This window comes from Anabrus simplex, chromosome 13 (genome assembly GCF_040414725.1).
Source record: "Anabrus simplex isolate iqAnaSimp1 chromosome 13, ASM4041472v1, whole genome shotgun sequence".
NCBI lineage: Eukaryota > Metazoa > Arthropoda > Insecta > Orthoptera > Tettigoniidae > Anabrus > Anabrus simplex.
Window position 1 is genome coordinate 5341933 of NC_090277.1, and position 144179 is coordinate 5486111.

Genomic DNA, 144179 nt, shown 5'->3' on the forward strand with positions numbered 1-144179 from the left:
TTTATCGTTATCCGAATCGGAACTTTTACTAAACTTTGATGGCAATACATCATATTTGGGAGCTGGACGCTTCCTGCGTGTGACATTTTCCTGTTTGAAACCAGAAGGAATTTGATTGATGTGCTTAAACTGAAATCTGTTTTATGAGAAGAATTGCTAGGTACCTAAAGAGATCCTACTATATCACCTTGCCTAAACATAGTTGTATCCATTTCTCCCTTAAACGCACTCGGAAGAGAAACTATGGAACGTCAATTTTCATGCTTTTTTAGTGTCATCCGAAATACAGAGAAGTACACAACAGTGCACCTTCTTCTCAACCTCAGAGGCACTCACCGTCAGAAACAATATCCACAATAAATTGCACAATATCAACATAGCATCACAATTACTGCGCATATCACAATGTTGAAGACCGCCAAGAACAGAACGGAATCTTGACATCTAGCGGCCAAACCGTGAACACGGTCGGGCCGCTTTTTCAGCAACAAATTAGTAGCTATGTCACGGCCTCGTATATCTCGTAGGCAACGGCCAGGCATAGCGCCACATTGCACAGAGTGCTCTTTTCAATAAGTGTCGTATACTTCGGAGTTGTCAGTGGTAATAAATCATAACTGTCAGTCCCTGCGGTGCAGTGAACATCGTTCCTCAGCTGACGTGTGCTTCAGTGTAGTATAGTTCGTAGGGAGTGAGTGTGTTAAATGGAGAATGCAGTTGGAGGCGGTGGCACCAACCGTCCCCCGAATCTGGACATGGATTTGGAGGTCGACCACGAAGAAGAAATTCCCGTACAGAATGAACAGGTAGCAGTGAACTCTAACGATGAAAGGCATCCAGCTGACAGAAATCTCTCAAAAAGCGACAATAGCTCATCACCTACAGAATTGTATCCACGTACTCATAGGGTACCTTATTTGATTAATGTTGAACCTGTGGGTAATAATAATACAGGCAATTTGCATCCTATGGCCTTAGGTCGACTTTTTTATGACAATAAAATCAGTGGCATAAAAACTGTTAGTCGCAAAGGTGCTCGCCGGATTCAAATTGCATTTAAGTCTGGTCAACACGCCAATAGTTTTTTGCACCATCCAATCTTACCAGAAAAGTATCTAAAAGCCTACATTCCATCATCCAGTATTTATCGTATCGGAATTATTCGTGGTGTGGATAAAAATTTAACCAACGAAGACATAATGCAATTCATTGACTCTACCGAACCCATTAAACAAGTGCAGCGTATGAACAGAAGGATTAGTGTTGGTGATAAAATAGATTACGTGCCTACTGGTTCCATGAAAGTAACCTTCAGATCTCAAAATCTACCGGATCATGTATCTATTTTTAATGTGCTCCTAGAGGTTGAAGTATTTATTTATAATCCTATTATATGTCAAAATTGTCAGCGATATGGACACATTGCTAAAAATTGTAGGGCCAGCAATTCTCGTTGTGGGAGATGTTCTCTATCCCATTCAACACGGGAATGTCAGCAAACAATGTTAAAATGTCTACACTGCAATCTTAATCATTCAGTGGGATCACATTTATGCGAAGTTCATAACAAACAAGTTACTATTAAAAAATTATGTGCATTCAAAATATATCTTCTGAAGAGGCACAAAATCAAGTACAGCCACAGGCATATAACCCACTTTCAGTAACGCAGCAATTTCCCCCACTACACTCTTCCGAATCAAACCAAACAGTCGAGCTTCCTAAAAAAAGAAAATTTACGGAAGTTATCTATCGTGAACCTCGGGTCACACCTCCCCCTGGTTATGATAGGGACGGTTACCTTCAAATACTTGGACCCACCAGAACAGAACATCGTTCATTTCCCATAACTAATACTACCCACGCGCCGTGTGGTTCAGGGATTCGGTCTACAGTGTCATCCTCTAATAATGAACCAGGAAGTTGTTTCCAGAATGATAATGCATTATCCTTTAACCCAAGTAAACTACAATCGGCACTACGTGCTGAGTTTTTAATACTCATGGAATTATTAGGGGGTAACCCACAATGGAGGTCCTTGGTTAAGAGTATAAATGACAAAGTCAATAGTCTCATCGAACATTGCAATTTCGATTCTCCAGTGGAATTGTAAAAGCATACTAGGTAAGAGACATGAGTTAGTTAAACTTATTAATGAATATCATCCCCGTATAATATTAATTCAAGAATCCTGGTTGAAACCCATGTATACTTTTCGACTTGCGGGTTATAAAACGGAACGAATGGATGGTGGTGGATATGGCGGCGTACTAACGCTTATTGCCACTGGAATAACATATCATCGGTTGGAGGTTGCCCATCATATAACAGGCACCTTTCTTGTAGCAGTGAAAATTAATGAACTGGTGATTGTGAATCTTTGTTGTCCCCCTCGTATACAGGCTACAGCTACACAGTGGTATAATTTTTTCTCTCAGTTTACTCCTTATCCTCATTTTATAATTGCCAGCGATATGAATGCCCATCACACCGCATGGGGATCTCAGCACATTTCTGCTAAGGGTAGGAAAATTCTACATGTAACGCAGACCCTAGACCTACTAATATTAAATGATGGATCTCCTACACGACTCACAGCACCGGGGCAAGCTAAAAGCGCTGTCGATCTTTCTATTTGTAGTATCTCATTGGGTCACCGTAGTTTTTGGCAAACAATTAAAGATACCCATCTCAGTGACCATTTCCCCATATTTCTTTCACTTAGTGGGAATATCGGCTCTATAAATTTCGATTCTTCTACAAATAACCAACACCGGCTCGACAGGTCACTCCATGATTTTGATATGTTTCATAGCTATTTACATGCCAAGCTGAAACACAGTTCTTCCCCTATCATGTAATATTCATCATTTCTTACTGCAATTACCGAATATCTCAATATGTATCATCCTATTCATCCCAAAACACTCACGTCCAAGCCTGAACAAATTGTAATAAGATGGTGGGATAAACAATGTGATGCAATGGTCAAACGCCGCAAAATTCTTTTTCGACAACTTCGAACTAACTTCACATATTATCACTATATCCTTTACCAGAAGTATACTGCACTTATGAAACGCACGTTTAATCATAAACGAAAGGAATCCTGGAAAAAATTCATCTCTACTATTCATAGAAATACTAATCCACAAATTATTTGGTCTGCTATTCGATCCCTAGGTCGCATTCAACGACGACACAATACTGTTACCATTCATCCTGATAATCTACAGACATTTTATAATGAACTAACTCCAGATTTCGTGATACCCCAATTTCCGCTGTCATCGTCCGTACATAATGTTCAATTTGACACACTTATGCAACCCATTGAACTAATAGAATTCCTCACCGCTGTTGAAGGTAAGACTTCCACTTCCCCGGGTCCGGAATGCATTACTTACAAAATGATTCAACATCTTCCACACAGAGCTCAAAAAATTTTAATCACGTACTTCAATTCGGTTTTAACGTCCGCCACAACTCCACAGGATTGGAATCAATTTCTCCTCGTGCCATTAGAGAAACCACCAACTGAAGGACATGTATATCCACGGTACCGAGGCATAACCTTGGGATCCTGTATTAGGAAGGTTTTTCTACGTATACTGCTCAGTCGCCTACTATGGTGCTTGGGATATTATAATTTATTGCCAAAATACCAATTTGCTTTTATCAAAGGAAGAAGTACTTTTGACGCTATAAACATTTTCTTAACGGATCTCACTTTAGCTAGATTTCGAAAACAAGATAATCTTGCCATTTTCATCGACATCAAACAGGCATATGATAATATTAATATTCACGTATTACTCCAAAAATTAACGGATATGCAATTTCCTCCCAATTTTATAAGTATCATACGGCAACTTTTATACTATCGATGCCTACACATTAAATCATCATGGCAGCCTCATAACATTCGTTATAGTTCCAAGGGCTTACCCCAAGGTGGCGTACTAAGTGGTATATTATTTGCACTATACCTCAAGGATCCCGAAACACTCATTACTCGTGATGCTCGCATAATTACGTACGCGGATGATGTCCTAATATACGTTACTAAAAGTACAGTATTGGAAGCCAGGCAAACCATCTCGCAAGTACTAGACAACGCAAATAATTGGTTCAAAGACCATGGATTCGAAGTTTCGCAGAATAAGTGTGCTGCAATGGTATTCACCAATAAACGAAGTTATGATCAATCACCAATACAAAGTAGTACTTTAATCATTCCGATTCGTACAACCTATAAATATTTAGGTATATATTTAGATAATAAGTTAACCTGGAAATATCATTTTGAATCCCTACACTATAAGACAAATAACTTTTCAAATATTCTCAAAGCTATCGTAAGGAGGAACTGAGGGGCGGACCCAGTCATGGCGTTGACAATCTATGAGAATACCATACGATCACGGTTAGATTACGGATGCTTCTTTTTTAACATGGCATCTGCCACCCTTGTCCATAAATTAGACGTTATTCAATACAAAGCGATACGACTATGCATTGGTGCATTGAAATCTACCCCCACTAATGCGTTGCTGGTTGAAACTGGAGAAATGCCGTTGTTCTTACGGAGAAAGTTTCTAGCAAACAAGTTCTTACTAAGAAAAATCTCGCTTACCTCCTATTTGTTATTTCCTAAATTACAACTTCTCTCGGAATATTTTCGAAAATACCCTAATACTAAATTAAAACCGCCTGACCTCTTAACAGGCTTTGAAAACATTAGAGATTATAACAATCAAGTCATTAAATGTCCCTCTCTACCTCATTATTCCTTCGCATACTCTGTATCATTGTATAAACCACAACTTATTATATCCCAATTCGGATTCAATACCAAACAATGCATACAATCTTCTCATATTATTTATTTTCCATTCCCAGTATGCCTATCTCCTCATCAGGATACATTAAGTATTTACACGGATGGTTCTCGAAATGACCAAGGTGTCGGAGCAGCCTACTATATACCTTCATCTAAAACCTCCGGTAAATTCACACTACCAAAACATGCTTCTATCTTCACTGCTGAAGCATTCGCCATTCGGCAGGCCCTATTATATGTCAAAATTCATGCTATACCCAAAGCCATCATATTTTCTGATTCACAGAGTGTTCTAAAATGCATTCAATCAACTCAATGTCCAAGTTCGTGGTATGTCCTCAATATTAAAAAGCTATTATTTAACCTAGACCAAAACCATCAGGATATAACGTTGGTCTGGATTCCAGGCCATTCTAATATTAATGGCAATCTTAAAGCTGATTTACTTGCCAAAGACGCTGCTTTAGGAAATGGGTTCAACTGTAACATCGCTATTCCCGCTACCGATATGCAACCTCTCATAAAACATGCACTTTGTCAAGAATGGCAGGTGTATTAATCCAGCCCGGGGGCCACTATATTCGTAATGTTATAAGTGAGTGTAAATTAATGCAATCTTACTTGGAGAGCATCTGAGAGGAGAGATGTGTTCATTGCGATGTCCCGCCCCAAGAAGTATATTTACTTTTATAACCTATTGAAGATTATTTCACGCCATATTCATTTCTCAAGTAGCTTCTTGTATTCCTATTGGGCAATGTAAAGAGTCACGTGATCTCCTCCGCGAGAAGGAACTTCATCATAATGCGTTACCAACCGCAGCACGATAAAAGCGCAAGTAAATGTAACATGTGAAGAAAACAATGTACAATACAGAACAGCAACAAAGATACGTGAAACTTACCTTAATGTAGAGGAGGGTAGAGGGTTGCTGCCGCCTTGAGGAATTCGTGTCCAGACCAATCGTCTTTCCCCTGGAAACTAGGGGCCTAGCGCCGCTTCGCGGCTTCTAACCGTCCAGACCAATGGTCTTGTCCACGGCAAGAATCCTAACTGTCCAGACCAATCGTCTTTCCTCACGAAACTAGGGGCCTAACGCCGCTTCGCGGCTTCTAACCGTCCAGACCAATGGTCTTGTCCACGGCAAGAATCCTAACTATCCAGACCAATGGTTTCCTCCACGGCAAGAATCCTAACTATCCAGACCAATGGTCTTGTCCACGGCAAGAATATAACTAATAATCACCACCACCACCACCACCAGGTATCGAAGCAAGCACAGTTCCTAAGTACGGAGGTTGGCAGCACTGACCACTGCTAGAGAACATCTTTCTGAGTAGGCAGCGAGCGAGGAAACAAACGACAGTCGCTACGCGTGAGTGCCCCCCGGGCTGGACTAATGATGTGGCAGGACGCTTGGAAAGAATCTGCGACTTTAAAGGGTGGTTTTTATTTTAATGTGCAACCTTCTATCTGTTTACGGCCATGGTTTGCTAAAGGGAAATACACACGTTGGCATGTTACCACTATCATTCGCCTACGTTTTAACCATGCACTCACACCAGCCTATAAATTTCGATTTCAGTTAAATGACTCACCGCTATGTAATTGTGGTAACGCTATCGGGGATGCTAATCACATTATTCTCCAATGAAAATATTTAACTCACAACGAAACATTCTCTTTCAACGATTATTAGAACAACAGGTTGCCTTTCTCACATGTGTCTCTTGCAACGAGCTAGAATAACATAGAGAGGCGGAAGCGCTGCCTGGGTGAAGCTAATAAAACGAAAGTCCGCCATGTTTCCTGTTGTCACACAAGCAAGGGGGCATGGCTTTTAAGTGACGAAAAGTGTAGGAAATACGCATTTTAGAATCACTGGGGGAGAATTAAAGACCGTTGCCGAAAGCTTGAAGCATTAAAGCGAATACCGCCACTTCATCATATTGCGGCACGAGGCCAACAGCACGATCAGTTGATTGTAGGGTAGTTCGAAATCATCGCACAGTGACATACGAATAGGCCTCGAAATTGGAACAAGAGCGTTACCCTGCATGGCTGTTGTGGTTAAGCGTAAATTAGAATAAAAACGATGGACATAAATATTTATGACAGGAAGCCTTAAAATCATAGGGACCTACAATAGGTTACAACCTCATTCTGTTCATATTTTTAAAATTATTGCATCCTCATTAGTACTGTGTTCCTTTCTTAATCTGTTTACCCTCACATTGTACGGCTGGCATTCTTGAAAGCGAGAATCTATGTTTTCACTTCTTAAAACTTAGGGAATTAAATTGGCATGCACGATCTCCCTGTCACCTCAACATATGCTCTCGCGCCAATTCGCTTTGTTTTGACAACCGTCAACCGGCTGCCCCTCGTCAACTTGCTTCAAGCAGGGAGGGAGGGCTGCACCTGCTATGCTGAACAGGGGCCTTGTGGGGGGGGGGAGAAGGAAGCGGCCGTGGCCTTAACTTAGAAATGCCTGGATGAGAAGTGGGAAACCACGGAAAATCACTTCGAGGATGGCCCACTTCTACTCAGTTGACCTCCCCAGGCAGATAGAATCCCGTTCCAGCCCTCGTACCCGTTTTCAAATTTCGTGGCGGAGCCGGGAATCGAACCCGGGCTTCCAGGGGTGGCAGCTGCTCGCGCTAACCAGTACACCACAGAGGCGGCCCATGAATACATTACCACAATAATCGTTTAGTGTAATTATTTGTTATAATATTGGGGGATATCATTGTTTCTCCCATTACCATATCATACTGGGATTACTAGCTGAAAGGTAAGCTTGAAAGTTGTCCATTATGAAGAGTGGCATAGTTTTAAAAACCAAGGCAACAGACATCTACAAAAATAGCAGTAAAATACTGTATTTACCATACTTAGTGTACGTTTGAACGAAATAAGTGGGTTTTTTTTGTGGTTACGTTTTCTTGGTTGTGGGCGCTCCATTTCCTTTATTTGTAAATTCGAATTAAAATTAAATAAGGCTGGAAATGTACAGGGCATAAGCAATTGAATTGAGTGGGATACGATTTATCTCTTTTCGCTCTCACAACGCATTGTTACGTTAATTCCTTGTTCTTTAAACGAAATCTGAAACAAAATTCGACAAATAATTTCCGTGGCTATCCGTACTTTCGCTAAGTAAACAATAAAACGGATTTAATTACAAACAGAAATTACAAAAAGGAATCTCGGCTATAATTCAGTAATACTTGCTTAAAGTACGATATATCCTTGGTTTTATTACTTCGATTAGAACAACCATACGCTGAGCTTACGGCTGGCATTCTTGAAAGCGAGAATCTATGTTTTCACTTCTTAAAACTTAGGGAATTACATTGGCATGCACGATCTCCCTGTCACCTCAACATATGCTCTCGCGCCAATTCGCTTTGTTTTGACAACCGTTAACATGGCTGCCCCTCGTCAACTTGCTTCAAGCAGGGAGCGCTGATGACAGGCTTACAGCTCCTCTATGTTATAGGGATGTATCACGCAAAACTTGTCCGCTAGGCAGCGTAATGGTATCACCCGGTATGCGCTTTCCGCTGCTCGATTGTTTTACATGAGACTTATATGGAGTATTCCTACATTTGCGATCATCGATACGAAAGTTTTGCTTTAAATGCATTAAAATGGAGTTACCATATTCTGCTAATGTTTTCAACAAGACGGGAAATGGTATAGGTGCAATGACGATTGCGCATTTGGAAGCAGAATTGAAGAAAAGAGGCGAGAAAATATCCGGAAAAATGCAAGAGTTGATTGAAAGGTACCAGTAAGGAACAAATGCAGCAACTTCTTATTTTAGCGTTTTTGTTAAGATTGAATTCTTAAAGTACAAATAGCATTTTGAAAACATTCCTAATATGGTATTTTTTTCTTTTCTTTACCGGTTATAGGCGTAATAAGCCACGACATTTGTGTGACAGCAGTGCCTGGGGCTACATCCAGTACGACTGAACTTCATTTCCGTGTAGCGCACGAGTTTCAGGATCTTGTTTCGGACCATAAGACAAATACCGGTATAAAAATTTCAAATTTGGAAGTAATGTTCAGGAAGTCTGAAATTGATGATGCTCCAGTGTCAAATTATAGGTCACTGTGTGATTCGGGGCTCCGTACCGCACACGGTGTTATGGCTGTTTTTATACTTCTATATCTTCTTGCTCTCGGAGTTATTTCCAAGGTACCGGTGCCATACCATGACAATATCGAAGGTACAGCGTTCTCCCTAAGTCTTCGTCTTTCGCCTAAAATTATTGTAATAGGTCATATTAACTTTCAGGATGAACTACCTTATTATAAAATTATTTCTTAATTAGTACTAATTAGCTTACTTACCAGTTTCAGTAATGATATAATCTTCAACTGTAAAATGTTTCGAGCAGACTTTGATATTAGGAGTCATATTTTTATTTCGTAGGTCCTGCCTACGAATCGCATGCAACCACTTTTTACGGAAAGCATCTTGCTTAGGAAATTGATGGTATGAATACGCTCGACATTGATTTTGGGACACTGGGACACAGCAATAGTCAGGCATCACAATTTTCTTGTCATCTTTGCTGTCGTAACGTTATATTAAATCTTTAACTTCAGCATTTAACTAGGTAAGTTCCATTAAAAACACATATGAACAAATGACGATCGACAAGCGCATACCGGGTACTACACGTGAGACATCTATCGGTAGTGTTTCAGTACATCCCTATTCTAGCTCGTTGGACTACAGTGTTCCAGTATTGTGTCTGGGTGAAATAACGAGCCCAAATCAACTTCACGAACGGAACAGAACAGGACTACAGTGTTCAAGCGAGTATACATTTGGTGACTGGGTAAATTGCGTGTGTGCAGCGCCCAACAACACAAAAGAAGAAGAGAAGAAGAAGTGGTAATAAATCATTTTCTAAATTTACCCTGTGCTACGGAATGATACTATTCAAATTTGTTCTTCAAGCGTTTGTTTTTAAGTGATTAAACTACATTAAAATATCTGATTTTGTTTCAAGTGGCAGGTATGTTGTTATACAAGGCGCGTTTTAGCCAGTTGTACAGCTTAACCGTTGATGTGTTACAGATTTTCTTCATTGAGGAATTGTGATTTTTATCCTTTTACAGTGTGTTCACAACCTCTAGCATATTGTCGGTAATGTTCAAGTTTCAATAATTTACTTTTGCCGAACTTATAGATCTCAATTGGGAACCGTAAAAGTTAACACGAAGATTTCTCAGTTAGCCTACATATTTTTATATTTAATATTTTTAATTGTCTTAAATTTATTTTTAGATGGTAGTTTCAGAAAGAAGTTACAAAATGTAGTGTATAGGCCCTAATTGTAATTATTGTGTTGATATGTTATTTATATGTGAGTGCGAATTGAAAGTGATGCTGTGAATGTTGAGTTTTTCTCTACACTGTAGGCTGCAAAAGAAGGATTCGAAATCTTGAGAGTTGTTCCGTGTAGAATATCTGTAATATTATCTGAATATGTAGAATTCTTGGTATATCAGTGGTTATGGAGGTTCTTCTGTATCGCATCATTACGCCACAACAGCTATATCCAGTATTTAGTCCTCATGTTTTACTTCACAGTAGGCTGTTTCTCTTTTGTAACATATTTCCTGATAATTATTTTGTGTCAAAGATCTTCTTTTGGGGCGACTGGCGGTGAGTTGGCGTGGGTTCGAATTCCGCGATCGGCAGCCCTGCAAATCGTTACTGTGGTTACCCCATTTTCTCATTAATTTATCTTCATCTTCCGAATCCTAGCCCTTTCCCTTTGAAGTGTTAGTGCGATATTAAACTATTAGCAACAAAGGAAGAAATGTCTTCAGGAATGCATTCTGGCTCTGGAAAGTGTAAAATACAGTTACTTGAAAGTAAAACCAATACTATATCAATAGATTAACCAGTGATGGCCAGAACAAGTAAACGTAGAACACTTAAGTAGTGTACCCTATGTTGAAATATACAAAATACAATTAACCATAGTTTCCTGAATAGATATGTTTTTAATTAGTAATCTGTTTCCTGGCAATGAGTAAGAATCGATGCAATTGGCCACAGGAACGAAGCTCGTATTACACGTGTAAGAAATTGTAGTATTCACTGTTAGTGCAGTAAGTTTATTTTTACAGTAGAATAACACAAAGTGACTAACAAACACTGCTCTTGGCTGAAATGAATTCTTGCTTGCTTGTTGTTTAAAGGGGCCTAACATCGAAGGTCATCGGCCCTCATGAAATGAATTCAGTGAGGCACCACTCACAGTATTCAACACAAGTTTCGTACCACCTCGAGGACAATAAAAACTGCTAAACATTTAACCCTACACTGCATGAATTTATTTACACCCACAAATCTGATGTGAAAATATTATTAGAGGGAGATTAGATATGTAACAGCACATTGACAATATATTTTTGATGTATTTGATCATACTGGTGAGCAGGAAGGAAAAAATTCAGGAATGTGCAAAAGCGCTACATCATGCATTGAAGGCTACTTATGTACAAATGTTACCCAGTACAGTATACGAACAGAATTATTGTTTATTACTTATAATAACATAGAAAACTAATTAAATGATTTTTAAACAATTAAAAGAGATTTATTACAAATAAATGAAGGAATTGGAAATAATAGCTTGCTCAAATGGGTAGGTCATGCCCGCAGTTCAACGGTAGTGATAGCCTTTGAAACAATCTGCATTCTTTTTGAAACACAGTGCTGCTCGGTCATGGCCATCCATCAACGGCTGCTAATTTCAGATGACCACCAGCCATTAGACATAGATTGCATGGTTGTTGGGTAACATTGCTCGGCCATCCATCCATACTTCACCTCACAGCCTGCACGGTTGCTAGGTAACAATGTCTGGCCAGCCATCTATAATTTAGGTATAAGTCCAGGATCCGCCGGCACGGGCTAGCACGGGCTCTGCGGCTGCTGCTCGTGCGTCTATATGACATCATGTATGACGTGTTTAGCGAGTTGATGTTTGCAAACATGGCGGATAATTCGAAGGAATGTATAGCAGCCGCTAAATGTATGAATTAATGTTCTGGTATATTTATCTGTTTAAGACTGCGTAACACAATTCACAGCCACAAGATTGGCACTAGATTAGGTTAAAAATTGACTAGTTGTATAGTGAAATAGATATTAACGGCGCGATATAATGGGGCTGACTTGATTTCGCGAAAACTTTACGAATATTAAGTACGTCCTGCAAGTAGGAAAAACACTGATCTGGTTTGGTTAAGTCTGGCTAGTGGCAAAATCATTGGTCTAGAGACAAGCAAAAGGGGGTCGGTGGGCATAAGCCCCCATGTTAGGGCCGCGAAGCGGCCAACAGCCTCTAGCATCCTTTACGAAAGCAATTGTGATTCACCGAAAACCACTTTTATTTGCTAGTTGCTTTACGTCGCACTGACACAGATAGGTGGGAATGGGAAGGAAGTGGCCGTGGCCTTAAATAAGGTACAGCCCAACATTTGCCTGGTGTGAAAATGGGAAACCACGGAAAACCATCTTCAGGGCTGCCGACAGCATTACTAATTTAGTGCGGTGATCCACCGAAAACCACTGATAGTGACAGGTTAGGTTGTGATCCTCCGAAAACCACTAGTAGTGACACGTTAGGTTAGGTTTGTTTAGGTGCGACAGCATTACTAATTTAGCGCGGTGATCCACCGAAATCCACTGATAGTGACAGGTTAGGTTGTGATCCACCGAAAACTACTGATAGTGACAGGTTAGGTTGTGATCCACGAAAAACCACTGGTAGTGACACGTTAGGTTAGGTTTGGTTAGGTGCCGCAGCATTACTAATTTAACGGGGTCATCCACCGAAATCCACTGATTGTGAGAGATTAGGTTGTGATCCACCAAAAACCACTGATAGTGACAGGTTAGGTTGCGATCCACCGAAAACCACTGATAGTGACAGGTTAGGTTGTGATCCACCGAAAACCACCGGTAGTGACACGTTAGGTTTGGTTAGGTGCGACAGCATTACTAATTTAGCGGGGTGATCCACCGAAAACCACTGATAGTGACAGGTTAGGTTGTGATCCACCAAAAACCAGTGATAATGACAGGTTAGGTTGTGATCCACCGAAAACCACTGATAGTGACACGTTAGGTTAGGTTTGGTTAGGTGCGACAGCATTACTAATTTAGCGGGGTGATCCACCGAAAACCACTGATAGTGACAGGTTAGGTTGTGATCCACAAAAAACCACTGATAGTGACACGTTAGGTTAGGTTTGGTTAGGTGCGACAGCATTACTAATTTAGCGGGGTGATCCACCGAAAACCACTGATAGTGACAGGTTAGGTTGTGATCCACCAAAAACCAGTGATAATGACAGGTTAGGTTGTGATCCAACGAAATCCACTGATAGTGACAGGTTAGGTTGCGATCCACCGAAAACCAGTGATAATGACAGGTTAGGTTGTGATCCACCGAAAACCACTGATAGTGACAGGTTAGATTGTGATCCACCGAAAAGCACTGGTAGTGATACGTTAGGTTAGGTTTGGTTAGGTACGACAGCATTAATAATTTAGCGGGGTGATCCACCGAAAACCACTGATAGTGACAGGTTAGGTTCTAATTTAGCGGGGTGATCCATCGAAAACCACTGATAGTGTCAGGTTAGGTTGTGATCCACCGAAAACCAAAGCTAGTGACAGCTTAGGTTAGGTTTGGTTAGGTGCGACAGCATTGCTAATTGAGTGACTGTTGTTGGAAGTACACTTTTGGTGATGACATCACGAATAGGAAAGCAACACTATACACACGAGTATATTGCAACCACTGAGACAGGATATGAATTTATAAGTACTCACCAAAAGTTGGCACAGGAGTAGACAGAAGATGGACTTCTTGTGTTTGCGTAGATGTACTCCCTCTTAAAATAATAATTACTAATATGGATGCAGCACTGAACGAGAGTTATAATTGTTTTGGCTAGTTGTACTTCATCTTAAAACAATCATCACGACTATCACAGTACTGAACACACGACTGGACTGTTTATCTCTAGTTATACTTCCTCTTAAAACTATAATCACGACTATGACAGAGCTGGACACACAACTCGATTGTTTTCGTCTAGTTGTAGGCCTGCTTCCTCTTAAGATAGCAATCAAGACTACAACATAGCTGGACACACGACTGGTTTGTTTTCGTCTACTTGTACTCCCTCTTCAAACAATAATCACACTGCTGGTAATGAAACTCATGATTTGAGTTTGATGTATTTTTGTTCCTCGTAAAAGTTAAGTTGGCGACAGTTCAGACCATTATATTGGTATTAGTTCAGAGAGAGACGACAGAGTCATCTTTTGGGGTAAATATTAATTACATTGCAATGCCATCTCTATTACTGGTAATGTACTATATGTACCTATATATACATCGTTTACCCTTCAAATTATCAAGTAACATGTTAGCTAAGTGGATAAGCTGATGGACTACGGAGTTGAAGATCGCTGGTTCAAGACAGCCTGTCGCCAGGAATTGATAACAGGTAAATAAAATTAGATTAGTATGCGAATATATAAGCGAAATAATTACGTATAAAATAGGTTAAATGGATGCCGGTGAAATACAGGCGGGGGCTGAAAGAAAGTGAAGGGAGAGGAAATACAAGGTGAAAGTTCTTCAGTATCTTTTAAGTTCTCCCCACCCGAAACCCCTCCTTTCCAGGAGGTCCTGTAAGTATGTCGTCATAGCTGTGCCGGCGAATTCTGGCCTTGTTCCATAATTTACATCACAGCCTGCACGGTTGCTAGGTGACACTGTCTGGTCATCCAATCATACCTTATACCACAGCCTGCAGAGTTGCTAGTGTTACACTTTTGTGAAGCTAACTTCCATAATGCATATTTTCAGTTGTTCCCCAGATATAAGACATTTATGTCAAAAGGAATTACGAATATATTTGATAAAGGTAAACAAATCCATGTTGAGAAAACACATTATAAATTATAATACATTATTATTATTATTATTATTATTATTTGGACTTATTTCTTGGAGCATTAATGAAATAATCATTAAATAGAACACTATCAATAAGAACTTCAAGTCGTTGCTGCCCATAATTTTAAAACATGCATCTGAAAATAAATGCCTTAGCTGCATGATGTAGCAAAAATGCTGCAATCATATTTCATGACTTTTTAGTAACAAATATTTTAAATTAAACATTATTAGACATTTATGCTAAAAGATAAGTATATTGTGGATAGTGCAGTATTTTTGTTTAACTTCAATCGTCAGCGAATCACTTAGAATTACACTTCAATGCTACTCATGCATGTACAGCCGCCATGACACATATCCAGCTAAGACAGGCTAAGACAACATAGCACACAGATGGAAAAAATCATTGCCCTTAGCCCTCTGTAGCATAATTTCTGGAAGCAGAGATTTCTAAGTTATTAAATACATAGCTAGGTTTGCCATCTTTTAACATATTACTGAAGTACAAGAAGAAGAATATTATGTAGCAAAAATGCTACACTAACACTATGCAGTGTAGGGTTAAACCAATTGTTTGACACGGTACTCCATTCAAGCTGCGCTCTGGTAAGCAATCCTTGGTTGTGACATTAGTCATGACATGCACAGACAAATAAAGATAGGACACTTAAATAAAGGTTGGTGGCATTTATTCAATGAAATGAGCTGATGGCAGTGTTGTATAGATTTTAGCCTCCTGTTCAACAGATTTTTCTTCTTCGTTTTCTATTTCCAGTCTTCTGGGTACAGTTGTGAATCAAGGACCTCCTCAGTTTTCTATCTCTCCACCACGCCCTTCCTTCTTCCAGTATATTTTCTATACATACTCCCATCTTCTCTGTACTCTCCTACACCATATCCATCCACCTCTTCCTGGGCATTCCCTGATATCTTTCTCTTATCAGTTTCTCTGTAAATACTCACTTTGAAACTCTATCCTCTTCCATTCTCATCATGTGTCCATACCATTTCAGCTTACTGATCTCTATAATGTCTTGCAGTTTAGGGAATCCAATTCTGTACCTGATTTCCATGTTCCTGATTTTATCCCTTCATATCTTCCCTATTATTCCTCTAGGGAATTTTATCTTTCCCGCTTGGATTCGGCTTTCATCATGTTTTGTTGTTGTCCATATGTCATAATGGTTGTGAAATGCAGTGGGTGCAATATTTTCTTGTATTCCTGTGGGATGTCCCAGTACCAGACTATACTTATATCACATTGGTAAAACCCATTGGCTTGTTCAATTTTCTTTCCACTTTCTTAGTTTATTTTCCCATCTTCTGCAATTATTGTCCCCTAATCTGTGAAGCTTTCCACAACTTCAAATTTTCTTCCATTTACTTCAATATTCCCTCTTCCTTCTCTATTACATCTTGTCACCGCTGTAACAGAGGTTACACTGTTGTTCCCTTCATTAACATTTTTAGATATGGCATTCCGCAGTGGAAATTTGTGTTTCTGGGAATGCACGCCTGCATGTCTGTATCTTGTGGGAGTGATTTACGTTTTATGGTACGGCTGTCCCATTAACTGCAAGTAGTGCCTAGTATTAAATATTAGTGTGTTTCGGCATTGAATTAAAAATCCTTCTGGAAAAAGACTCCAGCTTCTCACTGTCATGATTTTGAACTATGTCGCGGAGCTTGTGAATTCTGGTGTAACTTAAAATTTAAAATTTAAGCCTGGTATCAAGTTATGTGTTTTCCATTCGGGTCGAGTTAAACTGTCTCACTCATGTGAAGTTGAATTATTATTATTATTATTATTATTATTATTATTAGCGTATTCTCCCAATAATGGAAGACGTTAAGCAAACACCTCAATCAAGCTTTCTTTGCGTTCTTCTTGTTCTTCCAATGGGCTTTCATTCTCTCTGAGAAGGCTTGTTTACGTATTATTATTATTATTATTATTATTATCATTATCACAAGCAATCTCCTTTTAAAATATTATGTAATGCATTATTCATTTCATATTTATGTTAAAGGCAGTTTAACTACCTACCATGTGAGTTTCTGCAAGAATTTTAAATTATTATCTGATCCCATTTTTAATACTAATTTTCTTTTCGCCTTTTATAATTTTATATTAACATGTAATTCTTTGAGTTATGTTATCTAACTTATTCATTTTGTTTCATATCGTGTGTGCTTCCCATTGTTGCGCAGTGTTTTGGGGTTCTTTGTTCTGTCTCCTTGTTTGGTCGTTGCTGTGGTGATGGCAGCCGGCGTGGCAGTTTGGTCTATGCTTATACACGGTGTTAGTGGTGTATTTAACTCAAGTCCAAGTGATGCTTGCGCTCTTTCTTTTGCTTCTTCATGGAGATATGTTTCTGTTTTATTTACATTTTAATGTAACTGATATAAACTCAAACTAGTGGTTTATTTTAGTGATGTTCCTTACGGAAACTCAGTAGGACGTCTAGAAACCAGCAGAACTTAACTAAGGCTGAGAATTTGTTAAAGGAAAGAAAATAAGAGTGTACCTGAATTTATTTGAATTTAAGTTTCTGTTAATTTGTGTTTGCGGGAATGCACGCCTGCATGTCTGTATCTTGTGGAAGTGATTTGCGTATCATGGTATGGCTGACCCATATGCTGTAAGTAATACCTTGAATTAAATATTGGTGTGTTTAGGCAATGAATTAAAAAATCCTTTTGGACCAAGGCAGCTTCTCGTAGTCATCATTTTGAACTAGGTCGTAGAGCTTGTGAATATTACATCTATATTGCGAATCTTTGAAGATATTTTCTTAAATTTATCTCTGGTGTAATTTAAAATCTAAAACTTAAGCTTGCTAACAAGTTATGTGATTTCCATTTCAGCTATGTCCATTTCCTTTCAGCTATTTTCCTTTTGCATCGGCCGATCATGTTTCAAGTAGGGTTAGTCTCCTAGTTGTTAATCTTGTTCTCATTTAAAACTTGTTATTGTTTATACCTTTTTGGTATTTTAATTGAAGGTGACCTTAAATTTTGGTTTCTGTTAATTTTAAACCCTAGTTTTGCTCTTTGCTAATTCAGTTTAAAAGCTTACTTTTTCCTAAATTAAATTTAGTTGTTCAGTTTTAAGAGGTGTTTTTCTTTTAATGGGTATTAGACTGGTACCGTATAGGTATGTATCCTGATCCACTCCTTCCAGGTCTCTCTCTGGGTTTTAGGCTAAGTTTCCTTCCTTGTTTTTCTTTTTTTTTGGCCTGGTGTTTTATTTCTGTTATTGTTATCATTCTGTGATATTACTTGTGTGTGCTCATTTCGGTACTCTTGCAGCACCCCACTGTTATCGTAGATTTATTTTGCACACTTATTTTGTTTCCATATTCCTCTATTTCCTGATTCCATACAGTAAATAGTTTTTGTACTTCTATTTCACCTTCTCTCCATATTACTTTGTCATCTTACTATGCCTCCTTGGTTTCCATTTCTGTTGTCTTTTCTGTCTTATCATAATATTGACAGTCATGTTATATTACAAGCTTGTTGTTTAGTCTATTGACAAATAACCTAAGTAGCAATGACAGCAATAAGGTAATATATATTTCTGGCGTGTGTTTCAGTGTAAAGACTTCGGGAGTAACCAACAACTCCAGTACCTTCTAACTACCTTGGTTGCAGTGTGAAATGGACCTGGAAGTGAACATCAAGGAGGAACCAGCCTGGCTTGAAGAAACAACAAATGCATCGCTTGTAAGTCTGATCCAGTTAACTTTATAGAGATCAGAATTTAATCCTTAGTAGGTGAATAAGTTTTGCAGGGGCAAAATTTACTGTGCACTTACCCAATATTAGCACCAGCAGTCACCATTTGCTGCATGGGCTTCTAGGTGTGGTTTGTCTTTTGCTTCTTTGTCTGTGAATATGCCACACTGTGCTAAACGAAGCTGCCAACTGCTAGGAACTATAAACGACACTATTGATGTACATCTATGGGTCCAGCTAGTGACAGCATTGTTCATGGGAATAGGAAAGAGGTTCTGATGGCATAAACCCCCCAGATAAGGGCTGCTTAGTGGACAGTTGGCCTGTAGCCTTTGCTAGGGAGATGGCAGTGCATTCTATGTTTTGTAGTGGCAAAAAGCTGAAATTATGTTGTGGGCTTGATAGTGATGGAGCTTTGGTTAGGTCCAGCTTGTGACAAAGTTGTGAAGGCAGTGTCTCAAGTTCGAGGCTTCAGGGCATTTCCTGTATTAAGTACCGATTGACTGACTGGCTGTTTTTAATTGATTACCTCTGTTGGTTATTGAAATGGATTTCTGGAGGCTACGTGGTTATGAATTTATTCTGCATGGTTTGGTAATGGAATCCTTGTGTGATTGACATTATTTCCTATCATATGTTAGCCAAATGCAGTGCTAGTAATTACTGAGGTGTTAGAAAATGGTGGGTGCTAAATTGATTTAGGTTATGGACAATAGGTCTCAATATATTTTTCCTCAGAAAGAAATTCCAGGTAAGATTTGCATCATTTAAACTTTTTTACAATGTTAATAATGTTGGGTGAGCATGTAATAAAATTCTGCCTTGGCAGTTTATTGTGAGTATAACTCGCCCAAGACAAACACCCTGATAAGGGCGGAGATGCAATGGAATATTTAGGGTAGAAGGAAGATATTTTCATCATCTTTCCTTGCTCTTTGTTGCTGCTGTATACACAGTCCGTTGCAATCCTCTGAGTGTGTATCTTTCAGTTCAGTGACTTCTTTTGATAGCTCAGAGGGTAAACTGGTGACATGCTAATTTCACATCGGCGAATTATGAATTATCCCAGCATATATTTGTAGTGATACCAGCATGAACGTGAATTCCTGCACTTCAGTATGGCACCTGAGAATCTTTAAAAAACTTCAAAGTTGGTAGAGGGATGTTCAATGAATAACTGTGACTTGACAGTAATAATCTATTGCAAATAGTATAAAATGCTAATTTATGAATGAGATATTGCCCAAGAGTTGCTTAAAGCTAAAATTCTGCAATAAATGCACTCTATTCTCAGAATTAATGTGTGCTTGTTGAGTTCTAAGTTACAGGTGCTACAGAAGAGAACGGTTTCTGAACATATCCGAGATGTGAGCGTACTCAAATTTCTGTAAAATATTTTCACCGCCTTGTCAATACTTATACATTTTATTTTATTTAATTACTGTACATGTACATGTTTCGCTCTCTTCTTCAGCGGTGCCAAGCATTAATTGATCCTTGGACTGTGGTACAATGGTATAATATAACAAGTATCTATGAATTTTGAAAATTGTTACAATTTCTCTTAGTTTCACCTTTCCTATTTACTATGTCATTTGTTGCAGATTTTACTGGAAATTTCCTAACTAATGTAATCTATTAAATTAATCTCTATTTGTTAATTTATGTCCTTATTTACATATGAAAGAATAATTATTTCTTGTCTAAATTTAACATTTACTTGTCATTTAGTGGAAATCCTTAAATAAATCAATTATCTATAATTTTACAAATTGATTACTCAGGGTTACCCTCACATCCACAATCTGCTGGGAGATGTGTGTGTTAAGGAAAGAGCAGATTAGCCTGTGGCATATGACAGATCAGAGAGCTCAAAATTCAAATGTAATTTCTCTCAAAATTAGTATTTTGCTCAGACGTTGAATTCATTTAGAAGGGCAGATTTGTGGTAAGCTCATTTTTTTCCTCTAATACATGTCAGTGTCTGTTACATAGAGAACCATGTCTAAGGACTATAGAATTCATTATTTCTGAGAAAATCTGCCCCTTCTTAATGGGCTCTGATACCTTGGGAACTTAAGGCACATTAAAGATGAACTTTTCTTTCCTATTTATCATTATTTCCTTCTCTGTTTTGTGCATCTTTTTTCATCCTTTCCTTTGTATGGCTACTGTTCTCTTTCTTCTGTGTTGAATGGGTCATGTCAGTATATTCTAGACTTTTATACTTCAATTCACTTTTATTAGTAAATGAACTTATATTAGAATGTAAGCTTTTGATCGCAGTCCCTCCCCCACATCTTCAGTGCCAACAAGATTTTATGAATCCAAGTGAGAAATTTGATTATCTTGTAGTAGATCATGAAAGAGCTTCTGAAACTGTGGATGTACACTCCAACTCTCCACTGATGGTGTTCTTATCCCCACAGTTCTTCACAGAACACTACATAACATCTTTGTAGTGGTAAAACATTCTCATTTGTACAGTAGTTGCTTTGGGTTTGGACTACATCTCATCTTTCCCTGGTAACTGACTGTGATGAGCCTGCTTCTTTCATGATAGTTTTTAATATTTACATCTGGAAGCATTGAAATATGCTACCTGAAACAGGACTGTCTCAATGCAGTATGTAGTCCCTGTGAGCTCGGCAAAACCAGAGTAGAGAATGTGATCAAAATATTTCAAGGTATTTTAATATCTGTAAACAAACTCTATGCTGAGAATAAAAAAAAAGATTTAGAACAGTTTCAACACTTCAAATTGGTCATACAACCTCTAAGATTTGATTGATATGTTTGGACATATGAAACAGTTCATAAGATTCAGTGTTTATGTCTATGACAGCTTCCTTCCAAATTCTGGGCAAGATGGCCTCAATTCAATTCCTGGTAGGATATCTTCTGATATGGCTAGAAAATGTTTCTCATTTTATATTTGGTTCTCAGTCTCATCCTTTCTCTGATGTAAGGAGTGAGCAAGGATAATAACACCTTTCTTAGTAGAGCCTGTGGTTTTCCGAATCCTCTGCTGGTAGAAATCTTCCATAAACATTAGGGACATTTTGAAAGTAACTGTAATACTGGCAGGTAATTTGTTTTTGACTATATTTGTAGATGTGTGTTATGTGCATACCTAATATATATTATTTTCCTCAGGAAAATATTGAACGTGTATCAGAAGTGATAGCTCTGAAAAAAGAAGCCAAGTCAGAGTTAACAGAGCCAGAGTCAACACAGGAAAACTCTCTTGAGGTAATGTACATAATTTTATAAGCCATTATCACGTAATGAAAATAGTTAGAAAATGGCTGAACAGACATCAGTGGTTGACCCTTCATTTCAATGCATACGATTGATAGTCCTATGGAAAATATACTTTTTTCTGAGATTGCCTGTTTACATACCTAATTTTCACTTTTCTTTCAAGATGTTCCATGATCTTGCATAAAGTATTGTGTAGCAGTTACGATTGGTGCAAAGACCTTTATGTTATATCATTTCGGTGCTGGTGTCATTCCTACTAATTCTTTTGACTTTGTAAGTGTTTTTGAGCACAGAGTTGCTATAAGATTCATTCTTTTGTTACTGTTCCTGGATATTTTACTATTTTTTGGCAAGTGATATAAAAATGAACTTGTTATACTATTGATTACATTCATTACTAGCAAATGTACCGGGGCTGATGACCTTCGATTTTAGACCCCTTAAAACAACAAGCATCATCTTCAGCAAATGTACCCATGCCTCTCTAAGGCATTCTACATTGTATACGGATATTGAAGTAAATTACTGTACGTGCAGTGAATAAGAGTTTTAGAAATTGCATGTCTCTCAGCTTATCCAGAAGCAGCAGGGTGAGGTTCCCATATTTTGTTTCCAATGTAAATGCCCCTTGTTTCATTGTTTGCAAGTTGGCAACAGTATTTATTCGGTCTTAAGCATTGTCAAATTCATTGTGCTAATGGAGGAGTTTATCTGCTGTTTTCCAGTACAAATCCTTAAGTAATGTATTTACAGAATTGAGGGCCACATTAAGCACATATACACTGGAATCGTTTTTGGTTAAGAAGATGAAAATGTCATCACGGAGAAGGATGTTTCAAGAATAACTACACTGAAAATCATCTGCCAGATGTGAAACAGGTTACAAAGAATGTTTTATCATTGAATTAACAGTTAGTGTGCAAAAGTTATTGTGTAATGTGATATACTTAAGAATAGATTGCATTGGGAAGGAAGATGTGGGGTATTATTATCGAGAATGGAGGACATGCTTTGGACTTAAACATTTTCTGAAGAGACTGATTAATGATTATCCACTTCGAAGGCTGGCACCTCTACCTACTGCGTGGTCACAATAGATTTGATGAGTTCTCATTACAATGGCAGGTGCCCGTTCCTACTTCCAGACACATTACAGTTGAGGAGTTTTTATTATAACAGCTGGCACCTTCCTTACTGCTTGTCAGAATTGAGTTGCACTGTTATCATAATGACAGCACCCTTTTCTTAATGAAAGTCACACTGAGTTTGTGAATTTCCTTTGTAATAGCAAGGCCACTATGCCTAATGCCAGTCACATTTTAGATGGGTAAATTTTTTTATAATGGCAGGCACACTTGCCTACTCCCAAACAATTAATTAAGGGAGTTTTTACCAAAATTGAATGCTTCCTGGACTTCTGCCAGTCAAAAAAAAAGGGAGTTATTCATTTGAATGGTAGTTCCTGCTTACTAATGCCAGTTACACAGGGGTTCGAAAGGATTCCATTCCTACTGCCATTAAAAGTCTCTATGGAGAGTAATGATTACAGTAGCAGATGCTACTATTAATTAATTATGACAGACATCCTTTCTACATCCCTAAAAACAGATGTTAATGAATACACACATCGATTGCATGTTAACAATATTGCAAGCTTTCATTTACAGATTAACTGCTGCTATACAATACATCATATCGACAAAGGGATTGTACAATAGGATGCCTCATTTAGTGGTCAAAATGGCTGTCTTAAGACATTTTCTTCTGTCTCATCTATTTAGTTGTAAAATTGAGTTAGAAACATTGAATAAGGTGAAATTGGAAAAGGTTTTCTCATTTTTGGGTACTAATGTGACAGCTACAAATATAGAAATTGGCTCAGTTGTGGATACTGGGTGGGCCAATGTTCGTGTTGAATTATGTGATTCTATCTTTCGTTTAAGTCATTCGAACTACAATCTACGTGCACAAAGAGAATATATAGGTATATTTGAGGAATACATAAAATTGTAACATATAAGGAATAGAGATACGATGAAACATTATAGGACCGAAGTTGTAGATCACTAAAAAATTGAACAGAGATTGTGCCAACCGTTTGGTGATACAACGTAACGTTTAGCCGTGAAATGGCTCAAAACGATTGTCTACTCCGTTGTTAAAATTGCCTCCATATTTCGATATTCTTTGGTAATAAAAAGTCAAAAGTTTCAAGATCTTTGAAGTTTTTCATCAGTTACGGGCTGAAATGTATAATTTCACCTAATTTCAATTTTCTAGCTCATCTAGAATATTGTGCCACAGTCTTGATTGTGGCCGATGGGGTAATATATAGGACTTTCAGGAAACTGGAGCTAAAATTTTGCAGATAGCCATTATTACACCTGAAATGGAAACTGTATGAAAATTTTGCCAAAATAGTCAATGTACAGACACACTGTCGTTATGATTTTATTTCTATGTAAATGAATCTGCTGTACGTAAACTCAAATTCTTTAGTATCTCATGGCCAGAAATATTCATTTCAGGTAAGAAATCAGTACAGCCTTGAGAACCACCCGGTACCTTCTTACACTCTCTCTCTCATTGGTCATATCCACTAGATGCGTTAACACATGCACACATCTGAAGAGTGAGGGGAGGTGGAGGAAACGAAGTATGAGGGTATCTGGTATGATCAAAACACACGCTCGACAATGAAGGCAGAGGGGATGAGGAGAGGAACCACATGGCTCCTTCAAAGCAACAGACGTGATGTGTATGTCAACTCATTGAGGGTCAAATTCTCCAGTTTCCTTTTAATTCTTGTGTAGGAAGTCTGGCTGAAATTTAAGTGTTCTCGACTATGACTTCATTATCAAATGGCTTCATGTTCAATAATTGTAAGAAGGAATGACCTTATTTTTGTCAATATGGGCCCTGTCAAATACTATTGCTACTACTACTACTACTACTACTACTAATAATAATAATAATCATAATAATAATCATTGCTTTCCTCAAAAACCAAAGTATGAAATAATTAAATAATTATGATTATCAGAGTCGCAAGGGCATTTGGAAAATCGTTCAGCGCTGATCAAACAATTAAATGCCATGTGTTGGGGTGGGATTACATCATGAACAGTTCATCGCAATTAAATTACAGTTAATTAATAGTTTTCCTTGTTCAGGAAAAGCTAATGTAGCCAGAATGTTTATCTTAATCAGTTACCAAAAATCATGGAGTTGGGAGTGACCCCTGGGTGTGCAATGTCACAAGCCCCACCTCCTGAAAGACGAACATATGTGATGTTGCCTTGGATATTTCTCCTTCATCCCCAGGGTTGGCCAAAATCTTCGCCCAGACATTACTTGTTTCCTTTTCCACCCAAAATACTTGGGATCATGATACTACAACACCTTTTGGGTTTTGTCCGCTGGACTTAGCCTGCAAAACCAACAGTTCATGATATTTAGTAATCCTCCTGTTGAAAGAATGCACATGAGGAAAATTTTATAAATGGATTTCCATCCAGGTTTGTCAATTTCCAGTCAGGCTGGTCTTGTAAAAATTGTGGGAGTAAAATCACTGTCTCGGTTCCCTATAAACCCCCCATCTTTTCCGGTAATTTGAAATAGTACGGATGTCAAAACCTAACATTGAACAGGTGGATGGTAAATATAAAGTATATTTGAAGTATGTGCAGAAGTTTTCAACTTAAAAGAAGTAACGCTTTACATGCACCTGCTCTTGAGTTAAGTCCGGTGTGAATTGTACCGAAAAACGGTCCTTTAATGATATCTGCCTTTTTAATCCTCATATCGAAATAATGCACATGAGAAAAAAGGTTTAGAAATTTATTTTTTCATTAAGGCAGGTAGATTTTCAGTTAGGCTGTGTGTATTTTGTGAGGGTGCAAAATTATGGTTTCAGTTTCATAGAAATCCCCAGTCAAATCAGGGATTTAGAAACAATATTGGTCCTAAAACCTACTCAAGGACAGGTGGATACTAAATATGAAATTTGGTAGAAATATATCTAGTAGTTTTAAGTTATAGACAGACACCAAAGCTAAAAAATATGTAGATGGTTATTGTTACACCTTGAATAGATAACTGTACAGAAATATCGCCAAAATAGTAAATGTACAGACACACGGTCATTACAGTTTTATTTATATATATATATGAGGAATCTGCTCCATGTACAACGCCTTTTGGGTTTTGTCCACTGAACTTAGCCTGCAAAAGCGACTGTTCATGATATCTCACTTATTAATCATCCTGCCAAAAAATGTCCAAGAAGAAAATGTTTTAGAAATGGATTTTCATCATGTTTGTTCAATTTCTGGTCAGGTTGGTCTTGTATATATTGTGGCAAAGTAAAAGCACCATTTTGTTTCCCTATAAACGCCCAGACCATTCCAGGAATTTGAAATGATATGTGTGTGAGTCATCAGTCCATAGACTGGTTCGATGTAGGCCTCCATGCCACCCTATCATGTGCTAACCTTTTCATTTCTATGTAACTATTGCATCCTACATGTGCTCTAATCTGCTTGTCATATTTAAACCTTGGTCTACCCCTACTGTTCTTACCACCTACACTTCCTTCAAGAACCAACTGCACAAGTCCCGGGTGTCTTAAGATGTGTCCTATCATTCTATCTCTTCTTCTTGTCAAATTTACCTAAATCGATCTCCTCTCACCAATTCGATTCAGTATCTCTTCATTTGTGATTCGATCTATCCATCTCACCTTCAGCATTCTTCTGTAACACCACATTTCAAAAGCTTCTATTCTCTTTCCTTCTGAGCTAGTTATCGTCCATGTTTCACTTCCATACAATGCCCCACTCCTCACGAAAGTCTTCAAAAACATCTTTCTAATTTCTATATCAATGTTTGAAGTGAGCAAATTTCTTTTCTTAAGAAAGCTCTTCCTTGCTTGTGCTAGTCTGCATTTTATGTCCTCCTTACGTCTGCCATTGTTTGTTATTTTACTACCCAAGTAACAATATTCATCTACTTCCTTTAAGACTTCATTTCCTAATCTAATATTTCCTGCATCACCTGCCTTCGTTCGACTGCTCTCCATTAATTTTGTTTTCGACTTATTTATTTTCATCTTGTACTCCTTACCCAAGACTTCGTCCATACCATTCAGCAGCTTAGGCATAGATATCAAGGATAATTTAATAAAAAACCACCTATTCAATACTTTCCATGTTTAATGTGGTTATTAACCACATGATTTTATGTAGATTTATTTAGATCAGGTACATGTTTCACCCATAATCTTGGGCATCTTCAGCCTGTATACAACCTTTAGGTCAAGGTTTGGGACCTTTTTAACCAATATAAACATACCAATATTTACAATATATACAAACATTAGTGAACTCTTAAGACGGGTAACATAAGTTAATACAGCTAAGTATTTTTGGTCCTAATCTATTTAATTTGAAAAATGTCCAAAACTAAAATGGATCTTCTTTTGGTAAAGAGGATTACATACCGGGGTTTATGTGACCCCTATATCATATCACTCAAATGCTTCATCCACCATGCCAAGAGTTAAACCCGCCCATATCGCTTCCAGAAACTCCCCTCCAGCAATAGTACATGCGCCCATAGACCAGCCTGCCCCCACTCTCCCTCCATTACCGCACCAGTACAACACCAGGAGTAGAAATGTTGATAAGACAGGCGCTGCCGAAACAGACAGGTCCATCTAGTATGAATTGAACAAGTAAGTCATTTTACAGTTAAGAGGTGTTAGTTTAATACATTTTATCACACCGCGTGCTCTAAATTTCTAATTCAATATTAATTTTCTACTTCATTACAGATACTCTTAAGATCCCTCCCAAAGACCAAGCAACACATCGACGGGAACAATATTCATACAAGACTGTATTAAGTGTCTAGGATGTTCCTTCTTAATTAAGCAGCAGCCTAAAACTAAGAAACAGCTTAATATTGTACTCTTGTCAATTCCTTGACGTTACATGAGACCCAAAGTCAAGACGCGAACAGTTTCATTCACAACAACGTTCTTTAAATCTCCACTTGTGCATGACAACACATTTTAATATTAGTTACGTCAAGAACATGAAAATTGTGGGTCAAATAAGCCCCAGTTTTAATATCATCCTTTCTCAAGACTTATGTTAATAAAGATCCATTTCATTTTACTTCTGAACATTTTAAGTTAACCAGAATAGAACTGGCAAGTTAAAACACATTTAATTTAAATATATATTTCCAACCTACAATCAACAATCAGTTCAAGTCTCCACTTATTGTTGATGACACATCCTGTCAACAGACGCGGTACGTCAAGAACATGATATGATATAGGGGTCACATAAACCCCTGTATGTAATCCTCTTTACCAAAAGAAGATCCATTTTAGTTTTGGACATTTTCCAAATTAAATAGATTAGGACCAAAAATACTTAGCTGTATTAACTTATGTTACTCGTCTTAAGAGTTCACTAATGTTTGTATGTATTGTATATATTGGTATGTTTATATTGGTTAAAAAGGTCCTAAACCTTGACCTAAAGGTTGTATACAGGCTGAAGATGCCCAAAATAATGGGTGAAACATGTACCTGATCTAAATAAATCTACATAAAATCATGTAGATAATAACCACATTAAACGTGGAAAGTATCGAATAGGTGTTTTTTTATTAAATTATCCTTGATATCTATGCCTAACGTCATCTTCAATACGGAACAATAATGAGAGTTGTTACTTGTAATTCAGCAGCTTCTCGAGATCTACTGCAGTGAATACATACAATTTCCAGAATATTCGTTTAATGTCAACCTAGTCAATACTTACAATACCACATTTTGTGGTTAAATAATTATAAAAAATAGACAGATCGTGAACATGTTTCGCCCTTGTGAATGGGCATCATCAGCACAATGGATAACCTTAAAACAAATAATTACAAATATGACTGTTTACAACTATTAGTCATATATAATTGGAATGAGATGTCGTGATATTAAAAGTTATTTTCGATATTATGATTAAAAAGTTTGATGTGAATATTACAAACACAAGTTAAAACAATAGTAGTAAAATTTTACAATATTGTCTAAAAAATATATGTTTATATTGGTGAGAAGTTTGTCAGTCGGCATTCGTCTGGAATTGAAATGGATCCTTTTCTTTTAACTTTTGGTGAAAGTCAATATTATAGTCGTGTTCACCAGCAAGTAGAATTTGCAGAATAAAATAAATGAAAAACATATGTTCCTATGGTAGAAAATTAGGTCAGGAATGATCATTTGGTGTTTCTTTTTGAGTTAAATTGGTTAAAATCTATTCAGGTAAGAGTACGTTAAAATGGAATATATGTTGAAAATTTATCCGATGTACTGGTTGAAATATCTATCACTTTGACAGTAGTCTTCAATTTGTTGTGTAAATCTCTGTGGTTAGAATGTTGATAAACTGCAAAGAAATATAAAAACGCATTTAATGTGTATGTATATAATGGATGTGGTTGTATAGTGTTATGGGTTACGTAAAAATGTATACTTACTCGAATGCCATAGAGTGCCTATCTTGTTCTGTTATTAGCGTTAGTCTGACTAGCGTTCCTGCTGCACGTGTTGTATGGGTGTGGCGGAGGGAGGGGGACGGGTTGAGGGAGGGAAGAATTGGGCAGATTAATACATATTGGTATCGGCATGGGAGTGGGATTATTCGGAGGGGGAATTGTAGGTTTAGTATTTGAGGGGGTAGATGGAGTTGTTGAATTGGCAACTTTTAATATGTTCAGAATTTTCTTTTGATTAGGGATAACTGTTTTCAGTAACCTAGGTATTAATGTGTATATAGAATTCTTAATCTCTGTGTCGTCATTAAGGTTATGATCTTTATTAAACGTTTTGTCCAGATAAATGTAAATATTTTCTAATTCATTTAGTAATTTTCCCTTGCTGGTATTCTTTATTATTGTCAGATATTTTTCTATTGAGGTAAAATGGTGGCCCATTTCCTTCATGTGTGTACTCAATTTAACTCAAGAAGAAACACCAAATGATCATTCCTGACCTAATTTTCTACTATAGGAACATATGTTTTTCATATATTTTATTCTGCAAATTCTACTTGCTGGTGAACATGACTATAATGTTGACTTTCACCAAAAGTTAAAAGAAAAGGATTCATTTCAATTCCAGGCAAATGCCGATTGACAATCTTCTCACCAATATGAACATATATTTTTTTAGACAATATTGTAAAATTGTACTACAATTGTTTTTACTTGTGTTTGTAGTATTCATATCAAACTTTTTAATCATGATATCGAAAATAACTTTTAATATCACAACATCTCATTCCAATTTTATATGACTAATAGTTGTAAACAGTCTTATTTGTAATTATTTGTTTTAAGGTTATCCATTGTGCTGATGATTCCCATTAAGAAGGGCGAAACATGTTCATGATCTGTCTATTTTTTATAATTATTTAACCACAAAATGTGGTATTGTAAGTATTGACTAGGTTGACATTAAATGAATATTCTGGAAATTGTATGTATTCACTGTCGTCAATACGGACCAAAAAATGAGGTTAATGACATGTAATCTTCTGCAGTCTCAGATAAAATAACAATATTATTGGCAAATCTGAAGGTTTTGGTTTTCTCTCCGTGGATTGTGATTCCCTTTCCAAGTTCCTCTTTGATTTCCTTTACTGCCTGTTCTATGTAAACATTGAAGAGGAAGGGGGACAAACTGCAGCCTTGCCTCACTCCTTTCTGGATTGCTGCTTCTTTTTCAAAGCCCTTGATTCTTATCACTGCAGACTGATTTTTATACAGATTGTAGATAATTCTTCCTTCTCGGGATCTGATCCCAATCACCTTCAGAATCGTAAATAGCTTGGTCCTATCAACATTATCGAATACGTTTTCTAGATCTACAAATGCCATGTACATGGGCTTGTCCTTCTTGATTCGATCCTCTAAGATCAGACGTAAAGTCAGGATTACTTCACGTGTTCCTACATTTCTTCTAAAGCCATATTGATCTTCTCCCAACTCAGCTTCAACTTGTTTTTCCATTCTTGTGTAAATAATACGTGTTAAAATTTTGCAGGCATGTGATACTAAACTAATGGTGCGGTAGTTTTCACACCTGTCAGCACCGGTTTTCTTGGAAATAGGTATAACAACATTCTGCCGAAAATCGGATGGGACATGTCCTGTCTCATACATCTTACACACTAAATGGAATAACCTTGCCATGCTGCTTTCTCCTAAGGCAGTCAGTAATTCAGAAGGAATGTCATCAATTCCAGGTGCCTTGTTCCTGTTTAGGTCTCTCACAGCTCTGTCAAACTCTGACCTCAAAATTGGGTCTTCCATTTCATCAGCATCGACAGCCTCTTCTTGTTCCAGAACCAAATTATCTACATCTTTACCATGATACAACTGTTGGATATGTTCCTGCCATCTTTCTGCTTTGTCTTCTTTCCCTAGAAGTGGCTTTCCATCTGAGCTCTTAATATTCATACACCTAGATTTCCTTTCTCCAAAGGTTTCCTTGATTTTTCCTGTATGCAGCATCTACCTTTCCCAGGACGATACAACCTTCGACATCTTTGCACTTCTCCTTCAGCCATTCTTCCTTAGCTACCTTGCACTTTCTATCCACTTGATTCTTTAATCACCTGTATTCTTTTCTGCCCTCTTCATTTCTAGCATTCTTGTATTTTCGTCGTTCATTAATCAGGTCTGGTATCTCCTGAGTTTTCCACTGATTCTTAGTTGAACTTTTCTTCCTTCCTAACATTTCTTCAGCAGCCCTACTAACTTCATATTTCATGACTATCCACTCTTCCTCTATTGTGTTTCCTTCAGCCTTTTAATTTATCCTTTGTGCCACATGTTCCTTGAAACAATCCCTCACACTCTTTTCTTTCAACTTGTCTAGATCCCATCTTTTTGCAATCTTTCCTTTCTTCAATATCTTCAACTTCAGATGGCTTTTGATGACCAACAAGTTGTGGTCGAGTCCACGTCTGCTCCTGGGAAAGTTTTGCAATCCAACGCTGGTTTCTGAATCTCTGCCTAATCATAATGAAGTCTATTTGATATCATCCAGTGTCTCCAGGTCTCGTCCACGTATACAGCCGTCGTTTGTGGTGTTTGAACCAAGTATTTGCGAGGACTAAATTATGATCAGTGCAGAGTTCAATCAGCCGAGTTCCTCTTTCGTTCCTTTGTCCCAATCCTAATTCTTCTACTGTATTACCTTCTCTTCCTTGGCCTACCACTGCATTCCACTCTCCCATCACAATTAGATTCTCGTCACCTTTTGCATATTGTATTAAATCTTCTATCTCTTCATATATTTTTCTCTTCATATATTTTTTCAATTTCCTGGTCATCCGCTGAACTAGTAGGCATATAGACCTGCACTATTGTGGTGGGCATTGGTTTGGTGTCTATCTTGACAACAATAATTCTTTCACTATGCTGGTCATAGTAGCTTACCCGCTGCCCTATTTTCTTATTCATTATTAAGCCAACTCCTGCATTTCCCTTGTTTGATTTCGTGTTATAATTCGGTAGTCACCTGATCAAAAATCCTGTTCTTCCTCCCAACGTACTTCACTTATACCAACTACATCTAACTTTAGTCTATCCATCTCCATTTTCAGATTCTCTAACCTACCACAACGATTCAAACTTCTAACATTCCACGCTCCGACTCGCAGAATGTCAGTATCCATCCTCCTGATGATCGCCCCCTCTCGTGTAATCCCTACCCGGAGACCCGAATGGGGGACTAGTTTACCTCTGGAATATTTTACCCGGGAGGAAGCCATCATCAGTACATCATTCATACAGAGAGAGCTGCATGTCCTCGGGAGTTAGTTACGGCTGTAGTTTCCCATTGCTTTCAGCCGCGTAGCATTATCAACACAGCTAAGCCATGTTGAGTATTATTACAAGGCCATATCAGTCAATCATCCAGACTGCTGCCCTTAAAACTTCTGAAAGGCTGCTACCCCCCTTTCGATGAACCATTCGTTAGTCTGGTCTCTCAACAGATACCCATCCGATATGGTTGCACCTGCGGCTCGGCTATTTGCGTTATTGGGACTTGCAAGCCTCCCCACCGCGGCAAGGTCATATGGAAATGATATGGACCTTAAAACCTATCTTTGGACAGGTGGATGCTAAATATAAAGTTTGGTTGAAATATCATCAGCAGTTTTCAAGTAATAAAAAATATGTCTTACTTGCACCCGCTCTTGAGTTAAGTCTGGTGGGACTCGCACCAAAAATGGTCCATTAACAATATCTCCCTTATTAATCCTCATATTGAAATGATGCACATGAGAAAATGTTTTAAAAATGGATTTCCGTGAAGGCAGGTAGATTCCCATTAAGTTTGGTTGAGTATGTTTTTGGGGATGCAAAGTCACGGTTTAAGTTTCTTATAAACTCCCCAGTCAGTTCAGGGATTGAGAAACAGTATTGGCCCTATAACCTACCCAACGTCAGGCGTATTCTAAATATGAAGTTTGTTGGAAATATATCCAGTAGTTTTCTAGTTATAGACAAACAGACTATCAGTCATCAATGCCAAAAAATAATAAAAATTGTACCGGGCAGTACACCTCTACTCCGTTTATTTAAAAGTTGCGCCAGTTGAAACTCCTCTTCTGGAGGAAGTCTGAACTTTATCTACACTATTAATCTACTAATTTCTCAGAAGATGTCACTACCTGGAAATTTTTGAGTTTGTGAACTGTGTCATTTTTGATGTGTTTTTGTTTCGCTTGAAGTAAGAAGTGTGAACTTTCTCTTCTAGAGGACGCTAATGAAGATCAACTATGGTGCACTCTAGTGCGAAGTGAAAGAACTGTTTTGTGGAGAAAATTTAATTTCAAGAGTTTGTTCTTTGTTAAATTTCTTTCTGTCATTGTTTAAGTTGGCAATATTAACCCTTTCTTTCCCCTTGTTTTGGATTTAGCCAATCACGAAATTTATTTAATTAATTTCTGACCAATCTGGTGTATCTTCCCCCAACTTTAGTCTGTTGCGGGGTCCTACCCAATAAAAGATTTTGTGGGAGGGTGTTTTCTTTCCCCTAACGCCTAGAACCCTCCGCGAGAGGATATAAACTGCTGATTTTAGGGTCTCCGGGCCACTTCTGTTCCATCTTTCAGTGTATTAAGTACATAGCAGGAGGCGGGAAGCGCCTCTTTCTTCGGCAGCGGTCTACAACAAGGTAATGGCCAAGTAATAACTTCTTTCTTTGCTTGCTCAGCAGTTTAACTTTCGGGGCGGGTTCTTAGCCTTCCACCATGTAACTTTCCTTTAAAATGTAAAGACTACTGGTACCTATCCTATCTTCTAAACTACATATCGGGATAGAGAGTGCTTAACCCTCTCGAGCTCCCACTCACATTGTCCTGAGGTGAACTTATTTTTCTCAAACAATTCTTCCGTAATGTAAAACAAATTGTTCTCTTCTTAAGTCACCTCTTTAGTTTGGGATTAGCCCTTGTATTAACGGCCTAGCGCCAAGTAGGTCTTAATCAAGTTATTAGGAGTGCAAGTTCGCCTCCTCTCAAATTGTTATTTTAGAGGTCATTTAATTAACATTCTTTTCATTTAACAGACCTCAGTAGGTTGGGTATTTTACCCCTGTATATATATATCCCTAGAGGACTGCTTGAAGGTAGAGTTTGGTGTGGCCTTTGAGAGGCTTAAATTTTGAGAGCGAGTGGCTCTTTTGAAAAGGGAGGGTCGTATGCCTCGTGGAGGCTTTTCTGTGTAATTCGGAGCCAGGGGCTCCTAGGTATGAATGGGGTTTTCTGCCCCTCTGTTAAAACTTGTGTTTGGGGTAAAACTGAGCTGATTGTTGAAGTCAGGGCGCGAAGCCCAAAACCTGTAAATATTGTAACTCCCCTTTTGACTAACTACTTTGTACCTGCCATGTTTGTTATTGCTTTGTTTTGAAAAGAAAATATAACCTTGTTAAATTTTAAATTAATTTTACATTGCACTATAATTTCGTAGCTTGAAACCCATTCACACCCGCACCTTCTTTTACGCCTAACTACCGCTAAAACACGGTAACAAGTGGTAGCAGAGCGTGGTTGAATGGGTCTCAATTTAGCCCCTTTTGACGGCTACACATTGTTTTGATCCGAACTCTAACCATTTTCTCAGTTGCTGGAATTTTTTGACTTTTTCAAAATTGTCCTGTCATCATGCCCGGCCCTCGCGACGTTCTCCTCCTTAACTATTTGCGCAAAGAGGAGTTGATATACGAGTTAACTATCAGAAACGTGCAATCTGGAGGCACGGTTGCAATAGACACTAACAAGCTTAGAGAGTCCCTTGATTTGCCCATTTCCATCCCCAATTTGGGAGAGACAGAAATTGACGACTCTCTTTCCACGATCACGGAGAATATTACTGGGCTAGCTTCCGTAGTTAGTTTTTTTGATGAAAATGATCCGTCTTCTAACCAAATTAAGCGTGTGCAAGGCAGACTATATCACTTTTCAAATAGAGTTAATGATCTGTTGTCTCTAAAGGTGAATGACGTTCAGAGGAAGGACGCTCATACGCTCCTTGAAACTATTTCTGAATTGTCTAATAAGGTCACTCAATTGCTAACCGGCGAAGTTCCTCCCAGAACTGATCAACCCATCACGGTGAATGTAGGTAACGAGGAAGAACCTGCTAAGGGAGAAGTAAATAGGAAAACCATTGCTGCTCAAACTATCTCTGCCCCATTGGACAACGAGTCTGAACGCCGTGCATCATTGAGTAACATCCGTTCCGAATTAACTTCTTTGCCATTGAAACCTTTACCTACTATGTCACCCGGGTTTAGCAGCTTGCCTCATCCATTGGCAATGTTGCTAAGAGGTATCTCTAAGTTTTCCGTCAACACCACCAGTGAAGTTATTTCATTTTTAAGATTTTTAGTTGAATTTCAGGATCACGCCCTTGTATTTTCTCTTTCTCCATGTCAAATTTTACAAATTATCTATCCTTATGCTATTGGTGTTCTATCTGATAAAATCGTAAGAGCCATTGCCGAGCAATCATCTATTGAGGATTTCCATGCCCATTTGCTAGCTACCTTCATCCCGGCTAGGGCCAGGTCCTCCCTTATTCAGAAGTACTATTATCGGGTACAGCGCTTGGACGAAAACTTGGCAGATTTCATCCAAGATATCAAATTCTACACTAGGGTGTTTGCTCTGCACTTTCCGGAGGATCAGATTGTACAAGCCATTGTGGAAGGCATCTCACCATCCTATAGGTCATATTTGTGTTTCGCGGCGTGTCCGCAAACTTTCTCTGAACTTGAAGCATTGGCCGTCTCAGCGGAAGGACTTAGATACGCCGATTCCTTGCGTGTCACGAAAGAACCCCCGCCTTCCTTTAGTAACACTCGGCCTCCACCTCGCCGACCAGTCAATCCCCGTAAATGTTATGCTTGCGGGTCGCCTGACCATCTGTGCAACAAGTGTCCACTGATCAAGTCAAGTGGGACAAGGAATGGAGCCGGGGCATCACAAGGCTGTTTTAAATGTGGGGCTTTCTCACATATTGCCAAGAATTGTCCCAATTCGAATAGCACCCCCTCCTGCTCAACTTCTGGTGCAAATTCCACCTATGCCAATAATAAAAAGTGACTAGTGGCTTCGGCTGAGTCGACTAATCCATCTTCCCGAGACTCAGCTCCTGGTAAACAGGTTGTAAATTCAAGGAACGAGCAATTTTCAAATCCATCTTTTGAAGGTCCCAAAGAGTGTCTTAGGATTGCGGCGGATTTCCCCGCACCGGTCCCCTTTCTCAAAATTGAGTTAAATAACGAGCCTATAACAGCTCTCTTAGATTCAGGTAGTGTTTGCTCTATTATTTCGGCTGATTGGTATTCAAAATTGAAATCTGTTTGTAAGCTTCCTAACTATTGTTTGTCGGCGATCCAATACGTTTCGGCTAATTCCTCTCCATTAGAAATTCTCGGTTCCTTATATGTCAAAATTCGTATTTTTAAATTTACATGGAAAATCAAACTGTTTGTGGCCAAGCACCTGTCTTGCCCCATCATATTGGGAGCTGACTTTATTTCTCACACTGGTCTTGTGCTCGATCTTCAGAGTAGGTCTTGCTCTTTCAAATTTGCCCCTAATTGTAATATCCCTCTATTAAAGTGTAATTCTGCATCATGTTCTTCTATTTCGCCTACCCAGGATGAGATGTTGTTAGACCTTAGACATCTACCTGAGGAGCAGGCTGATAGTATTCGCAAACTGTGTCAGTCGTTTCCCGAGGTGTTCTCTGATACTCTTGGTGTTACTGACCTTATTGAATACAAAATTGAGGTCACGGATTCGATTCCTGTCCGTTTTCCACCTTATAGGCTATCTCCACCTAAAATAAAGGCTCTGAAAGAAATTATCGATCAGATGTTGAAGAATGGTATTATTAGGCCCTCTAAGTCAGCGTATTCTTCGCCTATTTTTCTAGTCCCGAAACCCCAAGGAGGCTTCAGGCCTGTCATTGATTACAGGGCTCTCAATCGGAAGGTGGTGTTGCAATCTGTGCCCCTTCCCGACCTTCATTCTTGTTTTTCGTGGTTTCGTAAGGCCAAGTTCTTTACTATCTTGGACTTGAATCAGGCCTATAATCAAATTCTCCTTGCCGAAGAGTCTAAACATCTTACAGCGTTTGCCACGGACTGGAATTTATATGAATACAACCGCGTGCCTTTCGGGCTCCCCACCGGGGCAGCTGTACTCACTAGGCTGTTAGATAGGGTCTTCTCCGACATTAAATTTGAATATTTATATCACTACTTGGATGATGTCGTCGTATTTTCAGAGACTTTTGAAGAACACCTAGATCATCTGCGAGAAGTTCTCGATCGCCTTCGTAAGGCTGGGTTAACTGTCAAGTTGTCCAAGGTTGCCTTTGCTAAGCCCTCTATGTCATTCCTAGGGCATATTGTATCACCTGATGGTGTAGCAGTTGATCATTCTAGAACACAGGCCATCCGTGATTTTAAACCTCCCAAGGACATCAAAGGTATTGCTAGATTCATTGGTATGGTGAATTTCTTCAGGAAGTTTATTCCTAACTTCGCTAATAGAGCGGCGCCCTTGAACCTTCTTCGTAGGAAAGGCATCAAATTCGAGTGGGGACCTTCTCAACAAGCCGCTTTCGAAGATCTTAAATTAGCTCTCTGTAATGCCCCTGTACTTGCTATGCCTGATTTCTCGAAGAAATTCATTGTACAAACCGACGCATCGTCGTCAGCAGTAGCTGCAGTCCTCCTTCAAGAGACTGAACTAGGGAGGCGACCCATCGCCTACGCGTCTAGGACATTGTCGGCTCAAGAAGCCAAGTATTCTATCTATGAGCTTGAAGGGTTGGCAGTCTTATTTGCCTTAGAAAAGTTCCGTCTCTACCTGGAACATGTTAAATTCGACTTGGAGACAGATAATCAAGCCTTAAGCTGGGTCTTAGGTAGGCCGCGTCGTACTGGTCGTATAGCCCGTTGGGCCGTCCGAATTTCTGCCTTCCAATTTGACGTTAGGCATATTAGAGGTACTGAAAATGTCGTTGCTGATGGACTCAGCCGTATGTTTTCCAACGACGTCGAGACCCATGAACCAGTCGACAGTTCATCACCTCCCGAGTCCATACTATCTGAGGTTAATGCCATCCTAACAGATGCTCCCATGCTCTTTAGGGATATCGAGAAATACCAACGTGAAGATCCGACGCTGGCTCCGATAATGGAAACCCTTTCTTCTGGGGAACATGTTGTCCCTTATGTTCTGAGGAATGGAGTTCTATGTTGCCCTTCGAGGCATGATAAGATGATGAAAGTCGTTGTTCCAGCGGTTCTTGTACCTATGATCTTCAAGTATTATCATGAGACCCCATTAGGAGGGCATCTTGGAATCTTTAAAACCCGTGAAAAGATTCGTGATATGTTCATTTGGAAAGGTATGGACGGTGAAATCCGTGAACTAGTAAAGGCTTGTAAATCTTGTTTGCTTAGTAAACCGACCATGTCCACCAAGGTAGGCCTTTTGTCTTCTCATCAAGCGTCGCGCCCCATGGAACGCCTGTATATTGATTATGTAGGACCCTTCCCCCAGTCAAAGGGTAATGCTAACAAGTTCATCTTTGTATGCGTAGATGGCTTTACTAGATTTTCTTGGTTATTTCTGACTAAGCTGGCTACCGCTCAGTCCACCATTACTTGCTTAAATTCTATTTTTGCTTCTTTTCGTCCGTGCCAATATATTGTATCTGATAATGCTAAGGCGTTCACATCAAATCTGTTTCGTAAATTCTGTTTTGACTTGTCCATATCTCATGTAACTACTTCAGCTTATTACCCTCAACCATCTCTGGCTGAACGGGTTAACCGTAATCTCAGGTCCGCACTCATTGCCTATCATCATGAAGATCCTTCCAGGTGGGACACGTCCCTGCATTGGATAGCTTTTGCTTTGAATTCGGCGGTTCATGAATCTCACAAGTTTACTCCAGCTTCTTTGATGTTCAAGTTTGTTCCCAACTCGCCGCTCTCTAACCTCTGGTCTCTGAATGACATTCTACCCGAGACAATAGATCCGGACAACATTAAAGATCTTTGGAAGAAGGCTAAAGCCAATCTTAAAGTGTCTCATGAAAAGGTTAGGGAAAGGTATGATCGTGGACGGAGACCCACCCCTTTGAAGGTAGGTGACCAGGTTATGGTCAAAAATTTTGTTCCCGCGGGCAAGCTTGCCCCCAGATTTCATGGGCCTTGTATCATTCTCGATTTTCTTACGCCGGTTACGTTGTTATTAAGCAATCCAGCCACCGAGAGGATATTTAGGGTTCACCTGTCCCAGGTGAAACCGGTGTAAAGTTTGTATCAACTTGCTTCATATAATTTGATAGGAATATGAAGGTTATATTTTTTTTTGAGTTCCACTCTTACGGCATTCTGCTCCTTCTATTGTATTTTATATGTAAGCATTTCTGTGAAACCTCCCCCGAATTGTTAAACTGCCATCCTGTCCTTGCTATGGCCATTACCACGCTCCCGTCTCCTGCTCCACTACACACAGTGGCTGGCTTAGATGAAATGCCATGGATATCTGCACGCCGCTGGCCCCTCAATCTCGCTACATGCCTGTGCCCTCAAAAGAAACATGATGGTCCAACACAATTCTGCCGCCTAGCTTTAATGTTTCAGTGCCCCCGCAGCCGCGCAGCGCCGTGCAGCAACTGGGGAGGGGGATGGGCCCCCTCCTCTCCAGCGAGGACGACATGTGCCCGGCGAGCCGGAGCTCTCCTCCCGGCCAAGGCTGATGTGCGGCGCACGACCTGCTACTTGCCCGCAGCCTGTATATGTTCACCGCGGGCGCGGCGTGTTTCAACACCTCTGCTCCCCTCATAGTGCGGGCGAGCGGTATCTCAGGGTACTTGAGGGGTCCGAGCGGCCTCCTTTGGACGCAAGCTGCAACGGCCGGTCTGGCCATCCAACTTAATCATCATTAACTACATGAACTATTACAATCAGTAATGATTACACTTGGGAATTCAACAGCAATATTTGGTGGACATTGCAAAATTTTTCATCAACTTTCAAGTATTAAAAGCTTATCTTCAGAACTTAACTCCTACAAACATTAAGATTGTACTTCACCGGCAACAACAAAATTTTGAAACTGAATCAAACCAAATTAAGAAAGTCTTATAAATTTTTGGCAATTAATTTCAATATCTACATCAAACTTGGATTCTGTTTTCAAACAATGTCATGTGTCACCCCTGGAGGAACTTTTGGGGGGGGAGGTCTGTACCGGGCGGTACACCTCTACTCCATTTATTTAAAAGTTGCGCCAGTTGAAACTCCTCTTCTGGAGGAAGTCTGAACTTTATCTACACTATTAATCTACTAATTTCTCAGAAGATGTCACTACCTGGAAATTTTTGAGTTTGTGAACTGTGTCATTTTTGATGTGTTTTTGTTTCGCTTGAAGTAAGAAGTGTGAACTTTCTCTTCTAGAGGACGCTAATGAAGATCAACTATGGTGCACTCTAGTGCGAAGTGAAAGAACTGTTTTGTGGAGAAAATTTAATTTCAAGAGTTTGTTCTTTGTTAAATTTCTTTCTGTCATTGTTTAAGTTGGCAATATTAACCCTTTCTTTCCCCTTGTTTTGGATTTAGCCAATCACGAAATTTATTTAATTAATTTCTGACCAATCTGGTGTATCTTCCCCCAACTTTAGTCTGTTGCGGGGTCCTACCCAATAAAAGATTTTGTGGGAGGGTGTTTTCTTTCCCCTAACGCCTAGAACCCTCCGCGAGAGGATATAAACTGCTGATTTTAGGGTCTCCGGGCCACTTCTGTTCCATCTTTCAGTGTATTAAGTACATAGCAGGATGCGGGAAGTGCCTCTTTCTTCGGCAGCGGTCTACGACAAGGTAATGGCCAAGTAATAACTTCTTTCTTTGCTTGCTCAGCAGTTTAACTTTCGGGGCGGGTTCTTAGCCTTCCACCATGTAACTTTCCTTTAAAATGTAAAGACTACTGGTACCTATCCTATCTTCTAAACTACATATCGGGATAGAGAGTGCTTAACCCTCTCGAGCTCCCACTCACATTATCCTGAGGTGAACTTATTTTTCTCAAACAATTCTTCCGTAATGTAAAACAAATTGTTCTCTTCTTAAGTCACCACTTTCGTATGGGATTAGCCCTTGTATTAACGGCCTAGCGCCAAGTAGGTCTTAATCAAGTTATTAGGAGTGCAAGTTCGCCTCCTCTCAAATTGTTATTTTAGAGGTCATTTAATTAACATTCTTTTCATTTAACAGACCTCAGTAGGTTGGGTATTTTACCCCTGTATATATATATCCCTAGAGGACTGCTTGAAGGTAGAGTTTGGTGTGGCCTTTGAGAGGCTTAAATTTTGAGAGCGAGTGGCTCTTTTGAAAAGGGAGGGTCGTATGCCTCGTGGAGGCTTTTCTGTGTAATTCGGAGCCAGGGGCTCCTAGGTATGAATGGGGTTTTCTGCCCCTGTGTTAAAACTTGTGTTTGGGATAAAACTGAGCTGATTGTTGAAGTCAGGGCGCGAAGCCCAAAACCTGTAAATATTGTAACTCCCCTTTTGACTAACTACTTTGTACCTGCCATGTTTGTTATTGCTTTGTTTTGAAAAGAAAATATAACCTTGTTAAATTTTAAATTAATTTTACATTGCACTATAATTTCGTAGCTTGAAACCCATTCACACCCGCACCTTCTTTTACGCCTAACTACCGCTAAAACACGGTAACAAAAATAAAATGGACAACTGTAGGGAAATTTGGCCAAAGTGGTGAATATACAGGCACACGGTCATTACGATTTTATTTATGTAGATGACGGGTAAGAATGGGCATGTTTGTAAGGGCAGACCTTCATTTTGAGATTTACTTCTCCTAAACGATACATGATATCAACAAACAGTTTGCACTTTCAGACGCCCCTTTTATCACTGTAGATGTTTGGTCTTAGAACATTTTCTCGTTTCTCCCATATTTTTTTTTTTTCTAGGGGCTTTACGTCGCACCGACACAGATAGATCTTATGGCGACGATAGGATAGGAAAGGCCTAGGAGTTGGAAGGAAGCGGCCGTGGCCTTAATTAAGGTACAGCCCCAGCATTTGCCTGGTGTGAAAATGGGAAACCACGGAAAACCATCTTCAGGGCTGCCGATAGTGGGATTCGAACCTACTATCTCCCGGATGCAAGCTCACAGCCGCGCGCCTCTCCCATATTTAGCCTATGGGTTCAATCGAGTTACGATATAGGAATGGGGTGAATTTGGGTACATTTTTAACAATTTACATTATTTTTCACAAACTTACGTGGAAGCTAGAGTCATGAAATCTGGTTCGCATATAGCCATTGGTCTTGTCAATGTGCTTGCCAAATTCGATGACTCTATATTTCCTTTAACACTAGGATTATCAAACATTCTTTCTACCTACTTTTACTGAAGCGGTCATTTTGACCGATAGTGGCAGGTATTCGTTTCTTGAGGATATTGATGTCTGAAAAAGGTTCGAATTTAGTATAAAAATATCATAGACCATAATTTAATGATTATCATGCATGACTTGTAAACACTATTATGAATAAATAAATAAATAAACAAATAAGTACACTAGGAAGGCAGAATGTTCTTCTTACACACTTTACCTTACATTATATACATATCTGCATGAATGTCACTTTCTGCTTTTCAACTTATTTGTCGCACTGAACACACACACACTTTGCTTGGTCACCTTTGAAGTGAACTTAACAACAGACCAGTTGTGTTAGAGATTGCACACCTTTCAATTATCTTGTTCCCTTTACACACTTCTTCCCTGATTGATAAAAAAACTCAGCAAGACGCAATACTACGTGTTCACTTAGGGTCTGATCGGTGGGTCGTGTTTCATCTTTTCCAAGATAGAAAAACCGTTTACAACATACTTGACTTCCACATCCACAGCCAACCAAAATTTCATACCAAACTTTTCTAGTTTATTGGCCATATACTGCATAAATGGGCATCTAGCATTCGATGGAAAGAGTTGTTCATCCACGGTAATGTTCTCACTTGGTCTGAAGCATATAGTAAAATTAGATATAAATTTGTCCCCCACAACAGATACAAGCGCCAATCTATCAATTTTCAGGTGATCTCTGCTGGTAGATCTGTCATCGAATCGAAGAAACCTCATGATATCCAGGAAACAGTTTCATGCCACAGTTTGGGAGAAAATTCCAGGATCTCGCTTCTGTGACCACAGATCGAGAACGTTCGTGTCAGCTCCATAAGTTCCGCGTGCGTATGAAATACCAATGACAGCGTCCCATTCTTCCAAAGAAAGTGTCCGTTCAGGATTGCTCAGAAATTCGCAGGCTCCAACCTCAGTATATCATTCGATGTGGCGCTGCTTGGATTCGTCAATAAAAAGACGACAAGCTGTAGTGGCACAAGTTCCTTCAATGTGGCGTTTTGCATGTCTTGTGGGACCTCAGACTTCCCTCAGTATATTTTACTGTCCTCGACGGCCTGGCAGGCTTTGTAGATCAACAGGAGTCCGCACTGTTCTATCCAAAGCGACTTCTTCCTCGCCGACCGTTTTATGCTGACCACGCTACCTACCACAGCATATGCTCGGCCTTCTGTGGTTGATATCATGCTCCTTGCTAGTAAATTAATTATCTTACTTAGTGTTTCCTTCACCTGCAAAATTTAATACCAAACTTACTTACACTGTGCACAGAATTACGTAAATACAAAATGACTACCTTCAAATAGTCTTACCTTTGTCATCGGCTGCTTTGCTAGTGTGTGTGCATCGCCATTTGGCGGGTAGTTCCCTAACCTTTGAGGTCGAAGGCTGCTGTGTGATTTCATGTTCACGTGGAAATTCTGCAGGCTCGACGCAACTGGAATCACTATCCGAACTATTTTCGTTTGTCAAATTATACAGGTTTTCGCAATTATGGAGGTCTAAATCAGTCCCAGCTTCATCGCTTGATTGTGATGGGGAAATTATATGCTTATGCTTCAGAATTTCGGCATCCATTTGCAGACTACGCGAGAACATGCTTCTTCGAGGGAATTACAATCAGGAAATCTATTTTGAATGTTTGTAATGAGTGAACACGACAATTGACTGCTCATTACGATTGCACACCTTTCTTTCATTACTGAACAAATACTGACTGTATTTTCCTCCCAGTGTATTTGTATCATATTTGAAAAGAGCCATCGGCTGTCCCATAGCAGCACAACAGTAAGTTCTATCCTATACTATGGCAATAAAGTACACTGTAACAGCTTGTTAGAGTGATATCCCGTTCTAAATGAATGCCACAAAATTCTGATGGGGTAGCTACTACAATACCGGTCAAAATGACCGCCCGGTAAAAGTAGGCATATGACCTCATAGCGCTAATTAGAAAGGAGTTACGGGTTTGTGAAGCTATGTGCCGAAAAGTACACTAAATACTGTTAAACGCCATCGATGGGTTTGTATGTTCTAACCGTATAACGAGAGTGATATAGAAAAAAAAACTGAAAACGGTCATGTTGACCGCTGCAGTAAACCTAGTGTTAAGTGTGTCAGACTATGTAATATACGTGTAAAAAGCACAAAATTTAGGAAGAATCGAGAAATACAGCCAAATCTAACATATAAGGGGGAGAGAGACTACAAAGTTCATAGGACCAAAATTGTAGATCACTCCAAATTGAACGAAGATTGTGCCATCTGTTTTGTGAAAGGACGTGACGATTTAGGCACCACATAGCTTGAAACGAGGGTCTGCTCCCGTCATCACAGTTGGCACCATATTTCGATATTCTTCAGGTATAAAAAGTGAAAAATTTAAAGCTCATGGAATTTTTCTGTTGGTTAGCAGCTAATATGCATAACTTTGCCTGATTTGTGTTTTCTAGCTCGTCTGGCAGATGGTGCCGCTATCTTGATTTTGGGCGAGGCAGGGAACTTAGGACTCTCAGGAAATTAAAGCTAAAAATTGTGCAGATGGTCTTTATTACCCCTTTAAGAGATAGCTGTACGTAAATTTCACCGAAGTAGTCAATGCACAGACACAGGGTCGTTACAATTTTATTATACAGATAGATAGATAGATAAGGAATTTGCTCCACATATAACAAAATTTGGGCTATGTCGCCTGGAACTAGCCTGCAGAATCACTTATTAATCCTCCTGTCAAAGAATGCCCATGTGAAAAAAAATTTTATAAATGGATTTCCATCAAGTTTTATCAATTTCCAGTCAGGCTGGTCTTGTATATGTTGTGGGAGAATAAAATCACCATTTTGGTTCCCTATAAACCCTCAGTCCAATCTGGGAATTTTAAATGGTATGGATCTTAAAACCAACCGTTGGACACGTGGAAGCTAAATAAAAAATTTGGTTGAAATATCTTCATTAGTTTTAAAGTTATAAGAAATACGCTTTACACGCACCCACTCTTGAGGTAAGTCCAGTGGGATTTGCACCAAAAAACAGTTCGTTAACAATATCTCCTTTATTAATCCTCGTATTGAAATGATGCACATGAGAAAAAATATAGGTTTACAAATTGTTTTCCATTGAAGCAGGTTGATTTCCATTAAGTTTGGCTGAGTATATTTTGCGAGAGTGCAAAATCATGGTTTTGGTTTTGTATAAACCCCCAGTCAGTTTAGGAATTTAGAAACAATATTGGCCCTAAAACCTACCCAAGGACAGGCGAATTCTAAATATGATGTGTCATGTAAGTATGTCCAGTAGTTTTCAAGTTATAGTCAAACAGACATCAAAGCTAAAAGATATGCAGATGGTCATGTTTACACCTGAAACACATAACTGTAGGGAAATTTTGCCAAGATGGTCAATGTAGTGGCACACGGTCGTTACAATAGATGACAGGTGAGCACGGGCAAGTTTGTATATTCAACCCTTCATTTAGTGATTTACTGCTCCTGAACAGTTGATGATATCAACAAACGGTTTGCACCATCAAACGCCCCGTTTACTGATCTACGTGTTTTGTCTGAAAACACTTTCTCGTATCTGCCTTATTTATGGGTTCGATGGAGTTGTGTTGTTCGAATGCGGTGAATTTGGGTGCATTTTTAACATTTTATATTATTTTTCACATACTTGTGTGGAAGCTAGGATCATGAAATTTTATTCCCATACAGCCGTTGGTCGTGTCCATATGTGCGCCAAATTCAGTGACTCTATCTTTCTTCTGAGTGTGTCAAACTATGTAATATATTGTAAAATGCACAAAACTTACTAACAGTGGAGAAATGCAGCCAAATCCAACATATAAGGGAGAGAGAGATTTGACAAAATGTCATAGGCCCAAAGTTGTAGATCACTCCAAATTGAACCAAGATTGTGCCATCCCTTTTGTGATAGGACTTTCCACTTAGCTGTGAAATACTCGAAACGAAGGTCTGCTCCGTCATTTAAATTGCCTGTATATTTCGACATTCTTCAGGGATAACAAGTGAAAAATTTAAAGATCTTGGAAGTTTTCCGTCGGTTACCAGCTAAAACTTATAATTTCAATTTTCTAGCTCATATGGCAGATTGCGCCGGAATCTTGAATTTGGGTGAAGGGGGAAACTTAGGACTTTCAGGAAACTAAAGCTAAATATTGTGCAGATGGTCATTAGTACCTGTTAAACGGATAGGTGTGTGAAAATTTTGCTAAAATAATCAATGCCCAGACGCACGGTCGTTATGATTTTATGTATATAGATAGATAAGGATCTGCTTCTTGTACAACACATTCTCTTGTTGAAAAATGCCCATGAGGAAAAAAGTTTTAGAAATGGATTTCCATCAAGTTTATTCAATTTCCAGTGAGGTTGGTCTTGTATCTATTGTAGGAGAGTAAAATCTCTACTATGGATCAGACCAAAATATCTGTCTTTTGGGGGCTAGGGGTCTCCAACCTCTAAATAATTTTCTCCAGACAATAAGTCCAATTTTGGGTGAGACTTATGCTGGAACATACACACATACGTCCATTATCTCGGTCATTTTGGATATTTTTCTTTTCACTTTTTCTCACCCCTGTGCGTAAGGAGGCTGAACTTGGACTTAAAAAAATTCTAGACCATCACTATTCATCTCAGGGACCTCCAAAAGAATGAATTTGACACTATTTTCACTTATATCTACTTCTCACCTCCTGGTAGGGGTACTATGCTCGTCATACCTCCACGAATTTGTCGCCTGATAGGAAGTCATAAGTGTACCAAGTTTGGTTGATCTCTCTCCTGTAGTCCCGAAAAGTATGGATTCAACACTAGTATACAGTAGCTCGCTTTTAGTTATAACTAGCAAATGTACCCGTGCTTCGCTACGGTATTCTACGTTGTATATGGATATCGAAGTAAATTGCATGTCTCTTGGCGTTATCCAAGAAAAAGCACAGGGAGGTCCGCAGACATTTTTTCCAATGTAAGGTGCCAGTTGCAGAGTTGTCATGATAACGACAGGTCCACTTGTCTACCGCAATTCACTATGCGTAATGTAAGTCGCATTTTGATGGGTACATTTTTTTATGATCTGGGGCACCCTTGCAAGGGGGCAGCTAAACCTAATGATAAAGAGAATCAGGTAAAAAGAGTTTTGAATGAAATGCACGCCCCCTTGCCTTCTGCTAGTCAAATCAGGAAGGGAATTATTCATAACAATGGTACACAGGCGTTGGAGGAGGACCCCGTTCCTACTGCCAGTTTAAGTCGATTTGGGGGGTACTGATTACAACAGCAGACGCGCTCCTGCTGACAGTCACTATTCAGTATTCTTTACAATGTCAGACACACCCTTTCTAGATCAACTTAAATGAATTAATGTAGATCGACATACGGAAGTATATGCATGTTCACCTGTATTTACAGAATAACCGCTTCTAAACGGTGCCTCATATCGAAAAACGGATTGTACGATAAGACGCTTCTGGCCTCATTTAGCGATCGAAATGGCTGACCCTATGATATTTCATCGTATCTCATCTATTTAAAGGTAAGTTTGTTTTAGAAATGCTGAATGGGGGGAAATTTGTGTGAGGTTTACACACAGTGAATTATTTTCAGATACTTATGCGACAGGTTCAAACATAGAATTTGGCTCACATATGGCTACTGAGTAGGCCAATATTCATGTAGAATTTGATGATCCTATCTTTCCTATAAGCGAATCAAACCATTAATTATACGTGTACAAAGTGTAAAATTTAGGAGAATGCAGAAATAGAGCCAAATTTAACGCATAAGCGATAGAATTACAACAATAAGTCATAGGACCAAAGTTGTAGATCACTCCAAATTGAACTGAGATTGTGCCATCCGGTTTGTTATACGACTTACCGTTTAGCCGTGAAATGTCTCGAAACGATTGTCTACTCTGTTTTTAAAATTGCCTCCATATTTTGATATTCTTTGCTAATAAAAAGTCAAAAATTTAAAGATCTTGGAAGTTTTCCATCTGTTGCAGGCTGAAATGTTTAATTGTACCCATTTTCAATTTTCTAGCTCGTCTAGCAGATTGTGCCACAGTCTTGATTGTGACTTATAATCTCATATTTTATCCTGTATTGGCTCAACACAACTAAACTTAAGTTATAAGTAGGTTCCCACCTTCCAGTACTTATCAATTCTATATAATAGTTTTATTAATTACATGATATAAACCAGCTTAATTTCTAGGACATATTTTGTTCTGAGTATGGAACATCTTCAGCTGAAAGATTTGACAAAATGGCAAGACATTTAAAACACATGTAATAGTTATGATGATACAATAGCAAAGAGATTTGACAAAATGGCATGAAAATTAAAACACATTTGATAGTTATGATGATAAAATATAATGTTCATTCATGTTGGTTAAAATTTCAACAAGTCAGTGTCCAAGTGACGAAGTAAAATCGGCGATAAGGTTCTTCTTTTATGTTGGAGACGTGTGTATTTTTTAGTCTTGAAGATAAAATTAGAGATATACAAGATTTTCTTAACGTATAGTTATTGGGAACTCTTGATAAAACAACTGTAGTTGAAGTTGAGTTGCTGTTGGAGTATTAAAGTGAGTCTAAGACGAGAAGGGAATAAGTGAAAAGGAGGGTATTTTAAAGGAGAAAACATTGCAAAAATGTATGTTCATGGAGTTGATTACCTTATAGTCGATCGTGATGTATTTGACGTCCTCCCTTACACCGTGTCGTTAACTGAGTTCTGTGTACTTGTGTGAGGACTTGCGGTGGGCGGGGAATATCAGAAGGAGAGGTAGGTGAAGTGAGGAAAGCGGGTGAAGTGTTGTGTAAGGTGGAACTAACTGAGGAGTGGCGCTGTGATAGGCTAGGGAAAGTAGGGGGAATGTTGTGTAGGGTGGAGTTAATCGGAAGGCGGTGTGTTGGCTATTTTTTGGGATCCTTTTTGATGGTTTTTCTAGATGAGTCTAATTTGGTAGCCTCTTTAAATAATATATTGATATTTTCCATGATTTCATTAATATTCTGACCGGGATTTCATTTCTGATCAATCTCAATATTGATATTTTCAAGTATATTCATTAATTTGCCTTTGTGTAATATTCATAGAATGGGCAATTGCCTTTCTATTGATGTAAACTGTGTTTACATTTGGTCATATGAAGACTCATGGCCATGTTTTTCACCATGCTGCATTGCCATTTGTTTAGATTAACAAAGTTGGTGTTGTCCTCCTCTTTTATTGTCCAAAATAGTTCAATTTCGTTATATAGGTGGCGTAAGAATAGAAATTGATAAGCCTTAGTTTTTAATCTTCCTTTCTTGTTAGTAGGTAGCTACAACTGACTACTTTTTAACATTGTGAACTCACCTTCACCGCATTCATTATTTACTGCTGCATTCTTCTCCGCATTTGATATGCGCACACTGCCACAGTTACGCGACTACAGTCAGTTGATTATCTGCGTCAAACATGGATGACATCATCGGTTTTAGATTGTACACTCTTCATGGATGCTCTCAGCAGTTCTAGTGCCATGTGTCATGTCTTCTCCTGTACCTCCCCTCTTCAGCTGGTCTATATAATTACAGTAAAACCTCGTAAATTCAAAGTTGTTGAGACACAAATATCTGTCTTCAAATTACGTGATTTTGAATTTACCGCCAACTCGTAATTCAGAAATGCCAACACTTGACGCGTCAAAAAATATTCTAAGACCCATTACTGCATGGAATTAACCATGATTCACAGTTTAAACCTTTTAGATGCTATCGATTAAAAGCTATTCCAAAAATGTATTCAAGGTGCATTAGTAGTATTCAAATAATGCACTTGCATAACTCACTGACAAACTCCCGCAATGAAAGAAAAAAAGCATGATCCAGAGACGAAGAGAAATCTATGTTGGCTTCCCTGTGCAAGCTCTTTATTCACTGGATTAGTGTATTGTGTACTTGCACGGAAAATAAATAATCCCCTTCAAAATTTCGTGGCTTATCAAACTTTCCTATGACGTGGAGAGAAAGCCTCTTGCTTCCGTTTACATTACAACACCGTACAGTGACTATCCTTGTAAAATTCCCACCATGGCACTTCTCTCATAATTCAGAAATGCCAACCCGTGCCCACCACGAGGTATTCTAAGACGCATTTATCCATGAGTTTAAAGGAGAGTTCAAACTTTTCAAATGTCATAGAAAAAACTATTTCCGAAATGTATCCAACAAGGTGCATTTACATTTTTCAAATAATGCACTTTAATAAATCACTGGCAAACAAAACCTCACGCAAAGGCAGAAAAAGCACTTTTCTGGATTACTCTGCTGTTTCCATTTTTAGATGCTTTGTACGTGCACGGAAAGTGCCCGACGCCCTTAAAACTTCTCGCCTTACCAAACTTTCCTATGAAGTCTCTCGCTTCCGTGTGCATTGCAACATATTACAGTGACTCCCATCTTTGTACAATTTCTCAGCTGGCACCTCTCTCCTGTAAAACGGTAAGTCAGTTTGAGCTCTGCATAAAACATGCAGTTTCATTGGCATTGACAATTTTGTTCGCTGTGTACAAATTGATTATATGAACCACGCTTTTTCGCCAATTGTGGGCATCGCCAGTGTTTGCGGATCGTGCTTCTCCGCACACTGCTTGATACGTAATGATGTGACGTTCTTTAAAGCGCTGAATACAAAATAATTATGATTTCACTTGATGTTAGCAAATATGGAGCACACTGTGCTTCATTACGGTATTCTACATTGTATGTGGATATTGAAGTAAATACTGTATGTGCAGTAAACAAGATTTTTTTAAATTGCATAGCGCTTAGCGTTATCCAAGGAATAGCATGGGGAGGTCCCCATATGTTGTTTCCAATGTAAAGTGTGGGTTGCAGAGTTCTGGTGATAACGGCAGGCTCTCTTGCCTACTGCCATTCGCAATCAAGTTGGGAAGTTTATATTATAATTGCAGGCTCCGTTGCCTACGGCACGGTCACAACCTATTTGGGGAGTTTTTGTTACGATGCCAGGCCCCCTTTCCTACTTCCAGACAGATTACAGTTGAGGAGTTACTATTATAATCGCAGGCAACTTTCCTACTACCAGTCAAGATTGAGTTGTGCAGTTATCATTACAATGACAAGCCCTTTTTCCTGCCGATGCCAGCTTACTGCCCGTCATACACAGTTGGTGAGTTTCCAGCAAAATAGCAGGCCACTATGCCTAATGCTAGTCACACTTTAGATGGCTACCTTAGTTTATAATGGAGGGCACCCTGGCCTACAGCCAAACACCATCAGATACGGGAGTTCTGAACAAAATTGTATGCTCCCTTGCCTTCTGCAAGTCAACTCGAGTAGTGAATTATTCATTACAATGGTAGGCCCTCCTTACTAATGCCATTTACACAGGAATTGTAGAAGGACACCATTCCTACTGCCAGTCAAATTTGGTGTGGGCAGTACTGATTACAATAGCTGACGCACACTTTCACGATCGCTACAAATCGACATCAATGAATATGTATAGATCGACATACAAAAGTATATGCATGGTTGCAATATTGCAGACCTTCATTATCAGATTAACTGCTGCTAAACGGTACGTTATATGGTCAAAGGATTGTAACATAACTGCAGTATTTTGTGGCCCAATGGCTGGTCCTATGATATTTTCTCGCATCTCATCTATTCATGGGTCAGACTGAGTTAGAAACATTGAATAGGGTGAAATTTGTGTAAGATTACCTCGTATCTTACATTGTATTGCTTTTTGTATAATTATGTGACATAGCATTTGACATGCATATGGATACTAGGTGGGCCAATATTCGTGTAGAGTTTAATGTTTCTATCTTTCCAGTAAGTGACTGAAAGTATGAATTATGCATGTAAAAGTCCAAATTTAATTAAAATCGAGAAATAGAGACAAATCTAACGTATAAGGGATACAGATACGACAAAAAATCATAAGACCAAGGTTGAAGATCACTCCAAATTGACAGGAGATGGTGCCATCCGTTATGTGATAGGACTTCCCTTTTATCCCACGAAATACCTCAAAACGAAGGTCTGCACCATCATTAAAATTGCCTCCATGTAACGATATTATTCGGGGATAAAAAGTGGAAAATTTAAAGACCTTGGAAGTTTTCCATCCGTTACAGGCTAAAACATATAATTTTTACAAATTTAATTTTCTTGCTCGTCTGGCAGATTATGCCACAATCTGGATTTTGGGTGAGGGGGTTAAAAATGGGGAATTTCAGGAAACTACCCCAAAAAATATGCAGATGGTCATTATTACCCCTCAAACGGGTAGCTTTTCGAAAATTTCACCAAAATAGTCAATGTACAGACACACACAGTCATTACGGTTTTGTTTACTCGTATGTAGATAGATAAGAAATCTGCTGCACGTACAACACCTTTTGTGCAATGTCCGCTGGTCTAAACCTGCAAAATTGACCGTTCATGGTATCTCACTTATTAATCCTCCTGTCGAAAAATGCATATGAGAAAAAAGTTTTAGAAATGGATTTCCATTAATTTCGGATGTGCATATTCTGAGGGAGTTCAAAACCATGGTTTCGGTTTTGGATAGACCCCCTGTAAATTTAGGTATTCAGAAATAATATTGGCCCTAAAACCTACTCAAGGACAGGTGGATTCCAAATATCGGGGTTGGTAGAAATTTATTCAGTAGTTCTCAAGTTATAAGAACTCATACAATCAAACAGACGAAAAGCCACTCAGACATCAAAGCTAAGAAATATGCAGATGGTCATTATTACACCTGAAACAGATAACTGTACGGAAATTCTACCAAAATAGTAAATGTACAGACATACGGTGGTTACGATTATATTTATATAGTTGACAGATAAGCATGGGCATATTTGTCAGTGCAAACCTTCATTTCGAGATTTACTGCTCCTAAACGGTAAAACATATCAACAGTTTACACCCTCAGACGTCCCTTTTGTCGCTCTACATGTTGGTATTAAAACCTTTTTCCATATTTCCCATATTTATGGGTTTGATAGAGTTACGATATTTGAATGGGTTGAAATTTGGGTACATTTTTAACATTTTACATTATTTTTTACATAGTTATGTGGAAGATAGAATCATGAAATTAGGTGCGCATATAGCCATTGGTCGTGTCAATGTGCGTGCCGAATTCGATAGCTCTATCGTTCCTATAAGTGTGTCAAACTATGTAACATACGTGTAAAAAGCACAACATTTACGAACAATCGAAACATACAGACATATCTACCCTATAAGGGAGGGGGAGAGGGAGAGAGAGAGGGTGGGGGGGGTGGGGAGAAAGATGGCAAAATATTACAGGACCAAAGTTGTAGATCACTCCAAATTGAACATAGGTTGTGCCATCCGTTTTGTGATAGGAATTACCGTTTAGCCGCTAGTTACCTCGAAATGAAGGTCTGCCCTGTCTTTAAATTGCCTCCATATTTCGATATTCCTTGCCAGAAAAGTGAAAAATTTTAAGATCTTGGAAGTTTTCCGTAGGTTACTGGCTAAAACGAATAAATTTGCTTAATTTCAATTTTTCAGCTGGTGTGGCAGATTGTGAGGCAATCTTGATTTTGGGCGAGGGGGATGAAAGTTAGGGCTTTCAGGAAACTGTAGCTAAAAAGTATGTAGAAGGTCATTATTTCCCCTTAAATGGAAGGCTGTACGAAAATTTCGCCGAAATAGTCAGTGAACAGACACCCGGTCATTACGATTTGATTTTTATAGATAGATAAGGAATCTGTTCCATGTACAACTACTTTTGGGCTATGTCCGCCGGACTTAGCCTGAGAAACCGACCTTTCATGATATCTCCTTTATTAATCCTTCTGTCGAAAAAATGCACAGGAGAAAATAAATTTTTGTAATGGATTTCCATCAATGTTGGTGTATTTTCAGTCAGGTTGGTCTTGTACTGTATATATTTTGGGAGAGTAAAATCACCAAATCAGTTCCCTATAAAACCCCAGTCCATTCCGGAAATTTGAAATGGTATTCACCTTAAAACCTAACCGTGGACAGGTGGATGTTAAATATAAAATTTGGTTCAAATTTCTTCAGTAGTTTTCAAGTTGTAAGAAATACGCTTTCCACGCACCCGCTCTTGCGTTAAGTCCGGTGGGACTTGCACTGAAACACGGTCCATTAATACTATCTCCCTTATTAATCCTTGTATCGAAATGATGCATATGAGAAAAAAGGTTAAGAATTAATTTCCGTGAAGGCAGGTAGATTTCCATTAAGTTTGGTTGTGTGTATTTCGAGGGAGTGCAGAATCACGGTTCTGGTTTCGTATAAACCCCCAGTCAGTTCAGGGATTTAGAAACAATATTTAAACTAAAACCTACCCAAGGAGAGGTGGATTCTAAATATGAAGTTAGGTGGAAATATATCCAGTAGTTTTCAAGTTATAGAAAGACAGACAAGCAAACAAACGGATAAACAAACAATTGATGCGTATGAGAAAAAAGTTTAAGAATTAATTTCCGTGAAGGCAGGTAGATTTCCATTAAGTTTATTTGTGTATATTTCGAGGGAGTGCGGAATCACGGTTCCGGTTTTGTATAAACTCCGAGTCAGTTCAGGGATTTAGAAACAATATTTAAACTAAAACCTACCCAAGGACAAGTGGATTCTAAATATGAAGTTTGGTGGAAATACATCCAGTAGTTTTCAAGTTATAGAAAGACACACAAGCAAACAAACGGATAAACAAACAAACAGACACCAAAGCTAAAATATATGCAGATGGTCATTATTACACCTGAAACGGATAACTGTATCGAAATTTCGCCAAAATAGTCAATGTACAGACACACTGTCGTTAAGATTTTATTTATATACATGAACTTTCTGTGTGTCATTTCTCTCAAAAACTTCTTTACATTCCTGAACTGTGTAATAGTCTTACCTACGGTATGCCAAGATTTTGTAATTGAAAATGCTGATCATTAATTCCTTCTCCTACTCTTTGTCTCTACGATATTGCACGTCTGTTCTCTTTCATTAATCCAGTTTTAAATATTAGTGTCACTCTCACTGATCTCTGTAATATTTTCTTTGTGATTTGTTGTGATATATGTTTTGATATTTTTTGTGCTGTACTCTTTGTAACTTGTTGTGTCTTGTCTTTCAATAAGTAGCCAATTCTTGTTCATCCACTAGTGTCCTTGTATCTTCCTGACTTCTTGTATATTATTTATTTCTTCCGCCTGTGTACCATCCATGGTATATCCCTTGTTGGCCAGCACTTGCATATGTCTCTTCGACGGTCACCTTTTACCTATCGTTTCTAATTATACTAACCTATCCATCACAGAGTCATCTCAATTTTATGTTTTGGACAACTGGTTAGTTTTCCTGAGTTTTCCAAACCATTATTTTATGCTGCATGAAAGGTTGAGTCCCTGGGAATTGGTCTGATTGAGGAGTGTGGAAAATGGGATCAGCAAGTCTCTAGGGATGTTCCATTAGGAAAGGTAACGATCAGTTATTTTAGAAAGAACAATGCAGTAATAGTTAAAACTGGTTCTTTTTCAGAAGCTCGCTAGCCAGGGTGAAGTCGGTGAAGAAATTGTCTGTAGTGACGTTTCTCCCTGTTCCCTCAGTATGCTTGACAAGTCTCAATAAAACATTCGTTCCTGGGTTCACTTTTCTCTGGTTACTGGTTTACCATTGTAAACTTTAGCGGCGCATACATAAGCGTGTCCAAATCCGAGAGTAACCATACTTTTCTCTTCATTTGGTAGATAAATACTGCCTAAGGGCATTCTCCCCTAAAGCGAACTTTCTGTTCATCCACAGTAGTATTTTCGTATGGAACAAACACTTCAGGTAGTTGTGAAATGAACATGTCAAAGACATTCCTTGTTGCTGCTAACTTGTTATTACTTCTTAGGGCTGGTCTGTCTTACATATTACAAACCTCAAAACTGGGTTATTTGGAACTCTTGAAGAGATACTGTAGCTCGAAGGATAGGACGACCATCTGCTTCATTCCATAATTCTCAAACAGAAACTGCTGCTGTTACAAAATTGCGTAAATCGTACATACCGTACCTGAAAATGCTTCAAGCTCTATTGGAGAAATGGGCTTGTGGGTTTTCTCTTTATGTACAAAAACCGTCTCCATTTCACAATTTGGTTCCTATAAAGTGGTTTCCAGCACTTTATCAGTGACGAATAACTTCCTTGTCAACATCTGGAAATCACTTGTCCTCTGAAGAGCATCTCGTGTGTCCATGTGCAATTCTCATTGCGTTACCCAATCTGGAATACACATAATTGAAATTTACATTTTGCTGAAGTATTATAAATATAACCTTCTGACATCTTGAAGAGCTTATAGGCCTATTGATATAGGTTGTTCCTGATGTAAGCGAAGCAATAACATAGTTCATATTACAGTACCACCCCGATTTTCCGTGACCCCGATTTAGCATAAACACGCATGTAACAGAAGAAATTTCCAGCCCCGAAAATTATTCGATAAGAGCAATGCATTTGTATATTCGATTTCACATAATTCAAAATAGGGCAAAATTCGCATTTAGCGTTAAGGAAATATTAAAATTCTCAAATATTTATTTCTATTCATTTTGGTTATGGGACACTAAGTACCTGTGCATAAGACTTAACTAAAGTTGGCGTCTGACAGGTAAGGTTGGAGGGAGGAGCACTGTACGTGCCATTTCACGATGTTGCCACATTCCAGCATTCCTTTCTACATGCTCTTACCCGTCACTTCCGGCTCACTTGTTCCCTCCCTCATTCTGACCGCTGTGATCTATTGTAGACTACCTGGCCAGGCGGTGTCGTCCCATTTGCGATCACTCTCATACAAACAATCAGGTTCTTATCAGTGACAGTGACAGGTTTGGCAACTCCCAGCAAGACGAGCTGCCCTTAAGTTTTATCTCCATGGCAACCATAGTCGCCCCACACTCGTTTCCATGGCAACCACACAGCCACTCCCTTTATCCCTCCTCGGCAGGCAGTGAACGGACCTCCCTCTAAGAAATGTAATGCGCCAACTCTTATTGTTAGCAGTATAGCTGAGGATGATTCAAAGCAGAAGACGAATTTGAAACTAGAAATGCTGCTGCGATTGGTAAAATTTCTGGGGATATACTAAAGTCTGTTGGTTGAGATATAGAACCAAATCTGTAGTGCTTAATTGACTAGTGTTTGTATGTTTATGTATTGATTAATGTAGTGTGTGTATGAAGCAGCTATACAAAATGAATGAAGAATTGGTGTAGTAGACCCTGTGTATAAAGAAATGTGATAAGCATAATGCCTATAATTACACACTTCATCTTGGCTGGTGTTACATGGAAGCTCTCGGAATTCATTCTTTCTGATTATATTATACGCATATTACAAAAATTACTAACTAGTTCGATAGAAGGTCATTTAGTTTTAGAAAACATTATTCCACTGAAGCTCATCTTGTAGATTCCTGCAAGATATAGCTGATATTTTAGATTCAGGAGGTCAAGTGTGTCATGATGGACTTATCTAAGGCTTTTGATACGATAGATCTTGGGAGACTACTGCCAAATATAAGTGCAATTGGTCAAGGTAAAATAGTGACTGTATGGGTGGCTATAATTTTAGAAAATACGACTCAGAGCATTAGAGTATGTGAAGCTTTATTTGATCCTATAAAAACTATGGGATAGGGTCCCATAGGGTAGTATGATGGGGCCTTTATTTTCATATGTACACAATATGAATAATTAACTGGAATCAGAGATATGGATTGTGAGTGACTGCAGAAAGACCTTGACAATATTGTGAGGTTGTGTGTTTCACAAATAGAATCTTCTCTGTTTTATTATTCTGTTGAAGGGGTGAAAGTTCCTATGTAAGTACCTAGGCATTCATAATAAGGATAGATCTTCATTGTGGTAATCAGATAAACAGGATTGAAAATAAAATTTACATATCTCTTAATATGATTTTGAGGTTATTGAGGGGTTGTAGAGGAGAGGGCACGTAAATCTCCAGCAAGGCCACAATTAAAGTATGGGAACGTCACCAAGATTACTTGATTAGAGAACAGGAAATAATCTACAGAAACAGCTCCATTTCTTGTGGGTGATTTCTGACAAAAGAGTTGTGTTACAGAGATGTTGCAAAGTTTGGGCTGGAAAGGCTTGGAGAAATGAGACAAGCTGTTCGACTAAGCAGTATATTCTGAAATGTCATCGAGGGATGGCTTGGAATGACATTAGTTGATGAATAAATTTAAGTCATCATCTTTATATGTAGGAAAGGTCACAACATGAAGATAATTTGGAAGTCAAGGGGACAAATTTTGGCTAATGTTTACTTACAGGAAGACATAATTTACCAAGTGAGTTGTTTCATAAATTTCCACAATCTTTTTCTACATAAACATCTGATAAACAATCAAAGTGCTCACCAGTGTGTGTTGATGCGTTTTATGGTTGAGTGATTGAAACATTGAGTGAATTTTTGGTCTTAATGTGATGTACAGAGAAGGATGATGGATATTTCTGTAGTTATGATTTAAGTATTGTCCAATTGTTGGTAAAAAGGTAGGAATAATGTAGGATTACTTGATATTACAGTGAAGTGTTTTGGGAATGAAGGTATATAGTGCCCCCTATTTCCTGGATAGGCTAAGCTGGTGAACGAGAGTCCCAGAGGTGGACCGTTCGTTAACTGGCGTCGCTGATTTTTGGGGGCGGTTAATAGGAAAATGAGTGACAAAAATGGAAAAAAACAAACAATTTAAAAACATGGTTTGACATTTATTGTTAATAGCACTCTTTTAAACAAAAATTAAACATAATTTAACAACCAAATCTTGAGGTCGTTATGCCTCATAGGACAGTTTTATACAATTCTAACTCTCTGGTCCTTCCTCATCGAAGCCTGAATTACACTGAAATGTAAATAAAAATAAAAATTAGCCTCATCTGGCTTGAAGAAAACAAAATTGTTGAGGGTGAAAATCTTCTTAACTTCTTTGAACCATGAACTTAACAGAAACTGGCTACCGCGACAGCATGTTTTCAACTTAGAAAAAGAAGATATTTTATATTAATAAAATAATAAATGATAATAGAGTCATGAAAATCTCAAAAATAACACTGAGAATTTTTACGTCATAATTTTATCTTAATTATGGATAAACTCCACTGATATTGAAATAATTTCTGACCAAAACTTGAATAAATTGCATTCTCGAGAATTATTTTAAATAATATAATTTCAAATAATTATTTTGATTTAAGACTTCACAAGCATTATTATGACCTTAGAGAAGCATTCTTTTCCTGAAAATCCTTCAAAATGTGATTGAAAATAATTTATGACTTCTTACAATATCTAAAATTTTATAAACTTTGTTCGGGCGAGGTTAAAATAGTACGGGCCTATTCATTTTTAATGGCACGTCATTGTAGAACATTACTTAAGTACAAAATGAGATTCACTAAACATAATTATTTCAACAAGATAAATGAGCACAAACAACGCCGGAATTACCTGAGCCCACCGTGGTGAACACGCGGTCAGGTCAAAACCACATTTTAATAAATCACGAGAGAAAATATTCCTAACTAATTCATTCTCTCCACATTCACACATATGATACACAAATTTCATTTATATTATTTACAAACGAATTCTAGAATTTAATTTTAGATTCTGATGATCATAATCCTATAAATAGAATAGTCAGACGACAGTTCCTGGTAAATCATTACGTCCGACAATCAGTGACACGTGATTGAATATTGGTAATCATGTTTAAAGAGATAATAGCAGAATTAATATAACGTCGATCACAGATATTCAGCAAATTGATAGTCAGAATAAAATGGACGACAATTATCACGCACATTATTAAGCTTAAACATCAATGTCACCGGACATGTGGTCAATGAGTCACGATAAAGTATTATTAGAAACGTCCGACTCATTGGCTGAATGGTCAGCGTACTGGCCTTCGGTTCAGGGGGTTCCGGGTTCGATTCCAGTGGGGTTGGGGATTTTAACCTTCATTGGTTAATTCCAATGGCCCGGGGACTGGGTGTTTGTGCTGTCCCCAACATCCCTGCAACTCACACACCGCATATAACACTATCCTCCACCACAATAACACGCAGTTACCTAGACATGGCAGATGCCGCCCACCCTCATCGGAGGGTCTGCCTCGCAAGGGCTGTACTCAGCTAGAAATATCCACATGAAATTATTGTATTATTAAAAACTTTGTTCGGGCGAGGTTAAAATAGTACGGGCCTATTCATTTTTTAATCCCATAAATATCACTTAACAAATGCTCAAAATTCGCAGAACGCATTGTAATGCAAGACACATACTTCTCCAAATAATCCACGAATTAATCCCACAGGATTGCCGTATTCCAGGCTCATAATTCATCAACGGGGCATACATCAAATATCTCACAAGAATTTGACAATTATTATCATTATTATTATTAGTGGTGATTGTTAATTCTACATAATACTGAATTCGATGACACTATCCTGCACAAATCCACAGAAATGCATAATATGAAATGCACAGTGAAATTTATCATATAAGGCACAACGAAAATTATTTCCACACAAGTTCATAAATCTGGAATTGTTTAATTAAATTATATTTTATCCGGGAGCTCCATTACTTTTAAATATTAAGTTTAAGCATTTGAAGGGAATTAGAAATAATCTCGGAAGACATTAAATGGCAACTACACTAATAGAATCCAAATAACATTCGCACTCACTGTACCAACACTACCATAACACCAGAAGAATGAAGTATGAAATTATTGCAAAATTGCACTGATCTAATAGAAATAGTAATGCAAATGAAGAGGCACATACTACTTCCACATAGATGGACAGTAACTATGTTACAAAAGTTTACTTAAATTTGCGATGAGACTCGATCCCTTCCCAGGTGGTTGAATCTGCTCACATGTCGCAGGTCGTCCTGGTCGTTTTCTCCCTCATGTTAGAATGTGCCTACATTTAGCACGGAATGATGATAGCAAAGTCCATTTCCATATGTGAATGATTAGCTTCTCTTGAGGATAGGCGAGGCATCCTGGTGTAGCTGGTTATTGTGAATTGTAAAGGTCCCCTTCTTTCTTGAAGTTCCGATGGTGGCTGAAACAGACACAGACGGCTTTAGAAAATTTATCAAGTATGATCACGTCGAATAAATAGCTCGATGAACAAACTTAACTGCGAAGCTCGCAAAAATCTGTGGCAATACAGAATCAGAGTTAAAGAGAGATTTTATTCGTTTTTCCAAGCTTATATTCCCTCAGCTGTGGACGTGTGGCACTAGTGCTCCGCGATGGGCTGTAATTCTTCTAGAAATTACTGGGCTCCGAGCGAGTTCCGACACGCTGGTCACATGACTACCATGTGTTTATTGATTGCCAGGCTGGTATAATCAATAGTCTGCATACTCCCCAAAACGGCTCGAAGCACGTTTTGACTGAGAACACAGCTATTCATGAATAAAACTTTAGACTGCTCTCCCAATGAAAGAATGCAATTTAAATGCAATGCTAAAATTTACATGCAATGTAAAGTTTAATCTTGTAGCACTTGCGTGGAATTATTTAAAGTCATTCCACACTCTGTATATGAGTTGATTATGTTTGTAAGTACACAAGATGTTATGAGTAGAATTTTGTAAATAATTTAAATTCATTAAGGATGGGCTGTGTGATTAAATTGTTAGTGTAAATTGTATAACACTCTATTTTAGGAAAATGTCTTCTTCTCTTGTCAATTTAAAATCAGTGCTTGATAATAATGTATTTTTGTGTACCATTTGCCACCGAGGTAGACACCTCTTTTGTAAATAAAGTGATTTTGATTTGATTCTGTTTGATTTGATTGTTACTTTCAATTGTTAAAAGTTTGCTTTTATAAATTGGGAGATAACTAATTATACTCTTATTGTGCCAATATGAAATTCATTTTCTCAGCTGTTTCTTGTTTAGGTCAATATACTAATATTTTTATTCCTTTACTTCTCTATTCTACTTCTCTTATTTATGCTTACAGCCTTCCAAAGACAATAAGAAGGAAATATTCATAGAACAACATACTGATGATCAGCTGCTGGCGTACATCAAGGAAGAAACAAAGTATGTACACCGTGAAGCCTGTACAATATGGAATATTTTGTACCTGTATACAGTTGTATTCAGTAGTGGTTGTTTTACATCTGAAACTGACCATTTTTATCAGTTTAATTCTTTCTTTACAAGGTTACATTTAAACAATAATATCTTAAAATTCTATTGGTTAAAAATTACATAAAATATTCACAAACGTTAAGATCAGATTCATTGTTCCTTCATGTAGTTTTATTGAATATGTATCTACAAAAAATCTTCGGTAGATCTAGATATTTCTGAAGTGTTTTTGTTTACATTTCTTTAAGCAACCACGGGGCCCGCAGTCCTATATTGCGTTAAGTAGAATTTTTCTATTTGTGAACGCCAAAGCAGATAATGAGTCATGGAAAGGAAACGTTCAGTTCATTAGTGCTACATCTTAGATATCATAGTTTTCAAATAAAACTTCCACATTGTTCTAAGCGTATAAAGACATCATGGTATTGAATTTGTGCTTGTTCCAGTGTTGTGGTCACACTTGCTGATTGTTGCCATTTCCTACTTTTTAATTTAGTGCTCATGTCAGTCAAGTACTTGTACTTTGTTGTTTGCAAACACATTTACGCAATTATAAACTAATCAAATGGCAGCTATAAGATCAGTTTAAAATTTGTGCAGGTTGCTTAAAAATTTCCAGAATTCTTCAATTAGGTGAATTTATTACCTCATAGGAGTAGGTAAATAATGATGTAATGTTAGAATATCATTTCTGAATTGTTCTTCTTATCTGTGACATAACAGAGTAATACAAGGGTGTATCATGTTTTCAAACTTTTAAAGCAGTAGTGTTTTTGAATTAATTGCTAATTAATATTTTGCTCTCACACCTTTGTTGGTTACTGTGTGGAACGATCTTTGATAGTCCCGGGGAAATGATTGTATAAGCTCGGCATTGTGCTCTTAGCGTGCCCTAGTATCGGGAGGTTCTGCAATGGCTATTCATAGCCTAAGGATTGACTTCAAACCTGATTATTGATGGAAATGCCGAAATTATGAATGGTTTATTTGATTTTGTGGGTGGTTAGTCTTCTCATCTGTTATGTGACTCATTTACTTGTTCCTACTGTATATTCACAACTAGTGGGAAGAAATATTCATTTAAGTCCTCAGAACTGCCCGCTCCAGCTTACACTCTCTCATTAGTCAGAGTAGGACCATGCACACAACAGAACAACACCCAAATACATCAACTCTTCAAGGTTCAAATTCTGTTGTTTCTTTGTAATTCTTATGTAACAGGACACAATAGGCTACAATAGAGATCAATCTTGTAATATGACCACCAATAAAAATGTTTCTTTGAATACTTTTCAAACACAAAATGCGTATTACTATTTTTGGCTGGAGTTTAATTTAGCTTTGTTCTCCCTAAATGTATCTTGTGCAGAGGTGCTCTCAAGCCGGCAAAGTGACAAGCCTTGTGTGTGTATTCTTTTGTCTGGGTATAGAAGGCAGGGGACAGTCCATTGTGTATGTAGCTTAGTCCGTTGTATATCAGAGGTTTTAGATGCTTCTGAAGGATTGAGTTGACCGGATCTTAGTGTATCTACTGCTTCCCACTTTACCCCACATCTGGCGCTGTGTTATCCTGACTCTCAATTCAGCCGTCTACAAATATTTTGTAGCAACTTAAATGAATTCTTTCAAAAAGTCTAAGAGATATGCCGTGTCAATTTGGTCCTGAATGACATAAGGACAGGTTTTAAGATACATAAAATATCCTAATGGCTGACTTTTGGAAAGACACATATTGCTGAGCTAAACAATTAGTTGTGAGGTTAATTTCCGTTGTGTAGAGACACATGGTCCTGAACTAACCACTAAGTGCTGCATTTTCCTTCCACTTGTAGAGTGTCGAGTGTCACATGGCCCAGAGCTGACTACTTTGTGCCACTCCTCCCTGGTCTTCATATTCATAGACTTGATCGGGCTAAAAATAAATTCATTGATCTGATCTGCTACCTATGATGGATGTAAGCCGGAATATGAATTGTGAAATTCCATTCAGCCTAGGATACACTGACTTGTTAGTACCCACAGAATTTCACTGGATATTCCAACTGTCACTCCTGATTAACAAAGATAATCTTGACTTATTAGTTTCATTATGTTCCGTATTGATAGTTATTATATATCATAGAAAAGGAAAGAAAAGATCCACCTAATCAATAAAAATTTTATTGTAACTCTTAGAATGACAGTACCGGTTTCGACTCTTTGCGAAGTCATCCTCAGCTGTTGTATACCCTTACATTAGTTAGAGTTTAGTGTTATGCCTTGTTCAGTGATAATGTGTGACAGACATTGACATATTACAAAGTGGCTAGTTATATGCTGCTAGTCTTGAGTATGTCTGATGACCTCAAACTCATGTTGAACACCTTGTTAAAATATTAATCATATAACACATTAAAATGCTCACAACACTTGATCAAAACATTTTAAAATAAATATGTATTGTTACAGTCCAAGATAACGGGTAAAAACAAGTTCTTGAATGAATTTGTCATCTTGCGTTGTTTGTTGAATCGTCCAGCATGAGCTATGCTTGAGTTCGTATGGGGTACTTTTGTACTATTATACTTTGTATGAAATTTAACCACTTATCAGCTTACAAATATTCTAATATTGTTAAATACGTGTGCATTTGAAGGTGACATATGCAGCCAAAGTTTTTGATGGTCTTGAAAGCGTAAAATGCAGTTCACTTTAGTGTGTAAAATCAGTTGTTGGTGGTGGCTCTTTCCCTGTCTATGACTATTGATAAATATCTGCAAAAAGCGAAAGGTAAAATTAATATTAGAAGTTTTAAAAATATTATTCTGAAAGTGCCTGCTTGTGTGTTTCTATCATAATAGTTACTTACTGATGCTGAGTGGATGAGATGTGCACAACCTGGCCGCCTGACGTGTACTGTACCGTGTTCTACTGGTGTTAGTATCTGTTGCTGTAAGGGGAATGTCGTATGTGTAGGGGCGGAGTTGGGCGTGCCAGTCATCTGCGCTGTGGTTTGCGTCCGACGTTGTTTGTTGACTATTTTAAGATTAAATATGATATTGGTATTTTCGGTTATTTCATTAATATTGTAATTAGGGTTAGTGTATTGATCCAGTGTTACGTATAATTCTTCTGTTATATTGAGCAAGGGGCCTTTGGGGTTTGTGCTTAGTATTTTCATATCATTATGTATATTCGTAAAACTATGTTTGTATTCGTCCATATGTTGACCTATTGCAGAAAAATGGTTGTGTTTTACGGCATTAATGTGTTCATTCTACCTGATAGCAAAATTCCTACCGGTACGTCCTACATAACTTGTTGAGCAATTATTGCAGCTGATTCGGTATACTCCAAAGCAATGGTATTTTTTAGTATTGTTGATTGTCTAGGTATTATGTAAGATACTGCTGCTATTATGTGTGGTCCTCAAGGCTATTTCAAGATTTTGCTTTTTGAAAATATTAGTCAAAGGGTATATGTGGGTGTTGTTGAAGCTGAAAGTTGCATAGTCCTTCTTGGGTTTGTAAATTTTCATCAGTTTAGTTTTTGGTCGACACTTGATCTTATGCATGATTGAATTGATTATTTCTTTCTTGTAGCTGTTTTTTTCTGGCTATTTCTTGAATCAAACGTATTTCTTCATTAAAGTCGGATTTTGATAGTCATATATTGAAGGCCCTGTAGATCATACTGTGGTATGCTGCTTTTTTATGGGTACTGGGGTGGATGGAGTCTGTTTTTATCATATTTAATGTGTGAGTGGCTTTGCGATAAATTTGGAAGGTCAAATGATTTTCATACCTGTTAATAGTCAGATCGAGATAATTTAATTTGCAATTATTCTCAGATTCTTTTGTAAACTGTATGTGTGGGTCTATGGTGTTTATTCTGTCCATAATGGTGTTGTCGTTAGTTTGTCTGTTGTCAATGGTGAAAGAAATGTCATCGACAAATCTACACAAAAATAATATTCCGTCTAATTTACTGATCGACATATACTCGAGGTGGCTATGTATGTTTCAGCTAGTATACCGGAAGCAGGGGAGCCCATAGGTAGGCCTTTTTGTTGATAATTTGTATCATGGAACCTGAAGAAATAATTATTAATGGCGAATTCAAGTAATGCTATGAATTCTTCAATCTCTAAGTTGTTTAATTTACTGTAATTTTTTAGATTGGATTGAATTATATCTATGTTCTTTCTAGTGGGAATGTTCGGATACATATTAGTTATATCATATGGAGCTATGGAATGGTATTGTTCTATCTGCAGTTCTTTAGTCTTATTACAGAAGTCTATTGAATTATGTACAGTTCTGTAAGCTTGAAAAAAGTAATGTTTTTAAAGAAATTTTTGAATAAATTGTGAAAGCTTCTATGTGGGGCTTGTCCTTTAATTTACTATAGGTCTCATCGGTGTGTTGTCTTTATGTATTTTCGGGAGAGCTTTTGCAGTCGGTAGTTGGGGGTTCATTATCGTGTGGTTCGTCGCTTCTGTTTCTGTGAGTAAGAAGTGTGTGTTTTTGAGTAGATGACTGACACGCCCAACTCCGCCCCTACACATACGACAGCTCCCTAAATTCCCCTTACAGCAACAGATACTAACACGGTACAGTACACGTCAGGCAGCCAGGTTGTGCGCATCTCATCCACTCAGCATCAGTAAGTAACTATTATGATACAAACACACAAGCAGGCACTTTCAGAGTAATATTTTTAAAATTTTAATTTTACCTTTCGCTTTTAGCAGATATTTATCAATAGTCATAGACAGGGAAAGAGCCACCACCAACAACTGATTTTACACACTGTGAACTGCATTTTACGCTTTCAAGACCATCAACAACTTTGGCTGCACATACCACCTTCAAATGCACACGTATTTAACAATATTAGAATATTTGTAAGCTGATAAGTGATTAAATTTCATACAAATTATAATAGTACAAATGTACCCCATACGAACTCAAGCATAGCTAATGCTGGACGATTCAACAAACAACGCAAGATGACAAATTCATTCAAGAACGTGTTTTTACCCGTTATCTTGGACTGTAACAATACATATTTATTTTAAAGTGTTTTGATCAAGTGTTGTGAGCATTTTAATGTGTTATATGATTAATATTTCAACAAGGTGTTCAACATGAGTTTTAGGTCATCAGACATACTCAAGACTAGCAGCTTATAACTAGCCACTTTGTAATATGTCAACGTCTGTCACACATTATCACTTAACAAGGCATAACACCAAACTCTAACTAATGTAAGGGTATAGTACAGCTGAGGATGACTTTGTAAAGAGTCGAAACCGGTACTGTCATTCTAAGAGTTACAATAAAATTTGTTTTGGTTAGATGGATCTTTCCTTTCCTTTTCTATGATATATAACAAAGATAATCCAGAAATTGTTCTTTTGTTGAGTTATATATATTTCTACATAATACATTTAATGCAGTCAATTAAACACGTATTCCAGAAGCGTCCTGTCATTCAAACATTATTTTATGAAAATAATTCATGCATAGATTTCGGACGTAGGCTTTAGGGAAGATAGTTCGAACGTACTGAGTTGAATGCTAGGATGTGTAAAACATTAATTTTACCTTATTTTTACAGTAGAATGTTCATCAATCTGCTTCTTTAGTGTTTGTTCTGCCTGGTGGCAGTGTCCAGTGTTGTGGTACGTTGTCTCCAGTTATATTGGACTCTGGCCATGTCTGTATGTAGTTTCACAGCCTTCATGTCGGTTTGCTCTGTATCTGCCCTTTGCTGTATTGTTCGTCCTTTGCGCCTCTTTCTTCTGACTTCCTGTGCATATGCTGACTTTCACAATATATCGCCCGCTACACACAAGATTTTCCCAAACCAGCACACACGGCTTTCCTGAATTTTTTCTGGATATGTCGCACCGCCTAAATATTTCCTAATAACATAATTTGAAATGTGATCCAGTCTAGTTATCCCAGCCTTCCACCTAAGCACCTTCATATCCATGATGCTTAGATGGCGATTTACCTCCTCTGTAGCTGGCTAGAATTCCTTTTGGTATAAAACGACAGAATGGATAATATTTCACTATCGTAGATTTTAGATGGTCCTTCATCCGACAGTCGCAACGGCACTCCTTGTCATTTTCCACTTCAGCCAGGTTTTGTATATCCTTAAGATGACTTCTTCAGTAAGTCGGCCATCTTCAGACATTGTGGAACCAAGATACCTAAATTTCTCTACTCATGCTATATCATCACCGTCAACATGCATGGTTCCAAATTCTCAACGATGTAATGTCATGCATTCTCTCTTCTTTCCATTGAGGCCCGGGAATATTGCGCTAGTCGATTGTTCCAATTTTCTGTTTGGCGCTGCAGATCATCAGAGATTGTGCAGATCTTTGAAGCTAAAATGTCGTAGGTGTGCAGGTGTGATGTAATGGTGTCCACCACAAAAATGAACAGCAGGGCCTTGGTGGACTCCTACAGTTATATGGAAGTCATCAGGTGCTCCTGCCGCAGGTTGAACAGGACTCCTTGGTTCTACGTAGAGCTATTTTACCCCCTCAGCAAGTTGCTCTGGCCAGATAAGGTCACGTGGTAGGCTTTCTCAAGGTCCAGAAAGTCTGAGATGAAGCCTCTGTCTCTTAACTAACAGCCATGCAGCGAGGATTGCTCCTGTTGTGCCTCAGTTTTACACAAATCCAGCTTTGTTGTATTTTGGCTAAATCGCTCGTCCTGTTTTCCAGGATTTGTTCGAAAATTAACATATTATACCTCAAAATTCTAATCGGGCGGTAATTATAAAAATCGGCAGGTCTTCCCTTATTTTTTTATTTTTTTAATGGATACCCTTGGCAATCTGTTGGTTTTTGACCTTCTTTGAGATCTGCTTGAAAAGCTTGTTTTAGCCGCAACTCCTGCATTCCACAAAACAAATCTTTGCCGGAAATCATCGGGACCGATGGCTTTCCCTGGTTTTATTTCCTTCCGCAGAGCCTGGACTTCAGTACCGTCAATTTCCTTCATTGGACCTTCAACAACGGAGGTAAAATGAAATGGCATATGGGTTTTAGTGCCGGGAGTGTCCAAGGACAAGTTCGGCTCACCAGATGCAGGTCTTTTTTATTTGACTCCCGTAGGCGACCTGCGCGTCATGATGAGAATGAAATGATGATGAAGAGAACACGTACACCCAACCCTCGTGCCAGCGAAATTAACCAATTATGGTTAAAATTCCAGACCCTGCCAGGAATCGAACCCAGGACCCCTGTGACGAAAGTCCAGCACGCCAACCATTTAGCCATGGAACGGGACAACTGCGCAGGGGAAAGGGACCGGTATATGCGGAAATTCGAAGATTGAAATTGTCAAAGCAGTTCCGCCAGCACTTTCGCGCTTCCCACCAGTCGAGTAGCAAATCGTGTTTCCTCATTGATGCCATAAATACGTTGGCTTTCTTCCATGTAGCAATGCCCCGATTTGACAAGCCGTTAAATATCCTGCTCCTGTTTGCGCCATTTCAAGTTTCATATATAGTAGAGCTGCATAGCTGTTTGGTTTTGTTATGGCACTGACCCCTTTCACTTTACTACTGGCTGCTTTCTAGGCATTCGAATGAGTAGATATTATGGACAGTTCTGCCGCCTCCGCCGGGCTCCCAGGGGCCTCCTCCGCCTCCTCCTGGGAGGCCTTCCCAGGGGCCCGCTCCTCCTCTCGCGGGAAATTTGAATTGGTAAACAAAGCCACGCGCTTTTTGACAGCTATCATCGACAACAACGCATCGCTAACCTCAGTGCTGCCATCTTAACGGGCCTAAACCTCATTGCTGCCAACTTAACCTCACTAGCGCGAGATTTGAATCAGAAAATAAATCCACGTGCTTTTCTGACAGCCACGTGCTTTTTTACAGCTGTCATCGACAACAACGCACTGCTAACGCCAGTGCTGCTATCTTGACGGGCCTAAACCTCAGTGGTGCCAAGTTAACCTCACTAGAGCAAGATTTGAATCAGTAAACAAAGCTACGTGCTTTTTTGACAGCTGTCGTCCGCCATCTTTAATCAACAGAACACCGAGCTGCCCACTTTATGGCTACTATCTTAAGCACGTGGTAGCGGGCAATTTGAAAAGTTCCGTTAGCTGTCATCCGCCATCTTTAATCAAGAGAGCACAGTGTTGCACTCTTTAGCTACTTATCTTTGAAATATGGTGGCGGCAAATTCGAAGTGCTTTTTTGACAGCTGTCATCCGCCATCTGGCATCACAAACCACACTGCTGCACTCTTTAGCTACTAGCTGAATCAGTAAACAAAGCCACGTGATTTTTTATCAGCCATCTTGCTTCGCTAACCTCATTGCTGCACTCTTTGGCTATTTACCTTTGAAATGTGGTGGCGGACAATTTGAAAACAATTCTACAGCAGCCATATTTAATCAATAGAGCACCATGCTGCACTTTTTACCTACATACCATTGAAATGTGGTGGCGAATAATTTGAAAAATTCTACGTGCTCTTGTTTGGAAGCAAATCCACATGCTTTTTTGACAGCTGTCATCCGCCTTCTTTAATCAAGAGAGCACTGTGCTGGTATCTTTATCGTATTAGTAGGCGATTTCTACGTCACAGCTGTCATCCGCCATCTTGCATCAGTAACCCCAGTGCTGCCTTCTTTAGCTACTTATCTTTGAAATGTGGTGGCGGACAATTTGAAAAATTTCTACAGCAGCCATCTTTAATCAAGAGAGCACCGTGCTGCTATCTTCTGGGCAATTTAAAAAATGCTTTTTGACAAGCTGCTATCTTTATTCTAAAGAGCACCGTGCTGGCCTCTTTACCTTCATAACTTTGAAATGTGGTGGCGGAAAATTAGAAACATTCTATTTGACAAGCTGCCATCTTTAATCAAGAGAGCACCGTGCTGCTATCTTGCGAGCAATTTCGTCGGCTGTCATCTTTAATCAGCAGAGCATTGTGCTGACATCTTTATGACACTAAACTTCATTCTTTGACATGTGGTAGTAAGTAATGTGCTTTTTTGACAGCAGATATCTTTAATGAAGAGAGCACCGTGCTACTATCTTTATCGTAGTGGCGGACGATTTAAAAGAACATGTCAAGGAATACCTTTGTTCTAAGATCATATTACAAAAGAAGTGATTAAGAATATAATCGAACACTGTACTCGATACAACATGTGATTAGAACAATGATTGATGTGTTTACAACATATCTGGCGTATACCTTTGTTCTATGAGAAAAAAAGACTAGAATTCTGAACAGCTTGTGCAAGATAGCAACTCTTATAACTTCCTTTACCTTTACTTACTCTGCCAAGGCATAGCTTTATCGAACATACAACGCGATTTTATGCGTAAGGCAGTGCACATATCGCATAGCTGCAGTGATGCATGTTTAGACTTGAACACACACTGCTGTTAAAGACATATTACAACTAGAATCGCATACTATAGTTCAATGGTGTAGAACATTGCATTGCAAGACTGAAATCAAACACTGTTTAGAAAGAAAAAATCCTTCTCAACATACTTACTAAGCAGCTCTCTCTTCTTTGTCAAGGCACATCTCTATCGAACATGCATTGCAAAAGCAGGAGTGTGCATGATTAGACTTGAACACATACTACCATTCAAAAACGTATACATACTATAGTTCGATGTTGTAGAACACTGCATTGCAAGACCAGAATCAAACACTGCTTAGAAAAAAAAATTCTTCTCAAAATACTTACTGAGCTAGATGATAACATACGAATCTGCTAAACACCTTCTTTCTTGACATACTTACTCGTCTTCATCTTCGAGAGAAAGGAGTGTGAGGGGGGAAGGTAATACCTAATCTAAAATAAAAGAATATGCCAATTCTACATTATTTACATCTTGTATGTACAAGTTTTATCTCAAATCATTTTACCGTTGTGATGTTTGCGTACTTCTCCCTTCTCAACACATCTCTTGTATGTACATGCTTTATCTTACAAGTTCAAACTTGAATCATTTGTTGTACTACGCTCGCAGCGTACCTCTCCCTTCTACTCTATCTTTATACAATATGTACAGTAAATTGTGATGTAAGACAGCTTAACATATATATTACAAAGTACACACCTCTAGCATGATGTTTACACACACACACATATCTGCTTTATGTGAAGTAGTACCTATCAATTCTACTATGCCCCCAGGCTAGAGTGTTGGTGGAATTTGGGATGACAAACCGTTCGCAGTCATCATTATTAAGGGCTACCTTACTAATTAAATGAGTGTACAACTGATGCTTCTTGCTTCTAATAACAGACATTTGCTTATGTAAACTAGGTGGATTACTCTTAATACAATTTTTATAATTTTCTGAACTTAACTGATTCTGAACTACATTCTTTTAAATCCCTTTCAATCTCTTTATTTGTAGTTGATTTAAGAGCATTATGCAATATAACTTGGATTTAGTACCTACAAATGAATCGATAATATTTCCACCACATTCGTCTTTCATTTTAACTAGAAACTTTTTGTTCAATAGCGGTCGATGATATTGATTTTTTTCGGGATAGTTACTAGTATCAAACCTACCCAAGTCTGGCTTTATATCATTGTAATAGTCATCAGTTTTGATTTGGTAAATAAACGAATTGGTATCTGTGTAGAGCAATTGCGCATTATGAGCGTACTTCTTCATCATCTAATCGTAATGGAATTCATACATGAGTGTTTTAGCTAATTCGAGTACTACAAAGCCGACGTAGGTAGGTTTGTCGTACTTAACCTTAACACGATTCATCTGTATAATAACTAAATTTTCATGTATCATAGTACAGCTATGGATATTTGGTTTAATTATTAAATGGTTAGCACCATACCTTTTCTTAATATTTTCCCAGTTTGTAATCAATTTTACATTAACACATCTGTCAACATTTTCCATAGTCTTACCAAACACACTGTTATTCATGAGCTTGTAGAAATCTTTCTCAAACTCGTTAACTGTATTTGTTCTTAAATTATTGTTGAGATCGATATATGGCTTTAGCCACGGTGACTGATTATTTTCTAGTACGCGATGAATTTTGGTTAACTTCAAACCATGCTGCAAACACTGTTTTAAATTTCAATAATGAAGGACATACTTAGATTTGTCACACAAATTAGCAATTAGCATTTTTGTTGTTAATGTGATGTACGGGGACTTCATATTTTCAGGACAGAACGGTAAGTCATTATGAGAAGTGTGTAACTCTTTAGGATACTGTAAGTCAACTTCGAGGAAATAGCCTTTATTAGCTTCATCGTCTAGGGCGTGCAGTTGTAAATCATCAATTTCGCACTGCGTTAGCCAGTGGAAACTACTTACTGGTAGATGCTGACTCATTGCCCATCCATACTGATTGTTAGCATCGAGATAAGCAATATACTGAGATTCCTGACTAGAGTCAAAACTCAGCATGTTCTTATTATTTGCCTTAGAATAACGCCCGCTACGCTGACTTAGTCCACCTCGAATAGACGATTTTTATAAAGTGCAACATATCAATATCGGTTAGCAGTTCCAAATTCACCCGCGTATATTTTAACATGGCAGGTGCTGTAAAATACTGACATGGATCAAGGCTGTAGGTTTTCTTGCAAACACAGTGATAATTTTCGAAAACATCAGCTAACAGAAGTACATCTGTCTTTAAATACAAGTCAGAGTATTCACCTAGCATTTGAATGTGGAACTGCTCCCAGATATGTTGCGCATGTAAATAGTCATCATCACTAATATCCTCTGAATTCAGAGAGCTGTAAAATGATTGTTTTATGGTAAGGCACGTTCTTCGAGGCGTTCTAAGCAGTCAAGTTATTCACAACAAAAGTCACCCTTACACCGAAGTAAATAGAACTGCGCTTCTTCGGGAAAAACATGTTGAATTTCTGTAAATTGTTCTGGCTGCAAATTACTAGAAAGTTTATCAAGGCTACTCGCCATAAAGCGAAACGAGTCAAGAAATCTCAGTTTTATAGTATGCTCCTCATCTACTTTTACGCACTTTGTAAATGCAATGTACCGCTCTTTGTTCTGAGGGATTATATCTACCTTTTCATTTGATGCTCCAAATTGTGAAACTATGAAATGCGAGTCGTAACCAGATATGTTATGAAAAATTACAGGAATAAATTTTGGAACTCTATACTTAAGATTACAGCTATTATAAGCAGGACATCTGTACAAGCCAGTTAAATGGTCATGATCGAAAACTTTAAGGTCATTTTCGGAAAATTCCCTATCACAAATACTACATTTTGTAGCACGTTCATGTATTTGTAACTGAATTTCGGTGAGTGGTTTCATAGGAATATTAGTATTTAGAATACTGCTAAGATGTACTGCATCACTTTCAAGTCTTTCTAAAAGTACTTAAGCAGCTTCAGGTCCTCGATACAGCTCTAACTTGTTAAGGGTACTATCATAACTACACTTGATATAATACGCGAAACTATACGGGACATGCATGTGTGTAGTATTAATGAAAGAGTTGTCAGGATTAGGCGTGCATGTGCTGCATGGTTTGAGGATAGCTTCAAAGTCTGAGTAAATGACGAAAGGCACCCACATCTGCTTGTCATAATTTGTAAATTTCAAAACATTATTGCCTGCAGTGGGTATCTCTGTACATACATGATTGCAGTCATTCTTGGAATGGTTTGTTAACTGATCTTCAGTTCTAAAATACTGCAAGCATCCATCATATAGCCACTTTTTACCATCATGTTTTGACAACTGACTACCAACAAGTCTACTCAAATTTTTAATCCAACAAAAGTGTTTATTCTCACTGTTTTCGATATAGAGTAAGTTAACATGACTACTCTTCTTATTACATCAGAGGACCTAATACAGGCTTTTTGTCTACACCATACACATTAATGCTAATATTATTTAGTTGTCCAAAGCGCTTAATGTCCTTTATGCATAGGAAATTCTATACTATCTAAATTTAGTTGTTGAATAGTGGGGATACGATGATGTTCTATTCGCTACATTCGATTTCGCAGGATTTAAAGCCGACACAACAGCGCATGCAAAACAGCCTCGTCATAGTTTTGGATGTTTACAACAGCTTCTTTTCGCTGTATCCATGTCGGCAGCTCAATGTACGATGAACCTCGCAAGAGATTGTACTTATTGATGTTAACTTCTAGATACAAAAATTCAACTAAAGCCCACCCTGATTCCTTTTCCTGAAATTCTTCGTTCTTAGTTGAAATAATGTTCGAGACATCCCTAAATACTTCACCAAAATTAGTCGACTCACTTACTACAAAATTCTTTGTATTAAATGGCTTAATTTCTGTTATTTCGGATACATCTGTGCTCTTAATATGCAAAGCAAAAAGTTCCAAATTAATTTTGAATAAATTATGATTAGACAAAGTTTTGTCAAGAAGCTGTTGCACATCAGGTTGAACGCAATTTACAAAGTTTTTGTTACTTTGAAACTTCTGACTAGCACGAATTCTGCAACTAAAAATCCTAGTTTTAAATGCAGTATTAATTTCCTTGATGTTTTTATTACTAGCACTTCTACAGGCAATATTTTTATGCGCAGTACTCCATAAGTGACCCTGCAAATGTGAAGATGGTACATTAGTGTTGCAGTGTATAGTTTGAAGTTCTTGATTTTTCCTTGGTTTTTACTACTACTACTACTACTACTACTACTACTACTACTACTTTCTACAGCTACATCAGTATTTACACGCTTTTTTCCTACTACCTGAGGGTTATAGTTTTAAGTAGATACCTGATGTACTTCTACTAAGTGAGCCTGGTATTGCTCTACATTAGCGAAATACACCCCACAAACTTCACATAAAGTAGATGTTATGCTAGGGTGCTTTGTTTTTAAATGCCGTTGAGGGTATCCTGTCTTGCGAATGTTACAGCACACTACTCGCAGGGGAACAAAACGGATACCTGTTTATGTTTCATTTTTAAATGACGTGTCAGGTTATCCCGTCTGGCGAACGTTATGTCACACTGTGAGTAGGGGAACATGCTGTCTTCATGTTCTGAAAAGAGAACAACCATTTATCAATAGAGATTCGACAAAAGTTGTAGTGTTCAGAAAAAACAAGTTTTAACCTATAGAGGTTAGATGTTATCGTAAATTTAAAAAGCAGGCAGAGAGAGATGAATGTTCTATACCTAACAATGTAGCACTCTTGTTGTTGAAAATATAGTAACTCAATATCCTACCCTCATGTCGCAAAGAAAAAACGAAAATTCAATTAATAACGGTCGAACAGCATGAGGATTGAAGAGAACAACTATTTATCACTAGAGATTAGACTACAGTTGCAATGTTTGGAAGAAACGAAGTTTCAACCTATAGAGGTCAGACATTGTTGTGAGTTCGAAGTTACAAGATTAACCTCTTCCATGTCTATACCTTCTAATCCTCCTATCCTAGAATGCTAAAAACAATGTAAACATATAAGATCGATAAAAAAGTTCGAAACATACCTTAAAATGTACGAGCTGCAGAATGCAAACTGTTACTCGGATGAATAAAATGTGCACGTTCAAGCCTGTAGCTCGATGAAATGTCGACGATAATATTCTTGATGTACCTAAGAAAAGAACAAGAATATATGAATGTAGCGTAGGGATATGAAAGAGTAAGTCAGCTAGCCTAGCTATCTTTACAAACGTGCAACTCAAAGATGTTTATTGCCTAGTGTTGAAGCACTTGTGATAATGGGATATGAAAGGGGCATGCAACTTGAAGATGTTTATTACCTAGCATAGAAGCAGTTGTGATAATAGGATAGGAAAGGGTATGTTAGTTTGTTAACAGATACTGTCTAAAAGTAGCGTTAACACATTTTCATGTTTACACACGGAGAACTTGCCTCATACATATTGATGATATGATATGAAAGGGCAAGTCAGCTAACCTAGCCTTCGTTACTAAGTTATGTCAAAGACCTTTATTGCCTAGCGTTATTTAAGCACTATCGGACTAAGTCAGGATCGAACCTGCTGTTTTCGAAGATGCCGAGGTGCCGGAATTTAGGAGTTCTGCAGGCTGATGTATTATACTAGGGGATCGAACCTGGGACGGCCAGCGCGCTATCCTCGACCTCTGAACTTAAACGGGGCACTAAGCTAAGCAAAAAGAGAAAGAGCCATCATCTACGGTATCCCCTACCTGTAGGTAAACAGGGGCGCTGAGCTGAGTTGTGATCCTCAGGGGCACTGAGCTAAGCTAACATATATGGTATCCCCTGCCTGTAAGTAGACGGAGCGCTGATCTGAGTAAAAAGAGAAGGAGCCATCATCTACGGTATCCCTCGCCTGTAGGTAGACATAGGTCGCTAGGCTGAGAAGCGATCCTCAGGAGCATTGAGCTAAGACCACATCTACAGTATCCCCTGCCTGTACTTCTCAGCATGCTAAGCTAAGCAAAAAGAGAAGGAGCCATCATCTACGTTATCCCTTGCCTATAAGTAGACAAGGGCGCTAGGCTGAGAAGCGATCCTCAGGGCATTGAGCTAAGACCATATCTACGGTATCCCCTGCCTGTACCTAGCAGGGTGCTGAGCTAAGCAAAAAGAGAAGGAGCCATTTACGGTATCCCCTCCCTGTAAGTTGATGGGGCGCTGAGCTAAGCAAGAAGATAAGAAAACATCATCTACGGTATCCCTTACCTGTAGGTAGACAGAGGCGCTAGGTTGAGAAGCGACCCTCGGGAGCACTAAGCTAAGCCTACATCTACGGTATCCCCTGCCTGTTAGCGACCTATGAGCCAGGGTAGGAACAACACGAGACACTGAGCTGCCGAAATATAGAAGTTCTGCAGGCAGACGTATTTGTACCGCGTATTAAACCAGAAGGCCCGCACCTCTGAACTCAGTCTAACAAGCTGCTGCTGATAATTTTGGTGCGGATTGTACGTGTGCTGTGAACTTCGTACTCAGCGAAAGTAGCTGAAGCATCACATTCCAGCAGTGTCTATGTGCTCGCCGGCCTGATGTAGCTCGTGTGTGTAGACTTGCTTCAAGCTTACTCTAAAACACATCCCCGATATTTGTTCTTGTTCAGGAACTCTAAAGTCTGCTTATTCGAAACCCAGTGCTAGTACATACCTACTCGCAAGGCATAACACCTGAACTACACTAGGAAGCAGCTAGCTGCTGCTCCCCACTCTTAGTCCTGTTTTACAGCCGGATGCCCTTCCTAACGCAATATTTTAAATCGCAAGATCTGTTTTACCGTCGGAAGCTCATGTTGATGCAAAGATTTTAAATAGCAATAATCTGTTTTACAGCCGGTTACTCGTTTAGGATTTTAAATTACAGCATCTAGTGTCTCACATCATAAACCATTCTTTTACGGCTGAATGCCCTTTCTGACGCCGATGGACCGGGATTTAGCCGGTTGCCCTTCCTGACGTAAGAGGACCGGGATTTATTTTTTCGCTAAGTCACTTCCTGCACAAGAGCATGTTAAGTGCAAGTCATGCTAAGCAGCATTAGCTTTAACTCGAATCCTAAAACACATCTGTTGGATAGGGACCGTCAAAGCGTCTAACAAATTACTAGCGTAAAGTTGCAAACATGCGGATTAAGCTAGCACATCGTTGATGGTCGCTGTAAAATTACCTACCACCACATTGCAAAGGTATTAAAGATAACGGATAACAGCTGTTAAAAAAGCACATTACCTATCACCACATGTCAAAGAATAAAGTTTAATGTTATAAAGATAACAGCACGGTGCTCTCTTGATTAAAGCTGGCTGCTGTTGAATTTTTTCAAATTGTCCTCCTCCATATTTCAAAGGTAAGCAGCTAAACAGGTTAGCGATGCAAGGTGGTGGATGACAGCTGTGACACAGAAATTGCCCAAAACTACGATAAAGATAGCAAGGCCCTCGCTTAATTAAAGATGGCGGATGACAGCTTTCAAAAGTGCACGTGGATTTGCTTCCAAACAAGAACACGGAGAATTTTTCAAATTATCCGGCACCACATTTCAATGGTATGTAGGTAAAGAGTGCAGCGCGGTGTTCTCTTGATTAAAGATGGCTGCTGTAGAAATTTTTCAAATTGTCTGCCACCACATTTCAAAGGTAAGTAGCTAAGGAGTGCAGCACTGTTCTCTCTTGATTAAAGATGGCGGATGACAGCTGTCGCGTGGAAATTACCGCCACCACATTTCAAAAGTAAGAAGCTAAAGTGTGCAGCACTGAGTTTTGTGATGCAAGATGGCGGATGATAGCTAATGGAACTTTTCAAATTGCCCGCTACTACGTGGGGCAGCACGGTGTTCTGTTGATTAAAGATGACGGATGACAGCTGACGAAATTGCTCGGAAGATAGCAGCACGGTGCTCTGTTGATTAAAGACGGCGGATGACAGCTGTCAAAAAGCACGTAGCTGCTTCAAATCTCGCGCCAGTAAGGTTAAGTTGGCACCATTGAGGTTTAGGCCCGTCAAGATAGCAGCACTGACGTTAGCGAAGCGTTGTTGTAGATAACAGCTGTCAAAAAGAACGCGGATTTGTTTACCGAATCAAATCTCGCGTTAGTGAGGATAAGTTGGCAGCACTGAGGTTTAGCCCCGTTAAGATAGCAGCACTGAGGTTAGGGATGCGTTGTTGTCGATGATAGCTGACAAAAAGCACCTGGCTTTGTTTACCAATTGAAATTTCCCGCGGGAGGAGGAGCCTCCCCGTGGGAAGGCCCCCTGCGAGTGGGCGGAGTAGGAGGCTCCTGGGAGCCCCACGGAGGCGGAGGCGGCCGAACTGTCCATTATATCTACTCCAATCATCAAAACATCACCTGTTCCTTCAACGTTACTGCATCCTGAATATCGTCATTCAGAAGCCACGTGTCATTGTGGTCTTTTTTTCCTCCGTCCGACGTCCATTCAGATCGCCGGCAACAATAAGATAGTCCAGTGTCTTGTCATACCATGCCCCGAAGGCATCTTCGGTTTCTGTGCCAAGGCCAGTTTGTGGAGAGTTGCACTGAAAAATTGTATTTTCCTTCTATCACCAATGTAGACAAGTTATGTAGTAGGGCTAGGTGCGTTCTAAATACGCTGAGTCAGCATTTTTTGCTGCGTCAGCACCCGAGTTCGTTGACCTCGGTCGCGTGACCGTGACGTCTTGACCACGTGCTCTTGTTTGTAAACAAAGCCACGTGCTCCATTGTTCTACAAAAAAGCGAAATACTATATTTTATAATTTAGAAAAAAATTTAAACATATGAGATCGATAAAATGATCGAAACATGCCTTGAGATGTGCACGTGCAATGGAGGAGAAGACTGCAAACTGCGACTCGAATGAATGACGATGACGGCGATAATTCTTGATGTACCTAGAAAACAAGAAATATTAATGTATGTCTGTATCTTGAAAGATAGCCTAGCCGTACAAAGAAAGGTAGCTATTTTATGAAGCAGCTATTACTAAAGTGAGGCTGCTTCTGAAAAATGCAATTACTTGCGTCGCACATAGGTCTTACAGTGACGATAGGATAGAAAAGGCTCGAAATTTAGTCGGATCGTCAACAGCTAGCGTAGAAGTTGCTTTCGATAAATGCAAGCACTAACCCACCGAATAAGCAGCAGTTTTACACTAAGCTCACCTTAGGATGTGCACGTGCAATGTAGATGAAGACCGCAAAACTGCAGAATGCTTTAGCAGATCTCACTGGAATAATGTTGACAGTAGACGATGATTTTCTAAAAAAAAACAAGGACAAAAGAAACCGTAAAAAATCCAAAATAATAATAATAATCAAAGAATTAAACTTACTTTTTTTAGCAGATATCAATCACGATGGTGATCTTCGTTGAAAGTGAGGGAATACAGTTAATTGCCTATTCGTTTATATGCACAAACGATTTTATATAATCAGTACTTAACACACTGCCGTTCGTTTCACACAGAGTACATCCGGTGAACTGGGACTTGTTACTAGAGAGCAAGGCAGAAAGTGCGTACGTTTGCATTACAGTTGTAACAAATGTTTACGAACTGACTTCCTTCAGGTAAGTGTCCTCAAGGAAGCGGTCGGTGCTATGTCTAGTTAAAAACTACTAAAGCACAGGACTTTAGGGTCAGCCGTAGACTAAGGCCCTTCGCCTAGCTCTTGCTTCCCGTGTCGGTATCACCCAGCCTAGTATAAGAGAGGATCTGGGGTCTCTTAACCACGCCTACACCTCACTGTTAACTTGGGAGCGACCCTCGGGGCCTTGAGCTGAGCGCTTAGTTTTATAGAATCAAACGAGGCTTCTAAGAGAGAATGTATAACAACGCCTACCGTGTTCCCTGCCCGTTAACTTGGGATGGACACTTGGGGTCTTGAACTAGGCGCTTAGAGGCCGTTGACGGTATCCCCCTGCCTAGAGTCCCCATGTCTCTTCTGAACTTAAGATTTGGGGCTCTTAAGAACACTTTAGAAAGAGGGTAAAACCCGATGCCGGCACATAGCCTACTCCAGCATCAAGGGGCCTGCACAAGGCTTGACATCCCCATCCAACAGATGAATCACCATCAACAGCGTTGTATGCCCTCAAGCACTACGAAGAGGTTTGGAATTTAAAGCACACTTTTAGAAATTGTATACTTCCACCTCGCCTACCGTGCCAGCTAACATTCTGATGGTGAAAATTTAGCGGGACTCGAACCGGCTAACCTTGGTGTCAGACTTCAGCGCCTTAACGATCATAGTCACCAAAGATGCTGTTTTACCGTTGGATAATTTTCCTATCAACAACAAGCTCTGTTATATTAGCCTAGGAGAAGCGTACAGTAGTCTTTTACACAGCTAGAAGTTTGTACCTGCATGCATTACACTTAAGTGCGGCTAGTATTCGGGAGATAACTGGTTCGAACTACTCTGTCGTCAGCCTTGAAAATAGTTTCCTATTTTACATCGGGCAATTGCTGGAGCTGTACTTTAACGGCCGATTCCTTCCCGCTCCTAGACCTTTCCAGCTCCAGGGACTGTACCTTAATTAAGGCAAAGACCGCTTCCATCCCGCTCCTAGCCCGATCGTCGCCGTAATACCTATCTGTGTCGGTGCAACGTAAAACAAAATCAAAGATGCTGTTTTACCGATAAGAGGTAATTACTAGAAACATAAGGATCTGGTTTACGGCCGGATGCCCTTCCTAAAGTCAATCACGTAGCAGGACATTAAGTCACTGGGATTGTGAATTGCAGTATCCAGTGTCTTACTTGAGTATGTGTGAACAAAGTAATGTGTATTGTGCTCACTTGATATGTTACTTCCGTTCACGTTTTGGCAAGCAGTAGCAGAAACTCGCAGTACTAGTAGCGGACTACATGCAAATGATAATGATTTATCCTTTTTCCTCCACTCCTTTTTACATATAAGTATAAGGCTGTAGATGTTTAGTTTTTTACTTGCATCTACCGTCGTTTAGGGTGTATGCTTTGACTCCTGATTTCGTTTTCTTACCAGGTCAGAAATTTTGCAGACCAAAAATGCATCCTTACAGTTGCCGCACAGGAAGCAAGCATGTCTACTTGTCCCAGACACCTCGAGTTCGAGGATACGAGTAGTCTAGACTAACAGTCGCTGTAGAGGTTTAGTTTTCTGCTTGCCTCCCCCGTCGTGTACTGTGAGTTCGAATCCCTACTAGGTCAGAAATTTTTCTATCGGATGGGGACCGTCAGGAAGGGTATCCGGTCGTTCTCTGAGATAATAGTATGTTGAGAAGGACACCTTGCTGTAAGATGGCGGAGTGTCTACAAGTTGCAGCTTGCTTGCTTGTCCCGTTAAATTCCGCGCTATAAAGTTTACTAAGATAGCTGTAGGCCATGTGAACATCGTGTCTTCTTTAACGATGGTCGCTGACCGCTGTCATAAAGCACATGGCTAACGTAGATGTTTAGTGGCGTAAATATTGCATCACGGTACAGTCTTGTTTAAAGATGGCAGCTGTAAAAAAGCACTTGGCTTTGTTTACAAACAAGAGCACGTACAGTTTCAAATTGCCCGCCACCATGTGCCTAAGGTGACACCCATGAGGATTTAGCCCCGTCATTATAGCAGCATGATGCTCTCTTGTTTAAAGATAGCCGCTGACAGCCGTCAAAATTCCATGTATGATTTCAAATTGCCCGCCACCACGTAGCTTAGGAGGCAACTATGAGGTTTAGTGTGGTATAGATGGAAGCACTGAGGTTAGCGATGCTCTGTTGTTTAAATATGGCAGTCGTCTGCTGTCAAAAAGCACGTGTCTTTGTTTACAGCAGCTGAGAGCTGTCAAAATTCATGTGGAATTTCAAATTGATCGCCACTATGGCAACTATGAGGTTTAGTGCAGTAAAGATGGCAGCACTAAGGTTAGCAAAGCTCTGTTGTTTAAAGATGGCCGCTGACAGCTGTCAAAAACACGTGGAATTTCAGATTGCCAGCCACTACGTGCCTAAGGTGGCAACTATGAGGTTTAGTGCCGTAAAGTTGGCAGCACTAAGGTTAGCAAAGCTCTGTTGTTTAAAGATGGCCGCTGACAGCTGTCAAGAAGCACGTGGCTGTCAAGAAACCACGTGGCTTTGTTTACAAACAAAAGCACGTGGTCGTGACGTCACGGTCAGGTGACTGGGGTCAATGACCTCAGTTGCTGACGCAGCAAAAATGCTGACTCAGCGTATTTAGAGCGCACCTAGCCCTACTACTAAGTTACATCAAGTGATTGTCATACATTTGCACCTCGGAGACTCAACGGTCAAAATTTTGCTGATATAACAATGCCAACGCAATTAGTTTTTCATATGTTTCCGCAGTATTTCAGTTAGTATCCGCACCCCAATACGGCTGATTTTCTCCACTCGCATTTTTTCCTGCACCTCACAGATGCCTATGTGTTTTCTCTCGTGTGCTATGCCTATTTCGCTACTTCGTCCAGACGTATTTCAGTGATGCGATAGAGAATGGGGGTACTTGTTTGCTTAGCCGTCTAACCTCGTGCGACGGTAACGCTTGCATACTGTTGATGGTGACTTGACCCTGCCAACGCACTTCCCTTCAAGAGGATGCCGTAACGTTGGTTCCGATTCCTTGACACATATTTCCATAAGTATGTGACGGTGTTCTTTTACGGCCGGCCTGGAAAGACTTTTAGGGCTCGTGACAACAGGTAGTTACAACGCTCCGGACACGAAGAAGAGACGAATTTGGTAACCGCTCCTCTGGAGAAGGAACGATACGCTCTTTTCTGCATTAACTTATAGAAAGGTAGACCAACTGTTCCATACCGGATGTCTCCATCTCCGCCAAGCTGCCGTGTTTGGTCCGCAAGAGTTATATTCCGCTCAAGTCTGCTGGCACGGCGGTGGGGACCCCGTATCCATCACCTGGGACACGCCACGTACTACGGCAGTGTAACTGGTTCTTGGAGAATATTCATCAATACAAAACGAAATACCATTTTACTGGAAAACTAATTGAGAACCTGCTAAGTCACTTCTAACAGAAATCACGTAATACCATAAAGAAGAATTGCAACAGTCTAATGCAACTTTGCTTAGCATGATATGCCACGAAACGTATGGTATACAAGCAAGTGTCCTATTTTCTGCCGTCTGTTGTTTTGTGGTGGTAATATCAATATCTTGTGTGGTGATCAAGTAGTCTAGCCTGTCGTATCTCGAATCAATATCTCCGTTTTTTATCCACTCATTTAGTGCCAAGAGTGTAGTAACAACACGGTGTCGAGCAACCCACTACTTTAATTGTGAGGAAGTCATGCATTCCACCGGGCCATGTGAATTCAGTGCATACAGCATCGATAGGAAATTACCACATCATATTATGATGTATTTTTCCCTACTTGATCGAGTTTTCCGATGCTCCTATTGCAAGCGAATCTCACCTTGAACCATGAAATTTGTATTTCTCGGTCGTCTTTCCTAGTATCTAGAATCACCTTGCGGTGGGAAGACAGGCACAGACTCCGATTATATCCAACAATGTTATCATATCCCTAAACATTATCACATGCTCCTTGAAGTTTTGTAATAAACGTTATCTCATTTCTTCCTTCATATAGCAGCGAAATCCGCTACAGTGCGTTTGAATCTCCTGTTATGTTGAATTTTCGTTCAAGCCTTGATTTTCATGCTCCTTTTAGCTGTAGTGTTAAAGGAACACTTGTACGAATATTCAAGAACGTGATAGCTTGCATTTCGGTTCAGATATTTCAGGTTTTCAAAACATAGTAATAAAACATTACAAACTGAGCCACACCCACCCCATCTATCACTACATTAGGGAAATATTCATGGGGAACAATATTTGAGGCCCGGGTCGTGTCGACTGGGCAAGGCACATACATAACCCTGAGCTGTAAACCCCCCTGGTAATCAGGTAACAAGGGCAAGACTACATCTATTTGAAATAAAAGAAGAAATGGTTTAAAGCAGGGTTTTTATTAAATAAATATGAGAGAAAAAATTTAAACCAAGAGAAACAAATCACACAAAATAAATAAGGGAATTAATCGTAATACTCATGGACATACCTTGTTCTTTTTCACATAGTTGAAACATGGCGTGAACTCAAGCTGATACTCTTCAAAAAAATATTGATACGTAATTTAAAATGCTCACTGCCCCTCGACACATCGCTATTACATTACCAGCAGCTTCCTTTCATCATAAAGTATTCAACCAGGTCGCCCGTTTTACCAGGATTCACATATCCAAGGCACTGCACCACATATTACCTCAGGCAACTAACAACGTGAAACGTTAGCACAACAATAAGCCGCGCCGAAGAACAAAAAGCAGATAAGAATAACGACAGATGAGACTGAGCACAGCCTCCATGGACCAATCAAAGCCAAGACAGATCAAAGAATACAATAGCTACGCCCATGCGCAAATATGAAACCAACATGGCGGGTACTCAAGCTGAGCATCAGCCATGAATAACAAATAAAATATATAGCTGTGCGCTGAGAACAAACAAGGCGCAGAATTAGAAAGATAAATACAACAGGTCGATCGACATATCATCCTTTTCTCCCCCACACATCCAAAGTCACATGCGTACCACATTCACGCACACACAATGAGGGTATCGGGAAAATAAAACACGAAAGGCCGTTCAGATTTCGTAGTCAAATACAAACCATAAATTACGACTCCTCGGTCATTATCAGCGGGTCTCACGTACTCAAATGTTTGCGTGCGGCGTGCAATTACACATAAGGTCAGAACTGAACATTACTTTATTCACATCACTGGCATGTTGCGCCTTGTACAAGCTGGATTGGTATCTCCTGCGGTCGAGACAAGGGGCACATCATGAGGATCACGCAGTATTAAAGCATGCAGTGCACCAAATCATAACCAGAGAGACCCTTTTTCAATTATCACAACAAGATCACAAACACATTCATTCAAAGCACATCGTACGACGGAGCGGAAAGATGTATGCCATCGACCGTAACATACGGGAATAACTCGTAACCACATCCAAATATAAACCAAACTATCACATACCTGTGATTATCAATGGTAAAATCGGATAGCAGCGTGAAAGGTCCAGGCTTGAACACATTGAATGGATATTTAAAGCATAAAAATGCCACACCAAACATAGCGGCAGCCATTGCTAGTATCCGCCAGACGTAGAACAGAAGAACTCCACAGAGTACAAATTATCGCTCCAGCGAAACGAACGACCTCACAGATAAAAACATAGCGTGTGCTGCTCCCTACTGGACGTCATTAGACTGACACATGTAAAGATTGAAAGACAAAGCTGAAGGAAGCCATTTGCATAATTAAATGACAAATCGTGAAACATGCGATAAGCATGATTCAAACCAAGCCATATTATTTGTCACCATCATAATGTCTATGACATCAGTATTTGGAGGTGAAATGAATGCGTCTATGTTATGGAAAGTGCCGTCATCTGTGTGCTCTCTTTCAGCTTTTCGAAGGTATAATCAGGATTAGTGGCTTCTGTGTTGCATACGGTCTCTGTTAAACACAGCAATTAAGACGTAGACTGATATATTACATGGTAGTATGGATCAACTTCCTTGTATGAACCTACCGTCCTATATATAGGTCGGCTCTGTTTGTTTCCACATCAAAGCTACGTAATTACAAATAACCAAACTGTGACGTAATAGAATTCCACACTGAAATGATTACAAATTACAAATACAATACGTATGTTTCCGCGACTGTATTGAATATTTATAAACGAGTTCCCCTTGTTCAGCATATCTCGCTGAGTACGTTGATGTGTAATGAGCTTTGTGCATGGGATATCTGTTAGTGGAATGTTCAGTATCATTTCCAGTCTGTGACAGTTGTAGTGGAGTTGAACTATTGGTTACATCGTTTTAATTTGTTACCCTAGATCGAGACCAGGCGTGAGCTACGTGGATCATCGAACTCCAGATGGCGGAGCACCTTTTTTCAGATGTGATATCTGTGCCAAATACTTAAGCCAGAAAGGCAGTCTAGCACGCCACATGCGTACTCACACGGGCGAGAAGCCAAATTGCTGCATTGTGTGTGGAAAATCCTTTAACAATAAAAATCATCTTACAGTTCATATGCGGATTCACACAGGTGTTATGCCACACTGTTGTAATGTCTGTGGCAAATCCTTCGGGCAAAAATGCCATCTTTCAGATCACATGCGTTCTCACACTGGAGAGAAGCCATACATTTGCGATGTCTGTGGAAAATCATTCGGGAAAAACGGGAATCTTACATTTCACATGCGTACTCACACTGGGGATAAGCCATACAGCTGCCATGTTTGTGGGAAATCCTTCAGCCGTACATTCAATCTTAAAGTTCATAGGCGGGTTCACACAGGCGAGAAGTCGCTATGGTGCAACGTCTGTGGCAAATCCTTCGGGCTAAAATGCAATATTACACTTCACATGCTTACTCACACAGGAGAGAAGCCATACAGCTGCCATGTCTGTGGGAAATCCTTCGGCCGTACAGGCAGTCTTAAAGTTCATAGGCGGATTCACACAGGCGAGAACCTTCAGCTGGAGAGGACACCTAGGAAATAACTTGCGCACTCACAAAGGCGAGAAGCTAGCACAAAATCCCACCTAGTACGTCACGTACGGACTCAAGCGTGCGACAAGCCGCACTGTGCATTGTCTGTGTCAAATCCTTCAACGAGAAAGGCAACCTAGCAGGTCACATGTTGTCCTACACGGGTAATAACCCTAACCGCTGTATTATCTGTAGTAAGCAATTTTGCGGGAGAATTCTACTCTCGAAACACATGCAGAAGAGATGCCATAATGCTGCAATATCTGTGGCAAGTCTAAAGCTAGAAAGTTAGTCTTACAGAGCACTACCGAACGCACATGCGTGTGATGGTAAACGAGGGCTCAGTAATGTGACAAAATGTTCAAAACATCGTGTATCTTAACCATGCACGTATGAACCACACTGGAGGGATGCCGCAATGCTGCGTGTTTGGTGGCAAATCGTTTGTCCGCAGCACCACGCTGTCGGTGCGCACGACCGTCATTTCATGCCAGGCTGAAGCCGCACGCGATGTAATAATTTTCTTTTTCTTTTATATATCACTAACTACTATACGAGGGTTTTGAGTCCCACAGGACCTCAAGACATGTAGCCAGGTACATGCGATCGCACACAGCGCAGAAGTATTTCTTTTTTCAGCCAGACAGCAACATCTCGTCACACCTCAAGATGTACACCGGAGATTGGTCCCTATGAGGTATTTTCTCTGCGGTAGAATCTTCAGACAGAAAAAATGCGTGGTCCGTGTTGTGAAAAGTGCAAAGGACATTTCTTGAGTTTTCTCCTGATCAATCCCAGATCATGTACATCCACTTCTTCTCAGCCCAGGACGACCCCTTTTCTGCTTCCAGACATTAGTAGAAGTGTGGTCAGTAATACTCATTGAGGAGCCGTCTAGATGCGAGGGTAAAATGTAAGCCGGATGTACACAGGAATCATACGACAAAGATGAATGTAAGTGGTACAAGGCTAGAAACGCAGTAGAAAGATATTCAAACGTTAGAATAAACAATTCAAGGGAATAAATAAGTGCCGAATTAAGTCATAATAAATTGTTGCTGAAGACTTAACACACCTGTGCTCCCGCTTAGTACATTTCACTAGTGTGTCCCGTTAATTATAAGTAGACCAGTAGCTCAAAACTGTACCTTCGTCTTCGGCTCTTGTACGAGAATGTTGTGTCTGTCGACTTGTTCTGAATGCAAATTTGAAGTTCAATTTCAGTGCCCGTAGGTTCTCATGAAGGTCACGTCAGTGGAAGTGAACTGAATTTTCACAAGATCGTTGTGCCTGGCAACGATTAACTTCGCAGCGGTGCCTTACTCGGAAGATAAAACAAGTCCTGTTGCAAAGGGGTTATCACGTACCAGCAGTCCACAACCATCATTGGAAGACTTTGTGGGTAGCGACCACGTTTCCGTTAGCTGAGACTGCAACCTACTCACAGTGTCCGGTTTGTGAAACGTAGGGTGTTTTGCCGACATCTTCATTCTTGGAAGTGGCGGACCTCAACCCCCACCACCAGTCCCATACGTCAGAGAGAAAGGATCCTCTATGGGACAAAATCCCGACATCTCAGCGAACATAGTGAAGGTTGGGTAGGAAAGCTGCCACAAGCTAACTACCCTTTTAGTGGTCTTGTACGACAGCAGGGATCGGAACAGTTCCACACCACCCTTGCTTATACAAGTGCAAGTAATTGCACATCTTTAGGCTATATTTCGACAAACCATTATTTCTTTTGTTCAGTCACAAGCTTTGAAGGGATTTAGATCACACAAAATTTTGTGTGGATTTATTACCAGATTTCATACCTCTGTGCGAATGGGCGATAGAATAACACCAATGGTATTCCCTGCCTGTTGTAAAAAGCGTTTAAAAGGGGCCCAGATGCTCTAAACTTGGGAGCATGGGTTGGCAGACACAGGGTCCTGATCTGAGTCCTGGCATTGCTTCCACACACTTGTGCCAGGCTCCTCACTTTCATTTATCTTATCCGACCTCCCTTGGTCAAATCTTGTTCTCCTACAAGCCTGACATATTAGAGCACTCGAGGCCTATGAATTCTTTCATTTTCATGCCCTTCATGGCCCTTGCCTTTCATTGGCTGATGTCTTCGTTTTTGTTATGTTGGATACCTTCCACATTTCCCCTCTGATTAGTGTTATATATAGGATGGTTGCCTAGTTGTACTTCCTCTTAAATCAACAATCACCACAACTTCATACCAGATGTAAAGATTGGTTTCCAGAAATTTGATAACTATTAGTTCTAAGAAACAGTGGGCTTATTATTATTACAATAATCCATGGCATTGGACGAACCGACCGTAGGTGAGCTCAGGAGTAAAGGATAGAGAGATAGAAGAAGAAAAATCCCAAAACCTTCCATGATATCATTCTGTAAATACCTCACTATTTTTAAGGTATGAAAGAGGTTAGTGTCATCTTCCATCCTGGGTCTAATTATCCTATAGAATTAGTATAGGTCCAGAAGAGATTCCTGGGACACTCCTAGCTTTATAGGTTTTATAGATGTACATATTGTGCCCTATGTTTTAAAAACCATCTTACAGGTGTTCCACATATACCAATTTTGATCAGTTATGCCATTAGCAACTCATGGTTCAATGTATCAAGCTTTTCGTGAGTAAGCCTACGGCTAGATAATCTTTATTTAAGGCATCTTGCAGCTGAATCAAAATATCAACCATTGCATTCATAATATTTTTATTACGTAGGAAACCGCATTGGTAGTCATAAAATAATGCTTAGAAATTAAGATTTAGCCACTCAATTATCACTGGTTACCAGATAATAACATGCAGGTCAAATCAAAAAGACCTGCATCTGGCTAGCCGAACTTGTCCTCGGATACTACCGGCACTAAAACAATACACCATTACTATTATTAGATAAAGACAAATGTTGAATGAAAAACCCTCATTGTACCTGCTAGATTTTGCAATTGCAGCACATACATAAATAATATATAATGGCAATGTTTGCTCCAAAGCTGAGTTTTGTGCGAGTGGCCATACTGGGGATATCTCCAGTAACAATGTTAAAAAAAGGAAAAATGTTCCACCTTTTCAATACAATAACACTGTTGCACAAATCAATGTAGCAACATATTTAATTTAATTTATTAAAGGACTGGTTTCAACATCTGTCCGTGTCCTCATCAGCCTACACAAAAAATGGCAAGAAGTTAACACAATGGTAGCACTTATGACACTTTTCTTGTTCATGTAGAGGTTCTTGAGCACTCTTGCTACTCTTGCTGATCTTGAGGTTAAAAAGATGTAGTATAGTTTACAATTGTTGTTATTCAAGGAATAAAATTTTGGTTGCTAGGTAACAAATGATATAATTTTGTTTTAGTACTTCAAAACGAGGATAGTGGTATATATAAAGACTCTTAGAATATGAGACTATTAGTACTGATATGGATTTTTTGATATCTAAGGAAAGGAAAGAAAATAAAAATAAGAAATAGAAAAGTGAAAATGGTAAGGTAAGTATTATTATGAGGTTCACATTTAATTTAGCCTTGTCATGAAATACAAGAGGAAGTAAGCACCGAAAACTGAATATAGGTAGGGGATTGGAGGGGGTAAGGGAGTAATGGGAGTAGTTTAAGGTGGGTCAGGGGGGTGTTGTGGTAAGAGCAAGTAGCATGAGAATGTGTTGTGTATTACGTGGAAGATTGAACGCCTACTGGTCAACTTGAAGCTTTCGAAAACTAAAATAAGGAAGTCAAAAAGAATGTTTGGTTTCTCAGACAAATCGTTAAGGTTTTTGGTTAGGATTAAAATATTGATCAAGGTGTATTAAACAATTTTCAGTGATGTCAAGAAGAGGGCCTTTGTTTAGGGTACTGATAATTTCAATGTCTTGGTCTAATGTAGTGAAGATGTCTCCTCCTCCCGTGGGAAATTTGAATTTTGGCGCGAGATTTGAATTTGTAAACAAAGCCACGTGCTTCTTGACAGCTGTCATCGACAACAACGCATCGCTAACCTCACTGCTGCCATCTTGACGGGCCTAAACCACACTGCTGCAACTAAACTTCACTAGCGCGAGATTTGTATTGGTAAACAAAGCCACGTGCTTTTTTGACAGCCACGCGCTTTTTGACAGCTATCTTTAAACAACGCATCGCCAACCTCAGTGCTGCTATCTTGACGGGCCTAAACCCCAGTGCTGCCAACTAAACCTTACTAGCGCCAGATTTGAATCGATAAACATAGCCACGTGCTTTTTTGACAGCTGTCTTCCGCCATCCTGCTTCGCAAACCTCAGTGCTGCACTCTTTAGCTACTACCTTTCAAAAGTGGTGGCGGCAATTAGAAAAATTCCACGTGCTCTTCTTTGGAAACAAAACCACGTGCTTTTTTGACAGCTGACAGCAGCCACCTTTAATGAACAGAGCATCGTGCTGCCCTCTTTATCTCTCTTGTTTGGAAACAAATACACGTGCTTTTTTGACATGCAGCCATCTTTAGTCAACAGAGCATCGTGCTGCCCTCTTTAGCTACTTACCTTTGAACTGTGGTGGCGGTAATTTCCACGTGACAGCTCTCATCTGCCATCTTGAATCGCTTACCTTTCCGCTGTACAGCTGTTATCCTCCATTTTGCATCGCAAACCTCAGTACTGCTCTCTTTACCTATTACCTTTGAAATGTGGTGGCGGATAATTTGAAAAATTCCGTCAGCTGTTACCCGCCATCTTGCATCGCTTACCTAAGTGCTGCTATCTTTACGGTACTAAAACTTATCGTGGTGGTGGTGGGAAATTTAAAATCTCAGTGCTTTTTTGACAGCTATCATCCGCCATCATTAATCACGAGAGCACCGTGCTGCTATCTTTACGGCACTGCGGGTAATTTGAAAAAATTCCGTCCGCTGTCATCCGCCATCTTTAATCAACAAAGCATCGTGCTGCTATCTTTAGCTACATTTAACATGTGGTGGCGGCAATTTGAAATTCAATCCAGATGCCATCTTTAATTCACTGAGTACTGTGATGCTATCTTTAGCCACTACTTTTGAATTGTGGTGGCGGATAATTTGAAAAAAGTATTCCGTTAGCTATTATTAACTTTAATGCATTTGCGAACCTAACCTCTCATCTACTATCTTGAAGGAGACCATCCTTAGTTTACAACAAGATGCCCCTCCCGACGCTAATTACTACTTAGAGGTTACTACCCAAGATGGCGGTGGCTGTTATGGGTACCCCCTCCTCCTCCCCTACCTCCTCCGCCTCCTCTATCCCGAAAAGTAACAGAAGTAGCGAGAATGATTGCGGGTACAAGATGTTTCACTACTTCTACAATCATCTGTCCATTCTTATCCTGTAAAATTCAAATACCGTCCTGGAACAAAATAATGTAGCCCTGAGTATATTCGTTTGTGAACGGAGAAATAAATCACGTTAAGGGAGGGAATCGTCATTTCCTGTTCATGTGTGTGTTATAATGTTCAATATGTGCTCGCAAGAATTTGGAAGGGTTGATGTTTTAAAATATCCGGTTATTAGTTATCCGGAAAGATAGAATAACCCTATGATAAGTGTAAGCATACATCAAATATGGAGTTTTCCGGATATGATGAGGTAGAATTATTCTGATTAAAGAATTGGCTAAAAACTTCCTGATGTACATCTGTGGCAGTGGTCGGTAGTTAACTTCCAAAGAATCAAGGATCAGGCGATCAACCACGTACCAGAACACTATCACACTGTTAGTAAGATATTTAGGTATTATGCACAGTTATCATATATCCTCTGAATTCGAACAATCCCCGTTCGGTTCAGTGACTGGTCGCCATAGACTGAAGAGTGTACACCTTTCACCCTTGTGGTGCCACTACATAATCTAATATACACAGTTGCTACATTGCACTCTATGTGTTCTCTTACTTTGCGATTTCCTTTCAGATATCTGTGTTCAAGACTGTATTTATGTTCACCTAACCATGTGCTACTTTCATTGGGTATAAATTAAACTCAAATGTTTTTTCTGAAAACTTTTCATTTCATTTTACAGTTCTGTGTTTTCCATTACTGTTCAAAAGTCTGCCTGGTTCTTTTCAAGTATTTGTATTTCTTCTTTATTAGAATCGAAATTTATTTCTTTTCTTTCTTTCTTTTTATCTTTCTTTCTTTCTCTCTTTCTTTCTTTCTTTCTCTCTTTATTTATTTATTTATGTATTTATTTCTCCTATCTAACCCGTTTACCCTACAGGGTCGGATCTTCCTGTTCCGGGGTTATCTGAGAGGTGAAAGAAGGTGCGGGCTGAATGGGTCTATCTACGAAAGTCAAAGATTCTTTTAAAACTTAGGAATGAAGGTTATATTTCTTTTCAGAAAATCGAATTGCTAACAAACAAAATTCTTCACTTTGCGAAAGAACACGGAATCTGGTACAATGACAATTTTGACTCCAGAATAGAGAACCCGAGAATAGATAATTTACAGGTTCATTGAGATTCAAGCTCCAAATTTACAATTTTACAACGTCACTAATACAGCGATTAGTTATATAAGGCGGGATATATCCCAATAAATAATTTTTATCCAGAGCACTTTGCTCCAACCGTTACAATTTACGGCCTTCCAAAGGCACCACTCATCATTACAAAAATCTCAGAAAAGAGCTTACGTGCTCTCCAGGCTCCCAATTTCTTACAGACAACTCAAGGGAAATTTACACAAACCTTACAACTTTAGGCCTCTCTAGGCCCAACCTACTATTGACAATTTAGTTAACACAGGCGTATCTAGTACCCATGCTACCGGGCCTTCGTGAAAAAGAAGAACAGGTTAAATTACTGGCCCAAACTCAAAAATGTATGGATGCGACACTTGCGCTCCTGGAAAACCAAGATTTAAAACCCTATTTGGGCTTATTACCGACGTAATAATTTATACCCTCTCCGTAAATACTTGAGTACTGGCTGCATGGCTATTGAAATTTGTGTCTTTAAATTGGTTTGCCGCTACGTTATTCATCAAGTGATTCATGGTCTCACATACCATGGTTTTCAATACTCATAAACATGAATTTCAGCCGGCTTTAAAGGTAATTAATGTGCCCATCTGTGGTGTATGGCCAGACGGTGCCTTTTTCCAGTATTCTCCTGCATTCTACTTTCGTCCGTATGAACTACCTCGCCACTCGCTCCCCTCCACTGGGCATGTATGCGCACGTGATCATTGCGGTTGTGGACTGTCTTGCAGGCTTCTGGGTAGTCGCCATTATCGTTCTGAGAGTGAGGCGAGATGGAAGGGCGGCGTGCTTCTCTGCTTGGCGGGATGGATAGTGTAATTATCATGGACCCAGGGTGAATTTGTTTGATAAGGCTTACGCCCTCGTGAACTTCGAAAGTTTTTTTAAATTTTTATTATAATTTCATCTTCATCGCCTGGAAATTTTGACTGCCTTCTAAGGATTTCCTCTAGCATACGTAAGTAAGGAAATGAAGCTGAAGCTACTTCTCGACTACGGCAAGATGGTACACTGTAAGTGTTTTTCCAACTCTCCGTGTGGTGAACTGAATGTTTCGAAAGGTGAAGTGCGTACCCAGACATAATGTAAACCACCTTTGTTTACTGTAAATTAGTATTAATTATTTTTCTTGGAAATGGTATATTTAATACTTAATACTTGGTTGTGGCCTGCTAGGCCTAATAGGTAGGAGTTAACACAATGTTTTGGCAAGGTTACTAACCAAGCGAGTTGCCACAAGGGTGTGGGGTTTACGTTCGTATTCCATTTCAATTTTAACTTCATTTCCTTCTTAATTATATTTGAAAATTTATGTGCTTAGTGTTTTCGTGGTAATTCGGCGTTCTGTTTTCTTTTGTCTCTTAATATGTATTTGCGTATTGTTGATTGGTGGCCTGTGATTGGCTCTTTCCCTTGACTGACCGAGTGGCCATGGGAATGCTAATGTTGATTGGCGGTGATGCTGATTGTTGATGTAATTTAGTACTGTGGCTGCTTTAACCTGCTTTTCTTTTAATTCAATTTGGCATTTTTCCTCTCCCTGATGGCACTTTTTCCTACCCGCGTCGCGGACCTGGTTATTATTATTTTGGGGTAAACTTTTCTTGAAACTTCATCGCGATATTCCACCCTTCTGGTAGAAGCTCCTTGGAATATACTCCAAATAACATTTCAGAATTTAAAAAAGCAATTAAGTGAAAATTGTTTCTCGATCTGATAACGTATATGATGGTGGTATGAACCTTGCCATGAAATCTATTGGTATTTAAAGAATATATAAAGGTTAAATAGGTGTTTCAGAATTTCGTGTAGTCTTTGTTAATTAATTAATTAAATTATTTTCTAATGAAACGGTCGACCGTAGTTTTTTAAATCTTTGAGCACTAAGATTTTTTGGTTTATTTCCAGTGAGGATTATTTTATTAAAATTGTAAGCTTCTTAAAGTCTATTATTAAATCTCCCTTTGTGGTTGTTGTTTTTGAAAGTGGGTAAGTATTATAAAATCATGACCAGGTCTCCATTTTATCCCCCCCTCTTGTGTCATCGGTTTACTTAATGGTGAGTACTTGTTAATTTTCCTTATTTGATATTTGTTTGGTCTCACACGTTTCCACAACTCTGATCTGTACTTATATTTTTCATGTATGGTCAGAGCATTTGTGCTGTCACTTGGGGTAATTATGTAATTAATTGCGCTAAGTACAGCTTGTGGCCCGATCATGCCGAGGTTAATCCCACATCACTGAGGTGACTAGAAAGAAAGGTTAATTAAAGCTTTACAGGAAGAGAAACAGTTACAAAATCGTAGTCGCCTAAAGTTAAATTGAAGGGGAACTCGAGAGGGTAACGCACTCTCTATCCCAGTTTTACAGTTCAAGCCTTTATTAAATGTTACATTAGCAAGAAAAAGGTTACATTTTAGGAACCAGAAGGTTACATAGTAAAAAATTAGAACCTTCTCCTCGGGGCAATTTGCGGAGATAGCTGCAGAGATAGAAAATTGGTGGCCATTACCTGGGCTGATGTTCTGCCTGCCGAAGAATGAGGCACCCCGCCTCCTCTCTTAATACACACACTCAGATATTCGAAGATGAATAAGACAAGGTAACATGAAAAGCCGCAGCTTATATCCCCGAGACGAGGGTTCGCAGAGGCTCTGGATTAAATCCGGACACTCTCTCTCATTTTTATTGGCTAAACAAGAAGCTACAAGAAGCTTACGATTGGCTGAAAAATAATTACAGAAAATTTTTAATGGCCAGACTCATAAGCTGGCGGGATGGGAAGGAACTGTTGCAAACCTGGAAGTACCAAAATAAATGAAAGTTAATTTAGTTGAGAAAACCTATAAACACAAAACCTTTAAATCACTAATTCTTCCACCTTGAACCAGATTGCATGACCTCACTTTTTATAGAGACGTCTATGGAGAAAAGTTCAAACTTCTTGATGTACACTAAATCAAAACAAATAAATCCAATCAGTTCAGGAAACTTTAAAATAACCTATTACTCAGTTTTTCAGTAGTAACATTTTCTTGGCATTAGCAGTTTCACGTTTTGTTCGGTAGATAGTGTTCTTTAAGGCGCTTCTTTTAAATGTGCGGTGTAGAGGGCGAACCTCCCGGTACAGACTTCCTCATAAGGTTATTCCCAGCTGTGAAACAGCAGAACTTTGAAAGGAAGGAATGTTGGAATTTCACAGATCAGAAATTACTCCCTAAAGGTCCATTTTTAGAAAAATAACTTGTAAAACTAGTTTGAAGCCTTCTTGCAGTCGTAGAAGTTTGACAGACACAGTTCAAATCTGACCGCAAGTGCGGCCGCCGCTGCCGATACCCAGGTGATGTCCCCCGGATCACCCAAGAACCCTCAGATACACCTCCCCCGCTACTATGAAAGGGGTAGTCGTGAGTAGTATAATACAGGGATTCTGCGGCCTCCTCCTCCCGAGGGTCTTCCCAGGGGCCTCCTCCACCCGAGGGTCTTCCCAGGGGCCCACTCCTCCTCCCAAGGGGCCTTTCCAGGGGCCCGTGCCTCCTCCTCCTCCCGGGAGACTTCCCAGGGGCCTGCTCCTCCTCCCGCGGGAAATTTGAATTCGTAAACAAAGCCACGTGCTTTTTTTACAATTGTCATCCGCCATCTTTAATCTATAGAGCACAGTGCTGCCCTCTTTAGCTACTCACCTTTGAAATGTGGTGGCGGATAATTTGAAAAATGCTTTCTGACAGCTGCCATCTTAAATCCAGAGAGCACCGTGCTGCCCTCTTTAGCTAGATACCTATGAAATGTGGTGGCAGGCAATTCCACGTGACAGCAGCCATCCTTAATCAAGAGAGCACCGTGCTGCCCTCTTTGTGGTGGTGGCAAATTCCACGTGCTCTTGTTTGGAAACAAACTCACGCGCTTTTTGTCATCCGCCATCTATAATCAACAGAGCACAGTGCTGCCCTCTTTAGCTAGATATCGTTGAAATATGTTGGCGGATAATTTAAAAAGAAAAATTCTACAGCAGCCATTTCTCGACGCTGATTGCACAAGATGGTGGCTATTCATGACTCCTTGAAAGTGCTTATGCAATATGGCCGCTATACATAGGTTCTTACGAGACGCCCTTGGGATGTTTGCGCATGATGACGGTTATACAAGGCTCCTTATGAGACACCCTAGGGATGCTTGCGCAAGATGGCGTTTGCTCTTATGAGGCGGCTTAAAGGTCCTTGCACAAGATGGCTTTAGACTCCTAAGGACGCTTGCGCAAGATGGCGGATGAAAGATTGCGGCTATACACGACTCCTTATGAGACGAATTAAGGGTGCTTGCGCAAGATGGCTGCCGCTCTTATGAAGAAAGCTAGCTTAGAGGCTAACGTGACGTGCTACTTCGATTCATTAAATTTAGGGCTTAAATGCAAAATGTTAAATATCTCGAAAACGGTGCACCGTAGAGCAAAACGGACTAATTTTTTCTGCCAAATACCCAGGTTCGCAGTATGAGGAACAAGAAAACTGTCTAATGATGGGATCATCGGTTCGGTTCCTACTTAGGCCCTTTGGCATTTGCTCTGTTTTAGTTTGTATTGAAGCGAGTCTTCGTAACATGATCAGGTCTAGCTATGGTAGAGAGTATAAGGTACCGTGCTGGTTCGATTCATTAAATTCGGGGCTTAAATTCAAAATGTTAAATATCTCGAAAACGGTGCATCGTAGAGCAAAACGGACAAAATTTTTTCGCCTCATACGTAGGTTCGCACTATCAGGAACAAGAAAAACATAGTCTAATGATGAGATCAACGGTTCGATTCCTACTTAAGCCCTTTGGCATTGGCGACTATCTAATTCTACAAAATGGTGGCTGCTCTTATGAGGCACAAGATTGCTTGAGACGTCCTAGGGATGCTTACGCAAGATGGCGGTCAAAAAATGGTGACTATACATAGCTCCTTTTGAGACAGCCTAGGGGTGCTCGCACAAGATGGCGGCAACTCATATGAAGAAAGCTAGCTTAGAGGCAACTGCGCAAGAAACGGCTGCTGTTATGCATGCGGTGGAGGGCAATTTGAAGTTCTATGTGCTTAATCAATAGAGCACCCTGCTGCCCTCTTTAGCTGAAATGTGGTGGCGGATAATTTGAAAAATTATTTTGACAGCTGTCATCTTTAAACAATGGCGACCATACATAGGCTGTTAAGGCCTTATCATTCTCCTCCTCCTTCTCTACCTCCTCCTCCTCATCCTCCGCCTCTTATGTCAAGGCATAGCTTTATATCGAACAAGTTTAAACCTGCATCGCGAAGGCAAACGTGTGCAGCGATAACATTATTGTGCATGTTTAGACTTGCGAAACATAAGAAGAGTAGAATCAAACGCTGTACTCGATGCAAGATGTGATCAGAACATTGATTGATGTGTTCAGAACACGAAATAAGTTATCAAGTCTAGAATCAAACACTGTACTCAATACAACATGTGTTTAGAACATGTTAGGGGGTACCCTTGTTCTAAGAAGATCAGATTGAAACATAAAAAGACTAGAATCGAACACTGTAATCGATGTTGTTAACTTCAAAATGTGATCAGAACATTGATTTCTGTGTTCAGAACACAAAATAAGTGATCAAGTCTAGAATCAAACACTGTACTCAATACAACATGTGTTTAGAACATGTTAGGGGGTACCCTTGTTCTAAGAAGATCAGAATGAAACATAACAAGACTAGAATCGAACACTGTAATCGATGTTGTTAACTTCAACATATGATCAGAACATTGTTTGATGTGTTCAGAGCAAAAGTACAATTTTAATAATGATTTGCTTAGTGTAAAATCAAAAACTATGGAAACAAACTGTGCATATATCGCGTAGCTAACTCGCTCAGTAAACGAAATTGCAAAACTACAACTTCAATAATTTGCTTAGTGTGAAAATCAAAAACACACTGTACACATACTGCGCAGCTAACTCGCTCGGTAAACGATATAGCAAAAGTACAACTTCAAATGATTTACCTTCCATCATTCGTCTTGTATGAAAATCAGTCCAACAAGTTATCGCATAAACATGTAATATGAAGTATCAGTCAATCTCTTGGCATGGGTTACAAGCATGTAGCTTATGCGGGAAGTAAAATTAAACAGAACGCGTTTGCTATAAGAAGAACTCTGCTTACATTTAAGTCCGTAGCTGTTGAACAAGTTATTACATAAATATGTAACATGAAATATCGGTTCGGAAACATATTGTTTCAATCTGTTGACATGGGTTACAAGCATGTAAGTAGTATAATACAGGGATTCGGCGGCCGCCAACGCCACCCGAGGGGCCCTCCCAGGGGCCTCGTCCACCACCGCCACCCGGGAGGCCTTCCCAGGGGCCCGTGCCTCCTCCTCCTCCCGGGAGGCTTCCCTGGGGCCAGCTCCTCCTCCCGCGGGAAATTTGAATTGGTAAACAAAGCCACGTGCTCTTCGACAGCTATCATCGACAACAACGCATCGCTACCCTCACTGCTGCCATCTTGACGGGCCTAAACATCAGTGGTACCAACTTAACCTAACTAGCTCGAGATTTGAATTGGTAAACAAATCCACGTGCTTTTTGACAGCCACGTGCTTTTTCGCAGAAAAAAACACATCGCTAACCTCAGTACTACTATTATGACAGGCCTAAACCTTAGCGGTACCAACTTAACCTCACTAGCGCGAGATTTGAATCGGTAAACAAATCCACGTGCTTTTTGACAGCTGTCATCCGCCATCTTTAAACTACAGAGCACCGTGCTGCCCTCTTTATCGCAGTAGCTGAAAATTCGTCACCTGTCATCCGCAGTGCTGTCATCTTAACGGGCCTAAACCTTAGTGCTACCAACTTAACCTCACTAGTGCGAGATTTGAATCGGTAAGCAAATCCACGTGCTTTTTTGACAGCTGTCATCCGCCATCTTTAATCCATAGAGAACAGTGCTGCCCTCTTTAGTTGAAATGTGGTGGCGGATAATTTGAAAAATGCTTTTTGACAGCAGCCATCTTTAATCCAAAGAGCACTGTGCTGCCCTATTTAGATAGATACCTTTGAAATGTGGTGGCAGGCAATTCCACGTGACAGCAGCCATTTTTAATCAATAGAGCACCGTGCATCCCTCTTTGTGGCGGTGGCAAATTCTACGTGCTCTTGTTTGGAAACAAACTCACGTGCTTTTTTCTGACAGCTGTCATCCGCCATCTTGCATCACAAACCTCAGTGCTGCACTCTTTAGCTAGATACTTTTGATATGTGGTGGCGGCAATTTGAAAAATTCTATGTGTTCTTGTTTGGAAACAAAGCCACGTGCTTTTTGGCCAGCTGTCATCCGCCATCTTTAATCAATAGAGCACTGTGCTGCTATCATGCGGGCAATTTCGTCAGCTGTCATCCGCTATCTTTAATCCACAGAGCACCGTGCTGCGCTCTTTAGCTAGATATCTTTGAAATGTGGTGGCAGCAAATTGAAAAATTCCACGTGCTCTTGTTTAGTAAACAAACTCACGCGCTTTTTGTCGGCTGTCATCCGCCATCTTACATCGCAAACCTCATTGCCACACTCTTTAGGTACATACCTTTGAAATATGGTGGCGCATAATTTAAAAAGAAAAATTCTACAGCAACCATCTCTCGACGCTAATTGCACAAGATCGTGGCTATACATGACTCCTTATGAGACGCCTTAAGGGTGCATGCGCAAGATGGCTGCTGCTCTTATGAAGAAAGCTAGCTGAGAGGCTAACGTGTCGTGCTAGTTCGATTCATTAAATTAGGGGCTTAAATGCAAAATGTTAAATATCTCGAAAACGGTGCATTGTAGAGCAAAACGGGCAAAATTTTTCTGCCCAATACATCGGCTCGCAGTATGAGGAACATGATAGCATAAGAAAAAGATAGTCTAATGATGAGATCAACGGTTCGGATCCTACTTAGGCCCTTTGGTACTCGCTCTGTTTTAGCTTGTATTGAAGCAAGTCTTCGCAACTGATCAGGTCTAGCTATGGTAGAGGGTATAACGTGCCGTACAGGTTCGATTCATTAAATTTGGGGTTTAAATGCAAAATGTTAAATATCTCGAATACGGTGCACCGTAGAGCAAAACGGACAAAATGTTGCCACCTAATACCTAGGTTTGCAGTATCAGGAACATGATAGCATAAGAAAAACATAGTCTGATGATGAGACCGGCTATCTAATTCTACAAGATGGCGGCTATACATAGCTTCTTACGAGACAGCTTAAGAGCGCTTGCACAAGATGGCTGCTGCTCTTATGAGACTCCTTAGGGGTGCTTGCGCAAGGTAGCAGCGACAAGACGGTGACTATACACAGCTCCTTATGATACGGCCTAGTGGTGCTCACTCAAGATGGTGGCTGCTCTGATGAAGAAAGCTAGCTTTGCATCGTGCAGGTATCTTTACAGCACTAAACCTCATACCTTTGAAATGTGGTGGCGGGTAATTTGAAAAATTCTACGTGCTTTTTTCTTAACAGAAGCTATCTTTAAACAATATCGGCTATACATAAGCTGTTAAGGCCTCCTCTTATGTCAAGGCATAGCTCTATCGAACAAGTTTAAACCTGCATCGGGATAGCTAGAGTAAGCACGTGCTGCATTGATGACGTCATTATGCATGTTTAGACTTGCAAATCACTAAAGAAACATAACAAGACTAGAATCGAACACTGCACTCTATGCCGTTAACTTTACCATGTGATCGCAACATTGATTGAAGTGTTTAGAACACTAAATAAGTGATCAAGACTGAAATAGAACACTGTACCCGATACAACATGTGTTTAGAACATGTCAGGGGATACCTTTGTTCTAAGAAGATTAGATTACCGCACATTCCTTGTAGGGCTCTTGGGCTAAATGGCTAATGGGCAAAAGGGCTAATGGGCTAAAGGGCTAGGGTGCCTCTCCTCTCTCTATCCGGGCTTGAGACCGGCTCTACAACTAGAGGCGGAGTTAACACCCTAAGGAAGGGAGAATGTTAGGAAATAATCTATACGATTATAGCTACTCGATCGAGTAAATACTACAGATGGATGACTTAGGTGAGGGTAAGCGGTTACTTAATAATACCTACACGACGTAATTCATGCTCTATTTCAAAAATATCTTCTTTGTACTGTGTGTAACCAGCATCATGATAGGCTCTTAGCAGTTGTAAACGTTTTACGAGTACGTTGGGTTCTTTACAGTATCTTCTATCTACATAGGGTAACAGAAGCTTGTTGTGAACTTTGAGTCTATATGCAGACAGTTGATGTGTAGGGACTTGTTTTGATGTAATACGTGCTTCAGCAGTAGCGTTTCTAGGTACAAACTTAACTTGTTTCGATAGCGATGAAGCGTTGAAATTTCCTTCTTCTTTACCTTGCATCTCTTCTTGAGATGTTTGCACTGCGACAGAACGTGTAGTAGGCTTAGGAAATGAAGTAAAATTATCAAGCTGTAATGGCAATGAAACATTAAGATTTTCTTCTTCTACTTTCCCTTTACTACTGTTTTGATCAACATCATTATCCTTATTATCATAATCATGATCTTGCCTCTCTTTATCTTGAAGTTTGTGCTTAGTAACACAACTTGCAGCAGGCCTAGACAACAAGGGAGAATTAAAAATTTCTCGCAGAGGTGTTTGTATTTTGTTCTCGATGAAGCTACATTACATGCGGCTTCATGACGTTGAGCGTTGTATGCGTTCTTGAACTCTCTTCTACAATGTTTGCATTGAAAAATTGTCCTACATGATATCTCATGACGTCTCTTGTGATAGCTTCGGGAAAATGCTTTTCCACACTCTTCGCAAATATACCTAGTAATAGGTTTTTCTATGACGGACTTTTATCTTCTGCTAACAGATTCTTCTTTAAATCTACTTGACATTTGTTACTATCTACTTCGATGATGCGAACAGCTTAGCGATTAACAGTAAACTAACACAAAAGCGTATAACCAAGGTAGCAACAGTAAGGTGTAAGCCCATGAAGATGGCAAGAGTGAGGTTAGCGACGTTCTGTTGTTGGATTTTAAATTCCGCGCTATAACATGCATAAGTTGGCAGCCTTGAGGTTTACCGCCGTAAAGATGGCAGCAGTGAGGTTAGCGACGTTCTATTGTCCTTCAATGTGAGGTTAGGGTCCGTCAAGAAGACAGTTGTCAAAAAAAGCACGTGGCTTGGTTTACTAAACGAGAGCACGTGGCTGTGACGTCACGGTTACGCGGTATGCTACGTCAGCATGCGAAGTTGAAAAATCCTAGCCTACGCAGTTAACACTCTGCTATGTTCACAAGATTCTTTTACACATAGTTATTCTTTATGCTTTATGTTCGTGCACATACGTTATGTTAAGATAACAGCACATGCACGCTCGCGTAGAAGTTGTTTAGTACGTTAGTTGATGTATGCATTATCAAAAGGTGATATGTCCACGCTTTTAAACCTTGCTATTCTTACTGCTACTATGTCCGCAAGATTTTTAAACATCGCTATTCTTTGTGCTTTAAGTTCGTGCGCATAGGTCATGCTAAAGTGGCAGCACAAACACATGTGAACGTTGTACATTCTAGCGGAATGTGTTTAGTATAATAGTTGATGCATGCAAAATCGATTGGCGATGTGTACACGCTTTGAAACTTACTATTCTCGTGCTTTAAGTTCGTGCACATAGGTTATGCTATGATAGCAGCACACTCCAGCGGGATAAGTTTAGTACTCTAGTTGATGCGTGTATAATCGATAGGCAATGCGTACACGCTTTTAAAACATTGCTATTCTTACTGCTGCTGCTATGTTCACAATATTTTTATACATCGCTATTCTTTGTGCTTTAAGTTCACGCACATAGGTAGCAGAACACAATTGCGAACGTTGTACACTCTAGCGGAAGAAGTTTAGTACGATAGTTAATGCATGCAAAATTGACAGGTGATGTGTTCACGCTTTGAAACATAACTATTCTTTGTGCTTTAAGTTCACGCACATAGGTAGCAGAACACAATTGCGAACGTTGTACACACTAGCGGAAGAAGTTTAGTACGATAGTTAATGCATGCAAAATTGACAGGTGATGTGTTCACGCTTTGAAACATAACTATTCTTTGCGCTTTAAGTTCACGCACATAGGTAGCAGAACACAATTGCGAACGTTGTACACACTAGCGGAAGAAGTTTAGTACGATAGTTAATGCATGCAAAATTGACAGGTGATGTGTTCACGCTTTGAAACATAACTATTCTTTGCGCTTTAAGTTCACGCACATAGGTAGCAGAACACAATTGCGAACGTTGTACACACTAGCGGAGGAAGTTTAGTACGATAGTTAATGCATGCAAAATTGACAGGTGATGTGTTCACGCTTTGAAACATAACTATTCTTTGTGCTTTAAGTTTATACACATAGATTAGCAATACACATATGCAATCGTTGTACACTCTGGCGGTAAAAAATAGTCGATGCATGCAAAATCAGTAGGTGATGTGTACACGCTGTTAAACGTTATTCTTTATGCTTTAAGTTCACGCGAATAGGTTATGCTAAGATAGCAGTACAATCTAGCGGAAGAAGTTCAGGGTGATGTGTACACGCTTTGAAACATGGCTATTCTTTGTACTACAGGGCGAGTTGGCCGTGCACGTAGAGGCGCGCGGCTGTGAGCTTGCATCCGGGAGATAGTAGGTTCGAATCCCACTATCGGCAGCCCTGAAGATGGTTTTCCGTGGTTTCCCATTTTCACACCAGGCAAATGTACCTTAATTAAGGCCACGGCCGCTTCCTTCCAACTCCTAGGCCTTTCCTATCCCATCGTCGCCATAAGACCTATCTGTGTCGGTGCGACGTAAAGCCCATAGCAAAAAAAAAACAAAAAAAATTCTTTGTACTTTAAGGTCATGCGTATAGGTTATGCTAAGATAGCAGCACAATCTATCGGAAGAAGTTTAGTACGAGATTCGATGCATGCAAAATCGATAGGTAATGTGTATACGCTTTGAAACATGGCTATTCTTTGTACTTTAAGGTCATGCGTCTAGGTTATGCTAAGATAGCGGCACAATCCAGCGGAAGAAGTTTAGTACGAGATTCGATGCATGTAAAATCGATAGGTGATATGTACACGCTTTGAAACATGGCTATTTATACTGCTGCTCTGTTCCCAAGATTTTTAAACATAGCTAATCCTAATGCTGCTCTTAACGACGTAGAGCTAAGGATTGATTACGTGACCGTGACGTCACAGCACCGTGCTCTCGTTTAGTTTTGCTCTACGATGCACCGTTTTCGAGATATTTAACATTTTGCATTTAAGCCCCAAATTTAATAAATCGAACCAGCACGGTACGTTATACTCTCTACCATAGCTAGACCTAATCATGTTACGAAGACTCGCTTCAATACAAGCTAAAACAGAGCAAATCCCAAAGGACCTAAGTAGGAACCGAACCGCTGATCCCATCATTAGACTATGTTTTTCTTGTTCCTCATACTACGAACCTACGTACTAGGCGGAAAAATGTTGTCCGTTTTGCTCTATGATGCACCGTTTTCGAGATATTTATCATTTTGCATTTATGCCCTAAATTTAATGAATCGAACTAGCACGACACGTTAGCCCCTAAGCTAGCTTTCTTCATTAGAGCAGCAGCCATCTTGCGCAAGCACCCTTAAGGCGTCTCGTAAGGAGTCGTGTATATTAACAACCTTGTGTCCGCCATCTTGTGCAGTCATCCTTAGGGCGTCTCTAACCATCTTGTGCATGGACCCTTAAGCCGCCTCATAAGAGCAACCGCCATCTTGCGCAAGCATCCCTAGGGATTCTCATAAGGAGCCTTGTATAACCGCCATCTTGCGCAAGCATCCGTAGGGCGTCTCATAAGAATCTATGTATAGCGGCCATCTTGCATAAGCAACTTTAAGGAGTCATGTATAGCAGCCATCTTGTGCAATTAGCGTCGAGAGATGGCTGCTGTAGAATTTTTGTTTTTAAATTATCCGCCACCATATTTCAAAGGTATGTACCTAAAGAGCGCAGCACTGTGGTTTGCGATGTAAGATGGCGGATGACAGCTGATAAAAAGCGCGTGAGTTTGTTTACTAAACAAGAGCACATGGAATTTTTCAATTTGCCTCCACCACATTTCAAAGGTATCTAGCTAAAGAGGGCAGCACGGTGCTCTCCTGATTAAAGATGGCGGATGACAACTAGCAGAACTTTTCAAATTGCCCGCTACTACAGAGGGCAGCACGGTGTTCTGTAGATTAAGGATGGTGGATGACAGCTGACGAAATTGCCCGCATGATAGCAGCACGGTGCTCTCTTGATTAAAGATGGCTGCTGTCACGTGGAATTGCCCGCCACCACAGGTATCTATCTGAAGAGGGCAGCACGGTGCTCTCTGGATTAAAGATGGCTGCTGTACAAAAGCATTTTTCAAATTATCCGCCACCACATTTCAGCTAAAGAGGGCAGCACTGTGTTCTATAGATTAAAGATGACGGATGGCAGCTGTCAAATAAGCATGTGGCATTGTTTCCAAACAAGAGCACGTGGAATTTTTCAACTTGCCGCCACCACATTTCAACTAGAGAGTGCAGCACGGTGCTCCCTTGATTAAACATGGCGGATGGTAGCTGTCAAATAAGCATGTAGCATTGTTTCCAAACAAGAGCACGTGGAATTTTTCAAATTGCCGCCACCACATTTCAACTAGAGAGTGCAGCACGATGCTCTCTTGATTAAAGATGGCGGATGGTAGCTGTCAAAAAAGCACGTGGCTTTTTTTCCAAACAGGAGCATGTGAAATTTTTCAAATTGCCGCCACCACATAGAGTGCAGCCCTGTGCTCTCTTGATTAAAGATGGCTGCTGTCACGTGGAATTGTATGTCACCAGAGTGCAGCACGGTGCTCTGTCGATTAAAGATGGCTGCTATCAAAAAGCATTTTTCAAATTATCCGCCACCACATCTCAAAGGTAAGTAGCTAAACAGGGCAGCACTGTTCTCTGTTGATAAATGATGGCGGATGTCAGCTGTCAAAAAGCACGTGGATTTGTTTACCGATTCAAATCTCCCGCTAGTTAGGTTAAGTTGGTACCACTAAGGTTTAGGCCCGTCAAGGTAGTAACGCTGAAGTTAGCGATGCGTTGTTGTCGATGATAGCTGTCAGAAAGCACGTGGTTGTCAAAAAGCACGTGGCTTTGTTTACCGATTCCAATCTCGCGCTAGCGGGGTTAAGTTGGTACTACTGAGGTTTAGGCCCGTCAAGATGGCAGTACTGAGGTTAGTGATACGTTGTTGTCTGTCAAAAAGCACGTGGCTTTGTTTACAAATTCAAATCTCGCGCTAGTAAGGTTAAGTTGGTATCATTGAGGTTTAGGCCAGTTAAGATGGCAGCAGTGAGGTTAGCGATGTGTTGTTGTCGATGACAGCTGTCAAAAAGCACGTGGCTTTGTTTACCAATTCAAATTTCCCGCGGGAGGCGGAGGAGGCCTCTGGGAAAGCCCCTCGGGAGGCGGAGGCGGAGGAGGCCTCTGGGAGGGCCCCCTTGAGGCGGAGGCGGAGGAGGCATCTGGGAGGGCCTCCCGTGAGGCGGAGGCGGAGGGGCCCCTGGGAGCCCGGAGGAGGAGGTGGCCGCCGAATCCGCCTATTATACTACTCACCAACAGGGGAAACGAAAGGAAATGAGCGTAAATTAGCTCTAAACACCCAACACGGGTTACATCAAAAACCACGGAGCAATATCACAAGGGGCTGTCCACCATTTTAGATCATGATCATCATAATTCCAAAAAACAATGATCATCACCAAGGATACTATAACTAATTGTTATACATGGCGAGAACCAATCCCGTAGGGGGACCAACAATGGTAGGGAAAATGGAGGCAAAAACAAGAGGACATAACCCAAACACACGCCACAACCCAAATAAGAAATTTTAAAAAATAAGAAATTTAAGGAACAAGAAACAAACTTAGTACGAAAGGAAACCCACCATGATTATCCTTACTGGAACTCCCATGTATTAACCCAGTTTCTTAACAAAGATTATTTCGAACCAGAAGAACAGCAAAAGCTGGTAATAATAACAATAATATTTTCCTACTTTCCTTCTTTTCTTTACCATTTTGCCCAAAATACTTTTTAAATTCCATAATGTGATCGTTTTAAACACTACGTGTTTAAATAAGCCAAGCTAATACATTTTTAACCCGATAATAGTATTACAATATGTTCATTAAATTTTCACAAGAATGTTTGTCACAATTTTACGCCACACACCACCTTTTTGATGATTTAAAGGGTTTCTTCGAAGAAGTCACTGAGGTATTTCACCGCGGATAAAAATAGCAATGTAAACTTACAGTTTGGTTGCTCCAGCAGTAGAAAAGTTTCAGACATGGCCTAGCCATGCTAGCTTACCAGACGAAGATCACAAATTGCAGGAAAACAACAAACGAGTATGAGAAAAGGAACTGCTGAAGGTGTGGAGCACAACCCTCCACCTCTTATACTGTTATCCGTAGTCCATGCCGCTACATAACACGGCGACAAATACACAAGCGTCTTCTCTCCATGATGGGATCTCGGGGAGTGCGAGACTTCGCTTCCCTTCCTGCCTGGCCGACACAAAGCGTTGATTGGCCAGAGCAAGACGAAAGGGGAGAGCACCAGATAGTTGCCACTACTGCCGTAAGGTGGCAGTAACAACTAGGACTTGTAAGAGCTCGAAGAAGAAAACATAACTTAGCGAAGAACAAGAAATAATTGTGAGAACACAGTTTAGGTTGTAGAATAATTGACACAAATTTCTACGCCGTAACAGCCCATGCGAAAACGTAGGTGGAGGGGAGACTTATACGAAACCTCGGTTTCAGCCTCCCCCCCTTGGCTTTTCATATTTCAATACGTCACCCCTTTGAGGTAGTCCAGTGTTTAAAATTAAGCTAATTTTTTGGTGTTCCAGTCCACAACAAATAACAATCACTGGTACCGATTCCAACTTCGGATACCCATTGTATGCAGAAGTGAAGGCAATGTTCCTAACTCGCCACCAATCAATAGAACACAGTTCAAGGTCCCGAAGTTAACAGTTACCTTTAAACTTACACTGTGCCGCAACACTGATTATTTTTGAAGTCCACTTTTCAGAAACAGTTGAGGTTTCAATTTTCCTACATGTTTTACACTAAGTTCGCTTTAGATTTACTTTTTACATACAGTTTCGTAGTAGAACACATTACCTTTACCAGTCCCCGAGTTCATCTGGAGTTTGATAAGTATTTTAAATTTTTCACATAACTTGAAGAAATGTTTTTCGCTTGCTGACTTCAATCACCTAACACACTCTCGGATATAAGAGAAGTTCATATGACCATTTAAGATCAGTTGTTTAAGTCCACTACAGTTCAGGATTGACTACCTAACACTTCTTAAAATACATTTCCAACCTTTAAACTTTTTTTACTGATCATCGGGTTGTTAATAAAGAAACGCACCATCAAGATTGTTTCTATTGCAGACAAATGGGCCTCAATATGTAATAGAAAAACAAGCGCGTTTAGGGGGAAGGAAAAATTCAAAATTAGTGAGTGATAACTACTTAAATAATAAAATCCAAAAATATACACCTCACATATTTAATAAGATTGGCACTAGAGTTTACCATTGGCTTAAAAAATACCAAGAGGAGAAGATGCAAGCGTCCAAAACAAGTCGAAGCAAACATTTAACAGAATCAATAAGATAGATCGTAACACCCGAAGAACATCAATTACACGAGGTAGAAAGGAGTTACATAGGGAAATGCCCAAGAGCAGTAGAATAAATAAATTAAGGATAAGGGATGGAACATTACCTAACAGAAAATTTTCCCTTTTCAAAATTATGCTCCATTATTACAAGAAATAGAGATTTCACATGCACACCACCATACAGCAATACAAGATCAAGCTTTCCAATAACACATGGGAAACACAGAAAATTAAGTAAATAAATATTTACACCAATTAATTAATGAGAAACGATGCACTCAACGATGGAGCGCACTACTACAAATGTAGTTCGGCTACGCACAAACACCTTAGGAATGGACACCAGGTACTCACATAAGAGAGTTCAACTACGTGTCTAGAAGGAAGGTGCATGTTCGCACGAGCGGAAGGGTGTTGATCAGGTTATAGACAAATTTTTGATAAAATGCCACAGAACTGCCACAGAACTACCAATGTTTGAGCCCTCCAATGGCCAACTTACCAAATACACTACAGAAACCATTTAGTAAATTGTAATTATCAAGGATTACAATGCCACACACATAATCAGGAATGAAAATATGAAACGGTAACACTGAACTGAGCAGAGACAAGAATAATATGTGATATCGAGAATAGTAGTAAGCTATCAGGTGTAAGAACGACGTCCAATTACTAGACGATATAGTGACACACCCACCTGGTAAATGCTTACATACTCGTGTTTTACGAAGCAACGCTCTGTTATACTCTGATATTTGTACACTTTAATACGCAGATACTTTGAATATACGATATTCTAATTCTGATATTCTCCGACATTTTAGTATTCGACGAGTCAAAGCGGATTTGTGTGCTAAGTTACGCACTGTTCTTCAATGAATTCAACCTGGTTGTGTGTGTGGTACACAGACTAAATATGTTTGTTAGTTTCAGCTTTCACCTTTTCAAGACAGAAGAGGACCTTAACATGTTCTGTAAACTTCGCCATGATGTTTCAACCACCATCTGAAGGATTCCTGATCTGGACTTGGCTGTCATCATGATGAATTAAAATGTAGGCACTCTCTAACATGGGGAGGTAGCGATTGGAGCAGATCACCTACAACATGTGATCGAGCAGTTCCAGAACATCGACTAAGATCCACGTCCATCGGACATTTAAGTACCAATTTATAATATTTTTCCTGTTCATCTTTGTAGAAATAATACTCACTTATTCATTAGTGGCATTATTTCTCTTAGATATGTAAATTTTGATTATATTTCCATCCTTATTGCACAAGGGTAATGGTAGAGTTGTTACGTTGTGAGTGTATGAGATATTGGATTCTATCAGACTAGTTAGACTGTGTTGCTCTAAATGTCCCAACCAACAGCTTAGGGTGCTATTTAAAATGCATTGTTCTCACCGATAAGTGATAATTATTTTTATCACGTGGTATTCAGTGAAATATTGTAGGAGTTTCGTGGAAATAATAATTATGAGGATTTAATTTAATAGTGATAAATCTGAAATTGACATGCTTTAATTAAAATTTTTATAATACATATTTTCGAAGCATATTTCAGTGGAACTCACACTAGATAGAGGCAATAATGTAAATGGAAACTATCCACGAGAAAGACGACTTTGTTAAAATATTTCTGACAGATTTTGTGATATCAATGACGCCATAACTAATTAATTTCTTGAGAGAATGTGAATTTTTTCATGTGAGTGTAGATCTTATCATGAAAGTATAAAATAATCTAGGATAGCCTAGCGTCGCATAGGATCGTTTACGAGCCATGAAATCTCAGTGACATTTAATTTCCTTACACCTTGTAAATAATTTCACCATTATAAAGAGGAGATCCTCACAACATAATTTATTTTCTTTATTCAAGCCAGATGTAGGCTAATAACAATATTTTATACTTTTCAGATAAAATTCAGCTTCGAAAGGTTTGGAGTACGATGGTGTTATATCTCAGGCAAGTTGCAGAGAAGAATTTTCTAGTGAAAGCCATCAAGATTTGATTGTTAAATTTGTGTTTGTATGCTAGTTTATAAATAAATATCAAGCCTGTTGTTTTTGTGATTGTCGTCAGTCCTTGTATCTTTCCTGCCTTTTAAAAGCAAGCAAAGCCAGACAGCATTGAGCCTTCCGGGAATAAAGGGGCAATACATTACCTTCGCCCCTATTTGATCATTTTCCTAAACCGTAATTTGTTGCGTCACTGATTATTTGGTATAACCTTATCCTATTTTTCATTCTTGTCCAGTCTGGTTGTGTATAGTGTACATGAGATGGGAGACCAGAACTAAACTGAAATTTATTAAATGCTTATTGTCGCAAAGCTTGTGATTTTGAAAAGTATTAAGATCACTTCACCTCTAACGATCTAGACTTTTCACTGTAATTCTGGTTTCTTGAAACTATGTTAATATTATGTGTTTTAATCTATTTTGCAGTGCTCACTTGTTCTATGCTAGGTGTACTTGTATTTGGTGTTCGTGTACTATAATTTGGTTTCTTCTCCTTACCTGTTAAGCTAGTGTATCACTGTGCTGTGAATGAGCATTCTAATGTATGGAGAGTATTTTCCTGCTTATGTGAACTGTTCCTGAATGATTTGCTCTATTGTATCATTTCTGTTTGAAGTTGTTGAATGAAGATTTTGCGATGCCTTACCTTTACCTTGACTCTGTGCATGATTTCGTAAGTGTTTCTTAGTTCTGTGGGTGAGTGTTGTGGCGATGAGTCGATTGTCAATTGATTACTGCGTAAAGTTATGTTAAAACTAATTTATTGTAATTGATGTCATGTCGTTGCTCATTTGCCTATTTCGTGACTTTCTTGTTCTCCTTTGCCGCCTTGCGTTATTTCTTTTCGGTCATGTTAACTTGATGCTAGGGGTAAAGCATGAATTTGAACTACTTCACCGTTGAAAACAAAATACTTACGACTAAAGCTAAGATTGTAAATTACTATTTTACAAGAGACCGATTTGATCAAGAATCAGAAGGTAGGGAGAAATTAAATTAATTATCTTGGATAAAGTTTTGGAAGTATATGAAGAATATGTTTGTTGTTCAGAGCAGATATGTGTATGTGAACTACCGGAACTCATTGGTTAATGGTGAAACTTATCAAATAACCACTGGTTATGTTCGATCATTACCAAAGTAACTACACGTGTGGAATCTAACCTATTTTTCAAACTGCGTGATTTAATGTGCATTGGGTGCAAGGAAATTACCTATCTATCTATATCTATATCTATATAAATGTCATTGTATGCTTGTATGTATGTATTTATGTATGTATGTATTACATCTCCTCCTAAACCACTGGAGCGATTTACACGAAACTTGGTACACTTAAGACTTAGTATCAGGAGAAAAACCGCCTGGGGATAAAACACTCCAAATACGCTTAGGGGCGGGTGGGGGGCGAGGGGGTCTCATCTAAAAATATTCGAAAATGGTGTCGAATACATACTTTTGGGGTCACTGCGATGAATGGTGACACTCCGGAATTTTTCAAAGTCCAAATTCAGCTCCCTTTGGGGAGGGGGCGAGGTGGAGTGATATATCAAAATAATCGAAAATAGTGTCGAATCCATCCTTTTCGGGGTCGCTGAGGTGAATAGTGACACTCTAGAGTTTTTTGAAAAACCGCGTTGGGGTAAGACACCTGAAGTACCCTTAGTGTGGGGGAGGGCGAGGGGGTCACATTTAAAAATATTCGAAAACGGTGTCGAATCCACAATTTTCAGGGTCATTGGGATCAATAGTGACACTCCGAAATTTTTCAAATTCCAAATTCAGCCCCTTTGGGGTGGGGGCGAGTGTAGTTATATAACAAAATAATCGAAAATATTGTCGAATCCATCCTTTTCGGGGTCGCTGAGATGAATAGTGACACTCCGGATTTTTTTGACAAACCGCGTTGGGGCAAGACACCCGAAGTACCCTTAGGGTCGGGGGGGGGGGCGAGGGGTGACATTTAAAAATATTCGAAAATAGTATCCAATCCATACTTTTCGGGGTTGCTGAGATGAATACTGACACTCCACAATTTTTGAAGGCCAAATTCAGCCCCTTTTATAGTGGGGGCAAAGTGGAGTGAGATATCATAATAATCGAAAATAGCGTCGAATCCATCCTTTTCGGGGTCGCTGAGACGAATAGTAACACTCCGGATTTCTTTTGACAAACCGCGTGGGGTATGACACGCCACGTACCCATAGGGGCGTGGGGGTGCGAGGGGGTGACAAAATATTCGACAATAGTGTCGAATCCATACTTTTCGTGGTCGCTGAGATGAATAGTGACACTCCGGAATTTTTCCACGTCCAAATTCAGCCCGCTTTTGGGTGTGGGGCGAGGAGGGAGTGATATATCAAAGTGATAGGAAATAGTGTCGAATTCATCCTTTTTGGGATCGCTGAGATGAATAGCGACGCTCCGGACTTCTTTTGACAAACCGCGTGGGGGTAAGTCACCCCTTGTACCCATAGGGGCTTGGGTCGCAAGGGGGGTGACATATAAAATATTCGAAAATAATGTCGAATCCATACTTTTTACAGTCACTGAGATGGATAGTGATATTCCGGAAATGTTTAAAATCGAAGTTCTGCCCCCTTTGTGGTGGGGGACTAGGGGGAGTGATAAATCAAAATAACCGAAAATGGGGTCGAATCCATCCTTTACGGTGTCGCTGAGATGAATACTGACACTCCGGAATTCTTAGACAAACCGCGTAGGGGTAAAACACCACCATGTACCCATTGTGGCGGGGGGGGGCGAGGGGGAGACATATGAAATATTTGGAAATGTGTCGAATCCGTACTTTTCGTGGTCGCTGAGATGAATAGTGACACTCTGGAGGATTTTAAAGTCCAAGTTCCGCACCTTTGGTGTGGGGGCGAGGGGCGGAGTGATATTAAAAAATTATCGAAAGTAGTGTCAATCCATACTTTCTGGGGTCGCCAAGATTAATAGTGTCACTGCGGATTTTTTAAAGTACATGTTCAGCCCCCTTTGGGGTGACGCGAGGGTGGAGTGATATATCAAATTGACCGAAAATACCGTCGGATCCACCCTTTTCGCGGTCGCTTAGGTGAATGGTTACATTCCGGATTTGTTTTGACTAACCACTTGGGGGTAGGACGCCCCATGTACCAATTGGGGAGCGGGAGCGAGGAGGTGATACATAAAATATTCCAAAATAGTGTCGAATCCAGACTTTTCGTGGTTGTTGAGATGAATAGTGAGACTCCAGATTTTTTATATGTCCAAATTCAGCTCCCCTGGTGTGGGGCAGAGGGGGTAATGAAACATAAAAATTGTCGAAAATAATGTCGAATCCACATTTTTCGGGGTCACTGAGATGAATAGCGACACTCCGAATTTTTAGTATCAGGAGACAAACCACGTAAGAGTTAAACACCCCACCTACCGTTAGGGGTAGTGGGCGAGGGGGTGAGATACAGAAATCATCTAAAGTAGTGTAGAATCCATAATTTTCGCTGTCGCTGAGATGAATAGTGAGACGCCGGAAATGTTTTATGTCCAATTTTAGCCTCCTTCGGGTTGGGGGAACGATGGGGGAATGATATATAAAAATAATCGAAAATTGTGTCGAACCCATACATTTATATTTTTTGCTAATTTGTTTTATGTCGTACCGACACAGATATGTCTTACGGCGACGATGGGATAGGAAAGGCCTAGGAATTGGAAGGACAAGGTTTTACTCGAAAATTAAATCATCTAAAACTTGGAAATCAGATACATCTAAATAACTCTAAAACTACATAATAGGTCGTAATACCAACATCTCAAAAATAAGTCAATAAGCATCCACTCACACTTAACTAACTCGTAATACAAATACTAAAGGTAAACATTCAAAAGTTACCCGGACAACGCCGGGTGCTACAGCTAGTATATATATAAATGTCGTTGTATGTATGTATGTATGTATGTATGTATGTATGTATGTATGTATGTATGTATGTATGTATGTATGTATGTATGTATGTATTACATCTCCTCCTAAACCACTGGAGCGATTTGCACCAAACTTGGTACATATACGACTTGGTATCAGGAGACAAACCGCGTGGGGGCAAGACATCCCATGTACCCTTAGGAGGGGGCGAGGGGGTCACGTATAAAAATATACGAAAATACTGCCGAATCCATCGTTTTCGGATTCGCTGAGATGGATCGTGATACTCCGGAATTTTTCGAAGTCAAAATTCAGCCCTTTGTTGGGTGGGGGTGGGGGGGATGATATATCAAGATAATAGAAAATAATGTCGAATCAATCCTTTTTCGGGGTCGCTGAGATGAATAGTGACACTCCAGATTTTTTTGACAAAACGCGTTTGGTAAGAAACCCGTAGTACCCTTAGGGGCGTGGGGGCGAGGGGGGTGACATTTAAAAATATTCGAAAATAGTGTCGAATCCATACTTTTCGGGGTCGCTGAGATGAATACTGACACTCCGGAATATTTTAAGTCCAATTCGCGTGGGATAAGTCAACCCATGTACCTTCAGGGGTGGGGTGCGAGGGGAGTCACATATAAAAAAGTACGAAAATAGTGTCGAATCCATCGTTTTCGGATTCGGTGAGATGAATATTTACACTCCGGATTTGTTTTGACAAACCGCATGGGGGGCGAGGGGGTGATATATAAAATATTAAAAAATAGTGTGGAATCCATACTTTTCCTGGTCGCTGAGATAAAAAATGACAATCTGGATATTTTTAAAGTCCATGTTCGGCCCCTTTGGAGTGGCGGCGGTGGAGTGTTATATAAAATTAATGGAAAATAGTGTCGAATATATAGTTTTCGGGGTCGCCAAGGTGAATTTTGGCACTCCGGATTTTTAGTATCAGGAGAAAAACTGCGTGGGTGTAAGGTTTAATGTTTGTAAAAAAATAATCGAAAACAGTGTCGAATCCATAATTTTCGGGGTTACCGAGATGATGATTATTATTATTATTATTATTATTATTATTTTTTTTTTTTTTTTTTGGAAAGAATCAAATACTTCCCAGTCAATTCTAGCTTCCACAATAATAAAGATTTACTCGAAAATTAAATAATCAAAAACTTGAAATCAGATACATCTAAATAACTCTAAAACTACATAATAGGTCGTAACATCAACATCTCAAAAATAAGTCAATAAGCATCCACTTCACACTTAACTAACTCGTAATACAAATACTAAAGGTAAACATTCAAAAGCTACCCGGACAACGCCGGGTACTACAGCTAGTATATATATATAAACTAGCAAATGTACCCGTGCTTCGCTACGGTATTCTGCATTGTATACGAATATTGAAGTAAATACTGTACATGCAGTAAATAAGATCTTTTTAAAATAGCATGTATCTTAGCGTTATCCGAGAAACAGCATTGGGAGGTTCCCAATACGGTGTTTCCTATGTAAAGTGCTTGTTACGGATTTGTGATGACAACGTCAGGTTCACTTGCCTACTGCCCTTCACAATCGAGTTGGGAAGTTTTCATTATAATTGCATGCCCCATCGCCTACTGCGCGGTCACAATCGATTGGGGAGTTTTCGTTACAATGGCAGGCCCCCTTTCCTACTTCCAGACATATTACAAATTGAGGAGTTTTATTATAATGGCAGGAAACTTCCCTACAACCTGTCAAAATTGAGTTGTGCAGTTATCATTATAATGACAGGCCCCTTTTCCAACTGCCAGCCAGCTTACTGCCAGTCACACCAAGTTGATGAGTTTCCATCAGAATAGCAGGCCAGAATGCCTAATGCCAGTCACATTTTAGATGGGTACATAACTGCGGGAACGCTTGCCTACAGCCAAACACAATCGGGTAAGGGGAGTTTTGAACAAAACTGCATGCTCCCTTGCCTTCTGCAAGTCAAATCGAGAAGTGAATTATTCATTACAATAGTAGGCCTGCCTTATTAATGCCAGTTACACAGGAATTGGAGAAGGACCACATTCCTACTGCCACAGTCAAGGTCGGTGTGGGGAGTACTGATTACAATAGCAGACACACCCTTTCTCGATCCCTACAAAATTGACATCAGTGATTATATATAGTTCGACATACGAAAGTATGTGCTTGTTTACAATATTGCAGACCTTTATTTACAGATTAACTGCTGCTAAACGGTACATCATATCGAGAATGGATTGTACCATAAGACGCCGGATTTAGCGGCCTAAATTTCTGGTCTTATGATATCACATCTATTAATGGGTCAGATTGTGTTAGAAACGTGGAATTGGGTAAAATTTGTGTAATTTATCTCACATTGCATTGCTTTTCGGATAATTAAGTGACAGCTACATACATAGCATTTGGCTCATATATATCTACTGGGTGGCCCAATTTTCGTGTAGAGTTTGATGATTCTATCTTTCCTATAAGTGATCGAAGGTATGAATTATGTAAGTGAAAAGTCCAAATTTACTTAACATCCAGAAAGAGAAAAATCAAACGTAAAAGGGATAGCAATACGACAAAAAGTCGTAAGACCAAGGTTGTAGATCACTCCTAACTGAACGGGGATTGTGCCATCCGTTATGTGATAATACTTCCCGAAGGTCTGCACCATCATTAAAATTGCCTCCATATTTCGATATTCTTCGGGATAAAAAGGGAAAAATTTAAAGATCTTGGAAGTTTTCCGTCCGTTACAGGTTAAAACGTATAATTTTTCCTAATTTCAATATCCTTCTTCGACTGGCAGATTATGCTGCAATCTGGGTTTTTGGTGAGAAGTGTAAAAATGAGGACTTTCAAGAAACTAAACCAAAAAATATGCAGATGGTAATTATTACCCCTTAAACGTGTAGCTGTATGACAATTTCGCCAAAATAGTCAATGTACAGGCACACAGTCGTTACGATTTTATTTACATAGATAGATAAGGAACTTGCTCCACGTACAACGCCTTTTGGACCATATCCGCTGGACTTAACCTGAAAAACGGACCGTTTATGATATCTACATTATTAATCCTCCTGTCGAAGAAATGCACATGAAAAAAAGTTTTATAGATGGAATTCCATCACGTTTGGTCAATTTCCCCCCAGGTTGGTCTTGTACTGTATATATTGTGTAAGAGTAAAATCACCATTTCGGTTACCTATAAACCGCCAGTCCATTCCGGGAACATGAAATGTTATTGACGATTAACACCTACCGTTGGACAGGTGGATGTTAATGTAGAGTTTGACTCAAATATCTTCAGTAGTTTTCAAGTTGTAAAATATACGCTTTACACGCACCCGCTCTTGAGTTAAGTCCGGTGGGACTTGTACCAGAAAACGGTCCGTTAATGATATCTCCATTATTAATCCTCGTGTTGAAATGATGCACATAAGGAAAAGGCTTAGAAATTATTTTCCATTAAGGCAGGTAAATTTACATTAAGTTTGGTTGTGTATATTTTGTGGGAATGCAAAATCACGGTTTTGGTTTCGTATAAACCCCCCAGTCAGTTCAGGGATTTAGAAACAATATTTGCCCTAAAACCTACCAAAGGACAGGTGGATTCTAAATATCATGTTTGGTGGAAATATATCCAGTAGTTTCCAAGTTATAGACAAACAGACAAACAAACAAACAAACAGACACCAAAACTGAATATATGCAGATGGTCATTATCACACCTGAAACGGATAACTGTACGGATATTTCGCCAAAATTGTCAATGTACAGACACTCTAGAAGTGCAGACCTTTATTTCGATAGTTACTGCTTTGAAACAGTACGACGTATCCTCAAACGGACTTCACCATCAGACGCCCCTTTCAGTGCTCTACATGGTTGGTCCCATGACATCTTCTCGTATCTCCTATATTTATGCGTTAGATTGAGTTAGAATAATTGAATGGGGTTAAATTTTGTACAGTTTTCACATACTAATTTATATTTTTGATACTCATGTGACAGCTAGAATCATAAAATTTGGCTATAACATGGCCAATGGTCATCTCAATGTGCGTGCCGAATGTCATGATTCTACCTTTCCTATAAGTGTGACAAATAATAACATATACGTGTAAAAGTACAAAATCAACTTGAAATCGAGAAATACAGCTGTATTTAACGTATTAGGGATAGAAATACGACGAAAAGTCATAGGACAATAGTTGTAGATCTCTCCAAAATGAAACGCTATTTGCTTTCTGACTTGTGATACGACTTACTTATTAGCCACCAATTACCCCGAAACGAAGGTCTGCACCGTCGTTAAAATTGCATCCATATTTCGGAATTTTCCTGGGCCAAAAGTTATACATTTGCATAGCTTAGAATATTTCCTCAAAGAAAAGAGTGTCCAGCATTCGGAATTAGCACTCGCATACATATGTGGTAATTAAGGAAGAAAATAATATAGTTTAGCAAGTTGAAATTAATAGAAAATGGATTATAACTGAGGACATCCGGATGACGACAAACATGTAAATACAAAGTGAATGTATTGGAAAATCAAATGCTCCTCAATAAATTATGCCGGTGCGAGTTATTGATATAAGAAAGCGGTAATCGGAGAGAAATTTAGAGGCAGGGATTCTTAGGTAATCACCTAAGAAGATGAATATTTGTGTTATTACTTAAGCTATTCGAGGACGGTTATAACCTCCAATGATATTCCGCCAATATCCCGCAGAATGGCCGATTGACGACTCTCTTGCTTTCTACCCAAGGAACAACCACGAATTTAAAGGAATGATCAGGAAAATGGCAATACGTTACTTCCCTGCTGGCAAGCAGTTAGAGACGTTGCCATGGTAACCCATATATTCGTTGTCGGTCTGTCGATCACTCAATGCAGAGCATGGTATCGGCAGAAAATGGTAAATTTCTCCGTCATTTGAAGAGTAAGGTAAATTACGAACATAACGAAAGTTGTTTATACTGAAGAGACCTTTTACATACGGTCCACAGAGTTTACAGAAAATCAATAATATAAGAGAAAATGGAGGAAAACCATTTGTGGTTTTCCTATGAAACCACCGTCTTTTCAAAGATTTTAAAATGATATGCATATCGAAACCTTCCCCGGGATGAGTATACTCTAAATATGAAGTTTGGTTGAGATCTATCCAGACGTTTCGACGTGATGGTGGAACAGACAAACAAACAGACACGAAAAGTAAAAACCACCGATTCGGGCTTGAGTTGACCTAAAACGGATAAATATTTGAATATTTGGCAAAACAAAAGTAATTACTGACAGCGGGCCCCCTACAACTTTATTTATAAGATGTCACAGTATATATGTATGTATGTATTACATCTCCTAAACCACTGGAGCGATTTACACCAAACTTAGTACACTTACGACTTAGTATCAAGAGACAAACCGCGTGGAGGTAAGACACCCCTAAGTACCCTTAGCGGCGGGGGGGGGGGGCGAGGGGTGTCACATATACAAATATACGAAAATAGTGTCGAATCCATCGTTTTCGAATTCGCTGAGATGAACAGTGAAACTCCGGAATTTTTCCAAGTCCAAATTCAGCCCTTTTTTGGGTGGAGGGCAAGGTTGGGTGTGATATATCAAAATAATAGAAAATAGTGTCGAATCCATAGTTTTCGGGGTCGCTGACATGTATAGTGACACTCCGGATTTTTTTGACAAACCGCGTTCGGGTAAGACACCCGAAGTACCCATAGTGGCGGGGGAGCGAGGGGGTTGACATTTAAAAATATTCGGAAATAGTGTCGAATCCATGGTTTTCGTGGTCGCTTTGATGAAGAGTGATAAATCCGGATTTTTTTAAAGTCCCAGTTCAACCACCTTGGGGGGGGGGTTGAGGGAGGAATGAGATGTAGAAATAATCGAAAAAGCGGTCGGAGCCATACATTTCGGGGTCTCTGAGATGGATAGTGACATTGCGGAATTTTTGAAGTCCAAGAAAAATTATCGAAAATAGTGTCGAATTGATTGTGTCCGGGGTCGCTGATATAAATGGTGATATTCCGGATTTTTAAAAGTCCAAGTTTAGTTCCCTTTTGGGGTGGGGGTCCAGGGGCGGTGACATACGGCAATAATCGAAAATAGAGTCGAATCCATAGTTTATTAGGTGAATGGTGACACTGCGGAATTCTCTGGGATGGGGGCGACGGAGCATTGAGATATAAATAGTGTTGAATCCATACTTTTCGGGGTCGCTGACACTCCGGATTTTTATCCCTTGGGGATGGTGGGTGAGGGTGTGATAAAAAATGAAAAATTAGTGTCGAATCCACAGTTTCCGTGGTTGCTGAGGTGAATAGTGACAATCCGAATTTTTTAAATTCCCAGTTCAGCCCCCTTTGATTTAGGGGTGAGGGAGGAGGGAGAAACAAAAATAATCGAAAATAGTGTAGATCCAAAGTTTTGGGGGTTGCTGAGATGAATGCTGACACTCCGGATGCCCCCTTTGGCATAGAGGAGAGAAATGGTGAAAAAATAAAATGCCCCTAATGAGATAGATTATGAATGTATGTGTCTTCCAATGTACCTCTCAATCAAAATTGATAAAAGTATGACTTACCATTTGGAAGAAAAGTACTGTGGGGGGTAAGAGACCCATACACCCCTGGGGTAGGGATGAAATGTAAACGACCGAGATTATGGATGGCTGTGTGTATGTTCTAGCATAGCTCTGAATAAAACTTCCTGCACAAATAAATTGACCACAATGTATATTCTGCAGATATTACAATCCTTGCGGAAACAAAAAAATAGACAATTTCCTATATGAATATACAAACCGTATTTTTCGGGATAGCTGACATGTTGTTCAAGTGGTGGTGAGAATGGGTGAAAGAGATATATTAATACATTGACACACCATCAGCATGAAGGTGAGAATCACATCTATAGCGCGACACCTACAGTTATATCATGCTTACTCCACATCTCCTCGCAAACCACGTCTAACCATCTACCGCTGCAATATAAATACGTACAACTTACCTTTCGTACTCAATTTGCCCGTCTTTGTTCGTTCTTGGTGGGGCCGCTCAGGTTCGTCTGCCAATGGAACTGTATATAAACATCGCTCTCTACTATGACTGTGCAGTCCACTACATGCTCGATATGTATCCGAAGCAGCCATTTGATGCATATCGAGTAGGCAGTGATCTAACGTGTCACGCATCTGCCATACCGTCCATGGCCGACCAAACCCACGCTGTAATCCAGCTGGCTAGAACGGTGTATCAAGTCGGCCGTGAATTTGCCGTTGATTCTTCTTAAAAGTAAGATATCCAAGGCCTGGTATTTGTTCTTATTACTATCTTTATCGTCCTCTTACATCTACACAAGCATTCATCAACGTGTGTAAACACACATGGCAGCTCATTCAAGTACACAGGAGCATATGTTAAGATCGAAGAACGAAGTAAAAACCTCAGCTGAAAGTGCATTATTTCAGATAGAAACTGTACAACACATTTCTTTCACAGTGAATGAATTTAGATCATAGTGTTTAGTGCCCCCTCGTGTGTGCTTCTACAATTGTAGGGGGCTAACCTTGGTTACCCTCTTCAATTGAAGATCCTCTTCGCGGTGAGGGGGACTAGTAGCTCCTTTCTTGCGATGCCGAATGGAGCCCTATTGGGTAACCGTTCGGCATACAAGGAGGAGGAAGCTAAAGCACCGCCCAATCCTAAGGTGTAACGTGACCCGTGCCGATGGGGTGCATGGCACATGGGAGATGTGTCTTGAACGGAGCCTTCGAGATACTTGGCGCCCAGGTCTCACCCAGGTATGCGGGGCTCTGCCTGGGCGGACATATACTTCCCTAGCTACTCGTGGGACTTGAATGAATACGGTAGCCATCCATAAACCGGGGAGAAACACTACAACAACAACCGAAGGGGACTCTTCGGAGATACCCTCGGATAGTTCATCTTCGACAGTTAGAGGGCTCACTCAAGAGGTGCGCAATCTACAGGTCCAGAAGAAGAAAAAGAAACAGCGCTCTGGCGCTGAAAACAGGAGATACAAGAAGGCCTTAAAGGCCCGGGAGCAGGCCAAAGAGGGCCTAACTTCTGGGGCTGAGGGGACTTCTACTACCACAACAGCGACAACAGTGGAGGGATCCAATGGGCACAAGAGGCGGGACCCTGAAAAGGGCTCTGCTTCTTGGGCACAGAGGACCCCACCCACTAAGATGCCAGCGGGGAAACGACTTCTGTCGGGGGCAACCCCAGAAGAAGACCGGCAAACCCGCAAGAGACCCAAGGTGGAGTACGCCAGGATAGCCAAAGCTGGGATCAGGATGGCCATAATACCTGTGGGATATCCTGACCAGCAGCTATCCGAGAAACAGGTGGAAGCTGTGGAAGAGGCTATCACCAATCTGATAGACGAGCTTCCGAAGCAGGGGCCCATTAAGCCTCAGTTCCTGGACTGCTATCTGTCAAGGGGTGCGGCCGTCATCATAGCAGAGAACAACGAAACTGTAGCATGGCTTTCTAGTCTTGTTACAGGTATACAACCGTGGGAAGGAGCCAGGCTCACAATTGTGGACATGGACAAACTCCTTTCCTACAAGAGAGTCATGGTCTGGATACCAGGACAACCAAAGGACAATAATGTCCTTTTGGGAAGAATGGCACGCCAGAACCATGGCTTAAATCCCACCAGCTGGAGGGTCTACGACCGCAAGGAGGAGAAGAGAGGTGTCCGCCTTGTGGTCAGCATGGACTCCAGGGATGTGGAGAAAGTGGTGGGGAAGATCTTCTGCGGGGTGCATGTGGCTACCTTCACCTTGGTGGAGGGCAAGCATGACAAGCAGAGGACCAACCCCACCACAGATAAAACCGAGACCAGCAGGGGCAAAGAGCTGGAGCCCGGACAGGAACCGGGGCCAGCCAAGCCCCAGGATCCATCGCGGGAGACGGGGCTGCAAGTTCCGGAGACCGCATAAGGTAAAGTATTCTATGAAAGTAAAGAATGATTACTTTCATACAAGCAAATATACAACATTGTATAGCGGCCTCTAGGGTACTTAATAGAAGTATCCAGAAAGGCGGGTTTTCGGTCGCCCTGATACAGGAACCCTGGCTTCGACAGGGGCATATCATGGGACTAAAATGTGCAGGTTTCACTCTATTCAGTGGAATAGCAGAGGAGAAGCCTAGAGCATGTATACTAGTTAAGGATCATAACGCTTGGGCTATACCGGGTTTCATTACTAGAGACCTAGTAGCAGTCCTAATGAGATATGAAGAGGGCGGACAGCCAAGAGACTTGGTTGTCTGTTCTGCATATTTCCCAGGAGACTCTGAATCTCCACCCCCGCCGGAGGAGTTCAAGAGACTGGTGATATACTGTAGGAAACAAGGATTAAACCTCGTAGTAGGATGTGATGCCAATGCTCATCACAGCATTTGGGGAAGTAAAAATACAAACCGAAGGGGAGAGCACCTCATAGAATTTCTATGTACAACTGATTTTCAGATCATGAACATTGGTGATACCCCAACCTTCATTAATAATAGGAGCTAAGGGATCATAGATCTTACCCTGGGTTCCATGGGAATCGTACAGGAATTTAAAGACTGGAAGGTCTCTTTGGAGCCTTCCTTGTCAGATCATAGACACATTGTGTTTTATATATAGGGCTCCATCGAGATCCCGTCTTACAGAAACCCTAGAGGAACCGATTGGATATCTTTTAGGGAGGACGTGAGGAGGGGACTGGAGGGAGGACCCTCAAACATAATTAAAAACAAAGAGGAGCTGGAGCTCAGTGTGAGTTTTCTCACACGGACACTGGTTACCTCTTATGAATTAAACTGCCCTATTGTTAAGGCAAAAAGAGTAACAGGAAGCTTCAAGTGGAATAGTTATCTTGAACACCTGAGGAGAAATACACGAAGGCTCTGGAATAAATACAGGGAACTTCAGGATCAAGAAAGCCTAGATTCTTACAAAGAATCACAAAGAAGGTACAAGTCAGAAGTCAAGAAGGCTTCTAGGAAATCTTGGAGACAATTTTGTGACTCCATTGAAAGTCAACATGAAGCGGCAAGGCTTCATAAAATTTTAACCTTGGATAGAAGGGCAGGGCTGGGCTCATTGGAGACTCCTTCTGGTGGATACACATCCACAGAGGGGGAGACCCTGAGCTTACTGCTTGATGCCCACTTTCCAGGTTCGGTAGTCACGAATAGTGAGGTAGAATCGAGCGGATCCTTCAGACCCGATAAAAGTGGCTGGAGGGAAGCTGCAGAGATTGTCACCCCAAGAAGGGTTAAGTGGGCATTAGAATCCTTTGCCCCTTAAAAAAGCCCAGGTGTGGATGGGATCTTCCCGGCGCTTCTTCAGGAGGCGGGGGGGGGGGATCCTTATACCATACCTGGTTAGAATCTTTAGAGCCTGTCTCACTTTGGGGTACGTGTACTCCTTGTGGCGTCAGGCGAAGGTGGTATTTATACCTAAACCCGGAAGGTCTTCATATACTAGACCTAAGGATTATAGACCCATTAGTCTAACGTCTTTTCTACTTAAGACTTTGGAAAGACTGGTGGATAGACATATCAGGGAGAAAGTATTAAGAGACTTTCCCCTGCATTCCCACCAACATGCATATCAACCAGGGAAGTCGGTTGAGACGGCACTACACCAGCTGGTCTCTAGGCTGGAGAGTGCCTTGGATCAGCAACAACTTGCTATGGTTGTATTCCTAGATATAGAAGGGGCCTTTAACTATACATCTTTGGGCTCCATAGAACGTAGTCTAGAGAGAAGAGGAGTGAGCAGAATGCTCATAAAATGGATTATGGCCTCACTGCAGGGCCGTCAAGTTCTGTTTACCCTCAACGCTGTAATGTTGAGAGCTAATATAGACAGGGGGTGTCCACAGGGAGGAGTATTATCACCAACATTATGGTGTCTGGTAGTGGATGAACTACCTACCAGGTTAAACGTTGGAGGAATATATGCCCAAGGCTATGCAGACGACATAAGCCTGATGGCGGTAGGAAATTTCCCCAGTACGGTTTCCGAACTCGTACAGAGCTCTCTACGTAGGGTGGAAAGATGGTGCCACGAGACAGACTTGTCGGTTAATCCCGATAAGACGGAGCTCGTGGTATTTACCAAGAGGAGGAGGCTAGACGGACTGTCAGAGCCTTTCCTATTTGGGAAAAAATTAGTTAAGACAACCTCGGTTAAGTACCTAGGGGTAATCCTTGAGGCAAGACTGAGTTGGAAGAAACATATAGATCATAAGGTGGATAAGGCTCGCAAGATTATGTGAGCCTGTCGCAGGGCCGTCGGGAAGACTAGGGGCCTAAGACCTAAGGTGGTCCAGTGGCTCCATATCTCCATTGTACGGCCCACGATCACCTATGCCTGGTGGCCAGGCTTAGAGAGTAAAACTGTGAGCACCAAGTTAAACAGTGTCCAATGACTTGCGTGTCTAGGGATAACAGGGGAACTGGATACTACACCATTACGTGCAATGGAGGCCATCCTAGGTTTTCCCCCCTTACATTTATATGTTAAGGTAATAGCGGGAATGAGTGCCTATCGCCTTTGGTCACTCGGAGGATGGTCCTTCAAAAACCCGAATAGAGGTCATGCCTCTATTCTTACAAGGCTTCACCAGACTTGCCCTATGACAATGATGATCGGGAATCTGATGAAGCCTAGCTTTAATTTGAATTATAAATTTACAGTGGTGATACCCACAAGGGAGGAGTGGGCCGCGGACGCTGGGGCCCGTCTTAAGTCTGGGGGCTGTACATGGTACACAGATGGCTCGCGGACGGAGACGGGCACAGGCGCCGGGGTCTGGGGGCCTAAGACAAGGCTCTCCCTTCCTATGGGTAAATATGCTACTGTTTTCCAGGCTGAAGTATACGCAATACTAGCCTGTGCTGTAAATATATGGAAAATGCCTGGACACAGAAGACACATCACTATATGTAGTGATAGCCAGGCAGCGCTAAAAGCACGATGTGCAGTTAAAACAACATCAAAACTGGTATGGGAATGCCAAAGGATGTTAGATCAGCTGTGTGAGCTTAGCTCAGTTACCCTATTATGGGTTCCTGGGCACACAGGTATCAGTGGAAATGAAGAAGCTGACAAACTAGCGAAACAGGGCTCAATGGGTTCCTTCAGAGCCCTTCCTGGGAGTGTCACTCCGAAGTGTGAGACTGGCAATATCCCAATGGATAAACCAGTCTCACCTAGATATTTGGAAGAGGTTAACCATAGCAAGACAGGCACGCGAACTTATCAAAGGGCCTAGTCAAAGCTATAAAAAGGTCCTAATGAATTTGGATAGGACCAGAATGAGAATGGTAGTTGGACTGTTAACAGGCCACAATACCTTACAGAGACACCTACACATCATGAAAATCACCCAGGATCCGATGTGTAGAAGTTGCGGTAAGGAGGAGGAGACCTCCCCGCATGTGTTATGTCAGTGCGAGGCTTTTGCAAGCACTAGACATCGATACTTGGGCTCACATTTTGTGAGCCTGGAGGACATCAGGAATGCCAAAATCCGGACACTGGTATCCTTTATAGGAGCACTAGGGCTGGACTAGGCAAACCCGTTCAAGGGGCACAAAGGGTCTTCATAGACCTACGTGTGGAGCTCGGCGAAAACAGGGCTCACCCATTTCTTATCTATCTATCTATCTATCTAGTGTTTAGTGATAGTTTGGCCACAAATATCCTTGAAAAGTGTATAAACTTTACCGTACTGATCTAACAATGCCTAAAAGGAAACGTACGTCAATCGGCCAAATTCAACCCAGTGCAAAGAAAGCAAAGATTTTGCGAGCAGACGAAACATATGTTCAACAACAAAAACGGCTTCAGGCTATGCGGGAACGTGCCTCAACATTGCGAGCGGCTGAATCTCAAGACCAACGTGAACATCGTCTTTACGAAATGCGGCAGAGAGCTAGCACATCGCGATCAAGCGAAGACCAACGTGAACGTCGTCTTCACGAAATGCGGGAGAGAGCTAGCACATCGCGATCAAGCGAAGCCCAACGTGAACGTCGTCTTCACGAAATGCGGGAGAGAGCTAGCACATCGCGATCAAGCGAAGACCAACGTGAACGTCGTCTTCACGAAATGCGGCAGAGAGCTAGCACATCGCGATCAAAGGAATCCCAAGACCAACGTGAACTTCGTCTTCACGAAATGCGGGAGAAAACAACCGCATTGCGTGTGGCTGAATGGTATTCCAGCTCATTTCTTGAAGGTTTTCATTACGATCCTAGGAAAGACTACAGCAAACATAACAGTGTGTTAATTGGAGGAATGGACCAATTACGTAAGTACTGTTTTGCCAAAAAATATAAAGGCGAACCTCCGGGCATGTGCTGCTGCAACGGGAAAGCACTCGAAACGCCACCAGAGCCATTAGTGTCTTACATGTCTGGCACTACTTCGAGTCAAAACATTTCCTTAAAAATATCAGGAGATAAAATTCAGGTTTTCAAATGACTTCATTCTGGACCTCATGCGATCTTCAACAAAGTCGATTTGAAACCACCTTCAAGATGCACGGTCAAATATACCACAGAGCAGGCTCACGTCTCCCACTTTCAGGCGAAAACGCAAAGTTTTTACAAATGTATTTCATGGGAGACTAAGAACTGGAAGTGGATCAACGGTGTAACAACATAACAGGAGTGAGACGTGGTATTGTGTTTAATCTTCAACAAAATAATCACCTTATAAAACTATTTAAGACAGCTTTAGAGGATGAGTGCAAATTAGTCATCCGTGGCGATAAAAGACCAGTAGGGGAGCATGAGGGACGCTTCAACAGTCCCCAAATAAATGAGGTGACAATAATCATAGCAGAGAGTGACTGTGACCGAGTAATCCAGCATAGGCAACTCATGGGCAGACATCTATTGATCGTCATGATTTATTAGCCAGGGTTTTTCGACAAAAACAAAAAAATTAATCAATGTATTGACCAAGACCCACGTATTTGGAGAAACCAGCTGTTGGATATATTCTATTGAATGGCAGAAAAGAGGTCTTCCGCATTCTCATAACTTAATCTGGCTGAAAGATAAAATTCATCCGACTCAAATAGACGATGTTATTTCTGCAGAGTTACCAAATCCTGAAGTGGACCAAGTTCTTTCCGATATAGTGGAAAGAAACATGATACATGGACCATGTGGAAACATTAACCTGAACGCACCTTGCATGAAAGACGGCAGATGTAGCAAGAAATATCTTAGACAAATGATTAAGGAAACGCAAACAGGAGATGATGGATACCCGAAGTATAGGAGGTGTCCACAAGATGGTGGATACACAGCAAAATGAAGTATTCGAGGTGAGGAAATTGAGATCGACAACATATTCCCCTCTCTTTTCTAAAATGTTCCAAGCTCATGTAAATGTTGAATACTGCAAATCCATAAAGTGTACTGTATATTCAACAAGGGTAGTGATACGGCTGTTTTCGGTTTAGCGAAGGGAAGTGAGCATGATGAGGTATCACATTAGTTTGGCGAGTACTAAGTTTCCCCATTCATGAGAGGTACACGTAGCGTGCCTTTAGAGAACGGCCAAAGAGTCCATTTCACGAGAGAAAATGCACAAGCAGTTGTCGCTGAGCTTTCTTTCAGTTATGTCAACATGATCCATTTGCAAGGACATTGTTATATTCGGAAGTTCCTCGCTACTACACCTGGGATTCAGGAAGGAACGTTTTTTCGAAAAGAAAAAAAGGAGTAATTGTTTTGGGCAGTGATGATGTAGCGAGTGAGGTTATAGGACGTGTTTACACTGTTCATCCGAATAATGCCGAATGCTTTTTCCAAAGAATGTTGCTTCATACAATCAAAGGACCAACATCTTACGAAATGCTTAAAACTGTAAATGGTAATGTGTGTAACACCTTCAGGGAAGCCTGTCAAAAACTTGGTTTACTGGAAGATGACGAACACTGGGACAAAACAATGTCCGAAGCAACGTTAACATCAGCTCCTCAGCAAATACGGAATTTATTTGCTGTTATACTGACTACATGTAATCCATCCAATCGCAGTATTTTATGCAATAAATTCCGTGAAAGTATGAGTGAAGGTATCCTTGCCAGATTTCGGCGAAACAACATGAATGATGACATGACAGAAGTATTTAACGAAGTTCTCATTATACTAGAAGACAAATGTAACAGTTGGGGCTTCAGGCTCCGGATATAATGCAGACCTTCTTCGCGAAAAGAATTACAATACAACAGAGTTGGTAAAATTTGTTGAATTTAATAAACCATTGTTGATGGATGATGAAAGGAAGGCTTATGAATATATCATGCAATGCCTAAACAGAGAAAAAGGGGGTATACTTTTTCTAGACGCTCCGGGAGGAACTGGAAAAACCTTTCTAATCAATTTGATACTAGCCGAAATTCGATCAAAAAGTAATATAGCACTTGCTATGGCTTCCTCTGGGATAGCGGCTACTCTCATGGATGGTGGATGGACCGCGCATTCGGCACTGAAGTTGCCTCTAAAAATAAATGTGGATGAATATCCCGTTTGCAATATTAGTAAAACAAGTGGCCAGGCAATAGTGCTACAAACGTGCAAAATTATTGTGTGGGATGAATGCACAATGGCTCATAAGAAGCCCTTGATAGGACACTCCGGGACCTGCTCACTTGGTGGGAGGTTCTCTGCTGATTGTTGCTGGTGACTCCCAGTCATACCAAAATCGACTCCGGCGGATGAGCTCAATGCTTGCCTTAAAACGTCGCCTCTGTGGAAGTTTGTTAAAAGATTCGCGTTAAAAACAAACATGAGGGTTCGGCTCTTTGGAGATGAGACTGCCCATCATTTTGCGTACAAATTTGTGATGGTACATTACCAACTGAATCAAACGGAGACATTACCTCTCCAGATGATTTCTACACTCAGGTTCTAACGGTTCAAGAACTGATCAACAAAATTCATCCACGCATAGCCGAAAATTACAAAAAACACGAATGGTTATGTGAAAGAGCCAGAAACGATGTTGTGCATGACATGATATGATACCAGGCTCCATTACTGAGTATAAATCTATAGACACAGTAGTGAACAACGGTAATGTAGTGAATTCTTGAACTCACTAAACCCTCCTGGAATGCCACCACATCAACTTCAGCTTAAAATCGGCTCTGTCATTATGCCTTTACGTAATTTAGATCCACGAAAACTTTGCAACGGTACCAGGCTCAGTGTGAAAAGACTGGCAGCTAACATCATGGAAACTACAATATTAACAGGGAAAGACAAAGGTCAAGACGTTTCCATTCCTCAAATACCTTTAATCCCAACAGATTTACAATTCAGTTTCAAGCGATTACAATTGCTTTTGCCATCAAAATTAACAAGGCCCAAGGACAATCAGTCAAGTGGTGTGGAATAAACCTAGAATCCCCCTGTTTTTCCCACGGACAGCTTTATGTTGTATGTTCCAGGGTTGGCTCACCCAAGCACCTGTTTATCCTAGCACCAGGAGTAAAGACAAAAATATTGTTTACAAACAAGCATTGGAATAGTCTGTCATTGCAGCCTTGAACTCAGTTGTACTGCACTTAAATGAAACTCCATTTTCACTGGCAGTAGGTGTCGGAGCCTGCCCGTATAATGAAACCTACGCAACTCAACTGTGACTGGCAGTAGGTAAGGGGCCCTGCCATTATACTGATGACTCCCTAACTCAGTTGTGACTGGCAGAAGGCAAGAGGGCCTGCCATCACAATGAAAACTCCCCAAATCGACAGTGAACGGCAGGTGGCATGGGAACCTTCCATTATAATGAAAACTCCCCAAATCGATTGTGACTGGCGGTAGCCCAGGTGGCCTGCCACAGCAATGAAAACTATCTAAACTATTGTCAATAGCAGTAGCCAACGGAGCCTGACACCATAATGAAACTCCCCATATTGATTAGACTGGCAGTAGGCAAGGGGCCTCTCATTGGAATAAAAAATCTCCGACTCGATTGTGACTGTCAGTACGGAAGTCGGCCTGCCATTATAATGAAAACTTTCTACCTCGATTGCGACTGGCACTAGGCAAGGAGAGCTGCCACTATAAAGAATACTCCCCAAATCGACAGTGACTGGCACTAGGCATGGGGTCCTACTATAAAAACGAAAACTCCCCAATTGAACTGCGACAGGCAGTAGGCAAGGGAGGCATGCCATTACAATGAAAACTCCTTCTTTAACTGTGAGTGGCAGTAGGCAAGGGGACCTGCCACTGTAATGATAACTCCCCAAGACAATTGTGACTGGCGGTAGGCCAGGGGGCTGCCACCTTAATGAAAACTCCCCAGATCGACAGTCACCGGCAGTACGCATGGGGGGCTGCCACTATAATAGAGAAATCTCCAAATCGATTGTGACTGGCAGTAGGCAAGGGGACCTGCCACTATAATGAAAACTTCCCAAATCGACAGTGACTGGCAGTAGGCAAGAGGGTCTGCCTTTACAACGGAAACTCTCCAAATCATTTGTGATCGGCGGTAGGCCAGGGGGCTGCCACCTTAATGAAAAATATAACAGGTTTGTTCCTAGCGGCATAATTCACTATAAAGATCTCCTGAAAGAATTTAACTTCACTTCATTATTAAACAGACGTATAATAAATGATCAAAAATACCTCCATAGAGTTATCAATAATGTCGTAGATAACAGTTACTTTCTACAACAATTCTCGTTCAATACCCGGAAAGGAAGTTTAAGACACAGACATCTCTTGTTTCTTCCGATTTCTAAAACAGTATTTTATGGAAGCTCACCACTGTCCAGAATGTGCACTACTTATAACGTCACAGTTCAAAAATTTCCTGATCTTGATCTAGACTTTGTTGTTAGATACAATTATTATGTAAAATTATTGATGAAGGCACACAGTTGAAGTAATGGTTACACTATGCTGGGCACTTTGAGTTCAGTTCACTATTTCTGAAGGTTTACCCTATAGGTGTATATATGTACTATATTTATACTTATTTCTTGGTTAATTTGTGTTTCATTTTTGTGTTTTATTTTATTTAAATTCATATAATTTAAATATAGATAAAGAAAATGTAGAGAAAACTGCAAACAAATTATCATTACTAATGTCTATTTGCACTTAAGATTTAATGTGCTGTTCATACGTATTGCTACAACTGATCTCTCACCAAACACATATATTTCATGCGTTACTTTCTATGATTTTCTTTTTGTATGTCAGTTTCTTTAACTGGTGTCAGTCTAAGATTGGAGTTATTTCTTTTGTAGATCCTAATTCCTAATTTATTTTATGTTTCTGTATTTCTACTTTTTAATTCATTTTTTAGATATTAAATATTTTAGGTCATAAGTCCACTTCGAACCTGAAAAAGTCTACTTTTTAAATTAATTTTTAGATATTACAGTAAGTATATTTAAACTTGAAAAAGTATTAATGTGCTGTAAATTCCGTTTGCTACTCTACTTGTTAATAATGTTGTATATTTTTATTTTTAGATATTAAGTTCCTTCTAACAATTGTTATTTTTAATAATTAATGCATAATGACTAAACCACCTGTAACTGGAGAAACATCTCTGTTGGTGGTATGAAATAAATAAATAAATAAATAAATAAATAAATGAATAAATAAAAACTCTCCAGATCGACAGTCACCGGCAGTACGCATGGGGGCTGCCACTATAATAAAGAAATCTCCAAATCGATTGTGACTGGCAGTAGGCAAGGGCACCTGCCATTATAATGAAAACTTCCCAAATCGACAGTGACTGGCAGTAGGCATGGAGCCTGCCATGATAATGAAAACTCCCCAACTGAATTGTAACTGGCAGTAGGCAAGGGGCCTGCCATTATAATGTAAACTTTCTACTTCGATTGTGACTGGCAGTAGGCAAGGGGACCTGCCACTATAATGAAACCTCCCCAAATCGACAGTGACCGGCAGTAAGCATGGCGCCTGCCATTAGAATAATAACTCCCCAACTCTATTCTAACTGGCAGTAGGAAAATGTGTGTACCATTATAATGAGAGTTCCTCAATTCGATTGTGATTGGCAGTAAGCAAGCGCTCCCATTATAATGAAAACCTGATTGTGGATTAGAGTACGCAAGGTGTCTGCCATTATAATGAAATCGTCCCAACTGGTAGTAGGCAAGGGGGCCTGCCATTGTAATCAAAACTCCCCAAGTCAATATGAATGCCAGTCGGCAAGTAATCTTGCCGTTATAGTAAAATATCCCAACGGGATTGCGAATTGCAGTTAAAAAGGGGACCTGTCATTATCATCACAACTCCGCAACTCGCACATTAGATAGGAAACAACGTGTGTGGAACTCCCCGTGTGCTTCTCGGACAACGCTAAGAGACATACAATTTAAAAAATCTTATTCTATGTACAGTAATTGACATAGAAATCCGTATACAATGTAGAATAACAGAATTTTTAAATTCTAAGTTCAGTCACCTATGGGGTGGGGGGCATGGGGGTTTCTATATATACATAAATGTCATTGTACGTGGGTATGTACGTATGTATTACACTTCCTCCTAAATCACTGGAGTGATTTACACCAAACTTGGTATACTTACGACTTAGTAACAGGAGACGAACCGCGTGGGGGGTGACGTATAAACGTATTCGAAAGTAGTGTCGAATCTATACTTTTCGGATTCGCTGAGATTAGTAGCGACACTCCGGAGTTATTTAAATTCCAAATTCAGCCCACTTTGGGGTGGGAGGCGATTGGGAGTGAAATATCAAAATATTCGAAAATAGTGGCGAATCCATCCTTTTCGGGGTCGCTGAGATGAACAGCGGGGAGGGAGTGGGTAGACATATCAAATATTCGAAAATAGTGGCGAATTCATACTTTTCATGGTCGCTGAGATGAATAGTGACACTCCGGATTTCTTTTGACAAACCGTGTGGGGGCAAGACACCCCATGCACCTGTAGGGGCGGGGAGGGAGTGGGTAGACATATCAAATATTCGAAAATAGTGTCGAATTCATACTTTTTATGTTGCTGATACGAATTTTGATGCTCTGGATACCGTCTAGGTCCACGTTCAGCCTCCATTGACAGAGGGGCTTGAAAGAAAATAGTCTAAAATGACAGAGATCACTGCTTTTAGGGTCGCAAGCCTGGTTGGTGACAGTGTACGTGATATTTGTAGCGCGACGGGTAAATGCATATATAGTTCCGTTTTTATGAGTTTCGACTTGACAGTTAGCCGGAAGTCAGCCGGTGGTGCCAAACTGCCACGAATACAAACAGCTGATTTAAGACACACAACACGAACAGAAATGTAAATACTGGAATATAAGTCCATAATCGGTTATTCTTTGTAGCAACATACATGATTCACGTAAGATCAATAATGCACAACACATTTAGGATAAGGCTACAAGATAAAAATATGTCAATGCTCGAACAGATAAACCGTGAGAAAATTAAATTAAATTTCTACTCACCATGTAGAAGAGCTCGCGTTGCTCTTAGATTCAGTTTCCCGTAACGAAGGAAATAATCCTACAAAACGAATATACCACTCATTTCTCAGTCACTATCGGTATTGTCATCGTCTGTTGAGGTTTCACTCTCGCTTGACCCTAAAGAGATAATAAAGTCTTCAGCATAATCGTCTGAACTACTTCATGCCCGTTCCTTCTGGCTATCCACCACATAAACTGAGTACTGGGGCTTGTCTTGTTTCAAGAGATGTATAAGATCCCCCTTCCCCATGTCTTCGCGAACCGAAATATTGTGCTCCTTCAACCACTTAATCAACTCATTCTTTCTAGCCGCCATTGTTGGTGCTTTGTCAAGAATGACTCTCTAACATTACAAACAATTTCCCGGGCCCGCTCCTTAGTGGAGTACCTCGTTCTTCTCTTGGGAGCTTCATCCTTAAACGTAGGCGTCGACATGACAGAACATCAAATTCACTCACGGGCCTAAAATTAACCTACTATATAACTACCGAACGAAATGTTAAACTAAGCTACTATATAAACTAGATCACCTGTAACACACTATTTACTACAATATAACGCGCTATACTATTAAAAATACTAAACAATACATTTATAAACTCTACACTGCGAAATATAAACGAACAACAACTTAGCACAAAGACACACTAAGATCGCGAAAAGAACTGAGCACAATACAACACACAGCTGATAGCACGTGGTTACAGTAAACAACAAATCGACAACACTGCTAAACGCAACTGGAGTCTAACGCACTCTATCGGAGCGATCGGCTGTCTATTCACTTACCCTCCGCCAAAAGGCAGCGCTCAAACGTCAAGTCGAAACTCATAATAACTGAACTATAGCTATCGCTATTTTCTTTTTGAAAGGATCAAATACCTCCCAGTCAATTCGAGCTTCCACAAGGACAAAGTTTTACTCAATAATTATATAATCTAAAACTTCAAATAAAACACATCTAAATAACTCTAAAACTACATAATAGATCGTAAAATGTCAATCAACATTTCAAAGGAACTCACTTCCCACATAACTAACGCCGGGTACTACAGCTAGTGTATGTGTGTATGTATTACATCTCCTCCTAAACCACTGCAGCGATTTCACTTGGCACACTTACGACTTAGTATCAGGAGACAAGCGGCGTGGGGGTAAGACACCCCAAGTACCGTTAGGGGCGGGGGGCAAGGGGGTGACAAATAAAAAATTCGAAAATAGTGCCGATTCCATACTTTTCGTGGTCGTTGAGATGAATAGTGACACTCCGGTATTTTTAAGTCCAAGTTCAGCCCCCTTCGGAGAGGAGGCGAGGGGGGAGTAATATATGAATATAATAGAAAATAGTGTCGAATTCATACTTTTCAGGGTCGCTGAGGTGAATAGTGACACTCCGGAAATTTTTAAAGTCCACGTTCAGCCCCCTTTGGGGTGGTGGCGAAGGGGGATGTGGTATATAAAAGGAATCGAAACTAATGCCGAATCCATATTTTTGGGGTGGCTGAGAGGAATAGTGACATTCCTAAATTTTTGTTAAGTCCATGTTCTGTCTCCTTTGGGATAGGGGTAAGGGGGGAGTATTATATCAATATAATCGAAAATAGTGTCGAATACATACATTTCGGGATCGTTGAGATGAATAGTTACACTCCGGCAGGTCACTGAGTTGAACTGTCACACTCTGTTAAGTCACGAATACATTGTTTAATTGTTTACGAGGTCACTGAGTTGAACTGTGACACTCTGTTAAGTCACGAACACATTGTTTACAAGGTCACTGTGTTGAACTGTCACACTCTGTTAAGTCATGAATACATTGTTTACAAGGTCACTGTGTTGAACTGTGACACTCTGTTAAGTCACGAATACATTGTTTACAAGGTCGCTGAGTTGAACTGTCACACTCTGTTAAGTCACGAATGCATTGTTTACAAGGTCACTGTGTTGAACTGTCACACTCTGTTAAGTCACGAATGCATTGTTTACAAGGTCACTGTGTTGAACTGTGACACTCTGTTAAGTCACGAATACATTGTTTACAAGGTCACTGTGTTGAACTGTCACACTCTGTTAAGTCACGAATACATTGTTTACAAGGTCACTGTGTTGAACTCTCACACTCTGTTAAGTCACGAATACATTGTTTACAAGGTCACTGTGTTGAACTGTCACACTCTGTTAAGTCACGAATACATTGTTTACAAGGTCACTGTGTTGAACTCTCACACTCTGTTAAGTCACGAATACATTGTTTACAAGGTCACTGTGTTGAACTGTCACACTCTGTTAAGTCACGAATACATTGTTTACAAGGTCACTGTGTTGAACTGTGACACTCTGTTAAGTCACGAATGCATTGTTTACAAGGTCGCTGAGTTGAACTGTCACACTCTGTTAAGTCACGAATACATTGTTTACAAGGTCACTGTGTTGAACTCTCACACTCTGTTAAGTCACGAATACATTGTTTACAAGGTCACTGTGTTGAACTGTCACACTCTGTTAAGTCACGAATACATTGTTTACAAGGTCACTGTGTTGAACTCTCACACTCTGTTAAGTCACGAATACATTGTTTACAAGGTCACTGTGTTGAACTGTCACACTCTGTTAAGTCACGAATACATTGTTTACAAGGTCACTGTGTTGAACTGTGACACTCTGTTAAGTCACGAATGCATTGTTTACAAGGTCGCTGAGTTGAACTGTCACACTCTGTTAAGTCACGAATACATTGTTTACAAGGTCACTGTGTTGAACTGTCACACTCTGTTAAGTCACGAATACATTGTTTACAAGGTCACTGTGTTGAACTGTCACAGTCTGTTAAGTCACGAATACATTGTTTACAAGGTCGCTGAGTTGAACTGTCACACTCTGTTAAGTCACGAATACATTCTTTAATTGTTTACAAGGTCACTGTGTTGAACTGTCACACTCTGTTAAGTCACGAATACATTGTTTACAAGGTCACTGTGTTGAACTGGGAAATGGGAGGGTATGACGTGTAAGAAATGGAAAATAACCGATATTTACGTCGAATCCATTGTTTATGTGCCGCTGATAAGAATTTTGATGCTCTGGATACCGTTTAGGTCCACGATTGGCCCCCATTGAGAGAGGGGCTTGAAAGAAAATAGTCTAAAATGACCAAGGTCAGTGCTTTTGGGGTCGCAAGGCTGATTGGTGGCAGTGTACATGATATCGGTAGCGTGGCGGGTAAATGCATATAGTTATCACAACTTTCCTTTTGAAAGGATCGAATACTTCCCAGTCAATTCGAGCTTCCACAAGGAAAATAATCTAAAACTTGGAATAAAACTCTAAAACTACGTAATAGATGGTAAAATATCAATCAACAGTTCAAAGGCCACATAACTAACGCCGGGTACTGTAGCTAGTCATTGAAATAAAACCAGCAACGTCGTAATGCAAAATTGCATGTTATGTTTTTATAGTGACATTTATAAACTAGACATTTTTATTAAAGAAAATCACAATATCATGTCCTTATTTAGACAACATAAAAAGTACAATTTTTTAAGTTCATCGATTCACAAAGGTGGTTATGGGATAGGGAAGTTGGTGTTAAAAGACCTGGCGGGAGCAGCTCTACAGTTTGCTTTGAGCGATCCTCCCTTAAATACTACCGCTGAGTCAAGAGGGCGCCACCTGCCACGTTCTCAAGTGTGACTAGTGCTGCCTCTCTGTGGTCGAACGAAGAATTGCTGTCAAGTGATGTCTTCGCGGTCTGGGTCCACAGCCTATTGGAAAAGTTGGGCACGCATGCGCAAAAGGCCGAGTTCCTGCTTTGTGGTAGAAATTCTCGCTGAGCTGTGATCGCAGCCATCCTGCGTGGAGCACACGAGAGTTGAATACATTCCTATTCTTTGGCTGGCGTCTTTTTCAATGCACTGTATTTCATTGCAGATAATATTTTAAAAGTAATTTATTTTTCAAGTAGACAGTGTGCACATACGGTACGGCCGCCCCTGGGTAGTAGTGATTTTTGTTTTAAGAGGGAAACCCTCCTCTATTAAAACTAATTAGGAGGAAATATTGAAGGGATACGACCCTCCGAAAAATGTCGGTTTGAAATTATACTTTCTCAGATAATGAAAATAAGGAAGATGAAATAGTCGATCCTAATCTTGAAACAACATATCTCGGTAATCAGAGTAGCGACGTGGTATACCCGCTAATCCTGAAAAGTGTTGCGGGAAGAAAGTTAAGTTTACCCCCACAAATATAGTTGTAAATTGAATTTTTAATCATTTAGGATTTAATGTTAATCCTGTAAATAAAGGATATCATTGGATAAATCCGGCTATGATTGCAAATACTGCTCCTAAAGATAAAACATAATGCAAGTGGGCAACAACATAATATGTATCTTGTAACATAATATCGATTGAGGAGTTGGCTAATACTACTCCTGTTAATCCTCCAACGGTGAAGAGGAAAACAAACCCTAATACTCAAAGTAAGGCTGGTCTGTAGGTTAGTTGGGTCCCATGTAGGGTGGCAAGTCAACTGAAAATTTTAATTCCTGTAGGGACAGCAATAATCATACTGGCAGAAGTAAAATAAGCTTGTGTATCTACGTCTATTCCTACAGTAAATATATGATGTGCTCATACAACAAAACCTAAAAGATCAATTGCTATTATTGCATAAATTATACCTAAAGTTCCGAAGGCTCCTTTCTTTCCTCTTTCCTGACTAATAATGTGTGAGACCATCCCAGATCCTGGAAGAATTAAAATATATACTTCAGGGTGTCCAAAGGATCAAAAAAGGTGTTGATAGATAAGATCTCCCCCTCCTGCAGGGTCAAAAATTGAGGTATTTAAGTTTCGGTCAGCAAGTGATGGCACCTGGCAATACTGGGGAAGGAGAAGGGCGGTACGAATAAAGGTGTTTGATCTAGTGATATTCCAGGGGCTCGTATATTGATGGTTGTAGTGATAAATTTAACAGCTCCTGCTGAATGAAGAGAGAAAATTGCTAAATCAACAGAAGCACCAGCACCTGAAGAGAGAGGAGGGTACACGTTCCAACCAGTACGTGCACCGCTTTCCACTAAACTTCTTCTAA

The 144179-nt window shown here is 39.9% G+C and overlaps 1 protein-coding gene across 1 annotated transcript; it reads left to right on the plus strand.

Annotated features, from left to right (window-relative positions):
* The first annotated feature begins 9768 nt into the window (after positions 1-9768).
* Positions 9769-96593, plus strand: LOC137502939 (zinc finger and BTB domain-containing protein 49-like). The gene is made up of 6 exons (XM_068230155.1): positions 9769-9879; positions 18462-18591; positions 21760-21855; positions 63063-63145; positions 88602-88755; positions 96387-96593. Exons 2-6 carry the CDS (start codon positions 18526-18528, stop codon positions 96591-96593), a joined length of 606 nt encoding a protein of 201 aa, XP_068086256.1. The 5' UTR covers positions 9769-9879; positions 18462-18525.
* The last annotated feature ends 47586 nt before the right edge of the window (positions 96594-144179 follow it).

Bases quoted from the DNA above. Each gene is read 5' to 3' on its own strand.
- LOC137502939 (XM_068230155.1), top strand. From the start codon at position 18,526: ATGGACCTGGAAGTGAACATCAAGGAGGAACCAGCCTGGCTTGAAGAA. The intron at 18,592-21,759 runs GTAAGTCTGATC...TATTTTCCTCAG, and splicing joins AAACAACAAATGCATCGCTT to GAAAATATTGAACGTGTATC. The intron at 63,146-88,601 runs GTATGTACACCG...TTGTTACCCTAG, and splicing joins TACATCAAGGAAGAAACAAA to ATCGAGACCAGGCGTGAGCT.